This window comes from Canis lupus, chromosome 5 (genome assembly GCF_003254725.2).
Source record: "Canis lupus dingo isolate Sandy chromosome 5, ASM325472v2, whole genome shotgun sequence".
Taxonomy (NCBI): domain Eukaryota; kingdom Metazoa; phylum Chordata; class Mammalia; order Carnivora; family Canidae; genus Canis; species Canis lupus.
Genome location: NC_064247.1, coordinates 37,320,144 through 37,464,322, shown reverse-complemented (window position 1 = coordinate 37,464,322; position 144,179 = coordinate 37,320,144). Strand labels below are relative to the sequence as shown.

The following is a 144,179-nucleotide window of genomic DNA, read 5'->3' as shown; positions in this document are numbered from 1 at the left end:
CTCAGCACAGGGATTTTCAAATTTGATACAATAATCATAACTTTACGTTTCTCAGGGCGCCCTTCCTAATGTATCAAAGAGCCACACAAAATTTAAATAATAGAGTCGATCATCTGGCAAATTTGATTTGGAGGAAAAGCTTATTCATTAGATTGTTTTGGGAGATACCAGCCTGGTACAGCCTCCACTTTCTAGATTCGAAACCCAGACAGTGTTTTGTTAACAAAACATTCAAGCGGCAGGTTTTTATAAACAACATCAAAGAACTCATAATCAAACACTAAAGAACTTCTTGGAAGCCATAACACCAATGTGGGCAGGAGACGTAATGTCTAACATAATCAGTTTTCGGAAGCAAAATCAAATCGCAACAATTCAGGAGGCTATTTCTATTTGAGTCTAATTAGTCAATTTTCCAAGTATCATCAGAACCTAGGGGAACAATTTACTCCAGATGGATTTGGAAGAGTCAGCTCTTTTACCAATTTTTATTGGGCAAATGCCTTTCATTGAGCAAAGTACTCATGCACCAAGCCCCTCACTTTCAGAGATCCACCACAAACATGTAACTGTTTCAAGACTTGGTTTGCTAGAGGTACTGTCCCTTTGCCTTAGTTAGCACTGGAGATCATGGTCCAGTATCTATTCTCTATCCCCACTGCCTTATTTATTTATTTATTTATTTATTTATTTATTTATTTACTTAATTTATTTAGATTTTATTTATTTATTCATGAGAGAGAGAGAGAGAGAGAAGCAGAGACACAGGCAGAGGGAGAAGCAGGCTCCATGCAGGGAGCCTGACATGGGACTCGATCCCAGGACTCCAGGATCACACCCTGGGCCAAAGGCAGGCGCTAAACCGCTGAGCCACTCAGGGATCCCCCCTCACTGCCCCTTTTAACAACCATAGCAGGAGCTGCAATATGATGTACTAGTAGTAGCAGATGGCAGCAACAATTGTGGCTTTTGAACAATACAAGATATGGTTCCTATTATTAAATTAAAAATAAAATCCAAAGGGGGTGCCTGGGTGGCTAAGTTGGTTAAGCATTCAGTTCTTGATTTTGGGTCAGACTGTGATCTTGGGCTCATGGGGGTCAAGCCCTGCATTGGGCTCCATGCTCGGTGTCTACTTGGGATTCTCTCCTTCTCCTTCTGCTTCCTGCCCCCACCAAATAAGTAAATAAATAAAATCTTTAAAAATAGAAAATAGAATAAGTAAATAAAAACAAAAGAACCAAAGATAATGAGATGGGAAGGTTGTATTGACCATCAGCAAACCAGACCCCACATGTCAGCTCAGGGGCATGAGGTTCTGGGGTAGAGAAAAAGGGTAAACCCTTTTAAACCCCAAAGGATGAGAACAGTCTCTAGACCATGGCAGTGGGTTAAAGTCTCAGGGTGCTGCCACTGGGCTGGAGCACTGTAGGCTGTAGAGGGAGATGAACACTATGCCAGCTGGAGGTGAGTTTCCATGAACAGGGACACATACCTCAGGATCATGATGACCAGCTGGCCAAGCTATGTTGATGACATCCAGGAGTCAGGAGGATGGACCAGCAGTCTAGGAAGGTAGGTCAAATTTACATCACTTTAAGGAACTTGGAGTAGCTCAATTTTTCATAGGTAGGATATATAGTTTTGCCCATAATTTATTTTATATCACTTTCTGTTGTAGATACCTGCTGCTTTACCATCTAGCATCTACTCACCACTTGATTTGCATTGCCTTCTGGAAGAACCACTTTATCCTCCTCTCAATCTGTGTACAGCTGGCTCTGTCATCAGGAGTAGAGTACGATCCAGGCTAGGACAGTTGGCACATTGTTACCCCTATATCCATATCCCTCTCTCCCACAATTGAGAGGTTTCAGGATGAACATCACACGAGACAGGTACAGTTCTGTTCTGAGGCTTTCATTTGATCTATGGGAAAAATCAACTCTTCTCTGTTTTATCTGAGCCTGAAACTATAGGGAATACAACCTAGAGCCTGGACATGATCCCAAAAGTAATGTAATTCTGACCTTATGCTTGCAACCCTGAAAGAAGCCATGTCTAAAGCTAGCTTGACCTCCAACTTTGGGTTGGGGTTGGAGTTTCCATCTATTGTAATTTAAAGGCTCTGACTCTATCAGGGAAAAGGTTGGGTTGTCTGCTTTTTTGGTTTGCCACTAAAAGAAATGTTACTGTAAAACACAAACTCATAAAAGCTATAGTATGCATTTCTTTCTGCTTCTTGTTGTCATTAATCAATGGAAATCCCCACCCCCCTTTCTAGAGTATAAATTCCTGGAGGGCAGAAGCCAAACTGTCTTTGTTTCTCTCAAATAGTACACTATCTGTAGAAGTTGAAGGATTTTGTTTGCTAAGCCTTGTGATGAACAGACATACACCACTTTAAATGCAAAAGCCAAGGTGAGCTGAGTTGTTTTGGATATTAATGCTACGCAGTTTTCTCTTTTGGTGAGAGATGGTGGGAAATTCAGAGATGGGGAGAGAAAACAGAAGCTAGCAAAACTGGAGACCCCTTTCTGTAACATCTCCCTGCAAATCTCCAAACCTTAGCAAAATTTTAAAAAATGTACATGTATGCTTCTTTGGAACTGTGTTAGTGGTGCGAAGCAGAAAGTCAAAGTTGTAATGGGAGTGAGAACATAGCTCTATGTTGAGGTTATACCTGGGAGACTTGACAAAATAGGGTAATTTCTGAACTTAGATTTGCAAATGCAATGGACTTTTGAGTTATGAAAGATTAGGGGCACCGATCTCCCCACATAGTCAAAAATCTGCATATAAAATCTGCATATAAATCTGCATATAAAATCTGCATATAAGCCCCCAAAACTTAACTACTAAGAACCTACTGTTGACCAGGAGACTTACTGATAATATAAACCATCCATCAGTTGATTAGCACATTATCTTGTATGCTCTATGTGTCATATACTGTATTCTCACAATAAGCTAAGCTAGAGAAACAAAAGTGTTATTAAGAAAATCATAAAAAAAAAAAGAAAATCATAAAGGAGCACCTGGGTTGCTCAGTGGTTGAGCATCTGCCTTTGGCTCAGGGCGTGATCCTGGGAGCCTCTGGCTCCCACTGATTTATTTCCTTTTGCCAGGCATCAGTGAGACGTTGTTGTTGTTTTTTTTTTAACTTAGAAATTACACTTTTCCTGGACGCCTGGGTGGCTCAGCAGTTGAGCGTCTACACCTTTAGCTCAGGTCTTGATCCTGGGGTCCTGGGATCAAATCCCACATTGGGCTCCCCACAGGGAGCCTGCTTCTTCCTCTGTCTATTTCTCTGCTTCTCTCTGTGTGTCTCTCATGAATAATTAAATAAAATCTTAAAAAAAAAAAAAAGAAAATCATAAGAAGAGAAAAAAACATTTAGGGCACCAGACTATACAAAAAGCCTGCTGATAACAACCCATGCAGCTCAGATGCATGTTGTCCAAGGGTCATCTGTACTTCCTCCTTTGGGAGGGCTGGGTGTCCATTATCTGTATTGTAGTTAGATCACATGAAAGCTGGAGGGAAAGCGAGTGGGGAGAGTCCCCGTCATCTAGAAGAGTTTACTTTGGCCAATGACCCAGATAGGATAGAAAGAAAATTGCCACAGGCTGAGAAGCTGAGTACCTTTAGTCATTTTTGCTGCCAGTGACCTCTGTGCTCCAGAAGGCATCCCTTAGGAAATCAGACTCCGGGTCAGCTCAATTACCTTTTTGAGCTTTACCAATTTAAGTGATTACTCCTGTTTGTGTGCCACAAATCACAGAAATCATGAAACAGAAATGGAAAGAAGTGTTTGTCAACATGTCTCAGAAGAGTGTGTTCTTGTGGTTTGAAAAAAAGGAACAAGGTTTCATGTTATCCTGCCCCCAGTGATGTCCTCTTGTGCCTGTTACCCTTTAAAAATCAAGCTTTAATTATTATTATTATTTTTTAGTCAAAGCAATGGATGGCTTGTTAATAAAATGTGAACCCAGAGCAGTGCTGATATCTTGGAAGAGTGTAATTTCTTTAAAAAGATTGTATTTATTTATTCATGAGAGACCAGAGAGAGAGAGAGGCAAAGACAGGCAGAGGGAGAAGCAGGCTCCCTGCAGGGACCCCAACGCGGGACTTGATCCCAGGACCCCAGGATCACGACCTGAGCTAAAGGTGTAGACGCTCAACTGTTGAGCCACCTAGGCGTCCAGGAAAAGTGTAATTTCTAATTTAAAAAAAAAAACAACAACAAAGTCTCACTGATGCCTGGCAAAAGGAAATAAATCAGTGGGAGCCAGAGGCAGACCTACATGCTATCAAATAAAGTTAGCTGCTCTATAAAGAGCCAGGGTCGCATCTTAATAGCCAACAGGGTTCAAGAAGGAAGCAGAGCTATTCTTCCTGTGGGCCAAATTTTTGCATGCTGCTGGGTCCAGACACCTCAGAGAAGAATAAGAAAAACTATATATTAAAAATCATCACTTCGTGAACTGAAAGAAGAAAAAAGCAGAGGGCATTTGGGGAACAATTGGGGAAAGGTGAATATAACTGCATATATTGAAACGTTAAATTTCCTTTTTTAAAAAAGATTATTTATTTGAGAGAGAGAGGGAGGATAAGTGGAAGGAGGAGCAGAGGGAGATTGAGAAGAAGACTCCCCACTGAGCATGGAGCCTGACACGGGGCTCGATCCCAGGACCCTGAGATAGTGACAAGAGCAAAAATCAAAAGTTGGTTGCTCAACCAACTGAGCCACCCAGATGCCCTAATGTTAAATTTCCTTTTTAAAGACTTTATTCATTAATTTGAGAGAGAGAGAGAGCACAAATGGGAGAGGCAGAGAGAGGGGAAAGCAGGCTCCCCCCACAGAACGGAGCAGGACGTAGGACTCGATCCCAGGACTCTGAGATCATGACCTGAGCTGAAGACAGACACATAACTGACTGAGCCACCCAGACACCCCTCAATGTTTAAGAATGTTTTCCATTATGATTATACAGGAGAATATATAAGCATTTTTAATAGATACATTCTGAATTATTTCATAGGAAAATTTTAAGTTGTTTATAACTTACTTTCAAATAAGTTCAGAAAGAATCTTACATATATAAGTATAATATTTTCTTTAAATACACGTGTCCGTACATATGAAGAGAGAACAAACCCAGCAGAACCCAAAAGATTCCTTTCCAGGGATAAAATATGCCTAAAATGTCGAGGGACATTTTAGCCCAGGTGGTTCAGCGGTTTAGTGCCACCTTCAGCCCAGGGCGTGATCCTGGAGACCCGATATCGAGTCCCATGTTGGGCTTCCCTGCATGGAGCCTGCTTCTCCCTCTGCTTGTGTCTGCCTCTCTCTCTCTGTGTCTCTCATGAATAAATACATACAATTTTAAAAATAAATAAATAAAATGTCAAGGTAAGGCTCATATGAATGAAATTAATTGTGTCAAAATGAAAGTGGAAAAAAATAGTTCTACAAAACTTATGTTCATATCCACATAAAAGACGGTTCTGATAATTTTGAGACAGAGATTTAAATTTTTCTCTGTGTTGTTTATAATCATATTACAGATCTTCCTCAACTTTCTATGAGGTTATATCCTGATAAGCTCATTGTGAGTTGAAAATATCTAAAGTTGAAAATTCATTTAATATACTGAACACCAGAACTCAGCCTAGCCTACCTTAACAGTACTCAGCATGCTTACACTTGCCTCCAGTTGAGCCAAAGTATATAAGAAAGCATACTTATAAGTCTATTTGTAAAAAATAAAATAAAATAAAGTGTTTTTATAATAGGGTGTTGGATATATCATGAAATTGATTGAATACTGAAAGTAAAACCAGAATGGTTATATGGGTGCAGAATGTTTGTAAGTGTCCTGGTTGTTCATTGTTATGGTCATGGAGGGAGACTGGGAGCTGTGGTTCAGTGTCCCACCCAGCATTTCTACTGAATGTGTTTTGCTTTTTGCACCATCCAAAGTGGAAACATCATGATTAGAACCATCCTAAGTCAGGGACCATCTGTATGCTACTCTTGGGCCAAGAGTAAACATCTTAATAATAAAATTGTGATGGTGTTCTTAGATACTTGCTTCAGGCAAAGGAGCCTGAGAAGCAGTCTTAGGACCAGTTCTGATCTGCTGTGAGGTAGGAGAGTGAACAATTCGCCAAGAATAATGGGTACAGGAGCAATCAGATCATTTCCTTATTCACCTCCCCCCTCAAAAAATAAAGGGAAAAGACAAGCTCTGTGTGTGTCTGTGCATGTGTGCCTAAAAGGTAGATGAAGTGATATTTGTTAAAGTTTGTATCATATGTAGTAGACTTTACTTCATTCACTACTTTATCCTTAGAATAACCATGTAGAGTTGGCAGTGTTATTATATTCAGTTTACTTATTAAAAACAGGCTCAGGGGTACGGTACCTGGGTGGCTTAGTTGGTGGAGCCTCCAACTCTTATTCTCAATTCAGGTCTCAATCTTAGGGTCATGAGTTCAAGCCTTGCATTGGATTCCACACTGGGCATGGAGCCTACTTTAAAAAAGAAAAAGGACACAGGCTCAAAGAGGTTAGGTAACCTACCCAAGGTTACATGTGTTTAAGAACTAGGATTCAAAGCTAGGATTGTGCTCTTGTCACCCTATCAACTGGACATCAAAATGTATTGTCCAAAAGCCTTATAATTTAGTCCCTCAAGTGGCACTTGAGAGTCACTCCAGTGAGGGGAGCATTGGGTATAAGAATGGAGACAGTCCCTGTGCTTCTATTTTCAGGAGGTAAGTCCTGGCCACCCAAGGCTATGCTGCTTCTTCTCTAGTGCCTCCCTTACCCCCTGCCCTGGGCAGATTCTCAGTCCCATCAACAGCGACAGAAAACTTATCTGGTACATAAACCTTATGTATATAAAAAAAGAGGACACTTGGTCTTCCTCTTTTAGATCCTAAAATATATTAACAGTTGTCTTTTAAACCTGGCATCAATAGCCTGGTTTTTGTTGTTGTTTGTTTGTTGTAAATAAAGTTTTATTAGAACACAGTCACATTCATTTGTTTATTATTGAATATGACTTTCATGCTATCATAGCAGAGATGAGTAGTTGTCACATAGACTATAAAGCCCACAAGCCTAAAATATCTACTGTCTTTTCCTTTACAGAAAAAGATCTAAATGTAACGATCTATCTTTCAACCTCTAATGGAAAAGCTCTGGTGCCTGCCATTTCTAAAAAAAAACACAATTACCCTCAGACTACCAAATAAGATTAATAAATTTTTAAAAGCTGATATGTTACATATACATTCTCTAATCATTGTCCAATAAAACTGAAAGTTAATACCTAAAATAAAATTTTAAAAAACCACGAAACCTAAATCATCAAGCACACATCCTGCAACTTATAAATTCATTACTATTTTTCTTGTAAACACCCTGGAGTTAAAGGAAAAATAAAATCCTGTGGATTAAGAGTTCTGTAATACACAAATGGTAACCAGATCGAAGCTAAAATGAAAGAAAATGTTCCGTTTAAAATAAATGAAGATAAGGTCAAGAGAAATTGAACTTTGTCAAAATCAAAACCTTCTTCTCATTGACAGGCATTGTTAAAAGTCCACGAAACACACGAAAAGATATCCAAGATTATTAGTCATTTGTGGAATGCAACCAAAACCCACAAGGAGACAAACACCTATTAGAATGGCTCAAATAAGAAAGACTTGGCCTCGCTAAGTGCTGATAAGAGTGTGCAGGGACTGGAACCCGCATACACTGCTGTTGGTCGTGTCAGGAGGCATAACCGCCTTGAAAATCAGTTGGAAGTTTCTTAGAAAGCTAGGAATTCACCTACCGTGTCCTTCAGCCATTCTGTCCCAGGCATTTATCGAAGAAAAAGGGAAGCATGTGGTCACACAACATATAACAAATGTTCATAAAAATGGAACAACTAAAATATTCACTAATGGATGAATAGATACACAAATATCAAATAAATGTGCTGAATAAGGAAGCTAGACAATAAATGATACATTCCACATGATTCCATGTTTATAAAATTCTAGACAATGCATACTAGCAGGTAGTGATAGGAAGCAAGAAAGAAGATGGGCAGGGGGCTGAAAGGTAGGAGGGAGGCTTACCAAGTGACACAGAGATATGGGAGACACATGCTCATGACCTTGACTGTGCTGATGGCTGACGGTGTACAAAAGCTATCACACTGAATACTTCAGATATTCACTGTTTATTATATGTCAATTAACTCTGTTAAAACTATTATAAATGAAGCCATGTACAAAAGATAAAACCAGGAAAAAAATTTGTAATGTACATGATAGACCATGGGCTCATTCTTTTTACAAAATTCTTAGAAAATTACATTGGCAATATTTCCAAGAAAGATTGTCAGAAAAAAGTAAACAGACCATGCTCAAATAATTGAACAAAAAATATCCAGTGAAAACATGCTTATCTTCCCTTAGTGTTAAAGAGATACCAGTTAAAGAACAACAACAAAAAAGAACAACTAAAATATCATAGTTTCTTATTAATCTGGTAAAAGATTAAAATTTTCATACACAGGGTTGACTGGAGTCTGGGATTAAAACTTTCTTTCTTGCACTATTGGAAGGATGAAATATTATTTGGAGGACCGTTATTTACCACAAGTAAAAATGCACCACCATGCACCAAATTATTTTGTTAAGAATTTGCTCTATGCATATATTGGCAAATACATGTTGAATATAACAACATTTGATATGGGAAAATCAATCAAACCATCAAATTTTTTTTTTCAAAAACTCTGTTTCTCAGCAGAGGGAAAGTTATATAAATTATACTACTATGTAGTTTTCAAAAGAAAGATATAGTTATAAATATGCTGGTTTAGAAAGGGTGTGCAATGTATGTTAATGAGTGAAATGAGCAAGATACAAAACATTGTACATATAGATGAATCCATTTTTTAAAATATTTTATTTATTTATTTGAAAGTGAGAGAGAGAGAATGTGAGCATACACGTGGGCAGAGGAGCAGAGGGAGAAAGAGAGGGAGCGGCAGGCTCCCCACTGAACAAGAGCCCTATGCAGGGCTCGATCCCAGGACCCTGAGATCAGGACCTGAGCCGAAGGCAGACACTGAACTGACTGAGCCACCCAGGCGTCCCTAGATGAATCAATTTGTGAAAACTTAGAATGTTTTTACACACACATACACACACACACACGAACCTGGGCATCAGAGTCTTCAGAAGGAAGGCAAAAAAGAAAAAAAAAAAAAGTTTAGAGTAGTTAGATTTGGATAAAGATGAACTCTGTAATCCTATGTACGATTTCAAATTATTTTCAATTTTTTAAAACTAGGTTTTTCTGTGTGTGTGTGTGTGTGTGTGTGTGTGTGTGTGTTTATTCATTCATCAATCAAAGGACACAGGTTGTTTCCATAATTTGGCTATTTCAGATAATGCTGCTATAACCATGTATCCCTTTGAATTAGTATTTTTGTATTCTTTGGGTAAATAGCTAGTAGTTTGATTGCTGGATGTAGGGTTGTTCTATTTTTTAACTTTTTGAGGAACCTCCCTACTGTTTTGTACCAGTTTGCATTCCCACCAAGAGTGCAAGAGGGTTTCCTTTTTAACTGAAATTAAAATAAAAACTTAAAGAAAAAAAACTAAGTTCTATTACTACTACTGTAAAATTAATAAAACTGAATACTTGAAAGATGAGGCCAATTTATACCAAACTGCAGGTAGTTGGATTAAAAGTTGGCCTTCTTGATATTTGAGATTATGAAAATAAAATACCCAGACACTATACAGAAGGTTTCCTGAACTTGATTGGCACAAGTCTCATTATCTTGAGGCTCGGCCTTTAGATAGATAATCTTCCTTAAGATGCATGGCTATTTAGCCCCATCCTTGGTGTAGTGTAAAGACAGTGTGTGTCCTCTGGTCTGAGCAGAAGTTGTAGCTCTGTTCCTTACAGGACATGGGATCTTGGGCAAATTGCTACCACTCCAACAACAGCTGCCTCGCCTGGAAAATGACAACAATAAACTTTAGCTCATAGAAAATATGTGACATATTTTTCTGAAATTACAGAGCTATTTATTCCTGGAGGCCAAGAGTATTTTATTCAAAATTTTGTAGACATTGTGCACCTAGGTAAAGCTCTCCATTGTTGATGGGGTTCTTGCTGCTGGCTCAGAGGTATGATATTGGGACTCTGTCAGCCAAATGTCCCCAGTCAACAGGTCAGATGACAGATGCACCTGGTTGCCTTGGCAACTTGGAAGGATGGCCCTGGACAGACTTGACTGTTTTTTGTCCTCCTGGTTGTCTCTGGGAAAAGCAGATGTAGCTGGTTGGTCAGTGTTTGTGTTTATGAGCTTTCTCTTGGGTAAATATTGATTTTTCTTGCTGGATCACTGAACTCCCAAGAAAAACTCTCCACTTAATAAGAGACCATTTGTAAGGCAGTAAATACTGGTCATATTCATAAATATCAGATGAGATAAATTTTATGCATGCTTGGGCCTGAGTGATGGAATCACTGGCATTATGATGTGGAAAAGGAATCAGGATAGGATCATGGAATCTGAGAGGACAGGGCCGTTAAAGTTGGCCAACAAAGTCCCCAAGAGAGGGATGTTGGTGACTCATTTTTCAAGTTTGCCACTTAGTTGGTGAGCACGCAGCATGTCACCCAATCTTTTGGTCTGATGCACAAAATGAAACTAGCTAGATACACCTACCTCTCCTTGCAAGATATCAGGGATATTTGCATAAACAACAATACAATGCATTTATAAAAATCATCAGGATGTATTATTCAGTAGGCATTTATCACCTGGTTTTTTTTTTTTTTTTTTTAAGATACAGGAGAAGGAAGGTGGTCTCCAAGCATGACGGGAGGAAAAAAGGAAGAGAAGCAGAGGCAAAAGGCATTTCTGAGTTATCTCAGTGAGGATTTCTTGCAAAGCTTAAGCACGTTAGAAATGCAGCTAAGCCCTGGCCTATTTAATTGGGTCAGAGAAAATTTCTGTATTTTGAGAACAAAGAAAGCCAAATGCAGGCTACAAATCTGAGAACAAATCAAGAAATATATCTCAAGGAAAACCCCCCGGGGGTGACTACGATCGGGTCGCTTCACCCACCAGGCAGAAAATCCGTGCAGCTCTCTGATAAGAGTCCCCCCAATTGCTACAGAGGTTAATCCATTCCTGATGCTGTTCTGTGGAAAAGGAGATGATTATCCAATGTGTCATGCCAAAGGCATGACTTCTGTAAGCCCTGTCGGTCACCTCACCGCCCTGGCCAGGCCAGAGGCCCCAACTGGAATCCCAGATCTTTCCCACCAAGCACAGCATTTCCCCTGGGTTTGCTGGGCACGTCTTAATTCCTGCTAACTGGTGGTAATTTTGACCTGTGACTTAACAGGAACTGCCCTCTGAATTTCTTTTGGCCTTCATGCAATCTATTAAAAGCATTTAAGCTTCTGCCTTCTACATAAAACACTCCTGTTTTTAAAAACAAACTTTTAAGTAAAAAATGACAAGGTTAATTATTCTGAAATCCGCTGTTTACAGCGCAAACTCCATAAAACAGAATACATGATTTAATACACCATCCAAGTCAGTGCTGGTTTTCATTTCTGCACAATCAAAGATTAAATCTATGTCACTCACTCCTTTATGTGTGCTGGAACTGGTTTTATGTTCCTTCTTACTTTAAATTATACACATCAAGATTGTAATGGGACACAGTCCACCATGTTGCCAAAACCTGCTAGGTTAGATCATCTATTAAACTCTATTTATTTTTTATGACAAACAAGGAAAATGACAAAGCGGCTACTGAATGCCCACTAATGGACACCAAATGCCTCTTGAGGTCTCTTTTATATTGCACTCATTTGTTCGAGAGTCCAGTTAACTTCCTCTTTGATGCTCTACCTCCCAAAAATAATCTTAAGAAGAAGCTGGTTTTCATAAGCTACTGGGGACTGAGCTGGTTACCATCTGCCCTCGTGTTCTGATGCTGGGGTCAAAAGTTTGATTCAGCTTTGACACGCAGAGTTTCACTAAAAGGGGAAACTCACACGTACCAGTGAAGAAGTCCTTTGTCTTAGGGACCAAATGAACAACGTGAAATAATCGACTCCAAGTTTGCAAGAGTCGCCTTTGAATCCACACGCAGTTCCAGAAAGGGTTACAGAAGAAAACCCGAGTAGAAAATGACCAAATTTAAGTCTCCTGGAATTATCCCCAGGGTATTTAAAGGGGGCATTTATTTGGACTTAATTGGATCAATTCAGATTTGGACAGCACCACAGATATTTATATATTGTGCTTTTTTGTATGTTCGTTTGGAAATCTTTCCACATTCTGTTCAAAATCATTCCTAACTTGCCGTGTTCTGGGCACAACCCATTCAAGAGCAAGTTCTAGAATGTACTGGTGGCAGCCGCTTGCCCAGTTTGCCTTCTAGGATTGGAGTTTGTAGAAGTAGAAAGATGTCCCTGGGACCCCGAGATAAAAAAGCAGTGCCTTTTTCACTGAGTATCACAAACGGGATAGAATAGGAGGGCCGCCTAATATCCTGGTTAATACAGACCCAAGTCAAAGTGGCCAGCAGAGGAGAAGTGTTCTGGGGGATTCAATAACACCAAAGTTGAGCAAGTTAAAAACAAACACCAAAACCCCCCAGCTCTTTGGCCTCACCCCAGATAATAATTCATTTGTCTCTGGGTCTTGGGTTTTTGGTGGTGGTGAATGTTTTATTTTTTTTCTGCCTGTCTTCACGGGTCTTTAAATGAGAAGTGATGGGCATGGCCGCCAGTTGCCATTTTGAACTGGAAATTTGGAATGCTCTCCTAACTACATCACACCGATCTCATTTGAGAATCCCTGTGTTTTTATTAAGTCCTTTGAAGCTGAGAGCATCTAGGGAAATACATGATGCAATTTATCTTTTGAAAGTGGCAAGCGAATCATGAGATAGAAGGGTGCAGAAGGCAAAAACCTACAATTTCTAGAGAGACAAGTGGTCGGTGTCCACTTTCCCGTGAACTCTCAGAAGATATGAACAAAAAGCTTTTGCATGCCCTCAAGGGACATGGAGTGTTTGTGTGTGTTGGTAGCGAGGATGGCAGGGAACACGAAGAAACTGTTTCCATAGGCTCAGAATATTCTTCTGGCTTTGAGTGAATATTCAGAAAACAACCTTTTCCCATCTGCTTTATCACACAGCAGAAGTCTGTTAAAATAATTCCTGTGTTGAGCTCTTTCATGCATTGCTGACTGTGGCCCCCTGCCTTTCTGCTCATTCCTCACACAAGGTGAGCTGAATGATAACATCTGAGGGAGCACAGACGAGGCTTATGGTCATGGCTTGCTTCATGTGACTCCACACGGTAGATAGCTTAATTGAGCCAGATCCTGCTCTTAATTTAAATTCACGATGTTCAGGATCATTAGGGATTTTTTTTTTCTACTTTAAATCTTTGGCAGACAGGTAGGTTTGCCAGATAAATTACAGGATGGCCAATTAAACTCGAATTTCAGGAAAACAATATGTGATTTTTTGGTGCAGTGATAGTATTTCCCCAATACTTTACCAGAAATAATTCATTTTATCTAAATTCGAATTGAAATGGGTATCCTCTATACTTTGTTGGTGCTGGTGGTGGTAAATCTGGCAACTTGACTTGCAGGGCTACATTTGTAAGTCACTTTTGTTTTGTTTCATTTTGGGGGGAGGGGCAGTAGGAGAGGGAGAGATAGAACCACAAAGAGACTCCTTGGTAAGCACAGAGCCTGATGCAGGCTCCATCTCTGGACCCTGAGATCATGACCTGAGCAGAAACCAAGAGTCAGATGCTAAACCAACTGAGCCTCCCAGGTGACCCTGCAAGTCACCTTTAAATACCTCTCTCTAGGGGCACCTGGGTGGCTCAGTGGTTGAGAAACTGCCTTTGGCTCAGGTTGTGATCCCAGGATCCTGGGATCGAGTCCCACGTTGGGCTCCCAGCAGGAAGCCTGCTTCTCCCTCTGCCTATGTCTCTCTCTCTCTCTCTTTCTCTCTCTGTGTGTCTCTTATGAATAAATAAATAAAATCTTAAAAAAAATACCTCTCTCTATACTTGGCAGAAGACCCTGTCTATTTTCTGTAGAAAAAAAATGGCAAATGTGAACTTTGCGGGCATTTAACCATAATACAAATTCTGCATGTGACGTTTATACTGGTGCCTATTACATATTACTCATGGGAACCTTTTAACAATCTCTACTTTTATTGGAAAATAAGATTAAAGGGACTCAGAGTACATCAAAAATTAGAATTTGTATTACCTTAAAACAATTTCTAGTCACACCTCAGTTTAGTGAAGTTGAAAGTGTACTGAAAATTGAATCTGTCTTTCATATTAATTTTATAAGTTGAAGAAAGTTAAACTAACTTTAATGGCAAGATCAACTGTTGGCCGACCTGAGACATATCATTCAAGCAACGGTAATTGCTCATCCTCATCTCCTGTCTGACATCTTGCATAGGCAGCACGCGATCAGAGGCTCTGATCTCTCTGATGCCGAAACGTACCTTGGATCACAATTATTTGTAAAGTTTTAACAACAATTGTGTAGTCAGAGTCTAATATATTAAATTGGGAAATAACACATTTACATATTTATGCTTCTTTTTAAAAATGTTTTATTTATTTATTCGTGAGAGACAGAGAGAGAGAGGCAGAGGCACAGGCAGAGGGAGAAGCAGGCTCCATGCAGGGAGCCCGACGTGGGACTTGATCCAGGATCTCCGGGATTATGCTCTGGGCTGAAGGTGGCACTAAGCCGCTGAGCCACCCAGGGCGCCCCATATTTATGTTTCTTAATCCAAAATTGATCAGAGTTCAAGAGGGCTCCTTGTGGGTAAAGATGGTCAAAAGGTACAAACTTCCAGTTATAAGATAACTGGGATATCACGTAGAGCAAGGTAACTCTAGTTAGCAAAACTCTATTATATATTTGAAAGTTGCTAAGAGAGTAAACCTTAAAAGTTCTCAGCAGAGGAAAAAAAGAGCTATATGAGGTGATGAATGTTAACTAAACTCATTGTGGTGATCATTACACAATGTATACGCCTGCATAAATCACTGTGAACACTTAAAACTCATATTTTATTTCAATTACATCTCTACTTTTTAAAAAAGACATTTAAACAAGAGATTCTTGTGGATTCCAGTTGCTTCACAAGGAAAGGATAAATGGAGACAAGGCTTTCCAACTTAAATATGAAAAACTGAGTGGCTATGTTACTAACAGCTGACCAAGAAAGGGTTGAGGTTATAATCTGCTGTGTCTTCCTGGGAAGCCACCACATAGCTCTCTGCCAGCTAGACCACAGTGACAGGGTGGGCTGAGTGCCCATAGAAGAGGCAATCAGACCAACATTCCATTCTGGCTTGAGTCCCCTTCCAGGGTGGGTGAGTGTGGTGTCCAGACGCTGCCTGGGAAACAAGCCTGCACGTCTGCAGTTAGGAGGGGAATACAGAACGTGAATCAAGTTGTCCTTAAATTTGGGGACATCTACAAAATCTGGGACCAGAGATATCAAATCCCTTTCCTTGGAGGAAAACTTATTTGAGAACTTAAGTTTCCTGCTTCTTATTTTACTTATTATTATTATTATTATTTGGCTCAGGGTTTCTTTTTCTTTTAATTCATTTCTAAACATTTTTAATGTTGAAATATAGTTGACATAGAATGTTATATTAGTTTTAGGTGCACACAACATGGTTGTGTGATAGTTCTATCCATTATTCAGTGCTCACCTCACCACCCTAAGTGTTGTCACCATACTACATTACAATATTATTGACCACATTCCCTTTGTTGTAGTTTTCATCTCCATGACTTATTTATTTTATAACTGGAAGTTTGCACCTCTTCATCCCCTTCACCTATTTTGCCCATCCTCCCCCAGCAACCCCGTTTGTTCCCTGTATTTGTGAATCTGTTTCTATTTTTTCTGTTAGCCCATCTGCTTTGTCTTTTAGATTCCACACTTAAGTGAAATCATATAATGTTTGTCTTTCTCTGCCTGACTTATTTCACGAAGCAGAATACCCTCTAGGTCCATCCATAGTGATGCAAATGGCAAGATTTCAATCTTTTTTGTGGCTGAGTAATATTCCATTGTATGTCTATATCACATTTTCTTTATTGGTTCATCTGTTGGCATATGTTTTAGGTTGTTTCCACCTCAGCTTTTGTAAATAATATTGCAATGAACATGGGAGTGTAGATATCCCTTTAAGATCATGATTTATCTTTTGGATAAATACACAGAAGTGAAAAAGCTAGAACATATAGCAGTTCCATTAAAAATTTTTTTTTTAGAAATCTTCATATTATTTTCTATACCACTGCACCAGTTTTTATTCACACCAACAGGGCACAAGTCTTCCAAATTCTCCACATCCTTGCCAGCATTTTTTGTTTTCTGATTTTCTGATTGTTACTATCCTAACAGATGTGACATAACATCTCATAGCTCATTGTGGTTTTGATTTGCATTTTCCTGATGAGGAGTGATGTTGAGCATCTTTTCATATATCCATCAGCCATTTGTCTATCTTCTTTGGATATATGTCCATTCAAATCCTTTGCCTATATTTTTTATCAAGTAATTCTGTTTTTTGTTTCTGTTGTTATTGGTTTGTAGGAATTTCTTATGTATTTTGGATATTAACCCCTTAGCAGATATGTGGTCTTCAAATATTTTCTCTGATTCTGTAGGTTGCCTATTCACTCTGTTGATTGTTTCCATTGCTGTGCAGAAGCTTTTTAGTTTGACGTAGTCTGACTCGTTTGTTTTTGCTTTTTCACCTATGCTTTTGGTGTCATATCTGGGAAATCATTGCCAAGTCCAATGCCATGAAGACTTTCCCCTATGTTTTCTTCCAGTAAATTTATAGTTCTAGGTCTTACATTTAAGGCTTTAATCCATTTTGAGTTGATTTTTGTGTATGGTGTAAGCCAAGAGTCCAATTTCATTCTTTTGCATGTGGATATCCACTTTTCACAAAACTATTTATTGAAAAAAATCTATCTTTTCCCTGGTATGTATTCTTGGCACATTTTGTCAAAGATGAGTTGATGATGGGCTTATTTCTGAGTTATCTATTCTGTTCCACTGATCTATGTGTCTATAGTTTTGTATACTGTACCATGTTATTTGGGTTACTGTAGCTTTGCAATGTGCTTTGAAATCAAGAAATGTGAGACCTCTAGCTTTGTTTTATTTTGTTTTTTTAAGATTTTTTTATTTATTTGAAAGAGTGAGCATGAGTGGGGTGGGGGAGGGAGGTGTAGAGGGAGAGGCAGAAGCAGACTTCTCCCTGAGCAGGGCCTAGGATTATGACCTGAGCTGAAGGCAGATGCTTAACTGACTGAACCACCCTGGCGCCCCTGTTCTTTTAAAAAAAAATTTTTTTTTTTATTTGAGAGAGAGAGTGCCATGCAGTGGGGAAGGGCAGGGAGAGAGAGACAGAGAAACTTTAAGCAGACTCTGCGAGGAGCTCAGAGCCCAACACAGAACTCAATTCCATGATCCTGAGATCACGACCTGAGCCAAAACCAAGTCAGATGCTTGACCAACCGCACCATCCAGCTGCCCCATTTTTAAAAGATAGTTTTGGTTGTTCTGTGTTATTGGTGGGCCCATATGAATTTTAGGATTGTTTTTTCTATTTCTGTGGAAAATGCCATTGGGGTTTTGATAAGGATTTCACTAAATCTGTATATCACTTTGGGTAGTATGAATATTTAAACTCTTCCAATCCATAAACATTGGAAGGCTGTCATTCTGCTTATTTGTGTCTCCTTTAATTTCTTTCAATGCTGTTTTATAGTTTCCAGTGCACAAATCTTTTGCTTTCTTGGTAATACTTATTCCTAAGTATTTTATTCTTATTTATGCTTTTTTAAATGTTTAAATTTCCTTTTTGTGCTGTTTGTTGCTGGCATATAGGAATGGAACTGATTTTTATGTGCTGGTTTTGTATCCTGAAACTTTAGTGAATTTGTTCATTAGTTCTAACAGTATTTTTGTGGATTCTTTTAGGGTTTTCTACTTATAAAATAGTTTCATCTACAAACAGAGAGACTTTTACTTCTCCTTTTCCAATCTGATTCTTATTATTTCTTTTTCTTGCCTAACTGCCATGGCTAGAACTTCTAGTACTATGTTGAATAGAAGTGGTAAGCTAGGCATCCTTGCTTTGTTCCTGATCTTGGAAGAAAAACTTATGTTTTATGTTTTTCATTGAGTATGGTGTTAGCTGTGGACTTTCATTATATGGAAGCAATTTCCTCTTTTTAGTTTGTTGTATTTTATCATGAAATGGTGTTATATTTTGTCAGATGGTTTTCTGCATCTCTCAGGACACTTATGTGATTTTGATCCTTTGTTCTGGTAATATGCTACATCGCATTTATTCATTTTTATATATTGAACTATCCTTGAATCCCAAGGGTGAATTGCACTCACTCATGGTGTGTGATTCTTTTAATGTGGTGTATTTTATTGAGGATTTTTGTACATATATTCTTCAGGGATGTTGGCCTATAGTTTTTTGCTTTTCTTCTAGTGTCCTCTTCTAGCTTTGATATGAGGGTAATGCTATTCTCATAAAATAAGTTTGGAAGCCTTGCCTTCTCAATTTTTTGGAAGTGTTTGAAAAGGATGAGTGTTAATTCTTCTTTAATGTTTGGTGGAACTGACCAATGAAACCATCTGGACCTGGGCTTTTCCTTTTTGGGAAATTTATGATTACTAATTCAATATTTGTACTAGTTAATTTGTTCAGATTTTCTATTTCTTCATGATTTAATGTTGGTAGATTGTATTTCTAGGAATTTATCCATTTCTTCTAGGCTATCTGATTTGTTGGCATATAATTGAAGAAGAAAGGAAATACTAAAGAAAAGAGCAAAAATAAACAAAATAGAGACATAAAAAATAATAGAAAAATCAATGAAATTAAGAGTTGATGATTTGAAGAACCAACAAAATTTATCAACTTTAGCTGGACTAACTGTAAAAAGTGAGAGAAGGCTCGAATAAAAACAGAAATGAAAGAGGAGACATTGCAACTGATGTCATAGAAATAAAAAGGATTTTAAAGCTCTTAGTTCGATTAGTTCTCTCCCACTTTCATCACACACACACATATGACTTAGTTGGAAGGATTTTCTTCCTGTAATTGTGGACTAGATAAGAATGTTGATAGTGGGCATCACTTTACTTAGCAAGGAATGAAATGCATGGTTTGTTTGGACAGAAGAACCTCACTCCAACCTACTCAGTTGGAAGTAATGATGATTTAGGCAATATTCAAGGGGATTCCAATAAAAATATTTCACAACAGTGTAGTAGTTATCCTTAGCTTCACTTTCTTGTGTTTTTATTATCCATTTTAAACCACAGTCCAGAAGCATATGATCCTCCTTCTGACATCATCAAAAAGGCAAAAGTAACCTAATGTCACATCACAAAGCCTACATCATTCACCTTACTTCCCCTCATCACATAGACATTTTATCAGCTCATTTCATTGCAAGAAGGGTAAGTATAAGACATTTTGAGAGAGAAAGACCACATTCACATAACTTTTATTATGGTGTACTGATATAATTGTTCTATTTTATTTAGTTATTTTGTTAATATCTTTCTGTGTGTAATTTATACATTAAACCTTATAGATATATATGTATAGGAACAAGCATAGCACATACAGAGTTTGGTGCGTCTGAGGTTTCAGGCATGCACTGGGGGTCTTAGAACATAGCTCCTTCAGATAAGGTGGAAAGGCAACTGTTTCTGAAAATCAAGACTAACTAAACAAAAAGAGACTTAATTGGGATGAAGGACAAGTGTTTGGTAGTTCATCCCTGGGACCTATCTCCTTAGCTTTATTTACTTTCTAGTTTCCTAATTTATGACTCTTGATTCTAAGGCTTAAAGATGTAGGAGTCTTAATTTTTTTAAGATTTGTTTATTTCAGAGAGAGAGAGAGTGTGTGAGTGAGAGCAGGAGCAGAGGGAGAGGGAAAGAATCTTAAGCACTCTGTGCTAAGCACAGAGCCCAATGTGGGGCTTGATCTCACCACCCCGAGATCATGACCTGAGCCAAAATCAAGAGTTGGATGATTAACTAACTAAGCCAGCCAGGTGCCAAAGATGTATAACTCTTGCCTGGAGGTGAAGCTAGGAGTCAAGCCTGCCTGGTTCCAAGGAAGCAGTCACATTTTATGTGAATATGAATTGGACGAATCTGAAGTAGTGTGTACAAAATATTATTTAGCATGTTTTATGCCAAAATAAAGTATATAGATCTCAATTTTTTTAAGTTGGAAACTGCAAAATTTTACAGATTGACAGGATTCAACAGTAAGTTTTTAATTTCATCGCCACATTGTACTATAATTTGTCTGGTTAAAAAAAAAAAAAAATCACTCAGGGACACCTGGGTGGCTCAGTTGGTCAAGTGGCAGACTCTTGGTTTCAGCTCAGGTCATGATCTCTGAGTCCTGAGATTGAGCCCTGCATCTGGCTCTGTGCTCAAAGTCTGATTTTCTCCCTCTCCATCTCCCTCTGTTCCTCCCCCACTCATGTATGCTCTCTCTCTCTAAAATAAATAAATAAATAAATATTTTTAAAAATTACACTACTTATGATTTTTGTCAGTATTTCATGAAGCAGTATGACAATTAACATGTATAGGTGGGTACTCCTGAGAAATTTCGGTAAGCCTTATGTTGGTCTTAATATGTTTCTTCATTGTAATTTATTATTAAATGTGCATTCTTTTTTTTAAAAGATTTTATTTATTTATTCATGAGAGACAGAGAGAGGCAGAGACACAGGCAGAGGGAGAAGCAGGCTCCCTGAGGGATGCCCAATACAAGACTCGATCTCAGGACCCCAAGATCATGACCTGAGGGAAAGGCAGATATCAACCGCTGAACCACCCGGGTGCCCCTTAATATGCATTCTTATTAGTAATGCAGTCCTGACAAAATAACTCCTTTAACAATGTCGTCCAAATGTTCACTACACTATGGGGCTGGAGCTGCAGCTGAAAATTGCACCTGGAAATCACTAAGTTCGAGAAACATGTTGGATGTGATAAAAACACTATAAAGTAGGTCAAACTACGAAAATGTGCTGTGCTGTTAATTTTGGAGAGAGTACTAGAGAACATTAGAGACACTACTGAGGAAATAAAAAGTGGTCTTAAAGCAAAAATATGTAATAACACTTGAAAGAGTATATGGTCTCCAAATTAAATTTGCTCTCCACTCCCCTTTTACATTTGTTCCTAAGGGAAAATTAGTCTTGAATAATGGTAGGTTTTCAGGAATGCATCTCTTGCACAAAGTTCAACCAGCCTGCATTTTTCATTGAAAGCATCTGACAACATTCTGCCTTCTTGTCCAGTTTTATGAAAAAGTCCTGTGGTTTATCAGCAAAATGGAATTTCCATGAAGAAGTAGACTAATGTAGCTTCAGAACTTAATATTATATTTGCCTGGAAAATAATAGTGTATAATAAATATTTGGTGAGTAAGTAAATGAATAAGCGTACAATCCCAGATAATTTAGCACCAACACCAATCCCAAAAATTTCACTCTAAGCCTAAATCCCTTCAGATTGCATACTCATTCCTGAGAAAGATATTAATACTTCTTGGTTCAGAGAATTGACAATTTATCCCTAATTTTCCCTGCCAAGTAACCAGTAATTAAACCGGTGTACAATCCTTTAGTAACCCAAATAAAGAAATCAGTCTTTGGCACAAAACTCTTTCAAAGGCATCAAAGTCTGCCCCCTGTGGGTTTTTTAATATATACATGGCTTTGTTTTGATGCTTTCCATCTATATTGAGAGTAAATGTAAAAAAGAGCTTTTTTTAAAGAAAGATTTATTTGTTTTAGAGCTAGAGAGAACAAGCACAAGTGAGAGGGGCAGAGGGAGGAGAGAGAATCTCCAACAGCTTCCAGGCTGAGTGTAGAGCATAGAGTGTAGAGCCTGATGCGGGGCTTGACACTGAGATCGAGACCTGAGCTGAAGCCAAGAGTCGGAAGCTCAACCTAGTGCACCACTCAGGTGCCCCAAGAAATACCTTTTTGATACTCTGCACCATGTTCACCATAATTGATGATGAGTTGTTAGTTTTATGACACAGTCCTCTTTATGAGAACCCCCACAATCAATTCTTGCCTGGTGCTAGTATCAACAACAAATATATTCTCCTAAAAGTTGATTTACTTTCATCTCTTTGAAACAATAAATTATGTAATTGACGGTGTTTCTTTTTGTACCTGTGTGTATGAGCATGTTACATGTTAGAAAGCTGTGAATCTAAATTTGTGCACCAATATAACAAAGAGTATAGCGCAATTTCCGGCCATAGTTTTTGTTCCCCCTCTTCCCTTGTCTTCTCTTGCTTTCTCTTTCAATTTAACTTGGGTTTTCTTCAGCTCTCCTAAGCCCCTTTGGAGCAAGGCAAGGTCTCAAATAATGTCAAAATAAATAATGTCAAAATCTATCAAAGCCATTCGTTTTTTCTTTAACCCTTTGAAGGTGCAAATTAAGGCATGGAACTCCTTTTAGTAAAGGAGACAAGCATGCTTTCTTTTTTCACAAACCATGATGTGGTTTGTTTTTTGGGGTTTTTTTGTTTGTTTTTTTAGCTAGATGATATTTTGTTAAATACCCATTAACTAACTTTGGTTATAGGTGGCTCTAATTTATCTGGTATGAAATCTAAACTCACTGGTCTGTAGTTTCCCCTGGGATGATTTTGGGGGTGGGGAGCAAGTTGAGGGTGGAGCATAGATCACATTACTCATCTCTCCAGCTCACAGGCTATGTCAATAATCCCACAGTTTTCCAGTGACCTCTCATGGAGGTGCCATCTGGTCTTTACGTGCTATATTTATATCTGGCTTGACAGTTTCACTCTGTGTGTTTTTCAGTAATTGATCCAATAACTCTGATCTATTTGGTAATTTGCTAGCAAAGTCTAAGGCATGGAGTATGCAGACTCTAAACTCAGACATGTGTTCCTATCTCAAACCTATCACTTGCCAATGGTGTGACATTGGGCAAATACGTAACCTTTCTGTGCCTCAGTCTGCTCATCTGTAAAATGGGATTAATAGAAGGAAGTTGGGGGGATTAAAGGAAGCAATGTATGTAAAATACTTGGCGTGGTGTCTAGTGAATGGCTAGTAGTCACTAAAAATGTTGTTTTGTTGGTGGCGGTGCTACTGTAGTTCATCTGAGTTCTACATTTGCACAACATCCACTTAACTGGCTCCCTGAGCCTCTCACTGACCTTGCCTTTTTTGTGGATATAAAGAGTCTATTATTTTTAGCCTTGGAGTCCCTTACCAATACTCTCTTAAATTCTTTTTTTTTTTTTTTTAGGCATGTCTAATTTCTAGTGTATGCCTTCCTGTTTTCCTCACTTAGCCTGTCTTTCCATTTTTGAAAAATGGCAGGAGAAAAACCTATTTTATTTTGCCAGTTGACCATGAAGAGTTGTATGTGTGCTTTTGTTGTTTTCTTTAAAGTGCCAGGTCTTTTGGTTCCTTGGCATGCATTTATCCTGGACTTTGAGCAAGCTATTCTAAAATAGTCACCAGGCTGTCTTAGCTTTTAAACTCTTCCTTTCAGTTTTTCCCCTAACAAATGTTCCCACTCGGCCATTAAGCTCTTTTCATGAATAATAACATGAGGCATTTCTTTGGTTTTCCTTCTCCCTCTGGAAAGTGAAAATTGCCCTGACAACTGCTCACTAGTGTTTTCCCCTCAATTCCTTCCTGCAAGATTCCCAGTCATATCTTGAGGCCAAGTTCCACACATTTCCTTCCATTTGGATTATTCTACAAAGCTGCCTTCTTAACTTTATATCTACCTGTCTCTTCATCCATCTTTCTGCCGGGCTCCTTGGATCCCTCTATAGCCGTGTCCTTTATGCAATCAGCAAGTATTTGACTATTGTGAATAATGCTGCAATAAACATGGGAATGCTTATGTGTCTTTAGTAACCTGTTTTCATTTCCCTTAGATATATATCCAGAAGTGGGATTCCTAGATTGTATGGGATTTTATTTTTAATCTGTCTGAGGAAGCTCCAGACTGTTCCCCACTACAGCATTATTCACAATAGCTAAGATGTGGAAACGGATGGGTAAGTGGATAAAGTCCATGAATAGATGAGTGGATAAAGAAGATGTGGGGTGTATAGACATTTAATAGAATATTATTCAGCCATGAGAAAAAAGAACATACTGCCATTAGCAACAACATGCTAATGGACTGGACTTTGGGGACATTCTACTATGTGAAATAAATCATATCGACAAAGATAAGTGCTATACGATATCTCTTATATGTGGAATTGAACAACAAACAAACAAACCTAAATTGTAATAGGAGAGCATAAAATGGTGATTACCAGGGGCGGTGGGGTAGGGGAATGGGGGAGATGGATACATCCGTGTCACTGTGTATGGTCCCCAATTTACCATTTTTTTCACTTAGGATTTTTCAACTTTCTGATGATGAGAAAGTGATACACATTCAGTAGAAACCGAACTCTGAATTTTGATCTTTTCTGGGGCTAGCAATAAATGGTACGACTCTCTGTCATCAAGCGGGGTGGCGAGCCACAGCTCCCAGTCAGCCCCGCCATCATGAAGTAAGCCACCAATAGACTGACAACCATTCTGCACACATTCAGTCATTCCGAGTTTCACTTTCAGTAGAGTATTCAATACATTACCCAAGGTAGTTAACACTTTATTATGGAAATAGGCTTTGTGTTAGATGATTTTGCCCAAGTGCAGGCAACTGTAAGTGATCTGAGCACGTTTAAGGGAGATGAGGCTAAGCTATGATGTCTGGTAGGTTAGGTGTAGGAGGTGCATTGTCAGCCTATGATATTTTCTATTTATGATTGGGTTTATCAAGATGTAACCCCATTGTAAATCAAGAAAAATCTGTAGTAGATAAATAAATCCTGGAGACCTAATACATAGTACAGTGATTATACACAACAAAACTTTATTATAATCATCAAACTTAAGAAACTAGATTATACTTGTTCCATGTACCAGAAGAAAGGACAATTATGACCTGACAAAAATGTTAAGTATGTTGCTACGGCACTCACCTTGCAATGTAAGAGTACCAAATCAGTATGTTGTATGCCTTAAACTTACATACTGTTGTATGTCAAATGGAGCAATAAAAAAACCCAAACAAACAAGTATTTGAGTAGCCCTTGCAGTTTGTCACGTTCTCTGCTAAGTGAAGGGAATTCCCCTTTATACAAAATACCATTCCTGTCCTCAAGGAATTCACATTCTGGAAAGGACTAATGTTATGACAGGGTGAGTACAGGTACCATGGATGCATTTAGCATAAGATGCCTCACTTGGTTATATTGGCTTAGGGAAGCCTTCCTTAAGGGGATAATTTTTCAGCTGAGATAAAGAAAAAAAAGGACTTATTACAAATGTTATCCCACAGTAGTGGCTATCTGGAGCAAAGAGACAATGGAAGCAGAGTCATGTTTCCGTAGATTGAATGATAATGAAACAGAGAAAGCACACTAGCCAACTCTTTCCAAAAACTTGGCTATGCAAGATTGGAAAGAAATAGGATGGGTTAGGGAAAGTATAGAAAATGACTGATACAAACAAAATATGTGGATGCATCAAGAAGGGACTGCCAGTCTGGATATGATTATCTGAGGAATACAGATAATGTGATACAACTATTAGAATTGTATGTAGTGAGTTGTATGAAGAGGAGGTGATGGCTGGGGGTGTGAGTGACTGCAAAGAATTAAAGCTGGGGTCATCAGAACAGCCGAACCCACTTGACCATTGGATAGACTGTCAACAGGGAAGCTGAACCCATTCAGGCAGCCCTGGGGGTGGGGCAGAGGTCCGTAAGCTCTGCACTAAAGATTTCAGTACTTGAGGAAGAGACCTATTTAAATGAATACACTCAAGAAATATAGACAGCAGTGGCACCTGGGTGGCTCAGTGATTGAGTATCTGCCTTTGGCTCAGGTCATGATCCTGGGGTCCTGGGGTCAAGTCCCACATCAGACTCCCTGCAGGGAGCCTCCCACTCCCTCTGCCTATGCCTATGCCTCTCTCTCTGGGTCTCTCATGAATAAATACATAAAATCTTAAACAGAAAAAAGGAATATAGACAGCAGTATAATAGCCTGGGCTCCAAAGTCCAAGAAACAGTTTAACATCCAGACTTGTCCCTTACTGTGTGAGACTGAACTGTTCACCTTACTGCTCCCTATGCCTCCTTGTCCTCATCTGTGAATGGGGGATAATCATAATGCTGCTGTTCTCTTACAATCGTTGGATTATTGTGTGAAAATTAATGGCACATGGTAAACACTCAGTCAAGATGCCAAGACCCTAAGACAATAGATATCAGCTTCCAAAGCGAGGAGCCTGAGGGAGTGTAAATTATCAGAGAAAATATCCAACATAAACACAAAAACACAAAAACTAGAACCAATTTATGCTTCTTAGACCCCTTACCTACATGGAGGGAATAAAATGAAAATACCAGTTGTTGGCTATGAGGAGAGATATCTATTAAAGGAGGTTTTTCCCTGGAGAAAGTCATGTTTGATGTCCTCTCCTGAAAGAGGGGTGGAAGAGAACAATGGAACTCTCTGGAGAATTCCCTCTGTGAATCCTGTTATATGAGAGAAAATACTAGGGTCTTGCTTCCTTCTAAGAAGTCCCAAAGGCTAACTAGTCAAAGGAGAGATTCCTCCTGCACTCTTGGAGTCAGGAAGAGTGACAACTGGGTTGGCATTTCCCATGGACCAGATGTGGTCCCACCAAAGAAAGACTGGTTGTGATGTTATATTAGGTCCTCCCCTCCTTTTATTAGATGACAGGGACAAAGGTCACCAAAAGTAAAGAGAGCCACAACCACTCGACATGAATCTTGAAGAAACAGAGTTTTATTTGAAGTTGAAGAATTCATTTGGTTCTGGAAGCTGCTCTGAGGAGTAAGAAACAAGCCCGGGCTTTGACCCTGAGATACCTAGAATGGGAGTGGGCTGTGGTTCTCTATGAGAAGTTGGGATGGCCACAATTCAGTCAAGCACAGAGGAGGAGAAGACATTTGTGAAGACGCTGAGTGTGGAGAGTCTGCTTATCTGGAAGGGGTGACCCTGAGCATACAGACTGGAGGCTGAGTCAGCAGAGAGAAGGTAGCAGATGTCAAGATAAGACAAAGAGGGTGGATTACAGAGACACTTCCATCTCCACTTGGGATAGAGGTGAAGACAGGGCAGGTAAGTCCCACAGACTGCGGATGATTTAACATCTGCTATTCGTTATCGTAGATGAAGTCAAAGGCCTATAAAGTATAATAATGTCAAATGGGAATGGTAATGTAAATTGAAAATAAATATGTGGCAAAGAATAATAATGTAATCGTCCTTCTAGTACACGTTCACACCCATTTGATTTGCCTAGGCTGTAAGTCTGGTATGTAGATAGCTGCCCTCTCAACATGTATCTGCATATCCATTCGGTATCTTCATATAACTTAGCAGTAGACACAGAGTTCTTCCTCCCTGACTTCCCTCAGTCCCCACAACTCTCATTTCCAGTGAGGTGTCCTCTGCTCTCCTTTCCAAGAATCCCTGTTTGGGTTTGCAACTATATTTCCTGTTATGGCTTTCCCTCCCCTGCCATGACTGGTGGGGGCGGAGGGGTGGGTCACATCACTCCATGTGAGTTCCGAAGGCAAGAACATTAATCCATTGCCTCCTTCTCCACCCAAGCACAGGTTTGCTTTTGGAGCCTTGCCCTGATGTCAGGGGGAGCAGATGGGGAGTGAGTATCTGTGGCTTTTTACAATAAGATGCTACCCAGACCTCACCCCATTTCCCAGCACCCTCCAGGACTCCGGCACAAATGGCTCTGTAGAAACCAGTGCTAGGATTTGTCATTCCCTGAAATTAAAACCAAGTCACAGGCAAGATGTGCTTATTGGTTGATGATGTGCCATTTGCTTCAGGAAATTTCATTTTATATGTTTATGCACTTTATATGTATTTTACTGATATGTGTTTGTTATGTATTTCACTTGGCAACTTCCCAAATATCCTCATGCCCCATGTCTCAAGCACAGTGGTAAAAAATACACAGCCTTTGGTATGTGTTTTCTCAACATGATGGCTATGTGACCTCAGACCATGGAGGGAATATCTCTGCACCTCATTTTCCTCATCTGAAAAAGGGTAATAGTCCAATCATCTCTGTCATAGGATTGCCTGAGATTCTCTATGTAAAATTCTGAACCCAATGACTAATATTAAGTAGAATGTTTGTTATTAATAATCATGGTACTATTACTTATAACTCCATAAGGGCTATATGAAGGCAAGGCAGCCTCAAGAACTTGAGAGGCTGATGCCATGAATTTGCTCTAAAGAGGCCAAATTCAGTATTTTTTTCGTTGTGTTATGATTGACTCACACTTCAGTATTTAGTGTGAAGTAATGTTGAGTGTGCACTCTCTCTCTCCATTCATGTATCTAGTATCTATCTGTATCATCCATCCATCATCTATCATGTATCTATTCACTAATCATCCATCCATCCATCCATCCATCCATCCATCCATCCATCCATCTTACATATAGGTTTTTTAAATCATACAATGATTGAATGATATTTTTTTATAGCATTAACGGCTTGCTTGTGTGTTAGCAAACCTGAGTCAAGTCTGACTGATCTTTACCTCATGTTTTTTCCAAGATTATTTTTTTAAAGATTTTCCTTATTTATTTGAGAGAATGAGAGGGTGTGCACAAGCAGAAGGAGGGGCAGAGGGAGAGGGAGAAGCAGATTCCCCGCTGAACAGGGAGCCCAATGTGGGACTGGATCCAGGCCCCTGGGATCATAACCTGAGCTGAAGGCTAACACTTAACCCACTGAGCCACCCAGGCACCCCAAGACAGAGTCATTTTTTCTTAAACTCACAATTTTATGAAGCATTGGTGGGGGGAGATCTTTCTCCCTTCAGAGATTAACTTAGGAGAACTCAGGCAACTCAATTTACTTCCTAGTGCTTTAAGTATTTTATCTATAAAACAGAAAGACACTACTTGTCTCCTCCAAAAGGAATGTGAGGGGTTTGTAGTCTGTGCAAGACATAGTGTCATGTTGGCCTCCTGAATAGAGGTCTGCTCATAAATGGAAGGAGACCTCATAGCAAGAACCCGAGCTAAGTGTACAATCTAAACACTCTTTAGTTGAATATCAGGCAACAGCTTGGATTTCTGTGTTTTCTGAGTGTGATTTGAGTAAGGGAGCCTGGCCTGCCACCCACATTTTTGGCAAGCAGTGAGGTTTACAACCATCCTCTGTGGGCTCCTGTGTACAAGCACTTTGAAGGACATCTGCAAGAAGCCAAAAGTGACATCACCACTGCTGTTATCAGATGAAATGAGATCCATACTTAATGGCTCTGAGTTTGGGCTGCCTGGCCAAGGAATCATGAAGGAGTACGCCTTGCAACAAGTAGGTGCTCAGTAAGTATTTGTGGATATGCCCTGCTGACCTTGGAAATCAGCGAAGTTTCAGAACTTTCCATTCATTCTATAGATAGCTCTGTTATTCCCTCGGTGACTAATGAGTCTGGCTCCCACTTTTCACCACCTTCTGCAATAGCCACCATTCATGAAGGCTCGAGTGTTCCTCTGCCAGACACACTTCATTTGGCAGAAGTGATTTTATGAGCTCATAAGGTCATTTCGGGAAATGACAGATGAATTTAATCTGATATCTCTTGCTTAGACTGGATGCCAAGGACACTTATCCCACCTTGTCCTTGAGGTACATTTAAATGTTTCACTCTTTTTATTTGGAAGATTGTTCTTTTCCATATCAATTTGTAGCAAAGTTATGCACTTTCTCTGGGGGTGACGACCCTCCCATATTCGGCCATCTACCATCTCCATGATGAATGCTCACATCCATATATCCAGGCCAAAACCCTGCTATTCTTTATGAGTTTTTATCAGAACTATCTTCACAAAAATGAAGATCATGGCTATATGCTACTTGTGTTACAACTTAGTATTTTTCTTTAAGTTGATTTACTCTTTATATATCTCTATTTATCTTATCTATCTATATCAATCTATTATCTATCTATCTATCTATCTGACTATCTATAGCTTTATACCTCTTCCATAAGTACAAAACCCAGTATTACTTATCATAACTACTTAGCAACTACTTGGAAGTCCATGAGGCACCAGGTGATCACCAAATCCTGTGGATTTATCTCAAAAACAACTCAGATTTGGTGTTATTTCTCTTCCCTCACCACCAAAGGGCTGGATTTTGCAACAACGTCCTTCTTTTTCTCTTTCACTTAATTCCCTAGCTGTATCAAACTCCTTGTACCATATTTTACTATTCTAGGGTTCACTTTTTCCCCCATTGTAGTATCTCTGAAGTCAGCAAGCTTATTTCAACTGATGATGAATCACATGGTCATGGACAGCATTTGTTCTTCCTAGCATGTGCACAACAATGGAGATTTTTACAATCAATCACATCTTAAATTTGTAGAAGTATGGTTGCATGTTCCCACCTTTGCCTCTTTCATGCTTTCTTGTTTTTTTGAGGCTCAGCTCAGGAACTCCCCTTGCAGGAGGTGTTCTCAGATCGCTCTCTCCTCCAGCTGGTTCAGGCATATCCTACCTGGGTTCCCATGACATTTGGCCATATCTTGATTATTACATTTCCACCTTTTATTATAAATATCTATGGAGGGATCTTTGTCCCCCACCAGCCTGCCCTCTGTGCAGATAATGACTGTATTTTACTCAGTAGAAGCATCACAGTCAACTGATCAGGAGCACAGACCAGCTCCCCAAGAGACAAGCTAAGACCTTGTATAGCTTGTTAATTTCTTTGTGCTTCTGCTTCTTCGTCTGAAAAAGGAGGACACGATTATGTTACTTACTCCATACGGTTGTTAGGGAATTAAGTTAGTTAATCCATGCAGAGAGCTTGTAATGTCTAGCACATAATCATCACTATATAAGCATTTGCTTTTAGTACCTACTATTCTCTTTCTATCTGTAATTCCAGCATAAAACTAAGGCAGAAAGAAAGAACTAAAATTAAGCATATTTCTCATGCTTTGTTCTACGAAGATAAAACCTACTTTCTGGCTGAAAAGCTCCCCTCCCCGTGGCATTGGTGGCACCCGGAAGTGTCCAAATAAAATCAATCTTTTTTTCAAGAACAACAGATCAAAACATGATTTTGTCCACTGGACCTCTTCAAGATCATAGACTCATTCTGGGTTCTCAGTGAAAAAATAACTTGAAAGTCACAGTCTTTGCCTTCACGATGGCTTACATTCTGTGAACAAAATTACATTTATCTAAGATTTAGATAAACAAAAGTAAATATCAGAGTGGATAAAGGAAAGCCACATTTGTTTGCCAGCTGATGTCATCTGAAATCATGTTTGTCTCCTGTGTGTTTTCAAAGAGGCTGCATGGGGCTAATTAGAAAAAGAAAAAAGAGGGAAAAAGATAAATATTCTGGAGACATCTGGCTCATGTCACCTTTTCCTTTAAAAATTGAATTATTTACCAATCATCATCTGAACCTTGTTGGCTGGTACAGAGATGGGACATTTCTTTCATTTATCATGAGCCAATAAGCTTTAGGAGAAAAAAGTGAGTAAAAGACATGGAAGATTTACAACAAAGACCACCTTTTTATTTAATTTTGAAAAGGAATATATAGTCCTAGTCACCAAATGCTAAAACAATGTACATTTAGTCTATATTCACTACCAGTAAGTAAGAAAGGGACACAGAAAACATGTCTCTCTTATGCTCACTTCAGATATTGGGGCTAAGTCACTGTTTGAGTGTGACATGGTATTTTCTGATTTCTGGGAATACCTCAACATTTTAGCATTTGATCCTTTCTCTGAGGATGCATGAATTCAGGTTGAGGATTATATATGGCCTTCAAACTAGAATTTTCCTTGGTAAATCTCATCCAGGCAGTTATTTAAGTACATCTTTCAATACCCTAAGTTTAAGAACTCTTAAATATCTAGTTGTGAAAGGTAAGGAAGCACAGTGTCAGCATATGATGGGCATTCAGTAGTATTTGCGGTTGCTTTACAGACTTGGAACTCAAGAGTATAGAGCACATACCTAAATCCTATCCATGGCTGGGGACAGAGGGTAGACTGTGGAGACAGAACTATCTGCTTAGAACGGATTCTATTGGCATTACTTATTGTTCATAAAAAGTCAGGAAACCCCTCTAGTCACTGTTTCACCATAGGGAAAATTGTGTGATTTGGAGAATTTTAATGCAGTAACAGGAAAAAAAAAAAAGACAAAAACAACCAAAACACAGGATTTGTTATTTCCCACATGTTCTCCAACCTCTAGACAGATAATCTCCAAGAATAAGGAATATATCCAAGCATATACTGATGTATTTTACAAATGAAGTTTGGAGAGACTCCATCTTTTTGTACTAGAACATTGAGTTAGTCTTATTTATCCTGGGTACTGGGCAGCCAGTTCCTATCTTTATACCATTGGATGTGGTGTCCTGGGAATATAACTTGAACTGGATTCAGGTTTTCTTTTTCCCTCTCATTTGTTATAACAGATATTGTAAACCTTCCCATTTTCCTCCTACCTTGTCTTATTCTTTCTATTGCTCTTATTCTCAGCAGCCAAAATTTCCTCATTTCCCAGATACATTGAAGCTGTCAGAAAGGACATCTTTCATTTGCTGGGATGGCCTGCATGTAAGCCCAGCCTCCATCACTCCTGTAACATGGAGGGATGCTAGCCTGGTGATCTTCGCTACCCAGACCTCTCTGGCTGGGTTCTCTCTGGCTGCTCCTTCTATTTACCAATTTCCAAATGTTTGAAGCCCTGTTTTGTTTTCCTTCTAAGAGCTCTCTTTAGTTTGTCTCAACTACTGACACGACTCTAATTAGCCCCTGAAATGTTTAGGGTTTCGAGATGATCTCCTCTTGATCATCTTTTTCAGACCTTCAAAGTTATACACCCAAATGCCTAACAGGCATCTCCATTTGGAAGATTTTTCCAAATCAGCATTTAGGAACTGAACCCAGGCTACTCTTCCCCTTCATGGTGCCAGGTTCAGTGCTCAAAATCTGAATCTTAAATTTCACCTGTGACTCTTGATTTTTTTCTCATTTCCTTAATCTCCAAGAACTTTGAGTCTAGTATCTAAATACATCTCAGATCTGTTTCCCTCTCTCCATCCTCAATGTAAATACCCTAGTTCAGCAGTATCTTTCACTAGGGTCACTGGCAAAGAAAAACTATTCACCAGACTCTCATTAAAAACTATAAGACAGATTTTATTCAAACTACTGCAGTAGAGGGGGAGACAGACAGAGCTCAACTCCAATCCAGTCAATTCCATAGAAGTGACCAGGCATTTTAAAGGGATAACGAGGGAGAAGGAGAGAACAGGGTTTCAGAGTCATGGAAGTGTAAAATGACAAGAACCAGGTAGAGGGACTGCACAATGTGATTAAGCCCATCGGTGTCCTCTGACTGATGTTTATTGAAGTTAGCCTCCTACTCCTCCACAGAGATTGGGAGACAAGGGCTCTATCTTTCTTGATGATTATGTTTCAAAGGGATGGCCCCAGGTTCTTGGAAAAGACATTCCAGGGTTGTAGAAGATATATCTCAAAGGAACAGAGAAAGGATTTACAGCTGCAAGTTTTCTAAAGCCAATGTTCTAAGAAAACGGATGTCAGAGGCCTATAGTTGGGTTTTGGCTAGAACAAATGGTAAATTATCTTGGCAGCCATTTAAAAAGATTGGAGGTCATTATCCTAGAGACACAGCCTTGAACTGATAGAAACTACACTAGTATGTGTTCAAGTCTCTTAGTGTGGATGATAGAGCAAAATTGTTTATGCTGTAAGCTGCAGTTTCTATAGGTCAATGTTGAGGACTGGTTGAAAAGAGGGCTCCCTTCTCAGAGCCCGGCTAGACTTTGATCAAGAAGAGAGTCTTTGTCATTATTCTAACACAAGAAATAGTAGGAGTTGGTCTCAAATATGGCTTCCAACATTTCCTTCCATCTCTGTACCTATGTGTTACTCCTCCCAGGAATAGGTGGATTTGACTTTCATCTCCTTGAATCTTGTCTGGAAATTTGTTTTGATTAATAGCGTGCAGCAGAAATTTCTAGCCCTTACATTCTTGTAGAACCCTAGTCACAACTTAGGTAGCCTAACTGTCCCAATTGGAAAGAGAGGCCCAGTCAGTGCCCAGCATTCCATCCATCAGAGCTGAGGCCCGAGACGTGACAGTGAAGCCTCTTTGGATGTCCAACCTCAGCCAACTTCCTGGTTGAATGAGCCTTGTGAAGATCCAGCTCATGGCTTGTGAAGTAGGCGTGGGCCACCTCTGCAAAGCCCTGTCCATATTGTGTAACCATATGCAGATAAATGGTGGTTATTGTTTCAAGCCACTGTTTCACCTCTGGACACACACACAGACACACACACACGCACTCATGTACCTTTGTCATATCTGTCTCTTGTGCTTTCCTCACTTTGCCTGAGAAATCCAGAGTGATTGCTGGATAACATTTCATTTTTCCATGATAATGCTTTCTTAGCCAACATTTTTGAAGAACAATTATGAACTTCAATTGTTTAATTCTGGGTATAGTGAGTTTAAACTTTTTGATGATTTTCTTACTCTCAGATCAATATTCCCTACCTTTTCATTTTTAGGTCTACAAATAGCACATTTATCTTCATTATGGACTAGTTCAGTCTGGATGGATGGATAATGTGAAACCATTCTTATAGTTTATGATTCACCTTTCCTAGCACCAACTGTCACAACCACACAGTTGTAATTAAAGAGTATTCATGGAGATATTTTTTTTTCCAATTTCCCTGGTGAACCGTGAGACTTTTAAGATTATTCATAAATACATTTTGTATTTCTGTCATATATATTAGGACACACCAAAGAAAGGATTGGAGGTTATAGGCCTGTGTGGGCATAACAGGGAAGAGATGCCCACCTATTCTTTTGTAGAAAAGCACACTTCAGGATTGTGAGGACACATTCAAGCCACAGAGGGGATAAGACCTAACTATATGTCACAAGAAAGTTAGTTCTAATGACTGTCCCTGTATTTTTTTTTCCATATTGTCTTTACCAGTCCACCACAGGACCTGTGAAGACAGATGAACCTTCCTATGGGGGAAACAGTTTCCCAGCCCCTGATGATGTCTCCGTACAGATGAATAACGGGGGAGAACCTCTTACCAGTTGGCCGAGTTCTGCTGGAATTCCAGAAACAACACAGACCAAGGCTTGAGCCAGTTGGTTTCTTTGTCTACAGGGAAAATAGAAACACATGTTTGATAGAAAAGAAAAAAAAAAAAAGCAAAACTGAGGATGGTAAGTGAAAGCTGGACAACTGGGTTTTTGGGGGGTTTTTTGGTCTTTATTTCCAATTTTTTTCCCTAAATTCTCCCCTAAAACAAACACATTCCTGTGGAAGCTTCACCATATAAACAGATCCATTCACAGGGATGCTGCTTTGAGGATCAAATCCAAGTTAAGGTCAAGGTTAGGGCTTGCTGCCAGTCTCACCAAGCTTCAGTACTCAAAGAAGTTCTGATTTGATTTGAATTCAGTTTTGTGCCTCTTTTAAAAAAATGCAAAATATGCGGAGCAAATAAAGAAAAGTAAACACCTCAATTACTTCTCTCCCAACCTCAGTGGCTTCTCTGCTTCCCTTCTTATCTGAACCCTGCCCAGATCAAAAGGCCCAGCTCAAGATCCTCCATGTGGAGTTGTGCATATAATAATTCTCCAAAAATAAATTTTTATTTATTTATATTTTATTTATTTTATATATTTATATGTCAGTGCAGATGGGAAAAAAGTGAGGTCGTATGAAGAGCATGAGACGTGAGGGGAAAGGCCTGGCTCTGTATCACACAGCTTTGCCACTTCCTGAATAAGCCTGAGCAAATCCTTTAATTTCTCAGGGCTCGTTTGTTTAGACAAATGTTGTTCATTATGAGATTTAAAGGAAATGGCAGGTAGAAGTGCCCAGATGCACCTGGGTGGTGTCCAACTCCTGATTTCGGCTCAGGTCATGATCTCAGAATCATGGGATCGAGCCCCACATTGGACTCCATGCTCAACATGGAGTCTGCTTGTCCCTCTCCTGTTCTTTCCCCTGCCCATCTCTACCTCTAAAATAAAAATAAAATCTTATAATAAAAGTACCCAAAGTGTGCCTGAATATCACAGATATTCAGTGTTGGATATGTATTCAATCATTGTAGTCTTTGCATGGCTAGGGAAAAGGAACAGAATCTACATGAGGCATTTCATCAATTTCAGTATCAGTGCTTCCATGGATGTGCTTCCCATTTGAGTGTTTGGAGATGGAGGAACAGCATATGACCCACCATAACCATGTACTGCTGGGGAACCAGGAGGAAGGCTGTTCAGCGAAGAAGACTTCATGTTCACAGAGTGGATTTCCATTAGGACTCAGAGATTCTGTAAAATCAGTAACAACTCCATAGCACCACTGGAATGTGAGGCTCAACATGGCAACAAATATCATACATGTAGGCTTTTTATGAATAGTGTGACAACTCTTGTTGTGAATAGCTTGGTTTCCATTGATCCTTATCATCTTGCCATGGGGGTTGAAGGATGCTAGAGAAAAGGGGTGCAGTTTTTGGACTTCTTATTTATTAGTAGACCCATTTGCTCTTGGTCTCTTTTCCTCCACAAAACTTGTCCTGAAATATAAAAGCCTGGTTTAGTAGGAAGGATTAAGAATTTAAATGCAGAAGGATTTGTGTCCAAATCAGTTAACAGGTATACTGTGGGCAAGTTTATCAACTGCCCTACACCCCCATGCCATATCTCCCATATTGGATATCCATACTCACCGCAGGTGTCACAGAGAGAAGCAAAGGATTAAAAATGAAGTATCTTGAGCTGGGGGCCATTCCTGACTCACTTGAATCTTATATGATTCCTAAAGAAGTGGGAGCCGATGGCCAGGATTCAAGAGCAGGAGGTGGGTGTGGCATTCAATGAGTCACAGAATAGAGCTAGTAACTAGGTCAGTCTTCCTGAGTGAGGAGTATGTGGTTAGAATTAAGTGCAGGGAAAGACAGTGGGGGAATTCACAACTTTGTTTGTATTAACATCAGCCTAATAATCTGCTGACTTGAAGGATTCCTCTCAGAGGTAGAAATAACTCTACTGCTAACATAAATTTCCATGGAGTCATTTGGTTTCTTGCTTGCCACCAAGGAGGGGACCCAGTTGATTACATATTCTCATGCAGTTCGCATGCAAACTGAAAAGCTCTGCTTGGAACCATTCTGGTAAACAGGATACATCTGACATGCTTAAAAAGTCACCCAGATCCTAAGTTTCCCAGCATCTCTTATATATAAAGATGTGCTGTTTGAAGTGGAATCATCGTGACACATAATAGCTAACTTGTTCCCCTCAAAATGAAAACATGTCCGGAGGTGGAGTGAATGTGATTGGCATGCAACTGGATGATGGCCTTACTATTTTATTATTATGTGTGTATTCTTCAACAGGAGTTTAGTGAAGATCCCCCCAAAAGGAGATTTCTTTGGGAGTGAAACAACAATGGGGGGGGGGATACGATTTGACCACTACTATGTTTTTAAAGGGTCCACAGGGATCCATGTAGAACCATTGAACAAATCCGTTGAACAAATCGAGTAGAGATCATTTGTGTGGTGGATGTGATTCCCAATGTGATTCCCTGAGTTTCTTTATTTCTGGTCTATGTCTATTCCCAGTTTGCATAATTAATCATATGGGAAAAAATAGGAAGGGATTAAATAATCCAACAATCTCTTTCCTCCCACTCCAGCATGACAGGTACTTTTTTGCTTACTCAGTAGCCTGCTTCCCTACCCACAAACACAACTTTTTCCTCCCTGCTTTTGTTTTGGACTTTGCTTCCCCATGTGGGTAAAAAGGGTTAAAGCCCTCCTTAGATCCACGAGTGAATCACTATTGATGTAAGCTACTCATGGCAGTTCTATCCTTCTTGCCAGTGATTGGGTTAGGCATGGACATGGACATAAAGGCCAAGAGGATTTATTCAAAGAAGCTTATGGTAAAGGTTTTCCTCTCTACTAAATAGAGATGTGTGGGAGAAATGGGTGTCCATTTCTTTAAGGGACACCCTTAACTTGAGTTTGATACCTGGAGGTGCTGCAGCCATCTTGTGATTGTGAGGAACAATTTCCTTGATTGGCTGAATGGGCAGAGAAGAAACATGGGACATAGTTGTGCCATTGAATTAAAATTTCCAAATTGACCTGTCTCTAGACGTGTTGTTATAGGAGAGGATGAAGCCCTCCTGATACTTTTGTTCAGTGTTGGTTATTCATGGCCCAAAGCATCTAAAGTTGCTCCTTAGAAAGAAAAAGGGCAGAAATAGAAATTATTTCATTAAGAAGAGTGAAGTAAAGCTGCAAAAGTGCAGAGTATGGGTTTCTAACACATGTAGGGAGGCAACATCCCTCTGTTCCTTTCTTCCAGGAACCGCTCTTGATTTTGGCGGCAGGGAGGCTATGCCAGGAGTGGTTAACACTGAGGTCTGGCATTGGATACCTTGGGTCTGAATCTTGGTTCTGCCACTTGTTGGCTGCATGTGTGTCTGCGGGCAAGATACTTAACTGTGAAGCAGAGTGTCCTCATCTCTAAGAAGGGGATAATAATACCCCTTGGAGATGTTTTGAGGACTAAATGAGATGATGCATGAAAAGCACTTAGCATAGTGCCTGATATTTGGTAAGATTTCAAGCAATCTGGTGTCATTATCATTTTCATCTGCTTGAAGGACTGAGACTTTATTTTCCAGTTGGCCACATCTCTTTTGCTTTCACCCTTGGCTTCCAATGCTCTGATGTTCTCTTTCTGCTTATTCCTCCAGCCTGGCATGTCTCAGACCAGCCGTTGCCTTTGACTCAGGCTCCACTTCGTTCTCGGGTAATGTTTCCAGTCCTCAGCTGGGATGTCCAGTCCCCAGAAGGACTCCAGTGCCACCCCTTTCTTCCCATGTAGCCACTGCTGATGGACTCTTACACAGGGCTTGTGTGTTCTTCAGGGCAGGGGAGGCGGGGGGTTGATGACAGCCTGAGTAAGGCAAAAGACATTCTGCATGGGTAAGCAGACCCCAGTGAATGACCCTGGACAAATCACATGGCTTATGAAAACAGGCTCTTCAGATAAGAGAAAGCATAATATTACTGACTATGACCCTTTGTGACAGGGCTGCAAACGGACTGGTAATAGGGCGACATCCATGAGAACACCAGAGATGGTACCTGTATGGTGACCTGTAGCGCAGGAAAACGTGGGACCTAACACATCTATAGCAGTGGGAGGACGATCAGGTTGATGGGGAGAAACACCTGCTTCAGGGAGAAAGTACCTAGGTAACAGAACTCTGACTCTCCAGAACCTTCCAGTCTGGGGAGGGAAGGAGGAAGTCCATGAATGAACACATGGGTCGATAAATGAGTCCCATTTTACCGATAAGAAAACTAAGATTGAGCAGTCGACTACCCTTGCTAGTCAAAGGCCACACAGGTAGTGTGCACCAAGCAGACTGATTTGTGGATTACCGCATGTTCTGTACCATCGCGAAGGAAATCTTGTATCTGTTTGGTGTTCTTAAGCTTTTCCAGAGAATCATTTGTTAGAAAAATATGAGTGTACAGAGTTTATCAGCAACCCATAGATATTTGGATTCATAAAATAAAGGAGACTTTCCACCTCCAACCTTGCAACCAATTTGCTGTTTCTACCACAGGTTCTGGTTTGGGGCTGTGGCATGCCCTAACCAGGGGAACGTTTCAACCCCATCAACCACTGTGCTCTGTAAAGGTAGATTAACAAGCAGGCTTGACAAAGTGATGCTGTATATGTTAATATACTCATCAGCGTTTGCCAGAAAGATGCATGACCTATGGAGCTGCTGGCGTTTACTAATATGATTGTCAGACCAGATGACAGCATAATGACATCTCCTGACACTTCTGCTGGAGCAATACCTAGGGACAAGATAATGTGAAATTCATTTGACTACTGCACAAAACGCAGGACACAGGCGTCAGCTCGAAATCCACCCTGCATGTTTCCTTACTTTTCTACCCACTATCGAATCGAACTGCAATGATCCCGTGTTCTCTCACAGTGCCTAAGTACACTCATGAAAGGAAATGTGTCGTACAGTATCTTTTTGCATCAGATCATTTCAAGTAAATGGAGCTGCAAAATGAAATGTTGGAAATGAAGATGATTATATTCATTACGCCTTTGTGTGTAGCCCGTTTCTTGGAAATTTATTCATATGTTATGCTTAATAAACCATAATTTAAAAATCACCTTGCATGCAAATTTCTAAACTGGTACCGTCTACCGTCATCCATTATACTGTTTCTTGTTTTCTTGGCAGAGTTTGGCACTATCCCACACTCTAGGAAAGTCAATGGATGAACAAATACAGTTCTAAAGGTTGATTGATTCCACTGGAGGGAAGAGACATGTACCAAAAGGGACTTTATTTCTGTTTTCCCCAAATAGGAAGAGAGGCTGACATTCAGTATGCCTCTTCCATTCATTTTTTGAGGGAGCAGTGAATACTATGAGAGGTAGGTGTTTATTTATGTCTTCCTGAAAAAGTACAAACAGCTCCTGTAAGAGGAATGACTTCTCGAATAATGGAGTTAGATAGGACCTTACAAATCATGTAATTCAACACTTCTATGGCTGAAGAGTAAGTGGAGTACATACAGTGTAAATGTCATGATGTTTAAATTTAAAAATGAAGCATCCTTAGCTGGCATCCTCCCTTTTAACACTCTGAGAAGGGAGCTCTGTCTACAGCCACTGTCTTCCCGTTGTCCGTTTTCTTATCTATTACTGTCCTGGATGGTAGAAAGTAGGTCATGCAAGGTTTCACCCAACTGGTGGGGTTAGAAAGCATCTTGTAGGATGGTTAAGATTTTGTAAATGAATAAGGACAGACATTTCAATGGTGCAACAGCTTGAGTAATGACACAAGGGCAAGATTAGATGAAGTGTATTTCTGGGACAGCAGCTAGTCTTTTTGTCCCAAAGGAGGTCTCTATACAGAGGGCGTGGGGAGATCTGGGATCTAAAATTGAGGGGAAATTGGGATAAGGTCATAGATGACCCTGAGTGCTTCCCCTGAACGATCCCTAACCCAGATTTATCTACCGAGCAATGAGAAGTCTTTACAAATTTTTGAATATGGAAGAACTTCAGAACATCAGTGTTCCAGAAAGATTAACATAGTGATGCAAGGGTGGAAAAGTTTTTCCTTCTTCCCTTCTAGATTATTTGCTGGGGTAATTAAATTGACTGAGATAGATTAACAAATTAACAGGAGAAAAACAAGTTTAATAACATGTACCTGCCTGTGTAGAGGAAAGACCCAGGAAAGCCATATCCTTAAATACCATCTTCAGCTAAAGCCAAAAGATGTTGGGGGTAGGAAGTCAGGCCTGGGAGGTCACCAGGAAAAGCAGACTAAACAAGGATAAGGATTTGCGCAAGATGAAGTCTTTGCTTTCTGCATTGATAAAAACTTCTAGAGACTGAGTCATCCCCCCTTCTGGTAGAGTGAGGGACACACCCTTACAAATGGAGATTTCTCTTATAAATGTAAATGTCTCCCACAGAAAGACACCTTCTTGGTTTTCACAGCTTCTCTTGTGTCTGCAGTTTCTGAAAAGTAACTAGCTTAAAATCATCAATATGCCACAGAGGCATTATTTTAGGGTGGCAAAATTTGCTACCCCTTCCCCAGCAATGTGGACAATGGCTCAGATCAAGGGACTCCTAACCTTAATGCTGATGCTTGAGACAGATACTGTTCTTGTCCAGTCAGCATAGTTTCCTTGCTTCTTCTAATACCAGAAGTCCTCCCCCTGGCATAGAACCCCTTCACGTGGCTAGGATGGATGGCCTCTCATCATGAAGTGAGATGGCTATGCAGTTCTGTGTAGAGTGAAACGTACCGTAACCATGAGTTTTAGTCTAGCAGTGAACATATGACCCAAGTCAGGACAGTCTGAGTCCTTCCTAGTGCTTTCATGCCAGAACTATTAAGAAATTCTCCAATTAAAATTGCAAAGGAGATATTTGTGGTTGAGGGGCCACAGCAGCCATTTTGCACAACATAGGAGAATTTTCTGATTTCCAAGCTTAATCCAAGTGTTTACAAGTGGTAAATTCTAAGCTTCAGTGGCAAAAGGAAGTGGCCCAGAGCTGAGTCTGAGAGTTGAATTGTTCTACCTGAGAAAATGGGAAGAATTTGTTTTTGTTTTTCTTAATTAATGCCTGTTAAACTAAACTTTCTTTAAAAGGATGCCACCTAACAGCATACCCTGGGGGTGATGTGGAGAATGGAAGAGCAGAAGGGACATGGGAGTAGGAGGTAGGACAGAGGGGCATGAGTGAAAAAACAGAGCAAGAAAAAACCCAGGAATGGGACCTCCTTTTTGAATTTGGAGACTGACTAGGGGCCTAAAGAAAACTGAATTTGAAAATGAAATTAAACCAAAAATGTCAGCATAGTGCAAGATGGGAAGCTCATTCACAGATGAAGCCAGCTCATGAGGAAATAAGAATAGAAGCTTTTGGGGGAATTCTCAGAAACCCTAGGGATTTTCCACAAATTGTGAGAAAGGGGATTCAGGGCAGTTTCTAGAGTAGGGGGCATTATCATCTTGTGAAATTTACTGGAACAGGTCAAGCTTTCATGGAAAGAACCCTGGCTGCAGGGTGAGAAGGACCAGCTCCAGCACCAATTTACTCCTATGTCAAGTTGTCTAAACTTTCTGACTCAGTTTCCTTCACTATAAAAGGATGGCTTTGGATCAGAATATCCAAAATGCTCCACAATGCATTATTACAAAGAAGCCATAGGATGCTTGTATGAAACAGAAAATAAAGTGAAGTCCGTGGAGGTATACATTTCACAGGGGCCAGTTCTGTGGCTTTCTTCCAATTAATCTGGAAAGATGCAGGAATAAGACTTTTCGGAACATTCAAGATGTCTAATAGAGCAGGAACCCTATGGGGCTGGATAACAGCTCCAAGTCAATAGGGCCTGTTTAATTACATTTGCTCTGTGCCAGGCACAGAGAAATATGACCTATGTATATTATATTGACAGCACAACTCTAGGGCAGGAGCTGGTAGCATTCCTTCCCCGGGAAACTGAGGCACAGTGATTAATCGACCTTCCGAGTTCATACCTGCTGAAAGGCAACTGATGGTCAGAGTCCAGAGGCTGTTTCATTAATGCCTGCATCTTCTTATCACATGTTTATGGACAGTTGAACTGGCAATGCCAGTTTCCCATTCATGTCCATGCTCTATCTTCGAGGTGAGCCTCCAAACATCCCTGTGTGTGGGGGTAGCACCAGGATTACTTCCCTATTCCATGTTTGAAGAAACTGAAGGATCTTCCCAGAGTGCATGGAAGATCCAGGACCCAAAGCCAGACTTGCTGATAACAAAGCAGTCTCCTGTTGGGGAGGGTCCAATGTCACAAAATCACATGATGTGTTTCCAGCATCCTGAGACTCATATTCTGAGCCCCTAACCGGGGGAGTTGAGAGTGACCAATGTGCCCTGAGGGTGTGAGCAAATCACATTATTTGCATGAGGAAAACTCTCACCTGCTCACTCACTTCTGCTTCAGAATAATCTCGTGACAGGTAACTAACAGCCTCTGCCATAATCTTTTGCCAGCTTTCCAGATGGCACTTGAGTCCTTGGGACCAGATCAACGCATTGGGAGCTGATGTGCGAACACGGCCTGCAGGAGTGTGTAAGGGAGACTCTGATGCTCATGGGGCTTGGCGGTGCCCCAGTCCCAGTTGTCCACACACAACCTCACCCTTGGATTGGTGGCCAATCCTGGCCAATCCTTCTGATTGCCCTGTCTCCACAGTGTCTGCCTGCCAGTGGAAATGCATGCCTTTCTACCGAGTTCCAACCAGAGATTTGTACTGATGTCGAAGTAGCTATTGTAATGCCACCAAATGACCACCCGGCGCTGCACCAAGTCCTCACTGTCTCTCATTGACTCATTCACAGCTGCCCAACTTTCAGTAGTGGTTCTCAATTCCAGTTTGCATGAATGCAGCCTAGAAGATGTCAACAGTGGAGGAGTTAGCTCCCTCACAGTCATTGGGGTTTTCAGAAGGAACTTCTGCACCTAAGGAACCACTTGAAAACCTGCTGGGGCCACAGCACATTATGATTTGGTTTGCATTTTCCTGATGACTAACAAGGTTGCAGAGAAATGGAAGCCCTTTTGCACTGTTGGCAGGAATACAAATTGGTGCAGCCACTAACAGAAAATAATATGGCAAATCCTCAAAAAATGACAAATAGAGCCACCATGTGATCCAACAATCCCCCTATCTGGAAGAATTTAAATCAGGATCTCAGATACTCATTGTCCCATATTCACTACAGCACTATTTGCAATAACCCAAATGTAGAAACAATGAAAATATCCCTTGACAAATGAGTGGATTAAAAAACCACACACACACACACACACACACACACACTTCAAAAAGAAAGGGAATCCTGCCATATGCAACAACACAGATAAACCTGGAGGACATTATGCTAAGTGAAATAAGCCAGACACAAAAGGACAAATACTGCACGATTCCACTAATATAAGATGTCTAAGGTAGATCAAATATTTTAAAAATGGAAGCAAAAATAGAATGGTGGTTACCAGAGAATGGAGAGAAAGAAAAATGAGGAGCTGCTAGTCCACACGTATAAAATTTCATTTATACAAGATGAATAAGTTCTAGAGATCAGCTATACCACACTGAGCCGGGAGAGAACAGTACGAGATTGTACACTTGACAATCTATTAAAAGGGTAAATATCATGTGAAGTGTATCTTAGCACAATACAATCTTAAAAAGAAAAAAGAAAGGAAACCTGCTGGGGCTAAAGACAAAGTATGCTTTTTTCTCAGACTTTCTATACGTCTCCTAAACGGAAACCACCTGCCTTGTCCCCGAGCCAGTCTAAGCACACAGGCCATTTAAACTTAGAACTTAGAACATTTTCATTTTTGCCTCGGATGAAAAAGTAAAATTTTTCCCCAGCCAAAGAAAGCCCTGAGTCAGCAGAACTAATTGGTTTATTAGGCATCATGTACATTTTAAGAAACAGGGCTAAGATCCAGACTTACCTTGATGAGAATTTAGAGTTTCAAGGAAATTACTACAAATATATCCAAGTGGGGTGAGGTAAGGGGTAGAATCTAAACCCAAAGAAGCAAAAAGCAGACTGGTGTTAGATCCTTCTCTATTTCTAAAATTCCAGAAAAGAGTGAGAAAAACTGTAGAGATACATAAATGGCTTAACCACTCCACGAAAACACAAACACAGAAGAAAAGAGGGGGAGAAGGTCTCGGTACATTAGAAAACAGGGTTTGGATTGGTTACCATAAGGCTGAAGACAACACAAAGTGTTCATACACATTGTGGAATTTGTTTCTCGAGTGGGTAAGGGTTTTGCAAGTCTGAAACCATGTGTATGTGACAGTTGAACAAACAAATAAGCAAGTATTGATGCGGGGAGTCAGGTTTCTCTCAGTCAGAGAAAACATCAATAAACAAAGAGAAGAAGCGAGGATGAAGCCTCTGGTGCTGGGTAAGAGCCCGAGCTGCTAGGACAACCTCATGATTATTATTATCATGATTGTGTTATTTAATATGTAAACAAGTAAGTTCAGAAGTATAAACAGGTTGGTATATATGGGTTAGAATATACGTGTGTATTATCTTGTTCTCTATGCTGAGCGCTTCCTAGAAGTGACATCCCAGTGGCAACAAGTCCACTTAGCACTCAGATCTTGACTTCTGTCTTGGTCTGTTCAGGTTGTTAGAGCAGAATGCTATAGACTGAGTAGTTTATAAGCAACAGAAATTTACTTTTCATAGTTCTTTTTTTAAAGGTTTTATTTATTTATTTGAGAGAGCGAGCAAGCACAAAAGCTGGTAGAAGGGTAGAGGCAGAAACATACTCATTGCTGAGCAGGAAGCCTGATATGGGGCTTGATCCCAGGACCCAGGATCATGACCAGAATCAAAGGCAGATACTTAACTGACTGAGTCACCCAGACACCCCTATTTCTCATGATCTGGAGGCTGGTAAGCCCAAGATTGAGGTGCCAGCAGATTCAGGGTCCAGTGAGAACCCACCCTGGTTCCCGGCTGGCCATCCTTTTATTGTGTCCTCACATGGCAGGAGGGACAGGGGGCGGACTCCCCAGGGTGTCTTGCATAAGGGTTCTTCCCTCATGACCTCATCATTTCCCAAAGATTTCACACCCAAATGTCACCACACAGGGCATTTGCATTTAACATATGAATTTGCAGGGGACCCAAATATTCAGCATACAGCAGTATCTAAGTACTATTCTCCAATGAAAGGGACCAAGGCTCTCTACAGTAGTGGCTGATTCTAAGGCTGAGCAGGGAAAACACAAGATGAGGGTCTTGTAGTGCCAGAGAAAAACCCCAATGAAAAGCTTAAAAAAAGATACGGGCATATCTAAAAGATAGAAGAGTTACCCAAAGAGACCCCAGTGGTCAAGCTGCAAAAAGGTGAGCAACCTAATATATGATAATAGTATTTAGCTTTGGATCATAATCTAAGAATACAATAAATATCCACAAGTCCACACTGATATAAACACTTGATTGAATAAATAGGTGAAGAGGATTAAGAGTATACTTATCTATTTTCTTAAAGATTTTATGTATTGGGGATCCCTGGGTGGCTCAGTGGTTTGGCACCTGCCTTTGGCCCAGGGCGTGATCCTGGAGTCCCGGGATCGAGTCTCACATCAGGCTTCCTGAAGGGAACCTGCTTCTCCCTCAGCCTATGTCTCTCTGTGTGTCTCTAATGAATAAATATATAAAATCTTTTAATTTATTTATTCATGAGCGACAGAGAGAGGCGAGACACAGGAAGAGGGAAAAGCAGGCTCCATGCAGGGAGCCCAACGTGGGACTCGATCCCAGGACTCCAGGATCACAATCTGAGCCACAATCTGACACTCAACCACTGAGCTGCCCAGATGCCGCAAGAGTACACTTATCTTGATGAGCACTGAATAGTATATGGAAGTGTCAAATCACTAGATTGTCACCTGAAACTAATATAACATGTAGGTGAACTACACTGGAATTAAAATTAAAAAAGAATCATTAGTCAGTCAATCAATCAATCAATCAATCAGTAATTGGAGAAAGAACAAATATTCCTTACAAAAAAATTTCAATGAATAAATGTAGAAGGAATGAGGGAATGAAAACACCACTATTGGAGCACCATGGTAATAATTATTGCAGGCAAGACCACTGATGGATGCTAAAGCCAGTGGATGAAACATAGAAGGTGTATTTTTCTTATGATTTACTTATTTACTTGAGAGAGAGAGAGAGAGAGAGCAGGGGGAGGGAGTGGGGAGTACAGAGAGAGAGAGAATCTAAAGCAGGCTCTCTGCTGAGCTTAATCTCATGATCCTGAGATCCCGAGACCACAACCTGAGCCAAAATCAAGAGTCGGTCATTGCACCATCCAGGGGCCTCAAACACAAAAGGTATTTTAAATAGGATATTTGCACAGCCTCAAAGTTCTGCCCATTGTATTTAATTAACTGTGGTGGTTTTAACATGTGTCCTCTAATTTTGGTATTCCTCCCTCCAGGAAGAATTCATCCCCACCTTACCCCCTTGAATTTGAGCCAGATTTAGTGATGGGTTCTAATGACTGGCATAGAAAGGGAAAGCAATAATTTTGGAGTGGAGAAACCCAGCAGACACCGTCATAAGTGAGTGAAGTAATATCACCAGTTCTAAATCATGGTACCTTATGCTTCCTGATAGTATGTGATGAGGAGCCACTTCCTCTGTAACAGATTTTCTCCCCAAATCTGTAACTCTAGTCTAATCAGGAGAAGACAGGAGACAAATCTAAATTGAGGACATTCTACTAAAAATACCTGGACAGTACTTTTCTGATGTTGACATGAAAAACATGAGAAGATTAAGAGACTGTTAGGTGGGAGGAGACCAAGGAGACATTATAACTGAATGCAATGTGATATTCTGAATTGAAACCAGAAACAGGAAAAGAACATCAGTGTAAAAACTAGTAAAGTCCCAGTGAACTGTTAATTTAGTTAACAGGATTATGCCATGGCTGTATAGGATGTTAAGAATAGCAGAAGTCGACTGGAGGAGAATATCTAGGAGCTTTCTGTAACCTTTGGGAAATCTTCTGGTAATCTGAAATTCTTTCAAAACCAATTTTTTTTTAAAGCATACTTAAATTAATTTAAAGGCCACTTGGGTGGCTCAATCAATTCAGAGTCCAACTCTTGGTTTAGGCTTAGGTCATGATCTCAGGATCATGGGATCAAACCCTAAGTCGGGCTCTGCACTTAGCGGGGAGGCTTCTTGAGGTTTTCTCTCTCCCTGTGCCCCTCCCCTCCCCTCACTCACACACTCTCTCTTTCTCTTAAATAAATAAATCTTTAAAAAAAGGAAAAAAATTAATTTAAAAAGCCCAGCGGTGTAAGAAACACATCCAAAACAAAGTATCACAGGATATATGTGTGTGTGTGTGTGTGTGTGTGTGTGTGATGGATAAGAATGTATTAGGGCAAGTTTAAGCAAAAAAGAAAACAAGGAAACAACATTACCATTCAACAAGATAAAATGAAGGGTAAAATGTATTAGAGGGGAAATAACTCATTTCAGTTTGATAATAATTATCTACCTCAATAAAGATATAATTGCACGAAACTTGATCTATCAAATGAAATGACCTTACAATATATGAAGGAAAAATCTTCTAAGTGTAGACAACATTAACAGAAATACGAATGTTGATGATTTTAACACACCACATTCGGTCAAGTAGACATAACATGCGTAATTGGATAATAAAAGAAGTAAGGTTGATTTACTAGATATGTCAAACTTTTTAACCAACAGAGAATACATATTCTTTACAAAGCTCCAGGGAGAATTTAGAGAATTGATCATAATCTACAGTACAAAAAATCTTCAGTGATTTCCAGAAGGAAAAGAATGTGTGGCTATCTTATGTGGTCACAATGCAATAAAACTAGAAATTGATAAAATTTATAACAACTATAGAAACAAAATCCTAAATACTTAGAAATGGGGAAAAAAGACCCTAACATTGTCCTATAAATAGTTGCAAAGAGGATAATACAAATTTTAATTGCAGAATATTTGATGAAAACAAAACTGAGAACATTATGCGTAAAAACCTCAGAATGCAGTCCAAACTGTAGTCAGATGCAAATTATAGATTAAGTGCTTTTACTTCAAAAAAGAATAAGAAAAACTAACTGAAATTATGAATTCCATGAGATGGAAAATGGACCATGAAACTACAAAATGCAGGAGAAAAAAAACAAACTAACGCATCTAAAATCAGAAAAGCAATTAGAAAGAAGTAAATCATAGAATCAATCATTGAAGGGCTGGCTTTTTAAGAAAAATGAAATTGATAAACTTTTGCTTATTCTAATCAAAAGCAAAAAGGAGGGGGGAAGTGAGAAATAATATTACTAGTAAGAAAAGGGAAGGAACCACAGGAAAAAAATAAAGAGAAAATTTTAAATATTCAAAGCTGTTGGCATGGAAACAGACATATAGATGAATGTAACAGAGCAGAGAATGCAGAAAGAAATCCAGGCACATACGGTCAATTAATTTACAACTAAGAAGCCAAGAAGATACAGTTGCTTCCCATCCCAACCATCACCCGGTTATGCCAGACTCATAAAATAAATTGGGAAGCATTCCCTCCTCCTATCATTTTCAGAGTTCATGTAAAATTGGTAGTAGTTTTTCCTTAAATGTTTGACACAATTGAAGCTCCTTGGGTAGGGCTGGGGGGCGGGATGGTATTTCATTATGAATGAAATATCTTTAAAAGAGTAGAAACTATTCGGATTTTCTATTTCTTCCTGAGTCAGTTTTGGTAAATTGTGTTTTTAAAAGCATGTGCTAATTTCATTTGAGTAATTATTTTATTAACATACAGTTGTGAGTAAAGTCCCCCATAATCTTTTTAAAAAGTCTATAGGATCTGTGATGATATCACCTCCGTCATTTCTGGTTTTAATTTGTGTCTTTTTTTTTCTTGATTAGCATTCCTAGGCATTGTATCAATTTTATTTAGTCTTTTTAAAGATCCAAGCATGAATTCTATTATTGTCTATTATTTTTCCTATTTGGTTGATTTTTTTCTTTATTATGCTATCATTCCTATTTAAGTTGTAATTTATTCTCCTTTACATAATTTCTTTTTTTAAAAAAGATTTTATTTATTTATTCATGAGAGACACAGAGATAGAGGCAAAGACACAGGCAGAGGGAGGAGCCCAGGATCAGGCCCTGAGCTGAAGGCAGAGGCTCAACCACTGAGCCAACCAAGCGTCCTTACTTTTCGTAATTTCTTAAGATGGAACTTGATTTGTGGTTTTAGACCACACCTCTCTTCTAATATAAGCATTTAAATCTATAAATTTCACTTGAAACATTGCTTTAGTTGCATTTGGCAAACTTTGATATGTCATATTTAGAATACAATTTGCATATTATTTTTCACCATCCTTCAATTTAACCTATCTGTGCCTTAAAACAAAAATGCATCTCTTATGCATCAAAATTGAATTTTGCAATTTAAAGAGAGTACTAATTTCTACCTATTAACTGAACTGCTTAGACATTTACATTTAATGTAGGTAATGATATGATTGAGTATAATTTGAATGTTATGAATTTTTTGTCTGTTCGTTCCATCTTTTTTTCTTCTTTCTTTTATCCTGTCTTATTTGGGATCAATTGCATATTTTTAATATTTTATCTTTATTATTCAGCTATACCTTTGTTTTCCTGTTGGTTAGCATTATTTTTAGTTGTCCCAAGGGCTCTAAAGTTCTTTTTTTAATTTATCACAACGGACTTAAAATTAATATACCACTTCACATACAGTATAAGAACCTTACCATAGTGTAATTACATTTTTCCTCTCCTTTGTGCTACCAGCGTATATTTTACTTCTACGTAATTATAGTCAGTTGTCTTTTATTTTCCCACATATTTAGTATTTCTGGTGCTCTTTTTACCTTCCTGTAGATGTAATTTAGCATCTGGTATCATTTCCCTTCAGCCCAAAGAGCATAATTTAGTAGATCTTGTCATTCGGGTCTTCTTGTAACAAATTCCCTTCGTTGGTTATTTTATCTGAAACATCTTTATTACACCCTCATTTGGAAGGCTACTTTCACTGCATATAGAATTCTGAGGTTTTCATTCAGTGCTTTAAAAATGTTCCATTGTCTTCTTACCTTAATAAATAATTCCCTGTAATGAGCAGTGAGTTATTATATATTATATATATATTATATATTATATATATATATATCATTGGTTACTTATCATTTGTCCCTGGGTGTAGTTCTTTTATAGACCATGAACACAGTTTCAGTAGGAAGCCAGTAACTTCTTACCTGTTTGGTCTCACCTGGTGGAGATTCCCCTCCTTGCAACCCCTCTGTCTGCCTTTGCTTCTAGCATGACCTGCCATGCTACTCTCAGTGTAAGTGGGTAACATCTCTCTATTCCCTGTGAGTTCTGGTCATCACATAGAATTTTCTCTAGTATACTCATTTGGTCATTTGCATTGGGAACTGAGCCCAGTAGAGAGTCCTGACTGTGTGTGTGTGTGTGTGTGTAATATATCTATATCTAGATAGATAGATAGATTGATATGTCAAAAGTTCTAAAGTGTATAATATACTTTGGGCCATAGTAAGTGGATTATTTTGGATTTTGTAGATATATAATAATATATTTACTCACCATAGATACACATGACATTTACTGACATAGTAATATGCTCAGTATGTAATATTATTACCCCAATAAACAGGACACTTAAATACTACACAATAGTTATTCTAAAAATAGATAAAGTCCATAGATAAAATCATAATATGAAAGGTAAAATATAATATATATATATTACTCTTCATATAATATTCCACTATAAAATACATGGTGGAATTATCTTCATATATTTTAACTATTAATGTTGTTGTGAATTCTATGCTTCCTAATATTAATATTGTGATACTTGGCTTCTTTCTGCTTGCATTTATCTGGTATGTTTACATATCCTTCAAATGTAACTTTTCTAGGTGCCTTTGTTTTCATTGTGTACTGATTCACAGAATAGTTAACCTCTCTTTTTATGCTACAAGTTCCAAGGTCTTTGTTTTTTAATGTTTAGCCAGGTTCCAATTTACATATATTGTCTCCTTGCCATCTTGCTTTATTCTTTCCTCTATAGGCTTGTACATTGGTTTTCTTTTCCTGTCTTTTGTTATATGAGCTCTATATGTTTCTTTATTTTCTCTAGGGAATTTTAAGATCTAAATCCTACTTTTAATTCAATTACAATTTCATTTTATTAAAAAAAATTGCATCCATTAACTCTTTAATTATCAACCTTAAACTGGAAATAGTATCTACTAGTTCTCTTCAGTTCAGAAAGTTATAAAATTCCTTCCTTTTTTCCATTCCCTATTTTATGCGTAATATGAGATTTTGGAAGCTGCTTATTATGTTTTTTTCTCATTTTAAAGCCTTCTAATCTTTCAAAATCACTTATGGCAATTCCATAGTGCTTTGCAACTATATTTTAAATTTATTAAGTCTTAATTATATATGTAAACAATTTCAGGTTTCACTTCTAGCCTTTTATTCTACTTCTTCATTACTGAGTTTGAGTTTTTAGAAATTGCTACAGTTTCTTATTACATTTGAGTTCAGCTTTGGGTAACATTTTTCTGGATAGGTATGTGGGTTGCATGCTCTGAGTATTTGCATATCTGGGAGCTTTTCCCATTATCTTCACACATGAATAGCATTTTGTCTAGGAATCTGGGGGTTAGTAAATTTTCCTCTCAAAACTCTTTATGGATTTCTCCAATGACTTCAAGCATTTAGTATCTCAGAAGAGAAGTCTCAGCCCTTCCTGATCCTCGTTTGGTCTGAAAAGAATTTACTAGGTAGGTCTCTTCATCCAATGAGCTCCCCATAATGAGCTCGTGGGCTTTGCAATATAATTTTAATTGTAAAAGTTTAAACTACATTTTAACTTGGTCCTCGTAACTTATCATGAAAATAAAGACTGATCTGTTTAGAGCATTCTTTCCCAAAGGACAGAATAGGATTGTGAATAGGAAATCATGGTATAGTTTAGGAAAACAAGTTTTCTGCCCTAGAGCTTGGTTATAAACAAGAGAGTTAAGGAGAAAGAGGAGGGTAGTCCTGAACAGAAAACAAAGAAACAAGGTGGAGATGATGACTACTGACAGTTGACCCACATTCATTCAGTTTCATGGGCTTAGTTTCAATTAAAGTGAAGAAAATAAGATCACAGTAAAATTTCATATTTGTTTCCTATAGAAAGAGATCTACAAATGTTTCTGGAAACACAATATGTGTGTTTCACCGCTTTGTGAAAATCGCCCCTCATATTACCATTACATCTTTGGACATTATCTATTTTTAGAATAACAGTTGTGTAGTATTTAAGTGTCCTGTTTATTGGTGAAATAAGTGTCCTGTATCAGAGAAATAATAATAATAATTTATTGGAGAAAAAATATAATAAGATTATTATAAAATAATTCTCCAATAGTAATATTGGAGAAATAAAATATACCTAGCATAATGTTACGCTAGTAAATACCATGTGTATTTATGGTAAGTAAATATAACATATTATTATATATCTGCAGAACCTAAAATAATCCACTTACTATGGCCCAAAGTATATAATACACTGTAGAAATTTTGAAATAAATGTTGATGTAAATGATGCTCTTTTGTACACTCAGCCAGAGTATCCCTCAACACACGCACCAGAGAAGGGGGAAAACCCAGGAAGAGGTGAAGAAATCATCTTTCTATGTACCATGACTTTCTTACAACTTCCAGAGTTCCACTGAGTCTAATTCCTGCTGGAATAGTTCCTCTGGGCTGACACTGGTTTCAGAAAGACATACGGTGGCACCAGTTCTTGATAAACTGGCATGTTTGTGTGCTCACTGTCTCCAAGCTCTCCCCACGTTCTGCAGGGAGCAGATGACGTGGAGGGGGAGAGAAGTGTCACAGTGTCTGCCCAGCTGGTCTGGATTATCCAACCTCTGAGGTGTATCCGCCGGCTGCCCAGTATCCCATTATAAATCACCTCGTTGTTGAACATCAGGCCCGACTGGGGGCTGATTCATTGGCTGAATGCTGCTACCTGGCTCCCGGAGAAGCCTGTGTCTCTGTCCTGTAATAGTCATCACGCTTTAAGCAACCTTCACATTTTTGAACAGTTACATACTGTCCTTTGCTGAGGAAAGAGGAAGTCTGGAGTCCATTTCCGGCAGCTAGCAGGGAGCTGTTCTCCTCTCCTTGACATTAGCAAGGTTTGTCAGCTTGTTAATCTTTAAGGGGATTTGGGGTTGAATTTGGGGGTGGGGGGTGGGGTTTGGGGTGGATGATATAGTCAGAGCTCTTCAAGATGGTTTGAGGGAGTAAAATAGATGCCCATGTTTTTTATGGCTACGATTCCCGCTTGGCCTTGGGTTTCAAGTCCCAAGTTTATGTGAAAGGAAAACCACAAACTATTGGATGTGTAAGCACTATAATAATAGTCTCTACCTTTTTTCCTGGTGACTTCCAAGTCTGTTTCCATAATTCTGAGGTAGCAGGAGCAATCAATAACTATAATATAAATTACATGTGGATTGAGCATTCAAGCATTACAGAGTCTGCGTCTCCAGAAAGCCAACGTTAACCGACGAGGTTGGCCTGGACACACTTTCCTCCCTGTTCCATTATTTTTCTTCCTGATGCCCAAGAGCCAATTGAGATCTGGTGAGAAAAGCAGAATTAGGGAGTAACTAGACTCACCCCCTTTCCCGGAATTGCTTTATTCTGATAAACTCCCGTCGCGTGAGCTAAGACCACATTAGCCATGAGATAAAACAGAGGACGGGAAATCTCTCCCACAGAGACCAACTGTAGCAGTCATACTTACTAATTATTCTCTGACAAATACATATTTGCTTTAGACAAAATGCTCGAGATGTGCTCCATCTGGCAAGCATCACATGAGGCTTCTGTGCAGCTAGAACAATAATACCATTGTTTTAATATCAGATGGTAGAGATGGAGTCAGAATGACATCTGCCCCTATAGACACTGTGTTCTGGCTCCCCACCTTGGGGCAAAGAGAGAAATCTAAGAAGTGTCCTCTATAGATTTTTCTGGAGAAATGCTATGCTCTTTCCATGAGAGTGATATTAAAACTGTCCTTCAGGGATGCCTGGGTGGCTCAGTCGGTTAAGTGTCTGCCTTCGGCTCAGGTCATGATCTCAGGGTCCTGATATCGAGTCCCTTTCAGGGTCATGGGACTGAACCGCCCATCAGGCTCCCTGCTCAGTGGGGAGTCCTGTTCCCTCACCTTCTCCCTCTGCCTCTTCCCCTGCTTGTGCTCTCTCTCTCTCTCAAAATAAATAAAATCTTTTTAAAAATATATAAACAGTCCTTCATGAACCACGAACATTGCAAAAGTGCTTAAGATCCCCATGGGAGCATGAAGCAGAAGAGGAAAGATCTCTAACTTGCATTTAGAGCTGCCCTACTCTTATTTCTTTAAATATTGGCTTCCTACATAAGAGCTATAGAGTAAAGGAACAGTTTTACTGCTTTTAAGAAGAAGGGGCGAGGAGGGCTTGAAAATCATATCTATGACATGATGCTTTTGCTTTACAGATTTTCTTGCGTCCCATTGTGGGTAGCGGTAGCCAGCAACAACCCATAGCATGGGATGGATTTGGAGCATAGCCTCTGTGACTCTGTTTTGAGAAATTTCTACAATATTTTTTAAAAGATTTTATTTATTTATTCATGAGAGACACAGGAGAGGCAGAGGCACAGGCAGAGGGAGAAGGACCCCGATCTGAGCCAAAGGCAGATGCTTAACCACTGAACCACCCGAGTGTCTCCCCCTACAAGATTTGACATACCGCAGAGAGAAATGCCAGTGCTCCTGACTATGGACATTACCAACCCTTAATGAGTCCACTTTACATAGATAATCAATGCCTTGTACCAGAGGATTTAGCATCGTTTTGTGCTCCTGAAGAATCACAGTTGGTCAGAAACACTTAACAAAAATAACACACACCCTTTTTAAAAGCAGTTTTTCTTTCTTTTTTTTTTTTTTCATGAAGCTCAAAAATCCTGACCAATTTTCTTTCAACATGTATTCTTTTAGTCTGCCTTTGGTGAACTTTTAACAAGAGGCAAGGAGGCACAGTAGAATAATACACAGGATGTTTGCCATTAAAACTGGGTTTGGGCCCTAATTCTGCTACTGTCTACCTATTTTGGGGATAAATTAGCTAGCCTCTTTACATTCAAATGTCCTCATTTGTAAAATAGAAATACCTGAGTGGCCTCATTCCTAAGAATGTTAAATAGAAAAAACACAGAACTGATCACAGCAGAGATCTACAAGTGAGGTCTCCACTCATTTTTCTTCATTTTTTAAAAATTTGTAGTTTCATGTTAGGAACTGCTAGCAGAATGGCCTTGTAGCTATGTGAGGTATTCAGAAGGCAATTGATTATCATTTTAATATCCAAAAGCATTGGGTGGTCTGGGATGATGAAAGTTTGCAGGCTCCTGTCAAGTTCAAAGGTGTGCAGTAGACAGAAAATACACCAACATGATGTAAGATCCAAAGCAATAGAAAATCTGAGGAGGTAATCAACCTGAGTTCAACTTGCAGGTGTCCAAAAGTAGACAAAAGAATTAAGAGACTCACGAGACATGAATCAAGAGGTCTTGGCACTCCCTGAAAACTTCTTTTGAGTTACAGAGTCATTGATGTGAAATAATTATCGATACGGTTGAAGGCACCACGTCAAAGGTGCCGCCAAGAATCCAGTCAGCATCCTGGCTGAAATTTTTTGCAACCCCCAAATATGCTGAGAAAGTAACCCTACATTATCCGTGGGTTAATATAACAGTGTTCTTACTTGGCAGAAACAGCTGTCCTGAATGCACACAACACTGGACCTCCCACCTATCAGAAATGTCTTGTTCAATTTCTCATTAGTTACAACAAAGGGTAAAAATCTTCCTTAGTGGTATGCACCTTACAAGCTCCCCCCAAGAGTTAGAACCCAGCACTCAAATGTGCAAGTAAAAGAATGCACTGGTTTTAATATTTGGTGTTAAGAACTTGTGATGTTTAAGAAAGTTTGGCCCTGGAGCACCTGGGTAGCTCAGTGGTTGAGCATCTGCCTTCAGCTCAGGTCGTGATCCCGGGGTCCTGGGAGTGAGTCCCGCATTGGGCTCCCCTCAGGGAGCCTGTTTCTCCCTCTGCCTGTGTCCCTGCCTCTCTCTCTCTGTGTCTCTCATGAATAAATAAATAAATAAATAAATAAATAAATAAATAAATAAATAAAAAAAATCTTTTAAAAAAAGAAATAATAGAGTGGCAGTCTGGTAACCTCAAATTAAAATGTGAATTACATATTTAACTTAAGACTCGTGATTTTAACTTTCAACCTTTCTAAGTGTATATGCTTGGTTGGAATATCTAAGAGAACTCAAAGCTCATTGTATTTATCTTTGCTTATTAGATGTCTGAGGGATGGTTTAAGTTGCACAAAGTAGTGAAGGAAGTCAAATATATCATATTCAAATAGGCAATCTAAAATGTTCACAGGAATTAAATGATTTAAATTTATAACTGGGACCAAGCATTAATCAAAAGAGCCTTAAGAGTGAATGGTAAAACTGCTAAGAGAGTAAAAAGAATAATACCATTTACAAGCAGAATTTAAAAATACCAGGATGAACTAGGGTTTTAACTTTTTGACTATAATGGATTGAATGCTAATTTTAGAAAGTGAATCTACTTCTGAAGAGTCCCTTCTGTGCACACAAGCTACTTCTCAAGTTAATTCTAAGCCCTCCACAAAAAAAAAATAAAAAAAAAAAAGCAAAGCAAAGAAAACCCTGAAATTAATAACAGTAACTCAAGAACATTATTTTCGCAACTGAATGAGCTGGACTCAATGAATTGTAGCTTGAAATCTTTTTTTTTTTTTTTTTTTTTTTACCATATTCTGTTAAACTTGTTCTGTGGAAAAATTCTCTACCTACTCCTAACTTGCATCTCACATGGGTTCCACAGCTTTTTTTGTCTCTATCATACAATAGAGAACCCAACCCTGTCTTAATAAACATCTAACTCCAGTCCAGAGCAATTTAAAAACCCCTAGGCTGCTTCTTCACAGACTCCTGACTCCATGGCTCCTCCCATTCCTTAGCAGCTCCTCTTGGGTCCTGCAATGTCAGAACGAGGACGGGATGAAGGGAGGGCAGAAAGGACTCACATGGCACCTTGACAACATGTCTTGGTAGATTCCACAAACTGATTCTTTTGATGTGGCCTTATGTGTGACTCTTCTGCAGATCCTCTTCTGGGGTCTTCCAGCTGTGGTTTCTATGATTCCAGTAGGGTTAGACAGACTGGGATTCATGTAATCCAACTCTGTGTTGGAGTTCCTCCCCCATTCCAGACATCTTCTTGGATGGGAACCCTTTGAAAGATGACACTAGGGTGGCTCCCTTTCATTACATCCATATCTCATCCCAAGGAAAACCCATTTTTTTTGCCACCAGTGGAAATGCAAACCACCCCCCTCCCCAAGCGTGACTTCATCTCCCTTTTCTGTCAGCTACGTTTTCTTGGGCCTGTGTCACACACTAGACTCTTTGTCTCTAATGTCAGAGAACATATATCTGAGTCTTCAAGGATTTTTACTTGCCTTGGGGAGCAGGGGAGACACCCTCCTCCTCCCCAAGTTGATGAAGGAGGAAAGCAAGGAGGCTAATTGCCACCACTTCCACCATTCTCTCCAAAGCAATTTCCTCTGTGTCAACTTTTCTCCCACCCTCAGATTGGGTGACGAGCTAATGCTGGCAGCACCAAATCCGCAATCTGTTGGTGGTCCTTGCACTTTGATTTAGGACTGAGGATCTGTGGGATTTGTTACGCTTTTCTTAGCTTTGGGGATTCAAATTTAGGAGTCTCATGGCAATATTCTATCATTCAATTACTTTGAACAAACATGCTGTGCTGATAATTTATAGTGAGAAGCTATTTTCACAGCCTATGAGTTTAGAGTCACTAAGTAATTCTTTCTCAGGTTGAGAAACCTATGCCTCTACAGGTTCACTGGCATATTCTCTGAGATGTAATGTGTCATGTCTTCTTTAAAAATATAAGAAACAGGATTTTAAAAAAGATTTTATTTATTTATTCTTGAGAGAGAGGCAGAGACACAGGCAGAGGGAGAAGCAGGCTCCCTGTGGGGAGCCCCATCGGGACTCGATCCCAGGACTCCGGGGTCATGCCCTGAGCCTAAGACAAATGCTCAACCACTGACTGAGCCACCCAGGTGCCCCAAGAAACAGGATCACCACAGGCTGCACATGAACACTTTCATGAGAGATTTAGAGAATGTAAATAAGCAGGCAAACAATGGTATAAAACTTGATAGTATAGCCCTGAGATGGCCACTGTTTTCATTTTGATTCATACTTGTGGAAAATGTTTCTCACAAGCCTGGATGCTTTTCTTTTTTCTGGTTCTTTTGTAATCTACTATATAAATGTAATTATTATTTTACCAGTTATTTATTTTGTTATTGTATGTGTCTTGTTGATATTTACAAAGTAAGGCTATGCACATAATGAAATCTAATGATGCAGATAGTTCTATTCTAAAAAGCATAAAGTCTCCCACTGCGATCTTTCTCAACTCAAATCCTACTTGCTAGATGTGAGCACTTTTATCAGTTTCTGTTTTTGATATTTCTGATGGATCTTTCTGTCTTTAAATCAGAGTTTCTCATTTCTGACTTCACATTAAAAATTACTCAAGAAGATGAGGGGTGGGCACCTGGGTGGCTCAGTTAGTTAAGCATCCAAGTTTTGATTTTGGCTCAGGTCATGATTTCAGGGGCATGAGATCAAGCCCTACTTTGGGCTCTGTGCTCAGCAGGGAGTCTGCTGGAGATTATCTCTCTCCCTCTTTCTCTGCCCTTTCCCCAGCCTGCACACAATCCCTCTCTCAAAAAAAAAAAAAAAAAAAAAAAAAAAAATTACTCAGGAATCCTCTAAATTTCTCCATACTGACCTTTCCCTAACTTTAATTGGTCTGGACTCCTGGGGGTGGGACTCATGCAATGGTATTAATTTTAATGTCTAGAAGGTAATTTTGCTGCATCTTGAAAGTTAAGAGTTAAGCTATATAATACACTTATACAATAATTGCTTGATCTACCCATTTTATAAACCATTCCTTAATTTTATTTTATGAGAACTGGAGATTTAGTTTGCTTGTACATCTCTCATATTTCCCCTTCCCCATGTTTCTCACTTTGGGTAGTTCATAATTATGAATGTTTTTTTCCATTGGTTGTATTTATAATTTGGAACAAATGTTGATACCTCTATGTCTGGTTCATCAATTTTGTTTTATTTTATATTTTCTTTTAAAGGTCCTTAAATTTATTTTTAGAGAGAGAGGGCTGCTGAGGGAAAGGGAGAGAGAAACTCAGGCAGTTTCATGCTGAGCATGGAGCCTGACGTGAGGCTCGATCTCATGACCTTGAGATCACAACCTGAGCCAAAACCAAGAGCCAGGTGTCCAGCTGATTGCACCACTCAGGCACCCCTGGTTCATCAATTTTAGACATTGTTTCCTTATTGCCTATTACATAAGATGAGACTATTACCCTCCTTATTCTCTCTTCCACCTTTCCTCCATCCTACCTACCGACTTCCATTAACTGTTTATATGTTTGTATATAGTGAGATTGATAGCATTAACATTCTATTCTAGAATGTTATATGTATATATATTATTTATTATATCATTATTATATACTTATATATAACATATACTATATTATTGTCATAAATTTTATACTTCTTAACAGTGACAACATATAATAATGTTAATAAGAGTCTTGCTCAATCACTTACTGGCTTTGTGATCTTGGTCAAGTCACTTAACTTCTTTTTGCCTTTGTTCTTCATCTCTAAAAGGAGGGAAGTAATACCTATCTTCAGGGTTGCTGTGAAGATTATAACACTGGCTCACAGCACACAGCAAAGACTCATTATATGTTAGTTATTCTTTACTGCTTAGCCTGGTCATGAGTAAGTATCACGTTTCTTCCTTTACTGTTTCAACATGATTGTCTCTGGACCGCTTAAAGTAGAGTACTTTTTGAATCGAGGTTAGATGAATTTTCTTCTCTTATGCTCTAACAACAGCTTTTTAAAAATGTTCTTTTCAATTTTTGTTTTCTATTCTGACCTTAGATTTCTCTCATTGTTTTCCCCCCACCTTGCCTTGTGTGCCTTTCTTTTTTCTTGCTTTAGTATGTGTAGTGTGCCCCACTCTATCTTCAAAATATTTCAGCCTTTCCATTATGTGGTCTACTCCTGCATGGAATCTGCTTTCTTCTTGGGGACACTCATCCACCCCCTGACCTCTTGCTACAATCTAGACCAGATGCTCTCTAGGCTTCATGGATACCACTGGGGTCTATCAACGTTTCCTGCATTCCACCATTTCCTCCCTTTGATCTCTCTCTATTTTTGCTGGTGTAAATCCTCAAATAATTTCCTCAGAACGGTACATGAAAGGCGAATTTTCTTAATCTTTGCATACTTGGAAACCTTATTATTTGCCATCAGGCATTTACAATGAAACTCTTAGCAGTAATTTTTTTTTTCTAATTGACAAGCTCATTCTAAAACCCCTACGGAAGCAAGAAAGACCTACAATAACCCAAACAATTTGGAAAAAAAAAAAAACCACGCTTGGAAAGCTAATTCTACCCAACTTTTAAAGTCATAGTATTCTAGGATGTTTGATATTGATAGAAAGATAAATAGCTGAAGGCTTCTGGTATCTTCCAAATCTCAACTACCTTAAAGTCTGGTCACTTTTTTCCATGTAGGGCACACAAAGCAGACCTGACCAACTCATACTTGGATATGATCATTCAGAAAAATGCATGCCTGGTCATACATATGTTCTAGATCTCAGCAACCCCATCAATAGTATGGGCCCAACTTCCACAGAGGAATCTTCTTGCAACTAGGATGCTGTCAACATCTGGCAATACTATTGGACACTTTGGACTCTGTAGATGTCTATTCATGACCACTGAGGCTACTTTAGTTCATACAACCATCTTCCTACATAGATTTGGATGCCAGCCTCCCACTGACATCCCTGCTCACAGTCCTGAACCTTCCCATCCATTCTATACACTTCAGTCACAGTGCTTTGTCTGAAATGCTGATCTAGTAAATTACACGGCCCCATGCCACCCTCCCTGCCAGCACACACACAAACAGACCCTAGATTCCTTAACATGGCTCAATAGGACCTGTATGAGACTGCTCCCCTCTTCTCTTTCCCTTAGTCTAGTTTCTCCAAATGTACCAGACTCTCTCTCACATACCAATTTAGGCACAAGCTTTCCTGGCACCTAGAATGTTCTTTCTTTCTGCTTCTCTCCTCATCATATTACAAGTCTCAGCTGAGATGGCACTTACCCTCGCAAGTCAACCTTGACCCCCTCACAGTCAGATTAAATGTTTCTTCATGTCTTTAAGAAGCACTGTCCTTCTGTTTGCCACACTAGACCATTCGCTCTTTGGGGGTAGGTTCCATGGCATCTGCACACTAGTATCTGGTCCGTAGCGGACAATCAGTAAACACTCATCAAAATATTAAAAGAAGAGGAAAGTGTACAAAGGAATAGTTCTCTTAAATCAACACTTACCCTCTTTCTTGAGCTGCTGTTGGGGAGTAGCTGGCACCATTTTAAAGCACAAAGTTCCAATGCTGTTGGGCTGGTTTATATTACTCTTTCATGAGGGCTAAAAAAAGAAACCAGGCTGTTGGCTGAATTTTCTAAATATGCTATTAGCAGTGATCTCTTTTTAATGATTGCCACCTCCTTGCCATTTGGAACACAGAGTGGGGAAGTCTCATATCTACAACCTCACCGCCTTAGCGAGAACTGCTTGCTGCCCAAACCTCCGGCAAAGAGAATGTACTGTTGCTTCAGAGGAAGGCGGCTTTTTGCCCCAGGAGAGCCAAAGGCCTGCAGATTGCAATGTGCCTGCACAAATCTCTGTGTGATTATGTTGGCTGTTTGTGTTAGGAGAAGATGGTAAAACCATGAGGCTTCTCAATGCATTTGTAACTGATATTCACAGTGGAGGAAGGATTTGAGAGTCCAATAGCGAATTGGCCCTTTTCGGAAAATTTTATAGGGACTCTCCTTAACCCACATTTGCGATCCTGCTGAATGGGCTTTTTAGATTTTCCTTGTGAACATGTGTAAAATCAACAGCCAAAGAAAATGCATTTTGGAGATGGCTACATACCAGAATAAATACAGTTTGATTTTATTCAAAGATAATGAGATTTTTTTTTTTCCCCAAGTTAGGTAGGCAATGACTCTGATTTCTTGTATCAAACATACCAGACGTTATGAACATAAGTGAGTTCAGGAATCTTGAATGTAGGTCCCTGGAGAAGCTGTGCATTTATGAAAACCACGCTTCCCCTGCTCACATCCTTTCTGGAACCCCTTATGGGCATGGCCCCTGAGCCTATGACACATTCCTTTGAAAAGAGTCAAAAATCTCTCAGAGCTTTAATGGTGAATAGGGTGCATGATTAAAAGGTATACTTCCCTTACAGACAGGAAAAGGGGGAGAGAGTTGGTGTGAGACATACTGCAGTGCCATGGGATGATTTAGCACATGGCCATGTCTTCACATCCCTGTGGAAGTTCAAGGTTGGTTCTTAAGCTAGAAATTGGCTTAATGCAAAGTAGGTCTGACAGTTTCAAGTGGCTGACTGATGCTCATTCAGCATCAGTCAAGACTCCCTGTGTCATAGCAAACTTCAAATTTTATCCTTTAAAAAAAATTGAAAGCAAGGAATACCATTAAATCCTTATAAATATTTGACTTTTCATTAACGATAATCTCAGAGAAGGTCATAGCCACCAAAACCCACCACTCCCTTAATATCCAGAGCAAAAAAAGGAGCCAAAAATCGTACACCTGGGTAAATTCATGATGATGAGAGTGTGGGTGGTGGTCACCTGCCTACATATCTGTGCATAGAATATCCCATAAAGGGAACCTTGGGCTCCCCCACTTCTGACAAAGTGAGGCACGCACAAAATGTATATGTCTACCAAGGGGCAGCATTTTCTGAGTCCTTACCTCTGCTCCAAGCATCCTTCCAAGCACTTCCCATTGAGCATCTCATCTAACCCCTACTACCCCATCTTATTATTAATATAAGATGTCTCTGTTGTACAAAGATGCAGAGAAGTTACATTACTTTTCCAAAGCCACAGAGCCACCCTCAGGCAGATGCCAGAGTCGAGGATGCTGCTTAGGAATGTGGATGCTCTCTTTTAAAGGAAAGAACTGGATGCCCGAGACTTTTTCTCCCTCACCATTTCCTTTGTGGGGTTGGAAATAGTTATCTGTATTTTGTAACCAGGTCACTGGAGGTGAGCAAATGTGAATAAGTGGTCAAATACAAGCCATGGCAAAACATTACCAGACTTTGATCATCAATTGGGCATAGACTATGAAGACAGGGAGGAATCAAATACGGTTCTTAGCATGCATGGTTTCATTGAAATAGGAGTTAAAAAGACGGTATGAAAGAAAAAAAAGAGAGAGATTTGTCTGTTTTAAACATTTGGGGCTGGCAGAAGGATGGAATATCTGAGTAAGAAGGAACTGTCGGAAACTGGAACTCCTACTTTGGAGAGAGGAGTGATGTGTCACCTCTAAGCAAACTGTAGACTAGATTGGGACAAGGCCCCATCAGAAAACAGGAGGAGGGAAAAGAGTTTGGGGAGCCACTGAAGGGCTGCTTCCGGGAGGCTCCCTGGTCTTCACCAATCAAATTATAGGTTTCCTTGTTCATGGGTCAGGAGAAGGGACCACAGCAGTGACTGAAAAAATAGAAACTTTGTGATGATTCTCAAAAAAATAAAAAAGATAAGTGATAAATATGTTATAGAAAGGAGTACAAATAGATGACCCAGATGAGCAAACACGTAGACGTGAACGTAGGTCAGGTGTTTTGATGAGTCAAGTAATAGTACCGAGGAAAGAATCTTTTTTTCATCAAGCCAAAACCACATCTGTAATACTAAACAATTTTTCTTTGAAACTTACTCAAAGACAGCACCTTATGGTACATCATCTTATTCTTCCAGGTGTATGTACCGCTTAATTGAGCATCTTTGGTCATATAATGCAGCTAATTTTAGTATTTTAGATCCATCGTTTCTCATCATCTGAATTGGACATAACCTGTGGTCAAGATTTGCTGAGTCTTATTCCTTCCATACAATTATTGCACGGTGGTGAATTGATAGGAGAAGCACACTTGTTCATTCAAACAACCTTTGTTTACTAGGTACCTTTTTTGGACTTGGTGCAAAGATAAATGAGTCATCAATAAAATGCTATTACAGCCAGTTACAAAAGACCACATATGGCATGATTCTACTTATATGAAATGTCCAGACTTGGCATATCTATAAAGGCAGAAAGCAGACATGTGATTGCCTAGGGCTTGGGGAGGGATGATGTGGAGTTTGGTGGGATGATAGCCAAAGGGTATGGGAGCTCTTTTTAGGGGTGATAAAAATATCCCACGATTGATTACGGTGAGAGTTGCACAACTGTGCATATAATAAAACCCACTGAATTGCACACTTTAATGGATGAACTATATGGTGTGCCAATTATATCTCAAAAAGTACTATTACGTAGTTTGTTCTCTCTGGAGGAAAACATTGTATTCAAATAAGGTGGAAAATACAGCGTTAAAGTTTTGTACAGAGAACTTAGGATGCAAAGCGGACAGAGGAAGGGAATTATTTTAAGTTTCAAGAAAGCTGAACAACCGTGTGTTAGTTGATTGATTGACTAACTGATGACTAGTTGCGCCTACAGCGTTCGGCACCATATTGCTTTTAGCCTCAATAGCTCTTGGCTTTCTCAGAGCTGGATATTAATTCATGAAATCAGGGCCTGATCATCAGGGAGAGAATCATACCCCCTAGCTGCCTGGAGTTCCCAAAAACATTTGCTTTGCATTCAGACCAAACCCAGAAGAACAGGAAATCGATCTCTGACATATGGGCATTTGGTCCAGTGGCCAGACCTTTCTTTCCTTCGAAGATTAATGAAGCACAAAGATGCCAGCCCTTTCCTTTCAACTCGCCACAATAATCGGCTCTCAGCAGCCTGCCAGTTTAATATTGCTTCACTTCAATGCTCAGGAAAAGTCCCAACTGGAAAAGGCCAGGAAAACTTGGTCCAAGAGTTTTTATGAAGAGTGGCTTAACAATCCCTCTAGAACATTCCATAAGCAATATTACAAGCTTTCCTTTCTTTTTATATCTAGGAATGGGGGAAAGAACAGGGGGAAGGGCATTGTAATCATGAGTCAAATTTCAAAGTCCATAAGTTGAACCTCTGTGAGGCCCTGGATATTTTCTAAATTAATTGACCATCAAATTCTTACCCTCTACATCTGCGTTACATTACAGATCATAAAACTATTTGGGGTTTTTTGCTACTTAAAGGAAAGACTGTGTGGGCATAATGCTTTGAGAGGGCCTGTTCCTTTTCAAAAATTATTTCGAATTCATAAAGAGAAACAAGATTATCTTTTGTGTTTACGCCTCGCTCTTCCCCTCTAAGAAGCTCAAAGGACTTTGCATAGTCTTGTCGGTCTTGATAAGGGAAAATGGAGACAGACTTACTTCTATGTTAGCAGCTGACTCAGGGAGAACTTGGATTTCCTGCTAAGCTTGTCAGTGTTCTCCAACTGTTTTGTTTGATAAATTTTGTAAGAGAGTGCATTCCTTTAAGCTCTTTATTAACCTATTCTTTTAGTCCTTCAAGAAATATTTAGTGAAAATCGTGCCAGATACTGCACAGGGCTGGGGATACCAAGAAAAGAAGAAAGGCCTGTGCTCCCAGAAGGTTTCCAGGCTGGTGTGAGGGGCAAGCAATATAGAAGTAAATAAGTAAATGGTAGGACAAATAAATCTAGTTCTGTGATAGGAGATAAAACAGGAAATCAGTTGACCTATTTCACCTAAAGTAAGTCCCAAAACCCCCTGGAGGAGGTGGTGATTGAGCTGAAATAGAAAAGGAGAGCAGAATCCAGCCACACAGGGAAAGAATCAGGGAGATGTGCAGCAGGCATGGGGGAACAGCAAGTGCAAAGGCCCCGTGTCAGGGAAGAATGCATGTTTTAGGAACATAACAGACTGACATGGCCAGAGAAAGCTAGGGAGGGGAAGATTGACAAGAGAGAAATGTGAATAGCTGCTTGTACGTGGTGGGCACTGTGCTATAAACTGAAAAGAATATTGGCTAACTATATTTGCTGACTCTTACAGAGTGTGGTTACATAGTGGGCACGTAGGCTAAGCCATCCGCATGTTTTATCTCACTCCAAATGTATGAGAGAAGCATCATTATCATCATCCACACTTTATAAGTGAGAAATGAGAGTAAAATCTAGAGTCTACTGCCTAACACACACAGCCAACAACATAGAAGGTCAGAGAAGAGTCATGTGAACCCAAGCGTTTTGGTGCCAGAGCGCAGCCACATACACAGTCTATTCTGCTGCCCCTGGTTATTGTATGGCACCCGAGGAGCAAGGGAGCTGGAGAGTAAACAGGCAATAGGAATACAAAGTCTTGGCTCAAGGAAATCAGAGGATGCTCACAGCAATCTGGACAAGGCTGAGGGATCAGCCACGGCTTGCATGGGGAATAACCAGGTGAAGAGGGTGAGGCAGAGCCAATGTTCCAAGACAGGGACCAGAGACTCTCCAAGCACAGGAGTGGCTCAGAGGACCCAAGCAATTGTGCATGACTGAAACACAGGCCAGGAAGTGGCTGGGACTTGTTGAGAGATGATTATGGACCCAAAGGGGGGCTCAGAGCCATAAAAATCTAACTATGTTTGCTGACTTCTACCATGACCCACATCACCAAAAGTATTGAGGCTCTCCTCGGTGTTAAAAGCAAAAACAACATCTCTTTATGTTTGGAGGCAGATCAAGGGAAACGAGTGAAGAGAAAGTGCAGAATGATGTGATCATGAGTCTGCATGAGCACTCTAGGATATCGTACCTCTGTCCACACAAAAGACCATGCATTATCCAAGTCTTGCTCATGTCTGAGAAGCTACCTGTCTACCCTCCTGAGTCACAAGGGAGTTATTCCAAGGGCATATAACTCTACAAAACAAGTGCCCCTGTGCAGAGTTGTCTTTGAATTTGCCTTCTTGAGCTCAGGAATCTACAATTTAAGTTTGGGGGGAAAAACCGCCTGTTCAATCTAGCTCTGGGCCAGTATATGTGAAGGGCAGTGGAGAACCAAAAGGTCAAGGCAGGAAATGTCAAGTAGGAAACGCCCTGGAAAGTTCTTGGAGCCATGCTCTCTCTTTTTTGTGCTGTAAGCCTATGGCTATTTCCCGTTCTTTCTTTATTGTGCTCTGTTTGGTCCCAGGAACACGCCTTTTGCAGGCAGACTCGGCTGGCAAAACCAGTCCTCACAATGAGCCTCCTCTGTGTAAAACACCCAAACCCCATGAGAGTTCAGTGAGAGTCCCCAAGGTTCTGCTCCCCACAAATGAAAGCACGCTGAGGAAACCAAACAGGGCAGAAAAACATCACGTTGTGATTCATCCCTTTGTTCATATTTCTTCTAATTTTTACAGCTTTCCTTTCTCATTCCAGAAGTAAAACGTGTGAATATTTGGAAAATACAGAAAGATAGAAAGGAAGCAAATACAAAGTACCCATATAACAAAAATCCTATAATGCTTTTTACAATTTGGGGTAAATCTCTTCAGTTATTGTTGTTTAACTATAAAATGTGCTCATTTTCTTTTGTCTTCCAGAAAGATGTATTTTTACAAAAGGCATATTTAGGTATCCCACACATAGGAATACATATAGATGTACTGCTGCAAAAAAAAAAAAAAAAGTATACTACATAAAGTAGACCCTATTGCAAATACGGTATTTGTTTCCCATTTTTCTAATGTGTTTTCTTCATCATTTGTGAGTCCTTTATATATTAAGAGGTCGAATCCTTTGTTAGTTACATATGTTGCAACAGTATGCCAAATTTTAGTCTCTTATTGGCTAATCCTGCTTGCATGCAAATGTTTTTAATTTTTATGTAGTTAAATGCCTTATATTTTCCTTTATAATTTATACCATTGATACTGTCTTTAGAAAACTCTCATCCACCCAAAGATATAGGAAGAATCACCTGTTCATGTTAAACTTTTATGGTTTTCTTTTCTGAAGTGAATCATTAACCCCCATGGAACTAAAGCTGGTAAAAATTGTGCAGTAAAGATCTGGCTTTGTAGTTTTCAAAAAGATGAGGCAATTACTTTAATACCATGTTTGTTTTTTGTTTTTGTTTTTTGTTTTTGGCAAATCCATCCCGTCCTCACTAAATTAAAATGCACTTTCATTATATGGTAATTTTTATATGCTTGCAATCAGTTTCTGGACTTCACATGCTGCTCCGTCCATCAGTCTATCTAAACCCACATTCTTTCTCGTATTTTAATGCATATCATTTAAGTGACAGGGAAAGACCCTCTTCGTTACTCATTTTTTAGTTATTTCTGAGTGTTTATTATTCCAACTTAAGAATCATGTTGGAAATTACAAGTAAAATTCCCCCTGAGATCTTTCTGGAAATGATGGAATCAGAGCTGGAGGCAGATACAGCTTTGGGACTCCATTTTCTCTTTCTCTCATTTCTTCACTGTCTATGGGCTTCCCACATGTCTTCTTGCTTTACCAACTATTCTCTGAGGCTGTCCTGGTCTCATAACACCTTTCTTCTCTCATTGCAGATCCTCTGTCAACTGGTCCAGTTTCTTAGTATTTCTCAGTTGCCTCTTCTAAAAGCTCAGCCTAACTATTTGAAGTAGGCCATAGGTCACTGCTCAGCTGCTGGATCACTCCTCTTTGTACCAGTTGCCTTTCCTACTTCTGATCAGCTGGGGGCGAGGGATGGGATAGTAGACAGTCACATATGATAAACATGGCTATGGGCAAGGTAAATTTTCTTAGGAGAGTGTGCAGTGCAAACATTTGAACACTTGGCTGAACTAGGTTATAAATTTAAGCAGAATAAGGAGTATATAAAACTATTTTCCATGTGACTCTAAATCTTAAAAAGATAAATGATGAATTTTGATTTAAATATTTATTTATTTATTGTAGCATTTACAGAGTCCTTTAACATTTATGGAGTCCTTATAACCAGTTAGACACAGTGCTAAGTGCTTCTTAACAGTTGTATTATTAAATAGTTCTCGGTCACAAGTTAAATATTGTTCTCCCAATTTTACCACTGAGAGAACTGAGACTCGAGAAAATTAAAAAATAGAACAAAACAAAGAAACCCAAAAAAACTTACTCAAATTCACAAGGTTAATGTCAAAGTCAGAAATTGAACTAAGCCCATTTTGTCTCCAAAAGCCAAACTTTTCAGTATTACACTCCTATGCTTTCAAAAGGACTGCAGGGAACTGCATGAACATTAATGGGGTTTACCTATGGTCAGCAGGATTACAAATGACAGGATTTTCATATAAGTGAGTCCAGTGGGGTCTACACAGGCTCCAGAATCTCACCTGCCATATTTATTTATTTTTATTTTTAAAAATCTTTTATTTATTTATTTGAGAAAGAGAAAGTGAGAGAGAAAAAGGGGGTAGGGGCAGAGGCAGAGAGACAAGCAGACTCCCTGACGAGCAGGGAGCCTGACACGAGGCTCCATCCCAGGACCCTGAGATCATGACCCGAGCTGAAATCAAGAGGCAGACGCCCAACTAACTGATCCATCCCGGTGCCACCTGAATCATTAGTTTCTTACTGGTAAGTAGCCAAAGGCAAACAATGGGCAAAGACTGCAAACAGCCTAACATGTCAATATAAAAATTTTTGATTTTTATAAGTAAGCAAACTATGGTCATTGATAGCTGATGAGCACAGAAATAACATAATAGAAGTGATGTTTTGGATTTTGGGAAAAATAAAACTATTGTGGCAGAATGTGCAGTTAGATGGCTTCTAGGACACCTTAGATAAGGAACAATAAAGGCACACACTTAATTGAAATGGAACATGAAGAAATGATTCCAAAGAATTAGAATCCCCTACTTCCACCTCTGACATAGAAAGAGCTTAAATGTTGTCACTCTTATCCTTACAACAAGACAAAGCTGGACCAACTGAAGATTAGTGCTTTTCATGGACTTGTCAGAGAATTGAAGTCGCAGAGCAAACTTCAAAATCTGGAGAAAGACATCCTGAGAGTCACAGCTCAGATCTGTTACCTGGAGCCAGTAAGTAGCAGGAATGTTTAAATTTGAAGAAATGATGGAGACAAAGAATAGACCAGCCCAAGAGTGAGAAAATCATGGAAGCCACAGTTTTAGGAGGTGGGACATACTTTCATAGGTTTTACCTTTAGGAACCCCATCATGTTGTCAGAATGTCAGAATGTCAGAATGAAGAGCTAAAAAATATCTCCTCACAGCCCAGGTAAGCAGAGGAAAGGAGTATTGTGGAATAAGCCTGAGCAGTCTCTGTAATGAAGTCCTAATCTTTAGGGAAAAGACTTTCCAGAGCCTTATCTTACCTGGGGGATGGGCATTTCTGTGATTATAGCCTCCTGTATACTTTCTGTCTACCTAAGGGTGTAAGGAGGAGAAAGGAAGCTAAGAAACACCAGCCTATGACACTGAAGGTCACAGCACAGGGACATAGGCACATTAAAAGAATGAGATTAAATCATAAAGTCATAGAACACCTTCCTTCCCCACACTGTGACACTATACCAATAGGGCTCTAGTGTAATAACAGTGGATCACAGCTGAAAGAGCTACTAGACACATATTCTATCTAAGGAGTTCCTAAGAGAGCCCAAAGTCAACAGGGGAGATAAAAACAAGGATGCCAGAGGTAATTGAAACCTCTAGCAACTACAGCAACCATTAAACATAGCTCAATATCTAGCCAGATGAACAGTCTATTTACCTCAGTTCCTATTATCTCTTTATATCATGTCTGGCTTTCAACAGAAAATTACTAAGCATGACAAAAATTGATGAAAAAAAAGCCCACAATGTAAAAACACAACACAAGCATCAGAACTACACTAAGATATAGAAACAGATTTGAAACTATCAGACTGAGAAGTTAAAATCATTGAGATTAATTATTATATTAATATACTCTAACAAAGGCATAGATAACATGAGAAAAAAAGAGGGGTAAGAAAACAAAGATGAATACACTAAGAATGAAAAGGGAGATGTCTGGGTGGCTCAGTGGTTAAGTGTTTACCTTTGGCTCAGGGCGTGATCCCAGTCTGGGGATCGAGTCCCACATCGGGCTCCCTGAAGGCAGCCTGCATCTCCCTCTGCCTGTGCCTCTGCCTCTCTCTCTCTCTGTCTCTCATGAATAAATAAGTAAAAACTAAAGAAAAAAAATAAAAAGGAAATGTTGGACTTCAAAAACACTATAACAGAATGAAGAATGCCTTTGATGGGCTCCTCAGTAGACTGGACACAGCTTAGGAAAGAATCAGTAAGTATGAAGATATGTTAACTGAAACAGTTAACCAAATCCCAGATCCAAGAAGTTCAGCGAACACCAAGGAATGTAAATATCCCAAAATTGACATCGATGCAAGCTATATTCAAACTGCAGAAGACCAAAGACAAATTGAAAATCTTGAAGCAGGTTGGGAATGGGGCAGTTTTTCTAATAGAGAAACAGGGTAAGAATTACAGTGGATTTGTCATCAGAAACCACACAAACAAGAAGAGAATAGAATAGCATATTAAAAGTATGAAAAAGAAGCAAACAAAAACAACAATCTCAAAATTCTAAATCAGCAAAACTGTTCTTCAAAAGTGAAGAGGGAATCAACACCTTCTTTGACAAATAAAAACTGAGGAAATTTACCACCACCAGGCCTTCCTTGCAAGAAAAGAAACACTTCAGGCAGAAGAAAAATGAGTTAGAGACTCAGATCTACAGAAAGAAAGGAGGAGCATTGGAGAATAATTACATGAAGGAAAACAAAATATTTTATTTGTATTATTCTTAGCTGATCGAAAATATAACTCTTTGAAGAAAATATATTTTATGTTTAATATAAATTAATATTTTATATGGGGTACCTGGGTGTCTCAGTGGTTGAGCATCTGCCTCCAGCTCACGGCATGATCCTGGGGTCCCAGGATCAAATCCCTTTTTTTTTTTAAAGATTTTATTTATTTATTTATAAGAGACACAGAAAGAGAGAGACAGAAGCAGAGACACAGGAAGAGGGAGAAGCAGGCTCCATGCAGGGAGCCTGAAGTGGGACTCGATCTTGGGACTCCAGGATCATGTCCTGGGCTGAAGGTAGGTGCTAAACCACTGAGCCACCCAGGGATCCCCCTGGAATCAAGCCCTGCATCAGGCTTCCCACAGGGAGCCTGCTTCTCCCTCTGCCTAAGCCTCTCTCTCTGTGTCTCTCATGAATAAATAAATAAAATCTTTAATATATATAATTTAATATTTTATAATATTTATATTGAATATAAAATATGATTTATATATTATTATATTATATACTATTAATACAATAATATATTCTGTTATTATAGCTGTGGATAAGTGAAGCAAATAACAGCAAAGTCATAAAGAGCAGAGGGAGAAATTAGGGATACTCTGTTATAAGGTACCTGTAATACATGTGGAGTGGTTTGGTGTTATTTGAAGATGGACTTCGATTATTTAAAGATGTATATTACAAACTCTAGGGCAACCACTATTTTTTTAAAGTATAGTTTATATTCAAGGGAAGGAGATAAAATGGAATCATATAATATGTTCAGTTAAAAGCAGAGAAGGCAGAAAAAGAGGAATGGAATGAAGAGCAACGAAAACATTTGCAAGCATGCTAGGTATTAACAAAGTTATATCAATAGTCATGTTAAATGTAAATGGTCTAAATACAGGATTGAAAAGACAAGATTGTCAGAGTAGATAAAACACAAGACCCCAACTATATGTTATTTACAAGGAATGTACATTAAAGACACATATAGATTAAAAATAAGAGAATTGAGAAAGAGATACCCTGCTAACACTTATTAAAACAAGCTGTAATAGTTATGTTAATTTCAAACAAAGCAATTTCAGATCAAGGATAATTATTAGAGATAAAGAGACATAATGCATAGTGAAGAAGGCATTAATTGTCCAAGAATATATATTAATCCTAAATGAGTATGCACCTAACAACAAAGCAACAAAATATGTGAAACAAAAACTTTAAGGAAATATAGAAAAATCACTACCATAGTGGGAGAGTTCAGCACCCTTCTATCAATTAATGATAGGTCAAAACATCAGTAAAGATATAGCTGACCTGAAAGTATTATCCATCAAATTGTTCTCTTTGGCATTTATAGAATATCTCTCCCAACAACAGCCAATTACAACATTTTTCTCTAGATCACATGGAACATTCACCAAAATAGATTAAATTCTGGTGCATAAAACAAACCTTAACACATTTAAAAGAATAACAATCATGCAAAGTATGCCCTCAGATCATTACGAAATTAAACCCAAATCATGAACAGAAAGATAGTGGAAAAAATTCTCAAATTTTTGGACATTAAACAACACAATTCTAAATAACACAAAGTGTAAGTCTCAAAATAGATTTTAAAAAATTTCTAAACCAAATGAAAATACAGTCTCTCAAAATTTGTGTGACACAACAAAAGCACTGAGTGGAGGGAAATTTGTAGCTTTAAATGCCTATATTTAAAAAGTAAAGTTTTGAAAAGCAATCATTGAAGCTTCCTTCTCAGGAACTGGAGAAAGGAGAGCAATTTAGAGTTAAAATAAGCAGGAAAGGGGCACCTGGCTGGCTCAGTGGTTGAGCATCTGCCTTTGGCTCACTCAGGTCATGATCCTGGGGTCCTGGGATCAAGTCCCACATCAGGCTCCCTGCAGGAAGCCTGCTTCTCCCTCTGCCTATGTCCCTGCCTCTCTCTGTGTCTCTCATGAATAAAGAAAATCTTAAAAGAAAGAAGAAGAAGCAGAAGGAGAGAGACAGTAAAGATTAGATCAAAATCAGTAAAACTGGAAACAGGAAAACAGTAAGAAAAATCAACAAAATTCAAAACTGGTTCATTGAAAAGATCCATAAAACTGATAAACCTAGGGGAGCCTGGGTGGCTCAGTGGTTGAGTGTCTGTCTTTGGCTCAAGTCATGATTCCAGGGTTCTGGGATTGAGCCCTGCATCGGGCTCTCTGCTCAGCGGGGAATCTGCTTTTCCCTCTGCCCCTCTCCACTGCTCTTGCCCTCTCTCAAATAAATAAATAAAATCTAAAACAACAACAACAAACAACACAACCTGATATACCTCTAGCCCTGCTAAACAGGAATAAAAGAAAAAAAGACGCAATTTACCAATATCAGAAGTGAAAGAGGGGCACTATTACTGATCCCATGGACAAAAAGAATGACAAAGGATGAGTCTATTGAATTTAGTGAATGGCTTGACCCATTCAGTGAAGGAAAGATAAGAACCAGTGCAGATGACAGGTGATCATTTTGTTAACAGAAAGAAGAATGAGATAGTTTCTAGAGGAATATGTTACATCTCAGGAGAGTCAGTGAGTGCTGTGGAACCACCAGTAAAGGGATGCAGGGAAGAAGGTGGATAAACAAACCAGGGTCAGGACTGGGGAAACAACATGGCTGTGGGGCTGGGCCACTACCCCACACAGAGGAGAGTACCTGATGCTTCACAATTACTGGGGAGCAGGTCTTTTTCCAAATTTTCCAAATCACCTTGAACAAACATACAATGTATGTAAAAACAATATACTTGCTCTCCATGTGGGGTTTTAAGGAAAGCCTCCTAGGAAAGGCCCTCCTGCCCCCAAACAAAAGGCTGAGCTTAGGACCCTCCTGTGTAGAAATTCTGAAGTGACCGTCAAGTGTCACCAGTGAAACCTAACTTTGGTATCCTAGGGAGCTCCCTGTAAGATAGGCCATAGTTATAAGGGCATATCCAGAATGATAAACACCAGTGTAGATAGGTAACATTATGGCTGCAGCTGAGCAGAGGGCCAGTCACCATCCAGAGGACAGGAGGACAGTCCAAGCCCCCAGCAGGAGTTTTAAGAGTCAGGTGATAGTCAGCATGCTAGTGGACAAGGCTGCATGGGGGAACAGAGGGTATGGAAAGGAAGGCAGAAAAACCCAGTGGTATAGACAGGACAAGCAATAACATCAGTAGAGAAAGACTCTCACATACCTCTTCATGTCTAAAACAAAAAACTATGTTCCAGTCCCAAGCTTCAAGTCATTTCATCATAATACTGTCAGAGCAATTATTTAATATAAGTCAGAGCAACCACTTAATATAGCTAATAAAGTCATGCAACTTGTAAGTGACAGAGCTGGTCCTTGAGTTAAAAGTCTGTCTCCACCATCACATGGACTTCCTACCATGCCCAATCACTTTTGTCCACTGCTGTGTCTCCTGGCACCATGGTCCTTCAGCCAGTAAGCTGGAACTTATGCAAATTCCTAATCCTTTGTGAGCAAGCACACATTAACTTCTCTAGAGTTTATTCCTGATGTGGGGTTAGTAATAATAATAATATCAACATTAGCAGTTGTTGGGCAGATGTTGCATGAGTCATTCGGCTAATTGTCAGAGTACTTTTCAGAATCTTACAGGCTATACACACATTTGGGTAAAAGATTTTGTGAAGTTGTATATGTTGGGGCCATCCGAAACACATGGATTCACAGGATAATATTTATTTAATCATCAAAAAAGAAAGAAATCCTGCTATGTGTGGCAACATGGAGTTATCTTGCCTTGAGGGTATGAGGCTAAATCAGATGGAGAAAGGCAGATACTACATTTATAGGTGAGCTTATTTATATGTGGAATCTAAAAATAAATAAGTAAATAAATAACTCGTGGATACAGAGAACAGATAGATGGTTTTCCAGGCAGGGATGGAGGATGGGCAAAATGGGTGAAAATGCTCCAAAGGTACCAAATTCCAGTTATAAGGTAAATAAATCCTAAAAAATAAAATAAGCATATAGAATAATAAAAGCCATGAATATCAGTGAAGTCTCCAGAGGAGAAAATTTAGAGTGTAAATGTAAATATAGAGGAAAACATAAAGAAGCAAAGGAAGTCACTTACAGTGACTTGCAGTAGGAAAATCTATAGCATGTATTGTCATATACTCCAAGCGCAGCAAAGTCTCAAGAGACCATGAAAATCAATGTTGCTAAGAGGCCCAGAAAGTTCAAGGAAATCCAAGTAACTGGAAGTGACTAGAAGGGGGCCATTGGTCATCTTGATTAGAGGATTATTGGAGAAGTTGTTGGCAAGGACCTCATACTGCACGAGTCAAGGTTGGCTTAAGCAGATGGCACATGTGATCCAAAGCTTGAGGCAGAGAATGCACAATCTGCCTTAGGATCTGGGCAGAAAGGCAGAGTAAGCAGTAGCTAAGGGGAAGAGCAGTTTTCTTTATAGCTGATGGGATTTGGGCAGAAAAAGAGTGGAGATGTGATAAATAGATAGGCGTAGCTTTGGAAACATGGCTCCCAGATGCTGAGCATGAACGGGACCAGGAGCACGGCTACGGGTGTGAGAGAGTCACCTAGACGCAGAGCCATCTTACAATGCAGAATGGGATGGACGGACTTACAGAGATGGTTTATCTTGTTAGATGAGACTTCAAGTCAGATTTTCCATCATATGCATGTCTCAGGAGTAAGCTGTGCCCCAGCGGTCTCAAACCCAAATACCTACCAGGGCCAGGAAAGTAATAACATTTGCAATTATTTAAGATTCGCAATGATTTAAAAGTCTTGGACTTCCACAAAGCTGTGTGCTCCCTCACATGATTCTTGAAACATGAGATGGTTTTAATGCTTCTCTGGCTTTCTCGATTTTGATAGAGACATGGTCAGAAGGAAGAGTTTCCCTTGAGTGAGAAAAGCAATACTCCTTGTGCACTGATCAAGGCAACTGATGCTTGGTCTCTGAATCAAGGAGACAACACGGAGTGGTCCAGGTCTGAGGGGACCTAGAGAGTATGTAGTAAAGGGAATGGTCATTCCTCAGTTCCTATTCACTGCTCTCATGTGTCGGGAGGGTGCGGGAGGGATGTAGTCAGAAACTGTCATATCTCCCGACATTTTAAGAAAAGCCAGGACCCTAGATGTTTATGTGAAATATCCTGATTGTTGTATGTTGGCTCAGTTGAAAAACAAAACAAGACTGATGAAGCCATCTGGGCACCAGACCTGCCCACGCATCAATCTGCATCTTCTGTTGTACACATTCAATTCAACCTGTCACAAACCTGGGAGACGGCTTTTGATACCTGAGAGTCGAAGTTAGTTGTGGTTTCCTTTGGTTGCACTGATTAAAGGGAAAGAGGAAAGAAATCCTTCAAAGCCAAGTGAGTGATCGGGATTAACGGTTTACCAGGACAATTGATAATGAGAAAACCCAGCAAGGGGCTGGGAGTAAACAGGTTCTACAACAGTTGAACGGTCGTTGGTCTGATTTTGATGGCAGGACGCGTTCTTGTGGTCCTTAAATCGTGTTGAGCTAGCGTTAGCTTTCCTTACCAAGATGAATCTACACGTACTGGGAATCCAACGAGGGGGTATTCCAGTGAAATGTGATGCCAACATTAGAGGCATAACGATTTAGAAAAATACTTAATTATTTTGGGAATTTCTTGCATTGTATTGGTGGCTGTTCCAAACAATATTATTGGACTTCCCAGCTTTAAAATGGTTTAAGGTATTATATACCCCATGATTCTATGACTTCATCAATTATATTTATTATTATTTTTTCATTTCCTAAAACAGAAGCTTATTTTACCTAAAGCTGTGTTGTTTAAATTCTGGAGTAACAGAAATTAACACCATAGGAGGGCTGGGACTCTGGCTGAAGGAATGTTAGGAGATGTGGGGTTGTTTCCTGATTGCATTCACACCAAGGGAGCCAAGAAATATCCTCATCTGTGCTTGTTTCAGAGATTTCACAAAGATATTCCAAAATCCCAAATGGTAATATTTGCCCAGATCACCCTTCCCTTTGTGGTGGAGACTGTTGATTGTCTTTTAATACCCATTCCTACCAGGATAGTAGAATTTTAGCTGAGTACCAGATTCCTCACAAGGGGACAAAATTTCCAGTGTTTCCTGGCATCTGGATGTAGCATGTGACTCAGTTTGGTCCATGTATGTGATAGAAGAAGGCCACTTTCAGGAATCCTCTTTGAGGGACATTTGTCTTCTTCCTCTGCTTAGCCTTCTGCAAATTACTGCCTGGAATATAGATGCTGCCATCTTGGATCACAAGGATGAGAGCATCATTCTACCAATGAAAAAATGTGATCTGGAATAGGAAATCCAATGATATTCTGCAGCAGAGCTTCCTACCTCTCTAGCCTATATGCTCACGGATGACTTCCATCCTGAGCAACATACCTTCCCACTTAACACGATTACTAGAATCATCGAAAGTTAGTGTTGAGATGAGACAACTCTGTGATAATCCATCACAACTGTGCCTTCACTTTTTGTCTTAAGGCATCTAATCTCACTCTTTGGTGCTTTAAACAACCCATGACCAGACTCCTTGATACCCCCAATTTAATTTTTAGAAGGTTAAATTGATTTGCTGGATAAGCCAGAGCATCTATTCTCTACCTTTTCCAACAAAACTTGACTTATAGTTTTAAGAACCAAAACCAACAATCAGCTGGAAACTGGACAAGAGTACTTTTGCAACCCCACATACTTTCTTTTTTTCAATTGGCTTTTCTTACTGCTTTATTCCACCAGGTAAATATTAAAATTGTCGTATTAAGTTTCCCCAGAAACCATGAAGAATTTTTTGGCAATTCATTAAATTTATGTTCACTCAAAAAGAATCTATCACGTTTCTATAGTAAACCTTTTCTTCCAAGGAAATATTTCCAAGTAGTCACTCAAGTTTTCTTCTCAGTTTGTAGGTATAGAATTTACAAATTTCTCATTAGGCTAATTCCTATATATTTTTATAATTAAATTAATTAAAATTTGTGTATATTTATGTTTCTATTGAACTGCCAATTTATTATTTGGTATTTTGATCTTAATACAGCATAAACCTAAGCAAATACTTGACAGAAAAAAAAAAGACTGGACTATAAACTAATAAATGTTAAAAAAAATTACTGTTACTAAAAGAAGTGAAAATTGCACTGTGAATGTTCTGGTGATTTTGTCCATGACGAAATTTAAAATTAGGAATGTCTTATTTTAAATGGAGGGATATCATACCTTCAAATGTGTTTTTTCAAGGCTTTGTCTCATTTTGACAGTTCAACTCTTTATATCATTTACGGATCTGAAAACATTGACGTTTCTATTCCTCTTTTATAAAATTGGAAGACTCATGAGTTTAAAAAATAAATGCTCCTGATTATTTAGTTTATCCCTCTCATTTTATGCACTATGAAGGAGGCCAAGAAAGATAATGCGCCTTGGCCAAGATCACCTAGTTATTCTTTTTTAATGAGGGCATCAACAGGTACCTTAAAAGTGGAAGTAGTTTATTGTCCAATAAGCAGGGTTTGAACCTTGGACTGCCCACATCCAAACTGAGTAGCTATGGCCCCTCTGCATCTCAGCAGCCTGCTTTGTAAAAGCTCTGCAGCATGACATCAAACTTGTAGGGTTGTCCTGAGGATTACATAGCAAGTTGCGTTAAAGATGCTTGCCTCATGACTGAGCACAGGACACTACCTGCCCTTTGCCCCATCCACCCCTGGAGTGAGGAAGGATACTGCCAACAGATACAGAAGGGAATTCTGCATGCAACAGAGGTGATTACATTATCCCAACAGCCACGGGGAAAATTGGGAAAATACTCCTCATTCAAAGAATCATTAGAAATAAGATAATGAGGTTGCCCCAAATGTGGCAGAAGATATTTACACTTGAAACCCTAGAGATGATTAGTGGCGGGTATCCGGCATTGCTGTGAAGTTTCTGTGTGAGTCTAAAGCTTGTTTTCAGCCAAGGCATCACAGAGTGCCTCTAAGGTGGGGAGTTAACAAGTTGAATTTGAAGCCACTTTAATATATAGTCACACATTTTGTCTCCTTACTTTTCCAGAGCAATCAATCGCTGGAGAGTATATAACATACTCAGGACTTTTGTGTATGGAGGATCTAGTTGCCAATTAGTGTTTTCTCCATACCAGGTCCCACAGCGTGCAAGTCTGTCCCATGAAACTTTGGCCTCGTTTCAGGTGTTCAGTCCTGGAAGGACACAGAAGAGCAACATGCATTGCACGAAGCCTTGTGCCCTAGGAGGCAGTGACGGAGACACACGCCAGGTCCAGAAAAGCACGGCATCCGGCCGGCTCTTAAATAATCAATTCCGACAATCACAGATGGAGCAGAATTTATACACAGGAAATGTCAGTCAGAGAATGTCTCTGCATAGTATCAAGAAGGCTCACTTTGTGAACCTAGGAGCTTCTAGTGTCACTTGTCAGAAAAGGCTGATTATGCTTATGTTTGTTGTTTTCTCTCTGTGAAAACTTCCCTTCTCTCCATGTGGTGTTTGGGTCAGGTTACGCCTGGAGTCCCTTTATTTTGTTGGTTATCTAGACACTACGAGGAACATGCTACTCAAAGTCACCCTGTCACAGAACAGTTCTCTGAGCAGTATTCTATTGTTTCTGACCTGAAATCCAGAGATAACTAATCATCCCAGTAAGCATGGTTTGGGAGTTCATTCAACTGAGACTATTCTGGTGCCTGGAGAAAATCAACTAGCTGAGTCGCTACACTAGTGGAATGGGGCCTCACCCCAGCAAAACAAAATTACATATGTGGTAAAAAAAAAATAATAATATTTTAATTTCTTTCCATCTTATGTATTCCCTTTTTCATATAATTTTGAATTCTACTTCATTGGAGAATATTAAAGGTATAAGGTATGTGTTCTTTTTTCTTTAAGATTTATTCATTCATTTATTTAAGAGAGAGAAAGAAAGCATGCTTGAGAGCACAAGTGGGGGAGAAGGAGAAGCAGGCTCCCCACCGAGCAGGGAACCCGATCCCAGGACCCTGAGATCATGACCTGAGCAGCCGTGAAACTGACTGAGCCACCCAGGCGCCCCTATGTTATGTGTTCTTTTGTAAAAGTCCCTCCTCATCTGAAAAACAGCTTTGTCATATTAATCCCCATTCATGCATCCAAATAGAGTAACTGTAAAGTCGCGAGGTAAATCATACAGGAAAAAAGGCCAATATCGAACTAAACAAAAAGCTAACATTTCCAAGTGTCCAAAACACCACAAGAAAACTTAAAAGTAAAATGTGAGCTGGAACAAAATCAAGGCACATATCCTCAGTAAATGTGTATCTATCAAAACACAAGTAGGAACTCTTACCCCCAAAGCAAAAGGCATAAAGAATTTACAAATGAAGACACAGAAGTGGCCATTGAACACAACACGGTTCACATTCGATACTAATCGAATAATGGATAGCAAAGCAGGAATGAAATCAGACAATTAAAAATTAAAACCCGTTTTTACATCTCATTCATCAAATTGATACAGACTTCCATGTTTGGCAGTATCACTCGCTGACGAGAATGTGGAGAAATAGGTGGTGCCATGCCTTGCCAACAGGGGCAGAAAGTTTTATGACTAACACGAAGAACATTTTGTCAATAGCCTGTAAAACTGAAATGCACAAATCTTATCACTCAGAGATTCCATCCTCAGTCATTATCCTCAAGAAATATTTGTACACAAACATGGAGAGCATTGCTTGGAACCACCGAACGCAAACATGGTACAATCTTATACAGCAGTTACAAGGCTTTAAATAATCTTGTCCACAAGTTGACCCTTAAGTAACAAAAGAAACTTTTACCAATACATATTTCTCTTTTTAACGTATATAATGGGAAGAGCTAAAAAAGCATATTGTTGATTGAAGAAGCATTACAGAAGATGGGTATGGTATTTTACCATATATATAAATTTAGAACACACACAAGTAATGTACTAGTTAGCATTCATTGTTAATCTGTATTTCAACGCTATCAGCAGTGCTTCATTTCCTCCATTACAGATAGATAGAGAAAATGTTATAAAATGTTAATCATCCTCATTTCTAGGCACAAGGATTTTTTTAAGACTTTATTTATGTATGTATTTATTTATTAAAAGAGAGAGCACGAGTGGGGGTGAAAAGGAGCAGAGGGAGAGGGAGAGAGAGAATTTTAAGCAGATTTGTGCTCACCAAGATAGGGCTCAATCCCACAAATCTGAGATCATGACCTGAGCTAAAATCAAGAGCCTGAAGTTTGGGATCTCTGGGTGGCTCAGTGATTTAATGCCTGCCTTTGGCCCAGGACGTGATCCTAGAATCCCAGGATTGAATCCCACATCGGGCTCCCTGCGTGGAGCCTGCTTCTCCCTCTGCTTGTGTCTCTGCCTTTTTCTCTCTCTCTCTCTCTCTCTCTCTGTGTGTGTGTGTCTTTCATGAGTAAATAAAATCTTTTAAAAAAAAAAGTGTCAGAACTTTAATCAACTGAGCCTACCCAGTTGCCCCACAGAGATGGTTTGTATCTTTTTTTTTTTTTTTAATTTTAGGAAAGTGAAAGAAAATCTGATTTTAAAAAGTCAAGAAAGATCCACTGACCAAGGATATAAAGAGGTAATCTGCAGAAGAGAGGTGCAAGTAAAAATATATTCAACAACACTGTTAGCCAAAGGGCTGCAAATTCAAACTACAGTTGATACAGATTTTTGATGAAGTGTGGGGTGCATGGTGGGCATACGGCCTCAGGAAGCCTGAAGTAGGTGGGATAAAACCCCTTCCTACAATTTCCATTTCTACAACCTTGACCCTGGGGGAGCCAGATACTGTGAACTGAGCAGAAGAAGGAGGATTGAAAAGGATGAGAGACATAGAACAGAATTCGCCCTTTCCAAACTCTGCTGCTCCCGAGGGCCTCAAGTCAGGTCTGATATCTGGGAGAGGAAAAGTGTTGAATTACATAAGAAGTTTTAAATTTGACATTAGGGCTTCCTCCATGTGAACGTGTAACCTTAATGAGAATATTCTTACAACTAATGGGACAGATTCAAGATGGCATCCTGAGGCTTGGCTACGTTTGATTCCTTAGAGTTGAAGTCAAGGATAGAAAAATGGAAACAAAACAGCATCCACCGACAACCCAGATATGCCAAAGACCAGAAGCTTGAAAAATGAGTCACATTTTGATAGAGTAACCTTCTGTCTGGCTTGCCAGGCCAGTCTCTGATTATGCTTGTTTTTCCAGAGTCATTTATTGAAAACACTTCTTTTATTCTAGGAAGTGTCCCAGCTTGGACAATGACGAGACTCATGAAGATGAAGCCACTTGTCCAAGGACAGTCAGCTAAAAAGAGTCAGCACTGGAAATGAAACCGGGTATGTTGGGCTCCATTCTGCATTCTTTCAGTGCTATTAAATATCACAAATCTGAACTAGTAGCCCGAACAGTAAAGTTTTGCAAATGAAGTTTTAAGAAAACATGAATTATAAAAAGTACTTTCAAGATTATACCATACTTTTTACTTAAGCCAATAATTGTTGCCACATAGGAGCCCCGGAGGATTGGTCTTAATGAATAAATAAGTAAGATATACATATAACAGAAGCAGCTGGTTCTAAAGAGATTGAAATATGTATTTTCTTAAGTATATCAAACATGTAGGGTTTGCATTTTCCATCTGCCTACATGTTTTCCCCATTAGCCAAACAAAGGTAAACGTCTATGTTTGAGTGGTCATGAATTTCAAATTAGTAGAGTTCAGATTAAATTGTTTTTATGCGTATTAATAAAACTAATGAAATGGGATCAGTATTCACAAAAGCTTAAAATATCAAGCAATAATTTTAATACCATGTAAAACAGCATAAGCTGTGTAAAAATTATATATCACTTCCTTTAAAATATCAAATTACAAAATTGTGGCCCTTTTTAAAGAGAAGGAAACTTGAGTGTGTATTTGCAAAGAATTCATCCTTAGGGACATATTTTGAAATATTAAAAATATCTGAAAACCACATACACCTCATTGTGCGAGCTGCATTTATACAGGCTTATATGTGAATGTCCGCTGATTTATTTAATCTCACGATTTATTTGCAAATGCGCTGTTGTGTTTTTTTAGATTGAAAAGGAGTGTTTCCCAAACTAGGAGGCAATTCTTCAACTTCTGTCTCTCTAAACTATGTCTTGGAGGGAAATTTCCGAGAGCTCACTACTAAGACGGGACAGTAGAGAGAAGAGAAGTCTTGTGTTTGTCCCTGCTACCCCTCATCAGTTGTTTGACCCTGGGCAAACCTTTAAACCTCTCTGAGCCACAACTTTTCTTTCATGTAAAACTGGAAAGTTCCCGTCTCACCATTTTCAATTAGGCTGAAAACTCGACGTAAGCTCGTATGTGTATGGCAATGCCTTCCAAAGTACCTTTAGAAAAATAAGACTCTTCCATTGTCAAAGGACCATAGAAATTTAGTGTATTATTGCTGTTGGAATCTGTTTCTTCCAAAAAATACTGACCTTGAGCAACGAAGAACACTTCCTATCATGGGGCTCTGAGAATTCCGAAAGCAAAGAAAGGGGAGGACAGGCTAGCAGAGGTGGGAGGCAGAATTAGAAGGCCCCACGGAGGAATGAATCAACTCTCCACAGATCCCTGCTTTTCAAAAGGTGCACGTGTTGGGGCGGATAAATCCTCAGGAAAGCTCACGGTCTGACAAGTTCAACCACAGTTGCCAATCTCCGCAGAAATGCTAACCAAGCCCTCCGGAGCTTGGGGAGGGAACTCCCGCCTTGGCCCAGACTCTCCGCGTTCTGCAACTGATCTTCCCCAAGTCCTTTAATGAAGGCTGACACTTGGCAGAGGTGGGGAGAAGAGAGGCACATGCTCTTAATGAGCTCTCATTCCTAAGAGGCTTTGGCATCGCGGGAGCATACTTTCTGCCATGTGCTTCCTCTAGTTATCTGTTCCCCTGCTCTTGGGGTGCAGGGGGCTGCTGTTAGCCAGGGGCAGAGATACCACATTGGGCCATGTCCGGCTGGAGACCCTGGGCGTCAGCACTCTTTGCCAGGGTTCAGATGGAGGGGAGAACTGGTGATCTTCAGTACTCTTCAGAACTCTGGGGATCCTCGGTACACTGAGTCTGCGTCTTCCGAAGAGCAGGTGCTGGCTGGGCAGGCAGGGAAACACACCTGTGATGGGCAGCCAGTCACACGTGATGTCCAGCCTTCTGCGCAAGAAGCCACCCCGAACATCGTCTTATTGGCTCAAGAAGAGAGCACTCCCTTGCCCCCAGGAGTCTCGAACAGTGGCTCCCCAAGTGACTATTGCTCTAGGGCTTAAGTGGCATGACAGGCTTGTGAATTCATTCATTTGAGCCCTCACTGTTGTCCAATCATCCTCTTCCCATATTGTGAGGACTGCGGGTTGGAACTAGGGTTGGAATTCGCTGGAGCCTGGATTCTACTGAGAGGAGGCAGATAACAAAACCATCTGACCCACAAGATCTGCAGAGAATCTGCTTAATATTTGGGGGAAAACCGGGTCTGGTGTTAGGAAACACCACTCCTGAAAGGGCAGTCAGGAAGACCCATTCGAGGTGGTGTTGTCTGAGCTAAGATACATGATAAATGAACAGGACGTGGTTACAGAGAGGGTGAAGAGCATGCCAGGCAGGGAGGGGTGTGCACAGGGAGAGGGAGAAGGCTCTGGAAGTGAAGGACTATGTGGGGAGGTGCTCTGTAAGCCACAAGGCACAGGAGAGCAATGTTTAATCAGCATCATTATGTGGATGGTCCTTGTCTTGCACCCTTCTGACTGTATTTTCTACAGAAGGAAGCCAGCTAGGTGGCTGCTGGTAGTCGGCCCCCTTGTGCTCACATAGGTGGCACCCTTCACTTAGCCTGCACTGCTGTCATTATGGATTGTCTCATCCTTCCCCTTCTAAGAGTTCCCTGAAGGCAGACACTTTGCCTTTTGGTGTTGTGGCATTAATACCTGGTAGAGTGATTTCATATAAGATAGGCACCTTATAAATATTTGCCAAATGTATGAATGAAGAAGCTGGCACCTGTGGCGGTGTGGAAGAGCAGGCTGCTTTCCAGGAGGCTGAGGGAGAGAGAGAGAGTGGATGAAATTCTTTTCTCTTCCCCCAGTTTTATTGACACATAATTGGCAACACAACAGCATATAAATGTGAGGTGCGTGAAGAAGAAATGATTTGTGAAAATCTCATTGCAAAGCTGTAGGGAGAGTTAGTTCCATGAGAATCTGTCACCACAGGTCCATCCTGGTGGCCCTGGGATGTGTCCCGTCTCTTTCTCCAGGTGTGGATTAAAAAAAAAAAAAAAGATACTTTTTCCGTTACTTTTTTTTCTTTTCCTTCTCAGTTGGGAGGAAGGATCCATTTTCTCCATACAGACCAAATGTAGTCTCTGCAAGTTATAGTACAAGGTATCATGAAATCCATGCTAAGTAAAGGAAAAGCAAGAACAAAAAGACAAAAGCTGAGAATGTGCAAGAGAAGAGAATAAAATTCTAGCTCTTTGATGATCACATCCTTTCCACGATGGCCAATCTCTGCTACCTTGATTTCATGAATGAGACTCAAGAGCAAGTCTGTAACGTGGGCTGTCTCGAGGTTCAGATTTCATATGGCAGTTATCTTACATTATTTGAAATGCCAATTGATTATTAGAAACACATTTCTTTAGCTCTGAGTACCATGTAATAGACAGGTAACTATTATACCGTTGTTAAACCCCAGTAAATACCGCTTATTGGAAACACATTTCTTTCAACTCAGCAATATGATTGTGTATGTATCTATTACAGAAATCTTGAAACTCTATCAATTGGTGCCAAAAACACATCTCTTTTCTTTTGAATTCGTAAGGCTGAAGATATTGTCTCAGATGGGCTGCGATTAAATCCGCAATAAGCATCTCCGTAATAAATGATGACGGGCATGGCCCAAGCTTGGGCAGTTTGTGTAATCACTCAGAATAATAACAAGAGCACTCCACACATTAAAAGCAGATTTGTTCAAAGCATGTTGGCCACTTTGCGTCTAGACTGAACTACTGCTGGCTCAAATGTTCTGGACAAAAATTTGTAGCAGCAAAACCTTTTTCGGGGCAAATGAATCGCTCTTGTGGCTTGGGTGCATATTTTTTTTCTCCCCAGTAGATCTATCATAACATTCTTACCTTTTGGTACTGGAGCGAAGCTCTGGAGCTCTGGACTATCCGTTAGGCCGAGGTTGCATAATTAAAGAAGAAAAAGGAACAGAGTTTAAAGAGATGAAAGGAGCCAAGCCATCCCTTCGTCTAACGTACTCATGCTACACAGATTCACAAATGGAGGCGACTAGTTAGTGCAGGGCCATTTACCCGGGTTCCGGTCCATTTACCCTTTTCAGGGAATGTAATAGATACACAAAATCTAAACAATTTCTGCCTTAATATTCTATTTCACTAAAGGGAAAGAGGCTTTCACTCCTCTGGAACTGGGTGGAGTCTAAAAAAATGCTGTCTTATAACCGTGTTTATTTCCTGCTTGATTTTGGTTTGGGAGAGTAAGAAAGGACATGATTCAGATGGTGGTTGTGAAGCCAGGCTGGCATCTAGTTTGCCAAGGGGTGAAATGGGGAAACGCTTTCCTACAGGTGTGTGAACGGATGCCCCCCAGAGTGTGTGGAGGGCTCTCTGTCTTCACTCCAGCATCAGACACCCTCCCCAGCCTCTCGCAATTCGATACCGGTTATTACAGATGTTGAATCTCTGTCCTGGATATGACAATCACCTTTGGTGAAGATGGCTACGGTCCTGAGAATTGTGAGAAATGTTCTCTGGTGTAAGCCACGTTAACTCTAGTCAATAGGACATTTCTAAAGCAATCTGTTCTTATAATAATAGCTACAGAGTGCATGTTGGGTGACAAGCTTCCTTCCAATAATTTTGATAGGCACTAAGTCATTCCAGTTTCACTCATTCCAACTCTATGGAGTTGGAGCTACAAACCTGTAGATGGAAGAATAGAGAGGGTAGTTAATTGGCCCTAAATCAAATAGCCAGGAATTGGAGGAGATCTGGAAAATCTGAACCAAAGCACTAGGACTCCAGAACCTGTGCTCTGTATTTCCAGAGTGAAACTCTCTTTGGGGCCAAATGTGGATTTGGACCATAGATTTGTATTTGTTGGTATTTTCCAGGTAATAAAAAATCAGAATCACTGAGATATGGTGGAGGGAGGGTTAGACCTAAATATTATTGCGACAAGTTCTTATTTAAATGTTGGAGATAGGTGCCCGTGTTTATCTGGCTTGAACCTTTCTGAAATAAGCTTATTTTATTCTATTTATTTTATTTTATTTTATTTTATTTTATTTTATTTTATTTTATTTTATTTCATTTCATTTCATTTCATTTTTTCCCTGCTGGTGATTATCAGTGAATTATTTAGGTCAATGATGAAATTGTTAAGTTGAAATCAGAAGTGAGTTAAGGGTAAAAGGCCACATATTGCATGGTCCCGTTTATGTGAAATACCCAAAATAGGCAAATTCATGGAGATAGAAAGTGATGGCTAGGGGCTGAGAGAGGGAAGATGGGAAGCCACGGCTATGAATGGATTCTGGGATCAGATATTAGGGATAGTTGCAACACAAGTATAAATTTCATGGTTTATAAACTATATCTTCATTTTATTTTTAATTTTTAAAAAGATTTATATATTTATTTGAGAAAGAACACAAGCAGGGGGTGGTGCAGAGGGAGAGAGGGAGAGAGAGAGAGAGAGAAAATCTTGAACTGACCTCTCTTGCTGAGCACGGAGCCCGATGTGGGGCTCTATCCCATGACCCCAAGATCATGACCTGAACTGAAACTAAGGTAGGGTAGCTCAATTGGTTAAATATTCAACTCTCTGCTTAAAGATTCTCTCTCTCTCTCTGCCCCCAACCTCACTCACATGCTCTCTAAAATAAATAAATAAATCTTTAAAAAAATAAAATAGAAATTTAAAAAATAAAAATAAATGAGTTAAAGGCCTCTCTGTCAAGAGGCTAGTCACTACTGAAGCTACTTTGGTCAGAGGGCTATTTTGACCTTTAACTGTTTGAGGATAAGCTAGATCTGGAAAGAAAGAGAGTTCGTACCATACTGATGGTAGTGGATAATTCTTTGAGAGAAATATTTAGAAATCATTCAATTCAATTCAGTTCAATGTGATAAGTAACTGCTGAGTTGGCACCACATACAGAGAATGATGTTAGCCAGTGGCTATGAATTGGTAGTTCTGATAGAGGGGGCGCTAAGTTAGAAGGGATGCAGACCCAACTCAGGGCAAGGTGAAAGAACTGCCATCAGGATGTGCCCAGGGGCCCTGCTAGTGCTGTGACCAGTAACTGAAGGCAGCCCAGTTACTGGATTCCAGTCCCCAGAATCAGATACTGGATTTTATTAGAGTATCTAGAAAAGATTTTTCTCCCATTGCTTAAATGGTACTCTTTAAAATCATATGACATCATATGACACTAATCAATCTTTCAGAATGACATAGCAATAATGTGAAGAGGAGACCCAAAGCTCAAAGCTCAGGTTCCTCTCCAGACACAATGGCCCAAGATTCCGTGTACTCATCAAGCATGATTGCTGATCAACAAAGGCCTTGGTGAACACAGAATAGAAAGAATTTCTCTGAACCCCATCTTTTTGAGTTTTTATGGAGGCTTCATTGCATAGGTATGACTGATTAAATCATTGGCCATTGGTGATTGAACTCAATCTGCAGACACTCTCCCCTCCCCAGAGGTCAGGAGTTGGAGCTGAAAGTTCCAATCCTCTAATTGTGGTTGGTTCCCCTGGTGACTATGTTTACAGGATTTCCAAAAGTCCCCTTATTAATATAAACTCAGCTGTGTTTGAAAGGGGAATGTTATTAATAAGACACCTGAATCATCTTTATGGCTCTGAAGCCATTTCAGGAACTTAGGACCAAAGACCAAATATTATAATGGAAGATGCTCCCATTACTCTTACAGATTAGGAAATCCCAAGAGTCTGAGTCAGGGACCAGTTTTCCTCTGTATCTCTCATGGATACAGGAGGTGTCCATGTTATTAAACTTCTGTTTGTTTTTCTCCTGCTAATCTTTCGTTATGTGGAGCGGGGGGGCAGGTCTCAGCCAAGAATCTGGAAGGGTAGAGAGAAAATTATATTTCCCCCCTACATGGTAGATCAGAATCAGTGCAGCCTCCCATAGCATAGAGTAAAATAATGAGCTCTGGGTTGGAATTCCATTTCTGCCATCTACTACTTGTATGACCTTGGCCATGTACCTTAGCTTCTCCATGCTATAGGTTCTCTATCTAGAAAGACAAAAATCATAACAGAAGTTACCTTTTAGCATTTTATGAAAATTAAATGAATCCTTTTTGTTAAAGCATTTAGAACAGAGCCTCCCACAGAGAACTGATTAAATAGGCATTTTATACACATTTTGTTAAAGCTAGAATCATGTATCCATAATATATAAATCACAAACAGCTAAAATAGTTTTCTATGTTCAATTAGCTTACATTTCAAAGTTTAAGTTTTTGGCACAATGATTATCTTACAGCTGACGTATTTAGAGGGCTTTCTTCCATTGAGGATTCCATTCCTCATTTAGATGCTCAATGAGAAACAAATGGGTTTCTGGGGTCTATTTTCCTATTGATTGATTTCTAGTCCCAGGAAAGAGTCAATACAATGAAAACTGTTTAATAGCTTTCCACATGTTTTATTGGAAAGAAAAACAATTTTTCCCTGGGGCTTTCAGACAGGTCTATGAGAAACTAAGACTAGCTTGGCTAGTGAGGAGAAAGTCCAACAGGAATCAGAAAATGCTGTTGAATGAGCTCATGTTGGAAGGTAAGCACATAGCAAAGCACTAAGGAGCTAATCAAGGTAGGAAAACACTAATAGGTTTATCAGTGGGGTCTATAGCATAGGATATATGAGTAGAAATCTCTGTGGGTGTCTCTAGGAGAAAAACACTTAAAGGGAATGGGTCTCTAGTTTCCCCTGCATGGCAAGGGGAAACATCTGCCCCCATATTAATGCAGGGATTACTCTAAGTGATAAATTCACTGCCCCAGAGTGAGAAGATCTATTTGACTATTCCTGTGGCATTTCTGTTTTCTAGATTTATTTATTTATTCAAGAGAGAGAAAATGAGTAGGAGGGGTAGAGGGAGAGAGAATCAGAAGCAGATGCTGAGATAAGTGTGGAGTCTGACATGGGGCTCGATCCCACAACTCTGAGATCACAACCTGAGCCAAAACCAAGAGTCCCACACTCAACCAACTGAACCACCCAGGCACCCTCCTGCATGCATTTCCTACAGACTTCAACTCCCATACCTATAAGGACAACTAAATAATTTTCTTGCTCACTTTACAGAGTTGTAGAAAATATAATTAAAATAATTGATATAAAAGAAAATACTGAATATAAGAAGCAATGTGTTATTTAAGTGTGAATTAATCTAAGTCCCTTTCAGGTCCATTTTGTAAATAAGACCAATGAGGTACAAACAGAGATACTACCTAACTAAATGGATTTCTATAACCTCTCCCCATGCCGAGAAAGTGAAAAACAAACAAACAAAAATCTTCCATCTTTCCTTCCATCATAGAGTATTATATGTATTTTATATATATGTATATATACTAAGAATGTTTGTTGCTGCTGTTCTTACCTTCTGTTCAAGGCCATGAGAAGATATAAGTGCTTCAGCTGCTGAGGAAATCATTCTAGAATTTAGTAAATAAGACATCCTGAAGAGCTTGAAGAGAAATAAAAGAGACTCCAGGTTATGGTCTATTTGAAAATATTTGAAAATAACTCAAACTAATCTAAATAAAAACTTAATGAGACTATGGAATGAAAAGTACAGAGAAAGGGATGATAGAGGAAGGAGAGAGTGGTACAATAATTTATTTGGGTCAGTTTAGCCTGGCTCTGGTGCCTGCTTGTTTGGCCAAAGACTAGTCTAGATGCTCCTGTGAGGCATTTTTTAGAAGAGATAAACATTTAAATCAGTAGACCGAGTAAAGCAGATGGCCCTCTATAAAGCGGGTGGGCCCCATCTAATCAGTTGAAGGTCCTAAGGACAAAAATTTCAAGTTTTCCAGGAAGGAACTGTCCTCAAGACTGCAACATGTACACCCTGCCTTTGTTTCCAGTCCACTGACCTGCCCTACAGATTTGATATTTAACAGCCCCCTCAATCATGTAAACCAGTTCCTTAAAAGTAAATATTTCTTCCTACCTCCACTGCCATGTGTATAATTTTAAAAATTGTATTGGTTCCATTTCTCTGGGGAACCATGGAGAATGCAAGGAGTCACAAGAGACAGGCTAGCCAAGATGGAGAACTGTCCACACATAGGACACCTTGGGTATGTACAATGGCAACCAGAGGGCTTTGAGTACTGTGCATTGTGTATCACAAAATCAACCGAAATGTCTAGTAAAGATGTCAAATATGCTAAGTGTGTATGATGGACTAGGGATATTTATTTAAAAATTAGAGAGCGTTGGGGTGCTTGGGTGGCTCAGTCGTTTAAACATCCAACCCTTGATGTCAGCTCAGGTCTTGATCTTAGGGTCATGAGTTCAAGCCCCTGTTGGGCTCCATACTGAGCATGCAACCTACTTAAAAAAAAATTGGAGGGCACAATGTTCCATATCTAGGTTAGCTTTGGGCAGAAAGGAGAGCCCAGACACAAAACTGGATTGGTGAGTTCTGAGTTTAGTGAAACGAGAAGATGGGAACAGTGAGGGGACCATGAAAAGTGAAATCCCAAAAGTTCTCAGGAGTGTTGGAAAGGTTTTCGATCTTTCACTCTTGATGATGAATTTTAGGTGTTATTGTGACCTGGCCATGGAATGCCCAAATATCTGGTTGAACATCATTTCTGAATGTGTCTCTGAAGTATGTTTCTGGAAGAGATTAGCATTGGAATCAATGCACTCAGTGAAACAGGTTGCTCTCTTCAATGGGGGTAGGTATCATCCATCCCACTGAGGGCCCAAATAGAACCAAAGGAAGAGGAAGGGAGAATTTTCTCTCTCTGTGCCTGACTGCTTGAGACAGAAATCTATCTTTTGCCGTCAGACTCAGAGGACTCTGTTTCTCAAGCCTTCGCATTGACAGGTACATACCACTGCCTTTCCTGCATCTCCAGCTTACAGAGGACAGCCCGTGGGACTTCTCAGCCTACATACTGCATGAGCCAATTCCTAATAACAAATCTCTTTTTATATATACATATATACTCTCTATATATGTGTGTGTATATATAATTACATGTCTATATATCTACATTCTAGTCGTCTATTTCTCTGGAAAACCCTGAGGATTACACATCAGATGTGGGATAGTTGGTTCAAGTCAATTTTATATGAATCTAAAAATTCTAACTACTAAGGGACATTTTGAGAAGGGATCTGAAATCCCGCAGTTATCTACACGGGCTCCATAAACCAGCATACTATGGGTGTCAATGTTGCTATAATTTTATCTTCATTCTCTTAAGGACTGAGGCATCTAGGTGTCCTGAAAAATGGGATCTCTCGTGCATATGGTTACATCGATGGCTTCTATCACTCAGCAGTATCCTGTGAGCATTTCCTGAGCTCTTTGTCTTTTAGATGTCTGAGTACATACTCCATTACTGCCAATAAATATTTGCTGAATGGCTAGATAAAAGAATTATATGGCTTACTTAATCTCTCTGGTTTTTCTAAACACTTAAATCTGGCCCAAATCTTCACAGTAATGATAGATAGAATGGTGATCATCCTTGCACAGATATTTTTACATACATCTAATCAAATCCTAAATGTGGCATTCCTTGGTGAAAAGATATGCACATTTTAATGTGTTTGAAATGCACTGCCAAATTGCCCTCTAGAAATGTTGTTCCAATTTACATACCTACCACTGGAATACGAGAGTGTCCATTTCTCTGCATCTTGCCCAGCACTCACATAATTATTCCTTTTAGCTATTGCCAATTTGAGACAAAAACAGTATTCCATTGTTATTGTAATTTTCATTTCTTTGGCTACTAGTGCAGTTGAAAAAAAATTTTAAACCGGTTTATTTGTCATTTATATTTCTTCGCTGGTGACTTGCCAGTTCATATCCTTGCTTTTAATTTCTACTCTAGTGGAGTTTTTTTTCTTATTGATTTGTAAGAACTCAATATATTGAGGATAATAGCATTGTTTCATTAATGTCTAGAGAAAAAAAATCTTTCCTTATGATAATTTAATTTATCCTTCTTAGGGTTTTGGGGAAAAAACATTAATTTTTAGGTAATCATATATGTGAATACTTTTCTCTTTAATTGCTTAAAAGCTTTTCTAACCCTATTATTATGTAAATGTTCAAATCAATACTTTTAGTTTTCTTATATATTTCTGTTTCATCTGTTTCTTTCTATAATCCACCTGGATTTTATTTTGCAAAGTAGTTTATGGTAGGAAATTAAATTATTTTTGAAACATTCAACACATATAATTTGTTGTATAAATCCATTCTTTATCCAGTAATTTGAAGAGCTACTTTATTAAATACTAATTTATATATAATAATATATATTATTTGTGTATACTTATATGTAATAATATATCATATGGGAATATATTAATATTATATAATATAGGTTAGTATTTAGTCAATAATATAATACATTGTATATGAATTTTTATTATTCTCCTTGAGTAGTGAGCTCTATGCTATTGTGGTATATGGTAAATTATAAACAAAGTACTTAATAAAGTACTTCCTTAATAAAGGAAGAATCATTCTTACTTTCTTGGTACTTTTTCTCATTGACTCATCACATGAGCTTAAGAACTACTTTGTGAAATTTGAGAAGAAAAATCCTGGAATGACATTTGTTGGACTATTATTAAAATTTTAAGTGAGGTTAACAATTAATATGTTTCGAGCATTTTTCCTCATCCAGGAAGAACTTTCCTTTTTTAAAAGTATTTTTTAATGCCTTTCAAAAAAGTTTTGTAGTATTAGCCATATGGCAAATGCATTTCTTTTAAGCATGTGTGCATATTGTTGCAAATGGAATATATTTTTGTTTTATCTTAGTTAGTAATTGCTGTTTATAGGGCAGTTTACTTTTCATACTATTACTTTTTTTAAGTTTAATGATTTTTGTACAATTTCTTTGTCGCTGACTACAATTTCTTCCTTTTTGTCATGCTCCCTTATCATAACATTCTATTTTTGGGTGGAAAATAATATATCATGCACACACAATGATTTCGTCTCCCTTTTCCCACAATGATCTTTTCTACTTTTCGTGACTTGCTGCCTTATCTTTGAGTGTCCAGAAGAAAAATTGTAAATGTTTAAGGCAAACGTACTTATCTTGTTCCTTGTTTTCATAGGAACATCTATGATATTTCACGTTGACTATTTTGATACATATTTTTGAAGTAGTTGTGTTAGGGAAGTATCCTTCTAATCTTAGTTGTAAGTGTTTTTAGTTCTCTTGGGCTCATATGTAAATAACTTAATCCAAGATAAAGGAAACAGCGTTAAGTTCAAAGTCGAGTACCATGGCACTAAAACTAGAGTTGTCAGACATCCTGTACATCACGGATTATCCTGTATTTCACAAACAAGTGCGTCAGAATGTATAATCATTCTACACTTGATTTAGATCTGGCTCTACTGATGACATCCGTTAGCCCATAATATCTTGCCGGTAGTAATATGCTCCATGCTCACAGAGAATAAAATATGGCAGCCATAACAAAAAGCAAACATGTAAACAAGGCTGTCGCAGAGTGGGTTGGGTTTGTTTGGGTCAAGTTCCAGGCCTGTTGTGCCCTCATTTTTTAATTCTGTCATCAACACAAGCCCTGATGCAGCTTCAGACTTCCATATGAGAAATAAAGAGTAATTCAGATTGTTTAGGTTTTGAAATCCTGACTCTGGAGGACACCTGAGTGTATCTACTGAGCCATCTAGTGGCTGAAGAGTACACCTGAGACAAACAAACAAACAAACAAAAAAACCCCATAACAACCACACTGGTGTGGTTTTCAATTTAGGAATAGAAATGAGTGGTACAACATCGTTGAGCCTCCCCCCACCTCCCCAAGCAGCAGTCCTCCAAATCAACAAAGGAGTGCAATTACTTCTGACCTGCAAGGATGGGATCAATGAGTGGAAGAGTATTCCAGATTCATGCATAAGCATATGCACTTAGACGTGCATTTATCTGACCTGTGTAAAACTATCACTAACTAAAAGAAAGAAAATGTAGGCTAAGACAACACCAGTAAGTCAGTGGCCACCAATACAATTGAGAAAAACATAAGTAAAAAGGAGCAACTAACATGTGTGTGTACAATGCACAAACCATGACTGCTAAGGGGAAGGAACTGTCCTTAGGAAAAAATGCATTCCTAATACAGGTGAAAACCATGGTTCTTAAAGTATCCCACCAATTTTAGACAGTGATAAAATTACCGATGCTATCTTTCATGTCTTCCTTACATTTCTTCTTCTGTCTACAAACGGTGCAAAAACAACAACAACAACAAGAAAAACCTACACAAAGCAAACAAAAAACCCAAGCAAAACAAAAAAGAGTTAGCCCAGATCATAGCTGAGAAGGCCGAAGAACAAAGATAAAGCAAATTGATAGCTTTTGAATGTTAATAGGGTTTGTCACCTCCGAGAGTGTGTAAATTAAAGACATCTGTCTGGTCTCAAATAAATTCCAAAAATCCCAAACTAATTGCTTCATATACACAATGCGAAACCTCAGAATTCCATGCAAAAATAAACCTTCGTTTAGAAAATAAACTTCATACAATTATGATAAAAGAAGTCTTGTCAATAAGCCAGCGCTTAATACAGAAGGATTATTTTGAAATAAACTTCTTCAGAGCTCGTTAGAATTGGAAAGAACTGTGAAAATAGATCTGCCTACCCAGGTCCTTAGGTATGTAGCCGTGTTCAGAGGGAGGCTTAGCTGCAACGAATACAGATTTATCTCAGAAGTCTTTGTTGACTTTCTGGCAATTTTCCTCATTTATAACACACAAAAGAAAAAGAACATGTTTTTTTTCTTATCCAACCTCTGAAAAATAAGTAGAGATACAGCAAAATGATTCCCAACAGAAAGGCCGGATGAATCACACCAAAGCATCTCCCATCTTTGGAGGAGCTGTTCTTCCTTTTGCCTGTTCGTTCCAAAAGGGAGTTAGCTTTGCTTATAAGATGGGCATCCAAGAAGAAGCTATTTAAAATTTCTATCAAATGGACAAACATTGGTGAAATCTGGTCTAGGAAGCATATTCATGTATTAGGACTACTCTTTCCTACCATGGACAGAATGAGAGCAGTTTCTTTCCATGCTGTTCTAGCTCTGATACTCATTGAAGCCCTTTGTGGTCAGAACTATTAATGGCAAGAAAAAGAGCCCAAACTTGAAGATCAGGCAAAACAAGAAAGAGCACTGACTCATAAAGCTCTGCCGCTGGAAGGACGGAATCCTCTGGGTTGGCTGAGTTGGCAGGGGCTGGGATGCTACCCAGACTCCTCGCTAGACTGTGTCAGGCTGAATGTCAGGTTTCTTCACTACTGTGCATGGCTTTCCCTACAACACCAGAACCAAGTCTCCAGCCATTTCCAGACCTTACAACTTTCCAGCTTCACTTTGAAAAGCTTCCAGATCTCAAAAGATCTCAAAGAATGACTCTTAATTGTTTTAGCTAAAGTTTTCTGTGCTTTCCTCCAATCCTTGTGGCTACAAAAGGAAGTTCATGGAGAAGCTAGCAGTCATCATCCTGACCCTGCATTAGATCAGGGTGAATAGGGTGGGGTGTCAACACTGCAAAAGAAGGGCGGAGCTACTCCCTGGAGAAGGGAGAGTTGCTGACCAGTTTCCAGCCTGGAGGCCCTGGGAGCCACAGCAAAACAGCAGAATGGCAACAACACAGAAGAGTTCGCTGACTCACTGATTTTTTTTCCAATTAAGGAGCTGTCTAGCAAGGCAGGAGGAAGCTGCCATCTATAATGCAAGCCCAAGAGGTTAACATCTTTGCACTTAGGAAGAGCGATCAGCATGGGCCAAGAAGACCTGGCTTTCCAGCTCATTATTTTATTCTAAAATCCTAGCATAGACACCAAAAATGATACTCACTCTCTTTGTGTCCTCACAGAAACAATTACCTACGCCCCACCACACCTCCAAGGCCGATGGTTATTTTTGCAATTGGTTAAAAAGAGTTTGTCCCAAAAAGTGTGGAAGAAATTCAGTATGAATTTTCAGAACAGTTCTGTTACACTCCACCCTCTCTTCCCGGTAAGCCGCCATGACCCCTCAAAGGCATGCACCCCCTGCCTGAGAGCGCACTCTACTCCATGATGGAAGACTCCAGGTCTCCATCTAGAATCTGCCGTTGTTTATCATCCAGCCTCGCTGCGTGTTTAAGTAAGTGTTGGTGGGAAATCTCTTACATCTCCTAGAGTAGGGTTGTTTCTCATTCCTCTGAGATAAAGCTTCTTCTTAGAACTCACCACATGAACCTCTTTGGGAAGCTCAGCCATACGTGCAGCCAACAGTTCCCTTGTACTGGGACAGACCAGATGTGAGCAGCTGTTTCTGCTGAAGGCCTACAGCAGATACGAGCCCACTCCAACCCCATGTCACCCTGTCACATCCTCCCCCACTGCGACTGCTCCGTCTGCAGCTTCAACTGTTCAACTTGATGGGGAAACAGTTGCTGGCTGAGCTCCTTGGAAGGTCAGGAAGCCTCTTCTGTCTGGTTTATCAGGATCTTTCAAGATGGCCTTCAACCAGATCTTACTAGTTGAGAGTACTGTCTCTGGACTAGTTGGAGAATCCAGAGTTTCTCTAAAAAGCACAGAATCAGGGAATCCTCTGTCGTAGGGAGAGACTGCAGTTGTGGCCTGGAGCAGCTGCTGTCAGAATCAGGGTTTTTCTCATCGCCCTTTCAAAAATGCAGATCACTCAGTGCACAAACGATAACTTCCCTCGTCTGCTCCTGCTCTTCCATTGGATAACCTCTCCTATGTCTGCCTCAATAAATCTCTCTCTCTCTCTCTCTCTCTCTCTTCCCTCGGGTCCCACCCTCATCTCCGTAAAACTTGGCTCTTGAATTTTAGTCTTTTTAGTTTGTAATCAGTGTGCAATGCCAATAACAGGTTGTAAATTTTGATGCTGATATCTCCCAGACAGCCCTTCAGGGAGCAAGTCACAGAACGACTCAAGCTAGAATTTAAATGGGTGAAGAAAATATGTTTTCTTTATTCTTTCAAACTGATCCAATCTTCCTCCAAAGCTCTACTCCTTCGGTAGCAAATCTGATGCCTTTCAAGTATGATCTGCTGCTGTATTGAAGATGATAATGATGATGGTGGTGGGCTCGCTTATTTCCCATACTTCTCTCTGGGAATTAGCTCTCCTAGGCTGTCCCTATACCTACAGTCTGACCGCAGCACTGAAATGAACACATTGCTGGCTTCTGTCACAGACTAGAAAGTGTGAGACTCACTGTATCTTATTCTTCTAAATCTGAGAAGTTTGAAAACTGAGGAAGCAACCAAGAGCCAGCTCATCTTCCTGGAAGGAATAAGAGATTTTGGGCACCTGGGTGGCCCAGTGGTCGAGCATCTGCCTTTGGCTCAGTGTGTGATCCCAGGGTCCTGGAATTGAGTCCCGCATTGGACTCCCCACAGGGAGCCTGCTTCTCCCTCTGCCTGTGTCTCTGTCTCTCTCTCTGTACCTCTCATGTATGAATAAATAAAATCTTAAAAAAAAAACCCACAAGGGATTTTGATAACTGTGAAGCAACTTCAAGTACTATTTGATTTTGTAGAAGTCATAGAATCATAAATCAGAAAGGAGAAGAAAGATGAAAACAATACGATCATCTTCATAATTGAACTAGAGGAGGATTTGAGAGTTATCAGCAGAGGGTGGAGGAGCTAGAGAAGTGGATGAGGTTATCAAAGAAGACTACAGATTTAGGAGAGGGACAGAACAAAACTTGGGGTGGGGGTGCAGTGTGGGAAGAGATTATAAGGCACAGCTAATAGTGAAAGGGACAGGAGGAGAAATGAGAAGCAGGAAGTTGGTACAAACTGAGAGAGGAGGCATTTCTGGAAAATGCCACAGATCAAATATAATAAGAACTGAAGACAGTCCATTAAATCCCGTGATGAGAAAGGGAAAGTTTTCTAAGAATTTACAGAGTAGGGGCCCCTGGGTGGCTCAGTCAGTTAAGCATCTGCCTTCAGCTCAGGTCATGATCTCAGGGTCCTGGAATCGAGTCCCACATTGGGCTCCCTGCTCAGTGGAAAGTCTGCTTCTCCCTCTCCCTTTGACTCTCCCTTGCTTGTTCTCTCTCTCTCTCTCTTGCTTTCTCTCTCTCAAATAAATTTTTAAAATCTTAAAAATTAGAGATTAAGGACAGATCACAGTAGTTTGAAATGAATTGTAATCTAATATAAATGGTACACTGGATGTTTATTCCTCTGTGTGAGCTGCCTATTGCTCTAGTAAATTACGACAAGCTCAGTGGCTTAAAACAGTATAAATTATCTTACAGTTCTAGAGGTCAGAATGGATCTCCCTGGCCTAAATTCAAAGTGTACTCAAGGCTGTGTGCCTTTTGTCTCCCTTAGAGTCTTCATTTCTTTATCTTCCTAACTTTTAGAGGTCGCCTACCAGTCCTTGGATGGTGGGGCTTTTCCATCTCTCTCTGATTGTGACATTCCAACCTCTCTCTTCTGGCTTATAGACTTTTGTGATTCTAGTGGGCCTCCCCAGATAATCCAGGATTATCTTCCCATCTCTCTCTCTTTTTTTAAAAAAGATTTTATTTATTTATTCATGAGAGACACACAGGGAGAGAGGGGCAGAGAAGTAGGTTCCATGCAGGGAGCCTGATGTAGGACTTGATCCCTGGACTCTTGGATCACACCCTGAGTCAAAGGCAGACGCTCAACCACTGAGCCACCCAGGAGTCCCTATCTCCCCATCTCAAAGTCAGCTGGTTCATAACTTAACTCCATCAGTAGCTTTGACTTCCTTTTCCCCATCCTTGTCATAGAATATGTGTTCACAGGTTCTAGGAATTAAGACATGAACTATTTTGGGGGGGCCATTATTCTGCCTACCACATTCTCCAGCTTGATTTTTTTAACTTAATTGGGCATCTTAGAGATTTACTGTGTGCTCTATGTAGTCAGGGATGACATTTAAAACACTTAACAACTAGTATGCATGAAATCAACAGACCACAATAGATACTGGCTCCAGTGCTAAGGGCCTCCTGTGATTTGGAGGATAATCAGTTGCTGTATAATGAGGGTTTATTGGGGACTTGGAAATGGGGAGGCTGAAGATGGTGTGGGGTGGCCCAGCAAGTGGAGGGAACTAGAGGCAGAAGCTTTCTATCAAACAGTACAAGAGCCTATCAATATTTTTAATAACTTATAGAACGCCCTGCCCATTGAATGCCTACACATATGTAAATGCATATGAGAAAAGTTCTAGAAGGAAATACACTAAATTGTTCATAGCAGTGACCACAGAGGGGGCTATGGTGCTACAAAGGATTGTCAAAGGCACTTGGGATTCTTTTTTGTTTTGTTTTGTTTTTAAAGATCTTGCCCATTCATTCATGAGAGACACAAAGAAAGAGGTAGAGACACAGGCAGAGGGAGACTTGATCCCAGGACCCTGGGATCATGTTCTGAGCTGAAGGCAAATGCTCAACCACTGAGCCACCCAGGCCTCCTGGCTCTGGGGTTTTCTCTTAGCATTTTTATTTTTTATAGAGAATCTATTCTATTCATGTTGTTAGGTACTTAAATTTAAGATTGAAAAGGGTTTGAGAAATAAACACCAGTAGTAGTGGCTTTCTCTGAGGAAGAGCCTAAAGTTGGGGCAGGAGAATATAAGTGAAAGAAGATCTGAAGTATGAGCTCTGTAATCTCAGTTGCTTGAGTTTTCAAATGCAAAGGACTTTTCATGTAACCAATAAATAAATTCTAAAATGTGTCCATAGAACTACATCAATTCTAAAATGTATAAAGTACACAATAAATTTGATTTTTAAAAGATTTTTGTATAGGATAAAGGTAGCATTTTATTTTTTTTTAGAGATTATTTAGAGATTATTTTTTTAGTAATCTCTAAACCTAAATGGGGTTTGAACTCATGACCCTGGGATCGAGAGTCACATGCCCTTCGAACAAATCAGCCAGGCACCCCAAATTGGCACTTGAGATCACTGGGCAAAATATACACTTTTCATTAAATGCTTTCAAAATTATTGTATTTCTATGTAGAAAATAAATCTTTAAGTTCTCACAGAAATTAACTCCAGGGTTAGTTAAGGAATTAAATGCAAAAGAAAAATTATAGGCAAATAATAAAGGTGCTTCTTAGTTTCTGAATAGGGGTAGCCTTCTAAAACATGACCCAGAGAGAATGTGTAAATGGTAAGTCTGACTCTACTAACATGGGAAACTTATTTATGTAGGAAAAGATACCATAAAGAATAATAAAAGGCAAAAAAAAAGACTGAAAAAAATACTTGAGACACATTTAAACATAAAGAATTAATAGCCGGATAAATACAGAGAACTTGCAATCAATAAGATTGCAAACCATCCAAAAGACAAATTAACAAAGGACACAGAAGAGGAAATGCAAAGAGCCAATGAACACATAAAAAGATGCTCAATTTCTCTTGTAATCAGCAATACAACTTAAAATAGCATTAAATGTTTCCCTCTTAGGTTGGTAAAAGAAAAGCGGCATTAATAGCCAACACTAGTGGGTGCAAAGCAGATTCTTATATAGCATTACTATTGGTGTAGCCATTTTGGAAGACAATTGATAAATATTTATTACAGAAGGAAATATAATCTTATCCTACTAGGAAGTAATGTTGTCCTACTTGTGTTAAAAATAAAAGTAAAATTATGTCCTTAAAGATAAAATTATATACTTAAAGGTACAAATATATATATATTACAATATATTTTGTACATATTATACATTACATATAATTATATATTATTAATATATATTAATACATATTAATTATTAATATGTATATACATATTATCTAGAACCCTACATATCTCTTTAGTTAGCATAATATATATTACATATTATATATTATATACTACATATATGTTGTATATATATAATACATTACAATATATATATTGTATAGGAATGGATCCAGAAGGGTCACACCAAAATAATACAAGTAGTTATGTACGGAGTGAATGGTCTCAACATAGGTCATAGGGCTTGGGAAAAGGTGCCAGAAAATTCAAGGGAATGCTTAGCTTTCCCTTACTTTTTGGATTTTTTAGAGTGAGGATAGAATCCATATGTTTCTCATGAAGTAAAAAGAACAAAATTACAATTAAATTGAAAATTCACATTACATGTTTATGAGGTTTATGAGAACTTGAGAAGACAGTAGCTTTCTGAATCCTCAGACCCCAAACCTTGGACTCCAAGCCTTGCAACCTTCATGCCATGAGACCTTGGGAAAATCATTGAGCGGCTCTGAATGTTCTTTTCCTCACCTGTAAAATAGAGATTTCATAACTGCCACATTATTGTTCCCAGTTGTTTGGGGAACTAAATGCAGTAAGTACATGGAAGAGTTTTACGATCTATAAAGTGGGATTCCAATGTCAGCTAGAACTGTTACTAATTATGTGGATAATTTCCCATTAACATCTAGCTATTGATCAATATTTAGAAAGCTGTATTTCCAAATGAAATGCAATCTACTTAATGTAGATTATGGTTCCTCTGATTGTTTCTTCTAACTATCCCTGTCTGCCTTCCCCTTTCCCTTCACTCTTCCTTCCTCCTCCCTTCCTTTTCTCTACCTTTATGGGACAACAAATATCATAAGTCAGGTTTTATAAACTCCAGTTCTGTTTTAAGAATATAATTTCATGTACATAAACGTGTCCATTAATTCTGTATGGCTGTCAGCATTGTTCCTTGTGGATATTTTAAAGACATTATATATGACTTATAAATCACAGCCTCCAAATCTTCCTTTGAGTTAAATTTATGACTACAAAGCCTGCAAAAGCACGTGTTCTCGCAATTCCATGCATCACTTTTTAGGTGAGAAGCTTTGGAAAAGGAATGAACATTTATTGATCCCTTACTATATGCTATATGCCTTTACAGACATTCTTTCAATTCTTGAGGTAACCAAATACAAGTTTTATTTCCTCATTGTAGAGTTTATGAAACTGGGTAATGATGTTAGGTTATCCTGGAAGCTCTTCACTTCTTGTGATGAACACACTGAACCAAACCATCATCACTTGCCTGCTGACTGCGGGCAGTCTAACTGGTCCCTTATGCCTCCTCTTGCCTCCTATAGTCTCTTGCCACGCTGAATCAGAGTGAGGTCTTGTCACTTCTGCCCAAAGCCTTCTTGCAGCTTGTCATCTTGGTTAGAGTTAAGAATCCTGCGGAAGCTGCAAAGGCCCTGCCCCATTTGGCCATTGCTACCTTTCTATCTTCTGTCTCCTTCACTCATTCACTTCTGTACTGGCCTCTGTGTGCTTTTCCGAGGACACTTCAGCCATGTTCCTGCCAATGGCAACCAGTTCTTTCTTCTGTCTCAATGTTGTGCCCTCAGATAGCCTCAAGTCACACTGTCCTTTCCTTCAAGCCTTTGCACATATGGTATCCTCTCAGGTATGTTTACCATAAGCACCTTCTGGCTTCTAGAACTCCCCATATCTCTCTTTAGTTAGCATTGCTTAATGACACATCCACTTATTTTGCCTGTCTGCCTTTCCCCCAAGAAAGTGTAAGCTCCTTGAAGTCAGAGGATTTTTTCATCTCTTTTTTAAAGCCCTGTGTACTCAGAAGAGTGCCAGGTGCAGAATGAATAAATGATTCTTCAAAGTGTATTTAACAGTAAGGAGTGAATATAGAGTCCAAACAAACATCTAACACCAACCAGTGGATTCTTTTATGCCAAGCAGCCTCCTAGAGAAGCTCTAACAAATAGAGGTCCATCATGGGAACTATTGCTAGAATTCAGGAAGAATCACTGAGCAATATCCTTCTCTGCAACAGGAGCGAAAGGAGAAAATATGGTCTGTGTGTAGAACTCAGCGGTTCCACTTCTGCTTGGGGGAAGGTTTGGGGAAGGGAGTGGGAATTTTGTTCCATTCCCAGCACTTGGACATGAAAGATAGAATCTACAATCAGATAAACAGACACCTGCCCTCCACACTGTGGGACAGAGAACCAGATGTAGTAGCTTTCGAATCACTCAGAAAGACTTTATTTTTCTCCTGATTTAATTTAAACCTCCCTGCCCAGACATAACCTCTAACATAGAACCGTAAGAAGAGTACCCACACACCAGGAAAAGATATCAAGGAAGGAAAATAAACAGCCAAATGTTTCAAAATACCTTTGATTTATGCCAAGTTTGAATGAATTAAGCAGTTATTAGGCATGTAGCATGGAATTATTTAGAACTATCCTTTCTGCCTATAGTGTCCCCTTTCCCTAGATCATGTACGCTCCTACTTCTTCCCCAGTGAGCTTCCTCTGAAAATTGATAGGGCCAGTTGCAGGAAGTTCGGCACATCCAGAGGGCAAAGTTAGAACTCCTCTGAAAGCCAGCTCCATTCTTCAGAAGGAAGAACGTGATCCATCCATCCAACGTGGATCCATCCATCCATCCAGCCTGTGAATTATTCTCCAAGGCCATTCCATTCTTACACATCTACCACCAAGTACCGTATTTCACGTCTTTTGTTCCTTTTATATATCAAATTGTGACAAATGCAAGTGGAAACTTTCCAGGAAAAATAAGTTTATCTGCACAAAACCCTACGGTACCCCATGGCAATTTATTATTTTTCAATTAAATCTACTGCTAGTTGGCAGTTGCCCTAGTTTAATTTTCTGCTGTTTGTTTACTGAACAGGGAAACACATAATACAAAGCATAATAAAAGTCAGATTGAGTTAATTAAATGTGGAACCAGGAAACTCTAACTCTGCCTTTTGAACAGTTTTCTCATTAGATCTCTTTGAAAAATATCATTTTTAGCTGAAATTTATTTTGACATTTGCAATACATTATTTATTCGGGTCACATTTTCTTTTCTACAGCCCCAGGAAGGGATTTGACATCGGTTCACACTAGTTTTGCTGGGGAGATGAAGGGGCCTGACAGGTAGTGTTGGAACACCCAAACATTTAGATCAACTTGGGATTCTTCTATGGGCAAACAGATATGGTGTTGCCATCTTTCAGCAGGGTTGTGGTGGGTATAATGACCAGGACACATCGTGGAGGCTCAGAAAATAGACTCTGTAATTAAATTGCTTCATTTCAAGACATCTTGAGAAACTCTTTGATACCAGTCTTGTGATCACTCTCTCTTCAAAAAGCTTAGGAACTTATGATGGAAAGTTGAATAAACTTCAGTTCATCTTATGGGATTTAACCACATATAGTCAGTTAGAGTACATATTATTTTCCAGGCTCATGATTGATTTTAACATGTGCTAGAGTTATTTAGAAGTATAATTTTCAAGGAGAGCCTTCTGGGAAGCTCTAAGAAATTCGATTATAATATATAGCAATCTCATTCAAAGACAAAGGAAAAGAAAAACGTTTTTAACTATTATTTTATCAATGATGATAGATTTTAGTTCTAGAGCCATAAAACTACGCTTCCCCAAGTATTACACATTTTGCACAAAGTGAAAGAGGCACTACTGCTTGATTTGGAATCAAAATTATACTTTTTGTCCAACTATCGACATTATTAATGTATTAGAATAGTATTTGGAAATTCCTTGTTTACTATTTATTATCCATATTACCTGTATCAATTTTTAAAGTTTTGTTATTCCAAAATAATAAATGTTTATTATAGAAAAGCATGCAAAAACTGGAAAAGTACTACTTAAGAAAACTGCGTTTATACTTAATCTCCTGGACCCATGAAGGAAATTACTATTTGGCTTTTACTGTGATATCTGACAATAATTTTATATATTCATACATAAAAACTCATTTTAGTTATACCTATACTAGATTTAATTTATATGAATTTAGTTATAACTGTAATCAATTTTTTAAATCTCAAAGTTAATATTTTTAAAAAGATTTTATTTATTGATCATGAAAGACACAGAGAGAGACAGGCAGAGACACAGGCAGAAGGAGAAGCAGGTTCCATGCAGGGAACCTGTTGTGGGACTGGATCCCAGGACTCCAGGATCACAACTTGAGCCAAAGGCAGATGTTCAAACTTTGAGCCACCCAGGCATCCCCAAAGTTAATATTTTTATACAATCCATCTCTTCTCTGCATCATGCCCCCTCCTTCAACCAAGATCCAGCTTCAATTTCACAATTTTCATCAGAAATAATCAATGATGGGGATGCTGGGGTGGCTCAGTGGTTGAACGTCTGCCTTCAGCTCAGGGTGTGACCCCAGGGTCCTGGGATGGAGTCCCACTTCGGGCTCCCCACAGGGAGCTTGCTTCTCCCTCTGCCTGTGTCTCTGCCTCTGTCTCTGTGTCTCTCATGAATAAATACATAAAATCTTTAAAAAAATAAAGAACCAATGATGTTAATTTTATGTATACATTTCTATCTGTATTTCTCTGAGGTAAATACCAACATGTAGATTTGCTAGGTATAGAAACAATCAACAAAACAAGAACACTTAGCTATATTTAGGCATCGCAAAAAAACTGAGAAGTCACAGGAAGAGAAGAACTGGGATTTCCCATCTTAACCATGAAGTGTATCCATTTATTATTTTGAAAACAAGCTTTAAGTTGCTGAGAAAGTTTTTATTGTTGCATTTATACTTACTATTCCTTTTGGAGCTACGATTACTTTTCACATTAAACACAGTTTTATGATTTTGTAATTAATTAAAATGACCAAATCTTAAAACTATTTTTTTTTACATTTTATTTTTAAATAATCTCTACACTCAACATGGAGCTTGAACTCACAACCCTGAGGTCAAGAGTCACATTATAGGAAATCTCTGTTCTATCATTTAGCTGACCATTAAGTTAATTAAGCCAGACTTCAAAGGTCACACATGACAAAAAATGGAGATTGTACAGAATCACTTCAGAAAAGTCATTAAACAAACAAAAAATAACAAACATCAGAAAAACAGTCACAGCAGCAAACCTTGAGGGTAGAGGTAGGGAGAATATAATTTCCAAAGATATTACAATATATTACATAAACTGTTGTTTTCAGCAAAAAAATTAGGGATATGGAAAGGAATAAGACAGTGTGACCCATAACCAGGGAAAATGGAGTCAATAGAAGCTGTCCTAAGAAAACACAGATATTGGCCTAACTAGGCAAAGACTCTAAATCAGCAATTGTAAATGTGTTAAAAGAACTAAAGGAGACCATATCAAAGTATCTACATGGAAAGAGATCAATGTCTCACCAAATAGAGAATATTAATAAAGATATAGAAATTATTTTGGGGAGGTGCCTGGCTGGCTCAGCTGGTTAAGTGCCTGTCTCTTGATTTCAACTCAAGTTGTGATCTCAGGGTCATGAGATTGAGCCCCATGCTAGGCTCTGTGCTGGGCATGGAGCTGCCTAAGATTCTCTCTCTCCCTCTTTCTCTCTCCCAAGATTCTCTCTCCCTCTCCCTGCCCCACCCCCCACTTGCACTTTCTGTCTCTCTCTTAAGAAAAAAAAGGAATTATTATTTTTTCAATAATCAAATATAAATTCTAGAGTTGAAAAGTTTCATAGCTGAAATGTGCTACTTTCCTATTGTGTTTATATAATTCATTACCACAAAGTTGGTAGCTTAAGAACAACAAAGATTTGTTACTTATAGTTGTTCTTGAGGTCAGAAATCTGAAATGGATTTCACTAGGCTAAAATCAAGGCATCAGCAGGGTTGTATTCCTTTCTGGAGACTCTAAGGACTATTTTCTGGCCTTTCTAGGGGCTACTCACATTCCTTCACTCATAGCCCTTTCTCATCTTTGAAGCCAACAGATCAAGTGTCTCTCATGATGATATTTCTCTGTTTTTCACTGTTCTGCCTCTTTTTCCCCATTTCAAGACTCTTGTTGTTTAGGATTACACTAGGCACATGAGATAATTCATGAGAATCTTATTTTGAGGTCAGTTTATTAGCATACTTGATTCTATCTGCAATCTTAATTCCTCCTTGCAATATAACAATGTATTCGCAGATTGTGGAGTAGGATATGGTCATCTTCGGGGACCGTTATTTTGCTTATCACAGGATCAACAGTGGATATGAGTAATCAGAAGAACGTATCAGCAAACTTGAAGACACATCAATTGAGATTATCCAGTCTGAGGAACAGAAAAAAAAAAAAAAAAAGAATGAAGAGAACTAAACACAACCTCAAAGACTTGTGGGACATGATTGAGTGGACCAATATACTCATAATAGGAGCCCAGGAAGGAAAGGGGAGAAAGAAAGGGCATAAGTCATATTATCCTTTTATTATTTGAAGAAGTAATAGTACAAAAGTTCCTAAATTTGATGGTAAAATTCTCATCTTTTTTTCTCCTTGGGTGCCAGGAAGTCAAAAAAATGTAGAGTACAAGGCTAGATTAGATAAATAAGTCAATAAACAAATAAATAAATAGTATTTGTTGACCAAGAAAATTGCTAATTAAAAACTGTTATTTAGGAACACCTGGGAGGCTCAGTGGTTGAGCATCTGTCTTTGGCTCAGGTTGTGATCCTGGGGTCCTGGGATTGAGTCCCACATTGGGCTCCCCGCAGGGAGCCTGCTTCTTCCTCTGCCTGTGTCTCTGCCTCTCTCTTTCTGTCTCTCATGAATAAATAAATAAAATATATTTCTTTAAATGGCACTTTATGCAGAAACTTTGATTTCTGGTGCTATATATCCTTCTGAAGGAAAGGAAAATACATTCTGACCCTCTGTTCCCCCATTTTAGTGTTTCTACCTTGTACACCATTTCATCAGAAACCTGAATCTGTACAAGTTTTGCAATTTTCTTCTCAATTATTTCCTATCCTATTTTACCCATGATATGAATATGTGTTGTATATGTTGGCATGTGGAGCCTCTTGACTTTTTTTATTTTTGTCATGTATTTCCCCCCCCCACTTAGAATTTGGATTCATTTTTTAAAAAGATTTTATTTATTTATTCATGAGAGACACACAGAGAGAGGCAGAGACACAGGCAGAGGGAGAAGCAGGCTTCCTGCAGACAGTCGGCTGTAAAATTCGATCCCAGGACCCTGAGATCATGCTCTGAGGCAAAGGCAGAGTCACCAGGTGCCCCTGGATTCACTCTTTACCTGCCAACCAGCACAAGTGAGTACAGCCTCTAGAGATCATCAGTGAGGTAGCTACAAAGGTTTTGCATGATTATAGTTTAGAGGTCCTTTCACTAACTAAAGAAGTTCTTGCGCCACCTGTGGCTCAGTTGGTTGGGCATCTGCCTTTGGCTCACATTGTGATCTCAGGGTCCTGGGATCGAGCCCCTAGTTGGAGTTGGGCTCCCTGCTCAGTGGGCAGCCTGCTCCTCCCTTTCCCTCTGCCCCTCCCCCTGCTCATGTGCACTCTTTCTCACAAATAAATAAAATCTGTATTTTAAAAAAAAAGGAGAAGTTCTTAGTGCAATGAATTTGTCACAAGGTCACTGGTCTTAAGTAGAATTCCAGCCCTCATATGGTAGAAAGTATTTCAGTCATTTTGCTCCTGGCAGAAAATGGGTGATCAACACAGTCCCTTTGTTTTAAGACTTAAGTTCAGGTGGTGGAAGTCAAGCTGTTGAGTCAGAAATGGAAATAAGGAACTCTGGGATAAAGAAAGCTTGAGAGATTTGTCCAGTAAACACTCTGGTGGAGAGCTGAGTGGTCCACAAAGCTGACAAGTTGGGGATAGAAAACACTTTCCTTGGGCAGTAATGAAATCTGAAACAGAATTATTCTCCAGAACACACTGGTGATTATGACTCTACTCATTTGGATTGTAAGAAAGAACATGTCTTTTTTTTTTTTTTTTACTGGATTGTCTCAACATAACCCCTTATGAATTTATAAAGAGCTAAAAAAATAAAATAAAATATTATTTAATAGATGACTGTCCTTGTAAGACTATGACTGGTTTTAGCGGAAAGTCTCAAGGCTGCGGAAACGGCCATTTAAAAAGAAAAAAAGTCCCACTTGCAGGTTTTACTGACTCATCTAATTCCAGATGACATGAACAGTCATAGTGTTGTTGATTCTGTAAAGCTTCATGTGCTTTCATTGCCATCTGCCCTATAAAGCATGTGCCCTACTGCTATTCACGGATAAGGACATTTTCAACTTGGAGATTAACTTCTTTAGAAGTATTCCATTGATAGTTTGCTTTTCCATAGACAAATTTTCTGAAATAAATTAACTTGGACATGACACTAGCTAATTGGAAAAAAAATTAATTTTCTTTTGAGAACTGTGATTAATTTACGAGCCTGACACACTGTACTTGTCTAATTCACTGTAACTTCTGCTGTTTCTTTTGACTCTCATAATGTCACAGATCAACCATTGGAAATACCTTTACTTTGGTCTCTGTTGCCTTTTTAACATCATCTTTGAACTTAAGAACCTCTGCTCCCAAGCAACAGGATATTCAAGTTATGAAATTATCACTACTCTAAGAATGCCTAGGGTTTTTTTGTAATTGGTTTTCTTGTTTGATTTTGTCGGCTTTTTGCTTTGTTTTGTTTTTAGTGGAGAACTGTACGGGGGGCCAAAATTTAGGGACCAGATACAGGTATCATTGTTTGACATGAATACGTGTCCTTGAGTTCTAAAATTCATATTTCTATTCTGTACATCCTTTTCAGGATCTGCACAAGCACCTTACTGCCTCCAGATTTATGTTTAACCCATATCAGAGCTCACCATAGCCCAGGAAGATTGTTGTAATTCCTGTTTCCAGTAGGAAGGCACTGAGGTAATTTTGGCACCAGCAAGAATTGGAGGGAAACTTGTGATAGTGTATTCTCAGAGCGTTGGACTGGAGAACGAGGTAGTACATACAAGACCAGACAGTGACGTTTTATTAACATGGACAAATGTTAATATAATTATAAAATGTTAACATGACAATAAACATAGTCACTTTCCAGTGACTCCAGTTTAACATCCTGGTGAAGCCACCTGGAAATGATTCTTCAAAACTGCTGGGAAGACTTTTTGTAGGTTCGTCAAAAAAATGACCCACACATATGAAGTAGAGATGCTAGAGCTGCCTTAATATGGTATTATGGAAGATATCAGAAGGGGCAGGGAAGTGGGAATGTTAGAGCAAATTCATCATATGAGATCAGAAAATCCACCAGCTGATGCTACCCTCGGGGGGAAGGGAGCCTCTGTGGACACTTCCATCTCCAGACAATGAAAGCGGTGTCTGTCCTTTGTAGGTGAGAGCCAACAACATATCTGGCCCTCTTTGTGTCAGCAGGGGTGACAGGTGTCTATAATGGCAGCACCAGGCAATGATGCTTAGTTATCAGAGACAAAATAGATATTATTAATAAAATGGGTAGAAATGGAAGAGAATCAATAAGAGGGATTATCTCTGCCAATTGCAGAAAGATCATAATGTTCCAAGGGACAAGATATATAGACTGCCAATTGGAGAGTTACTGAAATTATAAAAAGAAAAAGAAAATAAATGAGGGGCATTGAAATTAAGTATGACATTAGCTGCAATGGAAAATCACCATCCCTTACCCTATTTGATCACAAACCTGAAATTATTCATCAAAGTAAATACCAGCCTCCTGAGGGAAGAACTCTACAGCATTACCACAAGCAGAGCCCATCAACCCTCCCCAATACTTTTCCTAAATAAACTGCAGCCATTCACCAGGTAATTGTACATTGGGGAAATGGGGATACCAAACTTTTAAAAGCATAGTTGGACAAGGATTCTTAACTGACACTAACATCCAGGATCCCTAAGTGTCAATATGGGCATCCAGTTAAAGTATGTTCCAACACCTAAGAAAGCCGGGTATAAAGGAATGCTGCAAGGAGTCCAGAGTGGTTTTCTAATTCCTAAGTGCATAATTGGAATGGAGATACTTAACAACTAGCAAACTCTCACATGGGTTCTCTAGGTTATGCAATGAGAGTCATCAATGATAAGAGAACTAGTACAAGACCCAGAAATTACCCATTCCGCAGTACCCCAGCCAAGTTTGTAAATTAGACAAATCCTGCATACTACCAACATCAAAGACATCGAAAGAGGCAGGGCTGGTGGTCTCGCCCCATTCTCTTTTAATTAAGCTGTCTAGTCTCAGCAAACACCAGATGAATCATGGTGGATGAAAGTGAACTTCTGTAAGCCTAAAATCAGCCCCAGTTTGAGCTGCCATGTCAGATGAGAGACCTTTACTAGAACAGAACAACACAGTTTCTGGCATTTGGCATGTGGTTATCAACCTGGTGAATGTGTTCTTTTCCAAATCTATCAGTAAAGAAGAATCACAAGCGATTTGCTTCTATGTGAGAAAGACAGCAGTAAGTACATGTTCACCCTCTTGCTCAGGGCTATGTTTATTCTCTTACTCTCTGCCATAATATAATTTCAGATACCTTGACTGTCTTGACATTCTACAGAACAGCAAATTGATCCATCATATTGATATTATACTAATCAGATATGATGAGCAGAAGTGGCAAGGACCCTGCCTGGACCCTCAGAGGGATCCAATGCTTTGGGGCATGTGGATAGATTTCTTCTAAGGTAAAGGACAAGTTATTGGAACCACTAAAAAAGTGAAAAAGAATGGAAGGAAATGAAGTTGGGGAAGCCAAATCATATAATTATAAACCAGTGTGGGGAGATTAGAGTGGACTCTAAGTACAATGGGGGAGCCCTGGAAAGTTTTGATCAAGAAAGAAATAGGATCCAATTTCTTTAGCAAGCTCATCTTAATCGCTGAATGGATTATGAGAGGGACAAGAGAGGAGGAAAGCCAACTGGAAGCCACTGCTATCATCTGAGTGAAATAATGGTGCCCTTGACAAGGAGAGCAGCAGGAGAGATAAAGAGAAGTCACAGATTTGGCATATATTTTGGAAGTAGAATTTATGGGATCTGTTGAGATCTTGGATATGGTTATTGAGAGAAAGACACCATCAAAGAAGTTGTATTGTGATAAATCCTACCACAAGAACTTGTACATAAGCACAGAAATGTCTCAGTATTAAAAATCACCAGGTGCTAATGTAACCTCTTGGTGATTTGGTTTCTTAGCCTATAAAATAAGAATACTAATAACACCTATGTTGTAGAATTGTTGTGAGACCATATAATGTTTGTCCTTTTCTGATTGACTTATTTCACTCGGCATAAAAACATTATATATGGTCTCATTCATTTGAGGAATATAAAAATTAGTGAAAGGGAATAAAGGGAAAGGAGAGAAAATGAGTGAAAGTATCAGTGAGGGTGACAAAACATGAGAGACACCTAACTCTGGGAAATGAACAAGGGATAGTGGAAGGGGAGGTGGGCGGGGGGTTGGGGTGACTGGGTGATGGGCACTGAGGGGGGCACTTGGCGGGATGAGCACTGGGTGTTATGCTATATGTTGGCAAACTGAACTCCAATTAAAAAAAATAAAAAAGGAATTGTTGTGAGAAATTGAACTCCAATTAAAAAAAATAAAAAAGAATTGTGAGGATTAAAAACTTCATACCTCTAAAACACCAGAACAGAGCTGATACATAAAAAAAAAAAAGAATGCTATTTAAGCATTTAACAGCTCCTCCTCCTCCTCCTCCTCTTCCTTCTCCTCCTCCTCCTCGTCTTCTCATCTGTGATTATAACTCCTTTCTCTTTCCAAGTATTTTCATTTCTCTACTTTTGTCTTCAGTCATAGGGGTTTATTTCATTGCTTTATTGTCTCAAGTAAGATTTTGATTTTATTTATTTTTTTCTTCTGTTAACTTTTCCCCTTTACTGTGGTGACTGTTGGACTGCAAGAAATTCTTCTCACTAACAAAACATTATTTTGGCTTCTGGATTCTCAAATAATAGCTCTCCTCTGGGCCCAAGGGCATCTGGTTTGATTCAAAGTCAAGTATCATCGTCTCTCAGGTGGGAATGCTAGATTGGAGTGTGAGAATGACTTGTCATGGATTATGTCTCCCTTCTGATAGAAATTTCACAGCTGACCTAACTGCTCCAGAAAACAAGACAAAACAAAACAAAAAAACAAAGAGTTTGCATCTTAAAATCCATAACACACTGAGAGTTGATAGTTTTAAAGCTCTCTGAGGAGAAGTCCAATGGTGCATCAGCGAAATGAATCAGTGAGTCCAATCCCATTAGTTCTAGGAAACTAGGAAGTATTTTACAATTGGTTCTCTGTGCCTAGCACTCATGACAGCGGGACTTGGTAAGACTGTCCATGGACCATGTCTTGCTGAGCTGGCGTACCAAGATGATCATCCTCCCCAAGGAACCAAGATTTTAACCAGATTTCAGATGAGCTCCAAATGACAGAATGTTTATCCATTACAACCCTGATCTGTGAATAGAATCTGCTCTTCTGGGATCCCTGGGTGGCGCAGCAGTTTGGCGCCTGCCTTTGGCCCAGGGCGCGATCCCGGAGACCCGGGATCGAATCCCACATCGGGCTCCCGGTGCATGGAGCCTGCTTCTCCCTCTGCCTGTCTCTCTCTCTCTCTCTCTCTCTGTGACTATCATTAAAAAAAAAAAAGAATCTGCTCTTCTACGGTACTATTGGAATTCATGTTTATTTCCATGGATTAGTTAGCAACCAGCTCCCTTAGCAATATAATATTATTTTATTATTTTTTTAAGATTTTATTTATTTATTTATTTATTTATTTATTTATTTATTTATTTATGGGGGAGAGAGAGCAAGGGCAGGGGATGAGGGAGAAGGAGAGAGAATATTTCAAGCAGACTCTGCATGGAGCACAGAGCCTGATACAGGGCTTAATGCCACAACCCTGAGATCTCAACCTGAGCCAAAATTAACCATTGGACACCTAACCAACTGAGCCACCCAGATGTCCCAAAACAATGTTATTATAACAATTCTGTATTGGTAGATTATTTCTACTTACTCATCTTGGTAGATTTGATACTGGTCTTATTCCTCCTATCCTGCTCTTTTCAAACAGCACATTTGGTACTCTGTCATAAACAAGGGGAAGAATCATAAACAAAGCTCTCAAGTGAGGGTTCTATATACAAATGGAACCTGCTTCTCAGAACTCAAGGAAGATAAAACTTCCAGAGGCTCACACAAGAATTCCTCCAGGCCACAGTGGAGGTACAGACTAGGACCAAGGACAACATCAGAAGGAAGTTTTCTGAAAAAGGAGGGGAAGTACCCCATTGATGTCGAGAGTGCTTCATGGCACTGGGGATCTTGAATACACTTGAGAGCCAAGGGATGTTTTAGAATTCCTGAAAGTCCTACCAGTTAGCAACCATGGGCACTGTCCCAGCTCACATCATGTTGCCACAACAAACAAAGGAAGGAAACTATTTGTCATTGAGGTGATACCCCACAGCCGGTTCCAGCTGTAGCTTGATCTCAGCTCCCCACACACAGATGAAACTCTAATCTGGCACCGTAAAGCTAGCATAAATCTGAACTTCCTTATTGTCTCTATCTGTGCCTTCAATATTTGAAGAGAAACTTAGGCACGTTTTTGAACAAATCCCTCCGGATTCTGAATACAAGATAAATATAAACCTCCCACTAGTAGGATGAGTGAAAAAAAAAAAAAAAAAAAACAAAAAAAAAAACAACCCACATCAAGAGTATGACAAAATAAGAAAGCTTTGTAAAGGAGCTAATTCTCAGTGTGACATCAGCTTCCATCTGAGCACAAAGCTCCAAGCAGACTTTGGGCCATTTCAAGACTGAAGTACAAATCTGACCAGATGAAACTCACCAGGGCAGATCTAAGATCCCACCTTTGGATCTAAGGGACTTACTTTACAAATGCAGGACTGTTCAGGTGTGTTTCAGAAGCAGTACATAAGAGGAAATTCTTGTGAGTTTTAGCTGACACAAGTTCAAAGTGTTTCAAACACCTGATGAGATCATTTTTTTAAAAGATGTTATTTATTCATGAGAGACACAGAGAGGCAGAGACACAGGCAGAGGGAGAAGCAAGCTCCCTGTGGGGAGCCCGATGCAGGACTCGATCCCCTGGGATCAATACCGGAGTGGAAGGCAGAAGCTCAACCACTGAGCCACGCAGGTATCCCCTGATGAGATCATTTTTAAGCATTTAGTACAAGCTTATCCTGGATAGAGAGTAGAATGGAGGCAACAGTATCACTCTGTACTGACCTCATAATTGCTGGGAACCACCCCTCAGAGCAGATTTAGGCAAATTGGAGCACAATAAAGGATTGCTGGCCAGGATGGTAAGAAACAGAATAATATTTGAAAGAGGTATGATGTCAAGACACTGTGGAACTCGGTGTTTGGTTTAGCCTGGAGAGAATAAGAAACCTATCTTCAACAATTTAAAGGGTTTCCCTGTGGAAGGAGGATCATACTTATTTTGTATGGTTTGATGTGAAAAACAAAGTAAAAAAAAAGAGAGAGAGAGAGAGAGAGAGAGAGATCAGCCCATGAAAAAAGAGAACTTTCCATTATAGCTATTCAAGATAAAGGTTAGGATTTTTATGTTCTGTATTACTGGAAGAACTTAAGAATAGACTGGATAAGTATTTGCTCAAATAGTGCTTGGAGCTGAACTTAATGGCCATTGAGGCTATTCTATTTTTATTACTATATGAGTCTTGATTATAAGCTCTTTTAGGGCAAGTGCTATATTATGTGTCTTTGTATTCTAAAGAACCTTTCCCAGGGCAAGTATATAACACAGTAGGCTGACATATATGACTAGATTTTTTTTTTTTGAATCACTGAAGGTACTGAAAATTTGCCAAGTTCTAAACAATTATTTCCTTTTTTAAAAAAGATTTATTTATTTATTCGTGAGAGACACAGACTCTTAGAGAGAGGCAGAGACATAGGCAGAGGGAGAAGCAGGCTCCTCACAGGGAGCCTGATGCAGGACTTGATCCCAAATCCTGGGATCACGACCTGAGCCAAAGGCAGGAGCTCAACCGCTGAGCCACCCAGGCATCCCATAAACAGTTATTTCCAGAAAACAAAAATAACAAGACAAAAAACCCAAAACACACAGAAACTCCTAAAGGAAATAGAATTACACCACTTGTCAATCAAGTCAACAAAACCTCAACTAATCATCAGACAACATCATAACCTTAAAATATAAACATCATGATGGGACAAGTAGAAAAAACTCTGTTACATTTTACTATATAAGAGAGAAACTTATAAATCATTATAGTTTTATAGTTTCCTTTTATTTTTTAAAATAAATTTGTAGGATTTATTCTTGTGAAATAACTTTATTAAAGGGCCTGACAGAACCAAGAATATAATTTTGATATTTTTAATATTTTCAAAACAAAATATATCCCTTTTTTTACAATATTTTACTATAAGCTCAAACTGTAATCTTCAACCTAAGAAGTAGTGACTTTGCTCATTTCCCTGAGTTCCTATTTGTTATCATAGAATTGCTCAAGGAGATTAGCCTAATGGCAATAATTATCATTAAGACTTGTGTATATTTATAATGAAAACCAAATATTTAAAATTTTATTTTTCTAGAAAAATATGCAGAGAATAACTTCTATAGCAAGAAAAAAATTTTAAGTAGACTTAGGAATAACGATTCAAATGTTATTATGCTTTCTTTTGCCTCAATCTGGGAAAGAGGAGAAAGTAATGTTGCAGAGTCACAAACCAGAAACAAAGAGCCTAAATTTGCTTTGTTTTGTGGTCATCAAAATACCCACAGTATTATTAAATATTTGAATGTTTGAATGTTCAGCCTCAGAAAATCAGGAGACTTCACATTTTAAAATCTGCATTTCTACTTCACTTATAAAAATCAAAATGTCTAGCCACACTGGGACCCCATTGCCTTATGGCAGCAATAAGCAGCAATTAAATTGTCCCCTTTTCAGAAAGGACATGCTTTTGCCAGTTTGCCAAACACTCTATGACCTTTTGCTGCATTACACCTGGCCTGTCTCACTCATGAGCATACTTGCTGACTTGGCCCTGCAATCATTAAATTTCTGACCAAGAGCCCAACTACACACATTTATGCATGTAGGAAGCATTTTAGTGACCACTACCTCCCATTATTCCACTAGCCAGTTCTGTACAAACCCTTCCCTGTGGAGTCTAGAGGGTATATATGCTTTCTAGAATGAAGGTGATTCTCAAGACCCAACCATGAAAGTCCACCACAAGGACAGAAGAGACCATGTACTCCATATCGGTAAGCAAGGCACTTGACCATTTGCCTAAATGAAAGGTTTTAAGTTGACCCTTAGGGTGCAGAAATAAATGCTGTCCTTAGGAACACAGGGAGAAATTGTCCCACCTTACAATCTTTATCTATATGATAACTGCAGGCATTGGATGGGGGAAAGAAGGGTAAAAGGGAGGGACGCCTGGGTGGCTCAGCAGTTGGGTTGAATGTCGGCTCAAGGCATGATCCCAGGATGCGGGATTGAGTCCCACATCGGACTCCTTGCAGGGAATCTGCTTCTGCCTCTGCCTGTGTTTCTCTCTCTCTCTCTCTCTCTCTCTCTCTCAAATACATAAATAAAATCTTAAGAAGAAGAAGAAGAAGAAGAAGAAGAAGAAGAAGAAGAAGAAGAAGAAGAAGGGTAAGAGGGAGATCCTTAATGACTGTGGCTTTGCAGTGGCGAAGTTTGGGTTAACCATGAGGTTTATCAATGCCCTGTAGTCAAGTCTGACAAGACTATACCTGAGGTTAAAAAAAGAGAGTTGATTACTCCTTTCACAAGGGAGAACATACACCATGGAAAATTGTGTGTGTGTGTGTGTGTGTGTGTGTGTGTGTGTGGTGGGGTGTATATCAGTAAGAGAATGTTAGAAAGAAACCCATTGTAGGAATAGAGTTTTGGTTGGGGTTATTTAGGGAATGGTCTAAAGAAGCAAGGCTCCGCTGTAGCTTGGATGCTGTCAGGGAGTAGGGCAATTTTATGATTAGGTATTTTGTAACTGCCACAGTGACCTCATTTTTTATCCAAGACAAAATTAGGAATTGGCACTATCTTGTTTCATTTTATCATTGTCTCAGGGTAATCCTGCCTGAGGTTGGTGTTCTGCGGAATTATGTGCCCCAGGAAAAAGAAGTGGGCTGGCTGTGGGCATCAGACAGGCTGGTAATAGTACTGCGGTCCAGCTGTGAATGGTAGGTCAGTCTTAACAGTACTTTACAGTATCCAAAATGCAGTTATAGATATTAATCAGCTTCATGGTAATACAAACAAAAGATATTTTCACATGGATGCCTCTCATATGGTACTCGGTAACATGCAGGAGGGACTAAAACTGACCTCCCTGTCTCTAAACCTTAACTGCAGGAAAGGAATGGACAGGACAAGGGCGTTCTCCTAAGGTATTGCTAGAACCATACTCAGAAAGAGCGTGCATCTTCATGGGGTTACATCCTCAAGAAACGTGTCTTTTACCTCCCTATGTTTCACAGCAAGTGACCAGCAATCCACCCCAGAATCAATGTTACTGGGAAGAACAGAAACTATTTTCCAGAGAAGAGGAAAAACTTCCATCACACAGACAAGGACAGACACAGAGAACCATTGCAGTGTTTGGTTTCACTGACCAGCTGACACAGACTGCTCTCAGCTCTAAGGACTGTTTGTCCACTGATGGGGAGTGTCTGTTGGGGACCGGAAGTGGGGTGGGGAGGATGAGTAGTAGGAGACCAACCTCTTGCCTACAAAATATGAACAACAGTCAGAAGGGGATTGCACTACTTTATAACTAAATTTTTTAGAAGTCAGTTTAATTAGTAGAAATTATTAGTAATTGTTGGATTCCAGTTGGCATATGGTGCTTCAGGATATTCGAGTACTTCAGTCAAATGAAGATTACCCCAGGCCACCTGTGGACATTGGGGGATGCTGGCTGTCACAGGGTGCCTGGTGCTGGCCTCTACCACGTGTTCTGATCCCACTCTTGGTATCCACTTGCAAGTCTCTCTCCCCGTCTGGTTTCTTATTTATGCCACCCCATTGGTAAACCCACCATTCAGCCTTAGACCAAAAGCCTGTCTTGCCATTTCTTCTTCTGAAGCCTATTTCCTTCTGAAATTTACTCATACTCTGGAAAGCATTCCTATCATTGAACATATTAGCTCACTCCTTGCCTAGGATTAGCTTGGGAGGCATGAGAACCCTTGAGTAGGTGGAAGACCCGGATGAGGAAGAGAGGAAAGAGGCCACAGTAGAGTAAGTCAGTTACCATTTTTATCAACTTTTCAATTTTGATTACGGTGGCTCTGATGCCCACACCCAATAATTACTGAGGACAAGTGGCTTTCCTGAATTTATTTTGAAAGCTATATTTGTTTTCAATAGTGAAAGTAACTATGTGTATCTTAGCCTCTTACAAAGATGTGAAAAAGATTTTTAAAAATGGGAATTATGAATACCATGTAAATCCTCTGAAGGGCCCAGGGTTTAGCTCCCAGAGAAATCTAAGATTTCTTTTTCATATCATGATGTTTTAAAAGTCTAATCAAAATCAAGTTCCCTGAACGAGGGGACAATCAATCTCATCCAGCTGCTATTTGCTTTGCTCAGTCTGGGCCACACTCAAGAACCCATTTCCTTAAGCCATCAAGTTCACCCCCAGCTTCTGCAGAAACAATTCTCTTTCCCTTCCCCCAGCATCCCCTGCCTTCCCAGGGAAATGAAGCCCTTTTTGATCTACAGCCCTAGAAGACCTAGAAGTGTTTTCCATTCCACATTGTGCCAAAATGTTGCTAGCAGGCCCTCTATTAATCAGCTGATAATCACCTCTCAATACTGTTCTTAACCGTCCACTTAATATGCTTCCTTCTGTTCTAAAATTAATTTTCTTATGAGATTTCTAAACTAGCAGTTAGAGCATTGTAATCTGAGATTATATTTAAACGGGTTTGTTTCTCCATCCTATGATACTTCTTATAATTGATCTGGGATTAGGATTGAGTAAATGTTACAGTTTATTAGGAGAGCCTAAGGAGCACTGTGGGAGCAGAGGAAGCTGGCAGACAGTGTAGAAATGCCTTGACTCTCTTATTTCCCCTGATACTTCTGTATTTCAGGATTTTAAGATTTCATCTTTTAGCTCCATACACTTGGAAGCTTATTATAGCTAAGGTGAGGCATGTTGAAAGAAAATGAATTTAGGAACACCAGGAAGAAAACATCCCATTTATGGTGTATTATTTGAAATCACATGATGTCTATTCCATAATTAAGCAATTCCTACTTGTAAAAATGGACACGCTGACCACATTTTTTGAAAGCAACTTGTGCAAAGCACAAAGCCTTCTAGTTTTGGCTATGTTGAATCAAAGTTCCCACCAAAGTAACCGCAGAAGCACCACAGTTAGTGGGTTGGGTTTTTTTTTCTTTTCTTTTCTTTTTTCAGAGAATCCCAGCATGAAATCTTCTTCATCTTTTCCATGATTAGTCTTCCATAATGTTCAGTCTTATCCTCCACTAGAAGCTTCCATCTTTTTCCATAAACATCTTTTCTTGTGTTTTCAAACACAATGGCACATCTCTTGTAGAAGAGTGTGGGAAGGTGTAGCAGGAAAGGTTTGGGAACTTAGTGCTAGGATCTTCCAAACTTAGCCCTTAGTGTATTCTATCTCTATATTTCCTACCCATCAAGGAAGGGACTCTTGGAATGTTTGTAACTTTTCTGAGTCTCAGGAGCAGCGTTATGAGGGTGAAATGCATCTGGTATGGAGCATAGCTACCCACCAACTTTGGATGCTCATCTCAATGTGTTACAGTAGAGATGAATGAATAAACTACATGTCCTTTTAAGCCTTTTAAGATACTGAGATGAGTTGGATAAACCTCCTCAGGTCAAAGATTATCTAAAGGTGTGTGGTAGGTGCCAGGGTGGGGACTTCTAGTGCTCCTTCATATCCCTTCCTTTCAAACACCTGTGTGAACTATACTTCCCTGCTTCTTTCAGTAAATCGTGATCATGGAACATTCTGGCCAACATAACGTGACCATATCACTTTCATGCTAAAATATTCATTTGCCAATGTGAGATTCCCCAGCTCTCTCTGTCCTGACTATGGGAACCAAGAGGGTTGTATGTTTTAGACTGTCCAGCTGCAAGATGGTTGACATCCTGTCAACCCCCAGGGACCAAGGGACAAAACCCCTTCTACCCATAGCGGACATTCAACAAAAGTGAAAATTAGAATTTATTGCATGAAGCCACTCAAATCTTGGATTTGCTGTTGCTGCAGCTCATTACCAGACTATATTGACTAAAACAGATGCCCAAGACTTCACTTATTTGGAGAGTTGGGTATAATCAGGTACAATACTGCACAATTATTTCTGTTAGCAAATACACTAAAAAATCAATTTCTGGATACAGATGGCAGATTAAATGCATGTACATTCCTTCCCTCCAAAAACCCCATTTAAAGGCCCAAACAGGGAGGTTTCATAAAATAAACACAAAGATAGAGCAGAGGGGTCAAAAGCAACAAAATTTATTTAAATCTAAAAGCAGATGGATAGATAGTAAGAGACTTATTATTTAAGAAACCTGGATCTAAAAGGCAGTGATAGAAAAAACAGATTATATCACAGAACCCTTAAAAGTCTCAGTGAGTATGCATACCAGCTCTTTTCTAAAGTAGAGTTAGAGAGGAGGGGCTAAAATAAGAAGGCTTGTTTGAAAGCATTTTAGAAATGAGTTTCTAATCCATGTAACTGGGCAAACGAAGATTGAGTACAAAGAGGAAACCCTGTAGCCTCCCAGAAAGGAAAGATGAATGAAAAGTTCCACAAAAAAATGTATTAGGAATCCCAGGGGCCTCAGATGTCTTACAATTGAAAACTAAAGGAAAAGCGTGTGATAGGCTCTTATTCCTATTCTTAAAACTATGTACTTAGCTAAATTATCAGTCAAGGGTCAGGCAAAAAATATAAACAGTTTCAGCAATTGACGGTCTAAAGAAAAATTTACTTCTCATTCACCTAAGGAAAACCACTGGAGGACATGCTCCACCAAAACAAGAGAGTAAACCCAGAAAGAAGTCATGGGATCAAAGAAAAGTAAGGAAAAAATCCCACTTAAGATGGTGAAGATCTGAGAACCTAGGATAAGCTTGGCAGAGGAAAACCATTCCACACTGCAATAAATCTTGTAGAAATTTCTTCAGAAAAGTAAAGTGTTATGGGGGCACCAGAGTGGCTCAGTCAGCTAAGCATCAGACTCTTGGTTTCAGCTTAGGTCATGATCTCAGGGAGTGAGTTGATCCTCATGTCGCACTTGGCACTCAGTGGGGAGTCTGCTTGAGATTCTCTCTTTCCCTCTCCCTCCACCCCTCATCCTGCTCATGCTCTCTCCCTCTCTTTCAAATAAAGAAATAAATCTTTTTAAAAAATTAAAGTGTTAGGATGACTAAAGTGAATGGATATATTAAGAAGAGATTTGGATGACTACTGGAGAGTTTGGGTTTTAAATTGAGCCAACAAATGAACAAAAAGATTGATTCCTGGAAACGTAAAAAGTTGGGCAGGAATGGAAGAGTCACCAGAGTTCAGCCCTCAGTAGCTTTCATGTTATTATAACAATATAAGCAATAAAGCTAAAACAGAAATTATGAAATGGAAAGAATGAAGGGAAAGAGAAGGATGGGTTTCTAAGGATGGGGCTCATGGGGTGAAAAACAGTTACAGCCTCATCTCACCCCCAGCAGGAAGTCAAAAGATAATATGTAAAGCTGAAAAATCAAGAAGCAGGAAGACCAACACATTATTTAGAGATATGCAAGAAACCACCACAGGAATCAACTGAACAAGGTGATAGTGACTTTTTGGGGGAAGGGAGAATAGACCAAAAGGGAGCTGACAATTTGCATATCAACTCCTTAGGACTATTTGCCTCTTCACATGTTTGGCTGTGTCTCTACAACAAAATACCAAAAATTCCCTCAAAAAACAAAACAAAACAAAACAAAACAAAAAAAAAGAGGGAAACATGATTGAATGTGTATTTTTATAAATAATGTAGTTTTTTCCATTATATTTTCAAAAGTTTAGATGAACAAAAAGAAGGAAATGACATGAAGAAAAATCTTTTTTAAAGAAAGATTTTATTTGTATTCATGACAGACATGGAAAGAGAGAGATAGAGACATAGGCAGAGGGAGAAGCAGGCTCCATGCAGGAAGCCTGATGTGGGTCTCAATCCCAGAACTCTGGGAACACACCCTGAGCCAAAGGCAGACGCTCAACAGCTGAGCCACCCAGGTGTCCCATGAAGAAAAATCTTTAATTATGTTTTCTAAGCCCCGTGAGCATATTTAAATATTTTAGACACAAAGATATAGTGTTGCTTCCCTGGAAAAGTTAAGAGACATGGCAAATGTATGGAGTAATTAAGAAAGCATAAAGCAGCAGTTCCACAAAATTAAAAGGCAGGTACTGGAGAAGTATAAAAATCACAACATTATAAAAGAAAATCTATCTGTTCTATTTTTTTTAATTTTTATTTATTTATGATAGTCACAGAGAGAGAGAGAGAAACAGAGACATAGGCAGAAGGAGAAGCAGGCTCCATGCACCGGGAGCCTGACGTGGGATTCGATCCCGGATCTCCAGAATCACGCCCCGGGCCAAAGGCAGGCGCTAAACCGCTGCGCCACCCAGGGATCCCTCTATCTGTTCTATTAAAGGAGGATATGCGCTCAATCCCAGGACCCAGGGATCATGACCTGAACCAAAGACAGACACTCAACCACTGAGCCACCCAGGCATCCCTATTCAATATTCCTTCAAATATTTTTTATGCTTCCAGTTGAAACGTGAAGGTATCCTCTGCTGTCCCCCTCAGGGACCATCTTTTTGTCTATTCCATGTGTACCTATAGTTGCTTTTCTTTCTAATGGTTCACTTTCCTTCAGTGTCCACTTGTCCATTTATTATTCTGAATGAAGGATTGGAGTGGATCAATGTTGATCACTCAGCGATTGCCTTTCTCAGCAATTGTGGAGGATCTCTTTCCTATCTCAGGACTGTGTCCTGATTGGAACCACATTCTAGTCCAGTTTGGGTGGATGGGTGAGGATGTTCTACCAATGGACTTCTTTACAAGCTGTGCAGAGAGCACACAAACAGGTGAAGGTCTCATCTCAAAAATATCAGAGCAAGCCAAGCAAGATATTTCTCTGGAAGCAGGGAGTTTTAGGGCATTCCATTGGCCTGCACAACTGCTTTGGAAAGGAGTAATAATAGGAATTATTTTTTCCTTTCTGGGAGACAGAGCCTCCATGTTATTTATAGAGTTCATCTCATCTGTTACATCCTAAGAGAAAATCCCATAGCCAGCCCTCTGTGTACCAGAGCTGAGGACCAGTCCAGCTGGGCTGGCAACCCTTCAATTAATTATGCTGCTAATTGCCACACAGGCTGCTCATTCATTTAACATCATTCAACAAATATTTCCAGCTCTTGTTGATGATGATCTTGGCATTTTTCCAGGGCTCTGTGGGGAAGACTGGTACTCCCTTCTTCAGTGACCCATTCCAGATGTCTCTATTTGTTTGTGATTTTCTTGGCTCTATTTTCCATTAAACCAGTCTACTTTATAATTTTGTAAAATTCCTTAAAATTTCTGCTGATCAAAACTTCTCTGTTTTCTGGGACTGCTAAGGATTTAATTTCATCCTTTCACTCCTTTGGTCATTTTCCTGGGACTTAAACAAGAACTGGTGGGAGGTGTATGTTGCTTAGTCTGCCATCTTGGTATAGAAGCCATGTTCCCAACTTTGATTCAATTCTTAATTTGCTAGAGTTCTCCAAGTACATTTGCAAGAAGCATATGTTGGTTGCTGTGTTTTCTGCATCCTTACATTTCCAAGAATTTTTAGCACCCTCTGACATAAATAACAGCTGGGTATAAAATTCTGGTCTCACAATCTTTCCACTTCAAAATCTGTAAGTGTTGTCCCACAGTTGTCTGATATTTGCAGTCACCATCTGGCAACACATGGCTTTTCAGCTTCCACTTCAGTTGTTGATTTCCTTCTGCTTATATATTTATTGCATTTTTCCACTAAACAGGACATTAAAAAATATATATGTCCAGAATCTACCTCGATGTGGTTCTCGTTTTACTTCACCATGTCTCATGCCTCTTATCACATCTCCTATCCTTTCCCAATACACATGGTGCAACCCTTTGTCCATTATCTCCTCTTTTCCACATATTGTTTTTTGCTTTTTCTTAAATCTCTTGCCTCTCATCCAAGAAAGTTTTACTCTGCCAGTTGAAGTACCTCTTCAATGAGAAAAGAATTCGTGTAAATCCTTTATCACGTCACTGTCATGCCATATTTGAAACCTAGTCTTCCCTTTCAAATAGCATTCCAAATATATGTGGAGTACAGGGGCAAGATTCTCCACATGGCATCTTCATTGTCATCCTTGACTCTGCTTTCATCCTGATAGTTACATGTAGTTAAAGTCACGTTTGCCTCTTAAAAATTTCTCACCTTTAACCTACTTCTCTCCATTCCCAGGGCCACTAAAGATTATCTTTTGCTCCCTAAATTCCCATGATAGCCTCCTAATTGGTCTCCTACAATTAGTCTTGCTCTTGCACTGCTCATTCTTCATGTTATCACTGGAGAGCCCCTTTGAAAATACACATGTAATCATTACTAAAAGTCCTTATCTTTATGTTACATCCTCCATGTTAACACAACTGTTAAAGTGAGTCCTAGAGATGACAAGATCATGATCATTTGTAACATAACCTCTGTGTTTTCCTTTAACCTCATGAATTCATTTTTTATTTGATTTTCCAGGCTTACAGGAATTTTTTTGGATGTTTGTGTCACTTTTTCAGCTTTGAGACTTTCTCTAGGCTATTACTTCTGCCTGGACTATAGCCCTTTTGCCCACTAAGATTTTTTTAATTCACTTAGGTAATGCCTGCATATTCTTCAAAGCTGCTAAAATATCATGTCTTCTGGAAAATCACTCTTGATCCCCTAAGCCAATTAAAATGCCCCTCTAATAAGCTTGTCATTTATCTCCCAGAACTTTCCATGCCTTGTGCTGCTGATTGTGATTTGTCTGTCTTATGAGGTAGACTCAATTTTATTAGAAGAGGTACCACCCTTCCACCCTTGTTCAGGGCTACTATATAAGAGTGCTTGATAATTTTCATCCAATGAATAACTTTATTAAATAAATCTTTCCTGGGACATGCTGAACCCTTTAAAATATAACCCTTACTCATTTTAAGGACTTTCTTTTCTCTCATTTTGGTGATTTCTTCTTCTTGAGCTGCCCTAATTTTTTTTTTTTTTTACTTTTGTTATTCTTAATACATAAACCATGTCTCCTTTCTTTCTTTTTTTTTTTTTTTTTCATTCATCTAGGGTCAGGATGCTTTTCCTCTGAGTTCTGAGAGACTTTCTTCAACTTCCTTCTACTTGAGTGACTCAGTGTTTGGTGGCAGCCTCTCTTCAGTTCACTTCTTTCATGGCATTTTAAAATTTAACCAGCCTGCTTTTTGTCTGTAAACAATCTGCCTGACTTCAGATCTGTACCTTTTTATGACTGCCTACTCTAGCTGCAAAGATGCCTCGTCCTCTCAAACTTGGTCAGCATACCAATTAGAGATTTCCTGACGCCTGTATTCTATCTCCTGTAGGAATTTCATTTCATGGGCCATGTTGGCTGGATTTTTCAGATTGTTTCTCTTCTTTGGCAGAATCTTTTCTTTGAGTTTTCTTCTCTCTCTCTCTCTTTCTCTTTCTTTTTAGGTTTCTATTTTAATTCCAGTTAATTAACATACAGTGTTATATGCTTACCCTTACAAAGGTGAGCATACCTGAAATGGGCTTAGTTTGATCTGCTTTAACTGTAATACCTATAAATCTTTCAGACTCAGGATAAGAAAGAGTGAAAGGTCTAGTTTTACTTTGCTGACACTGGGGTCCGCTCCTCTGGAAAGCATGGAAAACAAGTGGGAATGAAGCCTCTGTGTCTCAGGTTGCACTTCCTGGCTGGTTGTAGAGTCAGAAAAAAGCTGGACCAGTGCCTGCCTTCATTACTGGTACAACCTCTGCTGGGGTAGGTCAAGGACAAATGCCACAGCTGGTTTCTCTGCCCCATGTGATTTCTGGTGCTTTGAGTTCCTGTCAAAGGTAGGAACAAAACTCATCTTTCCCCAACGCCAACCTGTCCGAATTAAGGAGCATCTGCTACTTCTAGAAACATGGGTTCCTTTTGGGGGGGTCCCTTCAAGCACTGAAGCCCATTAGCCAATAAATTCTCTTCTTCCATCTGGGCTGTAAAAGAGCCTTAAGATTTCTGACACATTGATGGGCAACTATCAGTAATTTCTTAGACTGCTACAGATTGTTCTCGATTCATTCCTGGTTACATACATGCGAATATGAAGACAGCCATCTTTACCCAAATATTCTTTACAGCATCGCACTGTAATAGCATTGATTTCGTTTGTGGTGTGCCACAAATTCTGTTTCTATTCTTCATCCACATAGAAAAATCTGACCGGCCTCGGATACCTTTACACTATGGCTCCCCCTTCTGGTCCTGCGATGAGCAACAAGTCCATTTTGTACTTCGGAAAAGCTCTACCCTGGAATACTGATCAAGCTTGAGTAAAGCGGAGTTCTCAGCCAGAGCAGACACCTCTCTATTAACTGGGTAATTCAAATTCCTGAGAAGCTTTCCGAGTTTCTTAGGAGACTGCCAGCGGGGAATTTGAGAGCAATCTGCACATCAAGGACACTCTTCAGTTCCGAGCCCATGAATGTGAAGGTCCTGGCTTCATCTGGACCTTTCCAACAGTCAACAGAGAAACACAAACTCTATGCACCAAGAGGGGAAGTGGAAAACACAATATTTGCTGCCCACCTGTAACCATGCTGCCCTCAGAGACTTGGGGAACTTTATCTTCTTAACAAGATAAAGATGGGAAAATGTAATACTCTTAGTGAATTCTTACTGATTCCATCTTTCCTTAGTTATCCTTAATGGTTTAAAAAATACAGCCTGATTATGATTTGATCGAATCCAGAATTACGGAATTTTAACCAATAAGAAGCATCTATACTCTTCCTGACTTTAAAAAACTGATGCAAAATAGAGGAATGAATTGGTTTTTCTCCTTCCAGCTTACGGTGCTCTCAATATACATGTGTTTTGTGTTTGGAAGTCTGACTTTATTTCCTCGTCACCTCAGGCTACAGATTCAAGTCAAATAATAGTTATGTGTATGCGCATGCGTGCGTGTGTGCCTGTGTGTGTGAATATAGGTGCCTTTTTAAATAGTCATTTCTACATATGCATATGAATGGGTTTCCATTTGAAATTACTGTCAAAATGTCATTAGAACACACTTTTGGAATTCTTAATGAACTAAAATAATGTTTTCCTTGTGCTTAAATAGAGACTTCGCTTACTAAAATCACTTTGTTAAGGATAACATGGCTGGAGGTTCCCATTATGTGCACAATTGCTATTTTTTATGCACTAACTCTCTCATTCTCTCCGACTCTTTTCTTATTCCACTTGAGACTCATTCTGCAGCTTCTGCCTACTTCAGGGCTCACTGATGTGGGTTTGCTGAAGAGAGAAGAGATACATTTTTACATGACTTGAAAATGCTTGACATTTAAAGAAAAAAGCTCTATCACTTCAAAAATTTGTTAAAAGCAAGTTATTTTCAGAAACCTAAGCTGCAGAGAGATGACATTTGCCCCTGGTTCTTACCTTAGACTCAGAGGTAACAGAGTGGTTACCCAAGGAATCATACCTTCTACTGTTTTCAGAACTTTTTTGTAAAAGTAGTCACAGGAGCCATCAGGGATGTTATTAATTGACCTACTATTTATTCTACATTTCAGGAGACAATGAAACAGTAATTTTTTTTGAGGATCCCCCATCCCCAATCCCAGTGCATCATTTGGCTAAGGGAAGACTGGACTTGGGCCAGTTGGAGTAACCAATGTCTCCTCCCTAGCAATTGGGATCCGGATTTTTAATGACTGAAGTTGGCCGAATCAGTAAGTCTCTGGACTTTCATGAAAGTGATCAGAGAGAAACGACCAGAGAGGGAGATTCCCCTGTGGCTGGATTGAACCTGAGAGACAGCCACCTTGTCACCCACCTGGAATCTGAGAATAAGAAAGAAAAGGATAGGACAACTGTATCACCTGAGCCATTGGATTCATCTCAATGTAAAGTCTTGAGCAACTCAGTTACATAAAAAATAATAATAAAATAAATAAATCCTTTTTAAAAAAGGAAATTTTATTGTGTTTTCTCTCATTTGCCATGGGAGATGTTCCAACTGATTTTTTAAAAATCGCTTAGTTTGAATCTTAAAACGAAAGAATCACAGTCAGTGGGGATGAGACTTGCACGCATAGCAGCAGTGCTGTGATGAGAATAGTAGGGTAAGGGAGTGAGGGAGGGCTGGGCAATGAGTTTACCTAACCTTGCTTGCAGCCTCTCTCAACAGGCAAGATGATTTGGCTGAGGTGGGGTTGTGGGGGAGCCTGAGTGCTTCGATGTGACTTCTACGTAGATTGTACCTTTCAGCCCAGAACACACTACTTGTAGATCCAGGATCTCATACAGGTGTTTGAGTTGGGTTTTGGGTTTTTTTTATAGAACTAGAATTTCCGACAGAAAACTACTAGCCCAGCATTTTTCTGGACTTGGTTTAATGCAGAAGGGCACTTTGAAAAGGTAAAGTGAGAGCATGGCTGCTTGGATCTGAACTGGGGTAAACTCTTAGAGCACTAGCACCCACCCACATTTCATACCCACTTAGGGTTCTCATATCAGCCTCTCCTGGGGCCTCCTGGTCCCTCCAATCCCAGAGACTAAGGCATGCCGGGAGCTGGGGGAAATCACAGAGGACCCTGAGAAACTCTCTAATCACAACCAAGAACATCTCCTTCAGATGAGGAAACCAAGCTCCAGAAATCTTGAAGAAATTCCCTAAATTGCTCAGTTCGGCAGGTTTAGCACTGTGGTGTGCTTATCTGATTTGTAGTACTGTGTAATTTTAACAAATTTGTCCTCCTACTCAACTTCCCCAAGTAATAGAGGAGTACCTTCTAACAGCATAATATTTGACAAATAGTCTATTTGTCTAAAAATAAAGTTCCTAGTGACTCTTCTGCTTTCATAGAGGGAAGTACCGGAAGAAGTGTGGAGGATTCACTTTCAGGGTCTTTCATACATGAATCCGTGGAAATAGAGAACGTTACTTTATGGGATATTAATGCAAAAATTGTCAAAGGAAGAAAAGACCTTAATTATCCTGATGTCTGTAATCATTCCACCATGTAGGTATACGTCAAATCATCACACTAGACACTTTACATATATAAAATTGCATTTTTCAATTACTCCTTGATGAAATTAAAAACTGAAAAGGACCTTGAATGGGATGGTGAGATTTTCCTGTTTAAAGCTCCATGTTTGGGACACCTGGGTGACTTAGTGGTTGTGTCTGCCTTCAGCTCAGGTCATGATCCTGGGGCCCTGGGATCGAGTCCCATGTTAGGCTCCCTGCAGAGAGCCAGCTCTCCCTCTGCCTACTTATGTCTCCGCCTCTCTCTGTCTCTCATGAATAAATGAATGAATGAATGAATGAATGAATAAATAAATAAATAAATAAATAAATAAATAAATAAAATATTAAAAAAAAAGCTCCATGTTCTTTATTTTATTACCTTTATACTCTCCATTAGAGGGATGTTTATGGGTAAAGAACTCATTTAGGAACAGTCTCTGTGTTTGCTCTGAGACTCATTTATATACTGGCTATTTCCCAGCCTGTCTATGCCTTCCTTCAGAATTAGAGAACACAGAGATCTTCTTTGGTGTTATTTGAGGTTTCACAATAATGACCACAGATGAACACAAATAGGCAATTACGGGATTCAATATACCTTTTAAGACTACATGCTCTCCCCCACCTCCATAGACTGCACCTCCCCAGCCCCTGAATGTTCAGCACAACCAGATGGCTGCCACTCCACTTAGCGACGCCCCTTTCACCTAGTGGCGTGATACCCCTGAGGAATATTCTAGTCGATAGCTTAGAGGTGACTAAACATTTATATTCTGTACACAGGGATAATAACACAGTTCCATATGAGAATAATGGAGAACACATAACAGATCTTGTAACAAAAATACAGACTGATAAACTCATTCAGGGAGGCTAGAGTGGGCTTTTCCTTGTGAATTAATAAACAATCCTACAAGATTGCTTGTAGTGACTCAAACAACATGGCAAAACCATCAGGATGGTGTGATTTTCTTGCTTATACACAGTGTTATTTTGAACTTAGCTCTCTGGTGTGCAGTAGGGAAAGAGTGGAAGGACCAAGCCACCAATCAACCTTGACTTTTCTTGCACTGGCTGCCCCCAGAATGTTTTTCCTGCACCTCTTTGGAGTTGGACACAAATTGAGAGTGACAAATGCAATAGATGAGGTGATGGACAAGCTGCAAAGAGCTGAAGATTATTATCTGAGGATTAACCACAGAGACCCTGAAAATGGGGCTGGGATGTTTCAAGAAGAATTTCCCATGAGGTTTCCAGGTCAGGCTGGCTGTCCTGTGATCTCAGCTTTGTCAGGAATTCTGCAAGATAGTTCCTCATCTTTGACAGAATGTGGGCAAGAGGGGAAGAAAATATATGACAAGCTACAAAGACAGTCAATGTGATCTCATTGTTTTAGGTGGATGTTTGTTTATTGGGGGAAAAATGACTCATCAGCAGACCAAAATGAGGTGGGCAGGGATTTCTCCCATTCTCCATCGCTACCATTACTTACTAAATATGACATTGTTCTGTCTCTCCAAGTCAACTGGGGGACTGGTTAAAAGTTCCTCTAAAGACATATACTAAATTTCAGGTGCTCCCCCCCTGTCCACCAGGCCCTGCCTGCGAGCAGTTCTGTGTCCCAATCATTCATGTCTGTCTACTCTGCTGCACCAGTGCACCCTTGAGAGCTCTCCCAAGAGACCAGAGCCCCTCTGGGAAACCCACAAACCTATATCCTATTGGGATCTGGACCTCTCTGCATTAACAACACATTCATTATCAGTATCATCAAATAGACTCCTTCTGCTCTGATTTCATAGTCATCCAGCAAACCTATGATGATAATGTGAATTTCCATGAAGATGTTGCTATAGCATAACATCAATAGTTGGCAATTAATATCTGGGCATTAACAAGCTGGCATTCTGGCACTCACTAGAATCTTTTAGCAAGACCCAAGCCAGGGATTAGGCCAGGATTCTGACCTCAGAGTTTCTGTCCCTAAAAGCCAACAATCCTCTCTTTCACTGAGGTGATGCTGCTGGATGTGTTGTCCTGTTTAATAGGATGACTGGAAATCCTAGTGAGATCTCCCAACTACAGTGAAAACATTTAGGGAAAAATAGATCTGCTGTTTTCAGCTAAAAATGTGTATAAGGAAATAGTGGGTAACAAGACTGGGCAAGTTGAGACCTTGAATGTCAAGCTAATGTATTTGGCTTTAACAGTTTTAAAAATAACAAAAAGTCAAGGTGCCTGGGTGGCACAGTGGGTTGAGCATCCAACTCTTGGTTTTGGTTCAGGTCATGATCTCAGGGTCATGAGATTGAGCCCCATGTCCAGCTCTGTACTCAGTGAGGAGTCTGCTTGAAAGATCCTCCCTCTCCCTCTACCCCTCACCCCCATTCTCTCTCTTTCAAAGAAATAAATCTTTTTAAAAAATAACAGAGTCACCAAAAGTTCTACTTTGAGTAAAGGTAGGAGGGGAGGTAAGAAGAGGAAGGACAGAAGAATAGACCTTAGGTGTATGGTGTACTTTTAACTTAGAAGCCTTTTCTCATACAGAATTGCACCTAATCCTATCCACATCGCAAAGCAGAAGTGGCCAACCCCACCTTGTGACTGAGAAATCAAAACATGAGTGAGCAGTGACTTAGTGAAGGTTACGCAACCAGTAGAACATGGCATAAAGGCAGATACCATAGTTTCAAATGCAATAACCATCCCCAAATCATTTAAATAGTCTCCTATTAGTGTTAGACCACAAGTTATCGTGGTCAAACCACTAAAATAAGGTAGTATTTGTCTACTTAGATCTTTAAATAATACACACAGTACTTCTTTTCCCACTAGAGTAGGAAAGGGTCTGTAAACAATTTCCCATTTTATGAAGCTGAGCATATACTTAGGCCTAGTAATCCCATGAAATACATGATCAGGGGGCCTATGAGATTGTCCTTACCCTCATGTTCCCTGTTAGAGTGGGCCCTTGACCTGGATCCTAATTGGTTGAACTTACATAAGTTTATTTATTATATTCCTTGGCACTGGCCTCACCCTCCAACTGCTTGTCTTAAAAAGGATATCATGTTATGCCACTAGTTTCAGCAAGGGCAGGACTGATATTGCAAAATAATATATTCTTCCTATGACCAATTGACCCAACGGTTGTTGTCAACATCACCCCACAAACTCACAAAAAGCAGTCATCATTTTTGTTACGTTGGATAATTAAAATGACTATATATAAAATACACCCTGAACACAAAAATGGTTTCACCTTAGGGGATGCCTGGGTGGCTCATTCTGTTAAGCATCTGACTCTTGATTTCAGCTCAGGTCATGATCTCAGGATCGTGAGATCGAGCTCTGCATCCAGCTCCACACTGAGCATGGAGCCTACGTAAAAGATTCTCTCTCCTTCTCCCTCTGCCTCCACCTCTGGTCACATACTCTCTCTCTCTTAAAATAAAAAAAAATAAAAATGAAAAAAAAAGGAAGGAAGGAAAGAAAGAAAGAAAAAGAAAGAAAGAAAGAAAGAAAGAAAGAAGAAAGAAAGAAAGAAAGAAAGAAAGAAAGAAAGAAAGAAAGAAAGAAAGAAAATGAAAAGAAGAGAAAAATGGATGGTTTCACTGTCACCTAATAATCACTTAAAGTGAAGAGTTAAAAAAAATAAAGTGAGAGAGTTCAGTGGATATTGGCAAAGGAGAACAAGGAACTTGCTTTGTATTTGTAACAATGAATGGGGATTTAAGTGTTTTGATTTAAAGAACTGCATGATTCCAATTGGAGACTTAAGATGCATATCTGGGACAATTAAATTATTATGCAATCTCAACGGAAAATCTTCAAGATTGCAAGTCATTAAAAAACAATGTTTTAAACGAATGATTCTAAGAACAAGCTCATATCACCAAGTGTGAAATTAGACAAGACCTCTAAGGCCAGGAATTTGAAAAGACTCTCTCCCTTCCTTCTGATGGATTATGCAATTTATGGTAGAGAGAAACAAAATCAATGGCACTTTTCTACTCTTTTTACAAAAGCTTGAAAGAAAAGGCATCCTAGAAGTTACACACAAAGGTAGACAGGAGATTAATATTTTATGTGAAGTTTAAACAAACTTGGTACTTCTGCAGCCTTCTCTGCAAACAGGGCATGCCAGCCAGTTTTCTTTTCTTTTCTTTTTTTAAATTTTATTTATTTATTTGTGAGTGAGAGAGAATGAGAAAGAGAAAGAGCATGAGCAAGAGGAGGAGCAGAGGCAAAGAGGCAAGCAGGCTCCCCGATGAATAGGAAACCCAATTTAGGACTCGGTCTGATCCCAGGACCCTGGGATTATGACCTGAGCCAAAGGCAGATGCTTAACCAATTGAGCCACCCAGGTGCCCCAATGTCAGCCAGTTTTCTAAGAAACTGGTCACACTGAATTCCCTTGAAGTTAAGCTCAGTCCCACACTATTCTGCAGAGTTCTTGATAGATACTATTCTATATTTTACTGATTGGTCTTCTCATGGCAAGTGGAGGATCATAATGAAGAGAAGGAGTAAGCATATACACTAACCATGGTACAGATGTTATTTATTCTCAGCCTGGCAATAACCATCATTTTTGTCTTTTATAGAAAATGAAGACAAGGTTCATGAAAACCCAAGAAACTCTCACGAAATCACATGAAGTGTGTGTCTAATCATAGATTTGCATCCAAATCTGCCTGCCTCTAAAAGCACATGTTCCAACCCTACTGCTCCGGAGTCGAAACCCCTTAAGCAAGCTCATTTAATCAATTAACAAATGGATCTCTTGAAGGCAGACACCAGCGGCATTTGACGATAGAGCCACTGTTACATTAAGTCTAATGTCTTAACGGGTGTCTTCAGTTTCCTGACAACAACTCTAAAGGAAACACAGGATTTAACCTCTCCTTCAAGTACATGTAGCATATGCTTCCACCTTCAACCCATAGGTACTTTTCCATCTTTGGGCCACATTCATTGCTTTGTCTGAATACTTCTGAATGTTTTTTGACTTCTGACAATTACTTGGTGAGTTTCATTCCTACTCCCTGAATCTCTGAAGAAGTTGCACGTCCATTTGCTCTGGGCTGATGCTGGCATGAGATGCACCCTGAGACTGGAGACTCTGCAGCCTTGTACTATGACAAGCCTTTGGGTGCCTGGTTGAGCTGCCTCATCAAAACCACAATGAGATACCATCTCACACCAATCAGAATAGCTAAAATTAATATGACAGGTGTTGGAGAGGATGCAGAGAAAGAGGAACCCTCTGACACTGCTGGTGGGAATGCAAACTGATGCAGCCACTCTGGAAAACAGTATGCAGTTTCCTCAAAAAGTTAAAAATAGAGCTACCCTACAACCCAGCAATTGCACTACTAGGGATTTACCCAAGAAATACAAACATAGTGATCCAAAGGGGCACCTGCACCCCCAAGTTTATAGCAGCAATGTCCACAATACCCAAACTATGGGAAGAGCCCAGATATCCACTGACAGATGAATAAATAAAGAAGAAGTGGTGTATATATACAATGGAATACTACTCAGCCATCAAAAAATGAAATCTTACCATTTGCAACAATGGATGGCACTAGAGAGTATAATGCTAAGCAAAATAAATCAATCATGGGTACTTGGCAGGATGAGCACTTGGTGTTATCCTATATGTTGGCAAATTGAACTCCAATTAAAAATAAATAAATAAATAAATAAATAAACAAACAAAATAAATCAATCAGAGAAAGACAACTATATGATTTTACTTATATGTGGAATTTAAGAAAAAAAACAGAGGATCATAGATAAAGGGAGGGAAAAAGAAAATAAGACAAAAACAGAGAGGGAGACAAACCATGAGAGACTCTTAACTCTAGGAAACAAACTGAGGGTTGCTGTATGGGAGGGAGATGGGGGGAGGAGGTAACTGGGTGATAGGCATGAAGGAGGGTATGTGATGTAATGAGCATTGGATGTTATATGCAACTGATGCATCACTGAACTCTACCTCTGAAACTAGTAATACACTATATTTTAACTAATTGAGTTTATTTTTTAAATTTTTTAAAAATATTCATTTATTTATTCATGAGAAACAGAGAGAGAGAGGCAGAGACACAAGCAGAGGGAGAAGCAGGCTCCATGCAGGGAGTCTGATGTGGGATTCGATCCCGGGTCTCCAGGATCAGGCCCTGGACTGAAGGTAGCGCTAAACTGCTGAGCCACCCGACTGCCCAACTAATTGAGTTTAAATAAAAAGAACAAATAGGAAATGTGAGTTACTCTTTACTGGCAGCATAAATTTTAACCTATGGATCTAAAACACAACAACATAAATCACTAAATCAAAAAATCCCCTTGGTTTTTCATTTGCCAAATGAGGAGACCACCACCAAAAGAGGAATCCTTTCATCTCCTACAACAAAGGACCAATAAAATGCTAAGTGGTGGTTGCTTTTCTCTCTTGCTGCACCATATTGGGATATGGATGAGGTGAAACTTTGAGATGCAGATACCGATTTTGCGTTGCCATTGGAATAGGAAGAAGTCTGACTCAATGAGAGTACATACCTTCGGGGGGGGGGGGTGATAAGTTCTCTTAAGTTTCTCTTCTTCCTACATTCAGAATTTGCTTGTGCTAAATGAATACAGATGACAATGCAGAATCAGTAGGGATTTTTCTTCCAAGTCCGTCAAACCTGTGGGATCTTTCACATCATCACCATTTTATTATTTCTGTATTGAATCATTCCATGAGGACCTCATTCATATCCTACTCCTTTCTGTCCTGAGGCAAACACAAAGCTCTCCTGGCCTGTGAAGACACTGTTGCTTTCTTCTCAGTCTCCCCTCTCATGCAGGAATCAATGTTTATGGCTGCAGTTACAGTAAAAATAGCAAAAGTCAATATTTGTGCTCCGTATCTGTCAGATAATAAAGCTGGCTAGAGGCATGACCACATGACATCTGCATGCAACACACAGGGGCAGGTCCCCCCATCCTTCCAGACAGTTTGTCTAAAGATGGCGTCATATTTGTACAGCTGACATTCCCAAATCCCCTATGTGTGTCCTCAGGGAAGCTCAAGATTTCTGTTTGATTTTTGATCTTGTTGATTCTGGCCTTTGGACTGGAAAAATGTTTAAACAAAAAAAAAAAAAAAAAAGGAGAAAAAGAAGAAGAAAAAGAAATAGTAGGGAAAAAGAAATATGTAAGTAAGAAAATGAAACAAAACAGAATAACCACTCAGAAAATCCATCTAACAGTCCTCATTGAACTACTGTATTTTACACCTTGTCTACTCCAAAAAAAGGATACTAAGAGACAAAGAAGTGGAAAAATGAAAGACCCCGAAACAAGCTGGGAAATCAGAGATCGTTTGGAAGGTTTGGCTTTTAGAAGTTCCTAGGTTTCAAGTTTATCTCTAGGATCGTGGGCAACAATCTTACTCTAAATCAGCCTCAGATCTCTCATCTATATAATGGGAACATTAATGGAATCCAATATATAGGATGGTTGAAAAGTTTAAATGAGGTCACATGGGGAAAGAATTTAGCACAGCAGGTGGTAACAAGACCAGTGATTATTATCAAAGTAAAGTCATTAAAAATTTTTTTTAGAGATTTTATTTATTTATTTGAGAGAGAGAGAGGACAGGTGAAGGGGAGGGGCAGAGGGAAAGGGGAACGAGACTCTCTGCTAAGCAGGGAGCTCCATGCGGTACTCCATCTCGGGACTTAAACAACTGAGCCCCCCAGGGGTCCCAAAGCAAAATCATTTTTAAGTGAACCAGCTTTACTTCTCCATTAGCTCCTTGGCCTCATTAAGTGACCAATACAAGTCACCAGAAAAAAAAACAAGAGTGAAAGGTCAGAACTCAGAAACTTTAAATGCATTTTTATGTTGCATTTCTTTCTGATTATTACTTTTAATCCCCCATGGCTTAATTCTTATGCATATCCATTTTGTTCAGTGTTTCCAAGTCAGAATTACTGTGCCAGTCTGGGGACACACCATTATATTTAACCCCTAACTCCACTCGAGAATCCTGTAGCATTTCTCAGCTTCTTTGTGCTGTCCCTTCCCTATAGGCCACCTTCCCTTCTTCCCTTCACTTGCATCTGGCTGCGTTCAACAAGCTCATCTTGCTCTAAAAGTGACACACGTTGTAGTAGATGAAATGATTTCGGGTAGATGAAGTTCTGTATTTCTAAAAGTCATTGATTCCAATGTATATTAGAGAAAATATAGTAACAAACTCTATGATTTCCTAGATACTATCCTTTAGGTTGATGATAAAACAATGGAAAGTTTAAAAATTGACAATTTAAAAACAAAAGATTTTATTTATTTATTCATGAAAGACACACACAGAGAGGCAGAGACACAGGCAGAGGGAGAAGCAGGTTCCCTGCGGGGAACCCGATGTGCAGGACCCCAGGATCATGACCTGAGCCAAAGGCAGACATTCAACCACTGAGCTACCCAGGTGCCCCTAAAAATTGAGAATTTTTAAAAGATCAGTAGAACAATGATTAGGCCGTGGGTGCTCGTTTATATTTTCCCACTCTTCACAGTTCATTGGGGCCATCTGTCACTGCTGAGCAGACATGTTCAGGAGCCTGTATGTGACACTCCAGTTGCCTCTTATTCTGTCACAGTGAGTGGTGAGACTGCATGTTCCAGACGAGGCAGGGCTAAGATGGTGGAGCCTCCCTTAACCTGGGTCCCTGTGTGACTGTGCAAAGCCAAAGCCCTGTGCACTCATGACCAATGTAGAGTATGAGGGGGAAAAAAAAAACTTTTGTCATGTTAATTCACTTTGTTAGTGACCTCAGCATAGTGGTATGTGAAATACCAGAAAAGTGGCCACCACAGTGTTTGAGGTTACGATTTCTTAGATCACACCATCGCTTGTATAGCATGGTTTCATGTCTTCTGTCATTGTCAAGTCAACTCTTTTCTGAATATGTTCTAATTTGTCAATGACTTTCTTTTTTTTAAGATTTTTAAATTTATGATAGAGAGAGAAAGCAGGGGGAGGAGAAGGAGAGGGACAAGCAGACTCCATGCTCAGCGCAGAGCTGATGCCAAGCTCTATCTCAGGACCCTGAGATCATGGCTTGAGCTGAAACCAAGAGTCAGATCCTTAAACAACAGAGCTACCCAGGCACCCCGAGGGCTTTCTTAAAATATGATGTGCAGAGATAAATACAACCCACCAGATGTGGTTGGAATAAAATGGAGCTTCCTTCCATATTAGCCCAAAGTCCATGAGCTTGTCTTTCATTCCTCCACTCTGTTGTTGGATCATGTTAAAAATACACTACTCAAAAACCTTTACACTTTCTTCTCCATCTTTTCCTTGAGCAGATGATTTATTGTACTTGGACAATTTTTATCTTTTATTTTGATCCTTTAAGGTCGGGCTATAAAGGGATTTTAGAATCTCGATTCTTTCATCCAACATAAAACCATCCCTGCAAGCTTTGTGTTTTCCACATATTGGATAAGCATGCTTTCTAGGTCTTCGGGTAAAATAGAGTTTCTCACAGTTGTCTGCCAAAGAATCCCTCATCATGAAAAGTCTAGAATGATCTCCTACAGGTTGAGCATGAATTT

The 144,179-nt window shown here is 39.4% G+C and overlaps 3 long non-coding RNA genes across 31 annotated transcripts; 2 read left to right on the top strand and 1 right to left on the bottom strand.

Annotated features, from left to right (window-relative positions):
- Positions 1 to 26,281: 26,281 nt before the first annotated feature.
- LOC112647335 (uncharacterized) lies at positions 26,282 to 40,569 on the top strand. Of its 2 annotated transcripts, XR_007410787.1 has the most exons (4): positions 26,282 to 27,424; positions 35,373 to 35,614; positions 36,572 to 39,232; positions 40,059 to 40,569. It is a non-coding gene; the product is annotated as an uncharacterized LOC112647335 (long non-coding RNA). The 2 variants fall into 2 exon arrangements; XR_003128266.3 differs by lacking the exon at positions 40,059 to 40,569 and having other exon boundaries at positions 26,319 to 27,424; positions 36,572 to 40,047.
- On the bottom strand, positions 30,740 to 119,282 carry LOC112647334 (uncharacterized). Of its 18 annotated transcripts, none has more exons than XR_007410779.1 (16): positions 118,117 to 118,761; positions 111,144 to 111,324; positions 105,377 to 105,520; positions 93,590 to 93,676; positions 92,187 to 92,216; positions 89,056 to 89,090; positions 63,331 to 63,427; positions 61,511 to 61,566; positions 58,852 to 59,058; positions 55,476 to 55,565; positions 55,097 to 55,309; positions 38,921 to 39,379; positions 38,444 to 38,655; positions 36,640 to 36,981; positions 35,480 to 35,549; positions 30,740 to 31,087 (listed from the first exon to the last, which is right to left on the bottom strand). It is a non-coding gene; the product is annotated as an uncharacterized LOC112647334 (long non-coding RNA). The 18 variants fall into 18 exon arrangements; XR_004815988.2 differs by lacking the exon at positions 92,187 to 92,216 and having other exon boundaries at positions 30,743 to 31,087; positions 118,117 to 118,186; positions 118,476 to 118,758; XR_003128252.3 differs by lacking the exon at positions 92,187 to 92,216 and adding an exon at positions 119,000 to 119,282 and having other exon boundaries at positions 30,744 to 31,087; positions 118,117 to 118,186.
- On the top strand, positions 118,269 to 133,481 carry LOC112647333 (uncharacterized). 11 transcript variants are annotated; one of them, XR_007410786.1, is made up of 5 exons: positions 118,269 to 119,022; positions 121,278 to 121,401; positions 122,233 to 122,346; positions 131,728 to 132,170; positions 133,096 to 133,481. It is a non-coding gene; the product is annotated as an uncharacterized LOC112647333 (long non-coding RNA). The 11 variants fall into 11 exon arrangements; XR_004815995.2 differs by having other exon boundaries at positions 121,274 to 121,401; XR_003128242.3 differs by having other exon boundaries at positions 118,270 to 119,022; positions 121,329 to 121,401.
- Positions 133,482 to 144,179: the final 10,698 nt, after the last annotated feature.